Raw genomic sequence first — 144,179 nt, forward strand, 5'->3', positions numbered from 1 at the left:
TAAAAGAAAATGATGAAAATGATTACTTAATTGCAATTACATTCCACATGACAAAAACAAAGCCTTTTCCCTGCTGGGATCATCAACCCCCCCCCCCCCCCCTCCCCCGAGGGGCCCGCCCCACAATTTGAGAAGCAGTGACTTAAAGGGACATTGACATCACAAAAGAGGAAAATCCAAGAAAAATTCAAGAGTTGTATCCTTTCAGGTTACATGTGGAATAGTATGCAAATCATTTTTCAATGTTTTAACTGCGATTTTATACACAAAAACATAAAACAGTTCATCTCACCTCTTCTTGTCTCACTGATAAATGGTCTCAACTTCTCAATCAGGTCTCTTTGATGTCTCAGTTCTGAATGGAGCCGAATGATCTCAGAATGCAAAGTCTCGTATGCCTGTTGCATGCTCCCATCCCTATAGATGCACACACACCTGGATTCAAACACTGTCCAAAGTGAAGCTACATGCTGGTCGAGTTGGCAAAAAAATATTGTCTTTTATGATTCCCCCTAATTTTTTATATCTCATTTTCAAGAACAGTCTAATTTGATTAAAATGCTTTGAAATGTTTGTGCAGATGTTTTTTGGATTTTTTTTTTTTAAACTATCAACTTCCTGCGTGCACTGGTGTGTGCTCGGTGTACCCTTTGGTGTTGATATGTATGAAATTAAAAAGTGAGGGTTGTTGATCACAGGATACAGGGTAAATGGTTTAATTTGTGTGCTTAAAAAAATCATTTTGACAGAGAACAAATAAAACAATTAGATGAATAATAGACAACAGGTAACATAAACTGCATTCTAAGAAGGCATTTAAAAATGTTAATGCCATAGTTTGAGACCAGAAATACATATAACCATCTTATGAAACCGCGAAGGAGTCATTCATTTCAAAATCCCCTGGTGAGTTTAACCAAGCTGATTTGGATTTTAATGAAACTTATTGTACTTGTTGATAGTGATGGTGCAACACCAAAAAGTATGTCGTGAAGAAAAGTACCATAATTCCCCAAAAGATAGATAGCATTCCAAAATTTTCCGCACAATAAGGCACACCTAAAAGCCTTAATTTAAAAAAAAAAAAAAAGATGATGGTGCGCCTTATAATCTGGTGCGCTTTATATATGGATCAATATTGAGATTGGGATTCGTAGATGGGGAATGAACTGATAAAATAAGCTTTACCTGTTTGTTTTGTGTGTTTACAGTTGAACAAGGTTGATTGGTCATATTGACATTGAGTTATTATGCTATTGAGAGTTTAGTTATTTCTTTAGTTTTTATTATTATTACTTTGAGTATTACTATATTGTGATTGAAAAAGTTTTAAAATATGTTATTAATTGAGTGTGTGCCTTATAATCCGGTGCGCCTTATATATGGAAAAAGGTTTAAAATATGTGTAGTATAGTGCGGAAAATACGGTACCATAAAATAAAGAAAACCTTGCCCTGGAGGTCCTGGAATACTACCAAAATACCCCAAATGACTGCAGTGTTTCCCCTACATTCATTTAGCAGCAGCTGCTACTAAACCCTTGCAGCCATTCTTTTAGATTTCTTTCGGGACTCGGCACAGTGACCAATTCAGCCGCAAAAGTGTCCAAATTTCCGGTATGAGCTGATGAACATTTCATCTGTTTGTGAAGTGCGGACCCAGGTTTTTATATAAGTTTTGTACCTATAATAATTTGATATGCAATGTGGGAAAAAAAACAAAAAACAACTAAGGAAAAAGCATTACATCCTGGCACACAAATAGAGTGGTACGAAAAAAAAACATCACACATAGATGCACAGTGCTGTGAAAAAAGAATTTTTGATTTCTGTGTGTGTGTGTTTGCATACTCATTGCTCATAAAGGTTTGATTTAATCAAAATAATTTTATTACACTGAGACAACCCAATAATATAAAATATGTCATTTCTGAATGATGATTTTATTTACTAAAGCGGGGAAAATACAAACCCATACTAGAACTGCGAGCAGTTATAACGGGCCCTCGCAGGGGTAGGATGCCCACGTGCATCACGGCATAAGCAGGGAACAGTAGAAAGCAATGTTTCAGAAAAGGTCGTATTGCCAACATATTGTCAGAGAAATCTCAGAAAAGAAGACTAGGACAAGCCTAGCTGCTTAAACAGCAAAAAGAGTAACTCAGACCAGCCAAGATTGACTTTTCTATGCCGGGCATAGGGAAAAAGCTTGGGCAAATGTAACTCGTGGGTCTTCCAACGCTAGTTTTTCACTGCCCAGCCGTCCCCCCCTGGCTTTTATTGAGCAGAAGCATAGCAGATTACAAGACACAACAAAAGAGCCAGCCGGGCGCCACCGGCAGTTGGGCCAAGGTCCCGGCTCACACTTTCGTGCATCAACAGCTCTATCTAAGGACAGGGTCAAGATGAACTAGGATTGCATAAATGGGTAACAATGAACTAAGCAAATAATGATAATAACCTAATATATGATTCCCTTCACACATATCAGTTATCAAAGTGATCATGTGAATGTAAAAAGAATCATGTGTATGTAAAAAGAAAACACAAAGATGTGGAGTCAATCGTATTGTCATGTTGATACAGTACATCAGGAATTTATCACCTTTGTATACAGCAGAAAGTTATCACTTTTATAACAGACAGAGGATACTCTTAGCTAGTTAAACAACAAATAACTGAAAAATGTACATGAATTGATCATGTGATCAGTGATCAAAAAAAACACACAATGATGTGGAGTTAGGTTTATTGCCAACATTTCAGTCAAAATGAAGGGATAGTATGTATGTAATTGTACATGGATGTAATTTGTATACATTCACAGAGTAGCCATTGGTTTTATAAATTGTAAGGTACTAAAGTGTTTTTGTTAATTATGTTTTAAGTCTGATAGTCTGCATTTTTTTTAATTTTAAGTTAGATAGTCTGTCCAAATCAGCAAAGAAAAAGCCAACAGGTTCAAAGCATCAGAGGTTCATTGCAACATGCCTACTAGGTGAAAGACATTGTCATAGTGCCTGCCACACTATCAAGAGACTATGTACTTATTGAAACAGTGCCCCCGAATGGAGGGAGGACTATTCTTCACCCCAACCCCCTTCCAAAGTCTGGCAAGCAATAAAGGAGTCTATTTTAGTACGAATGTTCTACATTGGACTCCCATCAACATTATGAAATTCGGAAAATAAAAGACCATCCAATCTGGGTCCAATTACAGCAAATAGTCTACGACCATCTGGGTCCAATTACAGCAAATAGTCTGCATTTTTTTAATTTTATTTTAAGTTTGATAGTCTGTCCAAATAAGCAAAGACAAAGCCAACAGGTGCAAAGCATATAAGGTCATTGCAATATGCCTACTGGGTGAGAGACATGGTCCTAGTGCCTGCCTCTATCAAGATACTATGTACTTATTGAAACACTGACCCCTAATGGAGGGAGGACTATTCTTCACCAATCCCCCCCAAGTCCAGTAAGCCAAAAAGGGGTCTAGTTTAGTAGGTGTTTTTTATTTTGGACTTCCAACAACTATATGAAATTTTGAAAAGACCGTCTTGGTACAATTACAGCAACTTTGTTCGTATTGGCGAGGCAGCGGACTTTTTGGCGACATACTGACCACGCCCATTAGTGAAAAGTCGTAAGATTTCAGAAAAGTCATGTTCCATGCCTCAACGCTATTCTGGCCAAATTTCAGTTAATTAGCTCAAACAGGATTAGCACAGTGCAAGAAAGAATTTTTGTCACTTGTGGCGAAGAAAATTTGAAACACGAAATTTGAAGCCCCGCCCCCATCATATATGTTAGCCGATTTTCACGAAATTTTGCCCAGTTGTGCCTCTAAGTCAGATAATGGAACATGCCAAATGTGAAGTTGATTGGGTCAAGGGTTTCGGTACCGAAAAATATACAAAAGTGGGCCAAAGGGCACATTCATAGGTTGATAGGTCTGGTTCTGCACATTGTAGCATATGGCGTGCGATGATGGTTTTGTAGGTGTTGAGGTCTTACATATGCCTACAAAAATTCGTAGCTCTAGGTCAAACGGGTCGGAACTGGCTGCAGTTTTATTATTGTCTGGTTCAAATATAGCAACTTTTACCGATTTGGGGAAACATCCGAATTTGAGGTGGCCTACAGACCACCCCCTTTACCACAACGTTGTAAAATTTAGCAACCTTTATCCTCGATGTCTCAATGCTATTCTGACACATTTTCAGTTCATTTACTCTTACGGGCTTAGCACAATACATGAAAGTGTAAAAAATGACATTTTTGTCTGTAACTAGGTGGCGCTATAATTAATTTGAAAATTTGTCATGCAGATGGTTTAAGGAAGTGAAAATTAAATTTTGTGTAAAGTTTCAGATTTTTCAAAGCTTGCACATTGGAGTTATTAAGGTTTTTATCTCTCATGGTGAAGGAAATTTGAAACACATATTTTGAAGCCCCGCCCCCATGATACATGTTGGCTGATCTTCACGAAATTCCGCCGAGCTGTGGCCCTATGTCTGATAATAGAGCATGCCAAATTTGAAGTCGATCGGGTGAACCCTTTAAGACACGGGTGTCAAAGTCAAGGCCCGGGGGCCAGATCCGGCCCGCCGCCTCACTTTTTGTGGCCCTTGAAATGCTGATTTGACTTCAGGTTTCTGACCAAAATACCAAAATTGCAAGTTGTCTTTAACGTTTAAAAGTTTGGGAAGAAAAACAAACATTTTCTTATTCTCCAAATCTCTTTTGAACAGTTTTTGCCGGCTTCTGATATCAAATCTTAGTAAATGTGTGATCAACACACTTAAAATGGATTTGAATTCACAGTCCTTCCGGCCCTCTGACAGAAACTGTCACTACAATGCAGCCCAAAATAAAAATGTGTTTGACACCACTGCTTTAAGAGATACTAAGAGGAGTTCGGTACCTACAAACATCCAAAAACGGTCCAAAAAGGCACATAAAATATTCATAACTCTGGTTCTGTACATTCTACCATGTGGCGCTCTATATCTTTTTTGGAGTGCTTGAGGTCCTACATATGCCTAAAAAAATTCATAGCTCTAGATGAAACGGGCCAGGACCCAGTAAAATTTCTCGACTCTAGGGGGGGCTAAAAATCAATGTTTTTTATAATATGTATGAAAACACCAAAATATCAAATTTAAAAGCAGGCCAGACAAGTGTGTAAATTTTGGTGACTTTTCGTTCATGTTTAGGCCGTTAAAAAAGCGTTTCATTTGGGAGAATAATAATAATAACTAGAGCTGCAAGCAACTATAAGGGCCCTCGGAGACATGTGCACGTTGGGGTATGAACAGGTCGGAGTATGAACAAGGAGTATGAACGATGAAAAATTAGTTGTAGATGACTTCAGAGCAGGACTCTTACCAAATATGTAAAATTTAGACAATTTGGGACAATGTGGGTTGAGTTACTGCAGCTTTTATTGTTACAATTTTGTGACTTTCAATGCCGTATAGGCCACACCCATTGTCGAAACATCGTACTGATTTGTGGAGGGCATAAGGCATGGCCACTGGCTTTTCAGAAAACATTTAAGGGATATCACTTCAAGGGGCTCAGCAGAGTACATAAAAACATTAAGGATTTGCTATATTTTTTGCTGCCACTAGGTGGCGCTCGTAGTATGATAAAAAAAAATAGGCTTGTAGGTGGTGTTTCACATTGGACTCCCATCCCATATATGAAGTTTTAAAAATATAAGATCGTATAGGTCCAATTACAGCAACTTTTACCGTTTTGGCGAGACATCGGACTTTGAGTTGGCATAGAGGCCACGCCCTTTATTGAAAAGTCATAAAAGTTGAGAACCTTAATGTTCCAATGTGTCATAGCTTTTCTGACCATTTTTGAGTTCATTTAGTCAAGCATTTCACAGTACTTAAAAGTATAAAAAATGAGATTTTTGTACGCCATTGGGTGGCGCTGTAAATGATTTGAAAGTTTATCACATAGCTGTATTATTGCATGACTTTTAAAGTCCCAGGAAAGTTTCAGATGGTTTGAAGCTGTCACAGCTGAGTTATTAAGGTTTTTGTCACTCTTGGCGAAGGAAATATTAAACATAATTTGAAGCTCCACCCCCATCTTTTATGTCATGAGATCTTCACGATATTTGGACTATCTTTGCCCCTCAGTTGGATAATGATCCATGCCAAAGTTGAAGGTCATGGGGTGAACCGTTTAAGAGAAAAAGGCACTAGTTTGAGACCAGCTAATGTCTAAGAATGGGGCAAAACTGCACATTAAAAAAATTCATAACAATTTTTCTGTACATTAGCACATCACTTCTATTGACTTTATTGTAGATCTTACAGTCCTCCATTTGCCTACAAAGTTTCATAGCTGTAGGATTGACTGTATCTTTCGACTAATGACATTTTTTGCAGCCACTAGCTGCTGGCGCTAGCTTTGGAATATGGAATATATGTTTGTCGATGTCTTCAGGAATAGATTTTCATCCGATGTGTGAAATTGTGAGAAGATCAGATCATCTGGGTCAAATTACAACAGCTTTTACTGGTCTGATAAAGCTTCAGAAAGAAAATGGACGTAGAGGCCACGCCCATTATCGAAACTTCGTAAAATTTGGTGGAGGTCAGCAAGGTTGTCTAGAGGCTTGTCAGACTTAATTTTAGCGATATTACCTCAAAGGGCTCGGCTAAACACATTAAAACGTTAAAAAAAAATGCTATATTTTTGGCTGCCACTAGGTGGCGCACACACTACGACAAAAAAAAGGTTGATAGGTGTGTTCCGCATTGGAAACCCATCAAATATATGAAGTTTAGAAAAGGTAAGACCATTTGGGTCCAAATACAGAAACCTTGTTCGTTTTGGCGTGACATCAGACTGACATTTTTATTTGCCACTAAGTGGCCTTATAAGCAATTGAAGAAATTATTAAACACATGTGTTAAGGGCTTGAGTCTTCATGTGTCTGTGAAGTTTCAGATTTTTCGAAGCTTGTACAGCTGAGTTATGAAGGTTTGTGTCACGTGGCGAAGTAAACATCAAAGGCATAATATGAAGCCCCACCCCCAACATATTTGATAGCGGATCTTCACAAAAATGTGAACAATTGTGCCTCCTCGCCTGTTAAACACCACAACAAATTTGAAGTCAATTGGGTCAAGCATTTAGGAGAAAAAAGGAGCAGTTCGGGACCTGCAAACGAGCAAAAACGGGCCAAAAGTGCACATTCAAAAATTCATAACTCTCTTTCTGTACATCTGAGCATATGGCTTGCGCTGACTTTTTTGTAGGACTCGAGGTCCTACATAAGGCTGACTTTTTTGTAGCTCTAGGTCAAACGGGCTGGGAGTGACAGGCTTTGTTCCACTCATAAGGCCTTTTTGGGGCCATTTACAGCCACTTTTTTCGTTTTGGCGAGACATCTGACTTTGAGGTGGCATGCAGACCACGCGCATTATCGAAAAGTCGTAAAATTTTAAAACCTTAATATTCCATGTCTTAATGGTGTTCTGACCAATTTTTAGTTATTTTACTCAGACTGAGCACAATCCATGAAAGTGTAAAAAATGACATTACCAACCACTTGGCGGCGCCAGTAGCTATTTCAAAAATTTTTTTACAATGATGTTAAAGGCATAAGTCTCCATGTGTCTATGAAGTTTTAGATTTGTTTAAGCCTGTACATCAGAGTTATTAAGGTTTTTGTCACTCTTGGCGAAGGAAAAATTGAACAAATAATTTGAAGCCCCGCCCCAATCATAAATGTCTGCGTATCTGCACCAAATTTTTCCCAGTTGTTCCCCTATGTCTGATAATGCACCACAGCAAATTTGAAGGCAACTAGGTAAAACGTTTAGGAGAAACAAGGAGCAGTTTGGGACCTGCAAACGTCCAAAAATGGGCCAAAAATGCACATTCAAAAACTCTTTTTCCGTACATCTGAGCAAATGGCTTTGTAGGTCTTTAGGTCCTAAATATGCCTAAAAAAATTTCGTAGCTCTAGGTCAAACGGGCCGGGACCAGCTGCACTTTTCCGACCTTAGGTGGCGCTGCAGAGCCATTTTTTTGCATTGTTTTAAGAAACACTAAAATGTCAAATTTTTCGCCAGGCCCGACAACTGTGGAAAATTTGGTGACTTTTCGTGCATGTTTAGGCCCTCAAAAATGGAAAAATATTATACCTGGGATTCAACTTTTCATCACACATCTCTTCCAAATTTGGTTCATTCAGGGCACTCGTTTCTTCCTAAAAGAGAGAAAAGTTAGTGTTGTTTACAGATTCCATCAATACTTGCGACTTTATTAAAGCATAAGCTTAAGAGACTCATACAAATCTTGCTCCATTAAGCAAGACTGCCAAAAGTATTCAATCGTCCCTACAATTTCCTGAGTTGGTTCTTTTATGTTCTCCTTTCACTATCATTTTCTTCACTCCCCTCAAGGGTAACATCTCACACTCTTACCCCAGCCATTTCCAGTTGTTTGCTGTTTTCCAGTGTCAGCTTTTCCAGCTCTGCCTGAAGTTTAAGGATTTTTCTCTCAGCACTGACAAAATCCATCTGCCAGTCCATCTGAGGATTGTTTAAGCTCTTCATCACTGCACAAAAATATTACGAGTGCATGTAAATAAATACAATATACAGTGATCCCTCGTCTTTCGCGGTAAATGGGGACTGTATATCCCCTGCAATATGTAATACCCGCAAAGTAGCACCCCCAGACCGAGGGGACTCATGGGGAAGAAATCTCTTCCTCCTCCCCATATATATATATATATATATATATATATATATATATATATATATGTACACACACACACACACACACACACACACACATATATGTATATCCAGTAGGCCCCCGGTTTACGAACCCCCTGTTATACGTAATTTTCATCTTACGACGTGGACCGCGGCGTTTTCTTTGTCCCCCTCTTACGCACAAACCTTTCGTCTCACAAACCATCCAACATGCCGGTCAGTGTGCCCGCACTATTTTTTTTCGCTTTGCTGCATCAACAAAAACAACTTTTCTAGCATGTCACGGGGCCTGCTGAACTCCAGCTGCACTTATATATATATATATATATATATATATATATATACACATATATATATATATACACACACACACACACACACAGTTGACTTCAAAATTATTCATACCCATGGGAACACACAGCCAAAGGCACAGGAAGGGTGGCATGAGACAGGTGACTTGCGTGGGATAATATGCTATGATGATCCGACAGCTAGCAGTGACAAAAACTTGACTTAAATACACACACACTAATTAGTCAGACGCGTAACAGCGGGGAAGGAAATAACAGGCAGGGGAAGCGGATTGGTGGACACACGAAGGGAAGGTAAACGCGGACAGGTGGACCAAATCAAAACCAACACAGGGTGACACGAGAGGAGCCGAAAAAGAAACTATGAAAACAGAAAAGAACAGAACCCGTCAAAATAAACTCACATCCAAAAACCAACATAACAATCCTGTTATCTTAACGACCAACAGTATGTTTTAAATATAAGCGTAGGTCTAGTTATTGTTAAATTATATTACATGGAGCGTGGCACTCCTCTGGAGGTTGCCATGTCTGTACAGCTGTATACCCAGCCAGAGGAGGAGTGTGTATTGCTGTTTCACTGTGATGCCCCTAAAGCTTCCACGAGCGCATGTGAAAAATTACACATACTATCTTTAAGTTCCAAGCAAAACTATGCAACCAACAAAATCTGACTTGGCAAAATGGACCCAAACACATAGTCAGGGTTTGCCTATTACAGAATCCTAAATCAAATGTTTTAACGTTATGAATTAGAGCAAACCTGTCCGACAAACCTTGGCTGGTCTCCATCTCTGTCCTAAGCTGGAGCAGCTCCAGCTCTTTGCTTTGAATCTGCTCTGTTAACAGCCTCTCACTCTCTCTCTTCTCCTTTTTCTGAGGAGACAATGAGACACAGAAGATAATTTAAGAGACAGGGTACCATAAAAGCATTGTTTTTCTGAGAAGACTGAGACTTGGAGGAAAATTCGAAGAGTCTGTATCATGGTATTTAAACATTTCCACAGTGTGCCTATAGATATCTATATGATTATGCAGTATTGTGACTTAGAGTATCTTAACTTAGTAAAATTAATTCATTCCATAGGTCATTTCATGAAATGAATTTTTCATAACGTGAATTTTTCATAAGTAGATGCACCTATACCCTTGAAATTGTAGCAGTTTATAATATGAATGCCGTTCATTTGTTAGAATTACCAGCTTGAACAGTGAAGGTGAGACAAGACCTTCCGTCTTGTTTGAGCAAGCGCTGGTGTGTCGTCTCTCATCATACACCGACAAAGTTCGCCTTTTGTATCCTGAATTTTCCTTTGTTTCCCAAAGAAGCGTTTCATAACCTGAATTTTTGTAATAAGAGACTTTCATAAGTACAGTACAGGTACCACTGCATATCACTTTTGGCACAAAAGTTATTAAATTGCATGTGAAATATGAGTAATCTATTTCAGTGGCTGTATGTCTAATTTCAGAACATCTTTGTGTTGTTTACATGTTGAGACTCTTGACACTCTTGGAGGGAGAGAGGTTTTTGCAGTAGAAAGTCAAGAGAAAAGTCACCATTATTGTGAAATCCTCCTAGGAAGAACTATAAACTAAAAGCGTACCAATATTAGGTATTCTAAGGTTTATTTTTAAGAATTGGCTGGCTTTCTCACCACGTTTGGCAGTGTAGTTTAGTCTCATGCAAAGCACGGCACAAAGCACATTCTCCTGTGCTTTCAATTGCACTCTTAGCCCAACAAGTTGAAAAGAAATAAGTCTCGTGGCATTCTAATCTGGTGGTGCCATCCGTAATATACTGTATACATACATGTTTGTGTGTGTGTGTGTGTGTGTGTGTGCGTGAGTGCTCGCGCGCATGTTGCTTTATTTTTTTTAAACAAATTGAATGAAAACTAAGCCAATCAGAGCCATAACCGTGTCAGGCCAAGAAAAATCTTTGATTCCGCATTTGTGCGAGTACGATGAGATTTTCGCCTCTCTACATGCATTTCAATGGGACTTTTGGGAGTTGTCATGCTAACACAGAATCCTAAGAAAAATACAATAGCAAACCAAAACAGGGTATGACTCACTACCGCCACTAGCAATTTATGCTTCATTTGCACATATACGTTTAGCGGTTTGAGCCTTATTTATTACTAAATATCTATTTATTACCAAATATTTATTTATTATTACCAAGTTATAATAAAAAAATAACTACATTCCAGAAAAATTGCATCCCTAATGACAATGTGCATTTGTATGAAACAACAGAAAACTACAGCACACTTTAGCAAGACATTGCATCATGTTCCAATTCATTTGCTCTGGATTTGAAAAAAAAAGGAAGACTTAGCAGCCGCTCACCACGCTCTGGTTCACTGTGTGTTGTGTTGGAAAAGAAAATAAAGTTTGATACCCCAAAAGAGACACAAGCCTGTTGAACCTCCATAATAAGGTTAAGAGATCACTGGGCATAGGAAAAAAAGGTAAGATTTTATTGAATACATTTCATACACTGGGGTGTTAAAATCCTACTTCACGGAATTCACTTTTCACAGGGGTTTTTTGGTCCCAATTGAGCACAAAAACCGAGGCAACACTGTATTGTCCTATGCCATTCAAAAATATTTTATATTATTGAAAATTATTACAAACTATTCTATACCTTTCAATTCAGCCTTTTAGCGTTCAAGCGCAATTTCTTTATCAACTGCTTTTTATAGTCATCATTAGTGCCGTCGTATTTTTTAAATGAATTTTAGGCATCAGAAATATCTCTTTCTATACAAACAAGCACAAAATTCTTCCGTTGAATGGGAAACTGTACAACTGTAGTCATTTTGCCAACAGAATAAATTGCGGGTCCCCACATATATCAGCTTTGTGTTCAATTGAAAAAAACGCAGATTTTACACCAAGATTTGAGACAGCAACTTTATTTCAGCCACACTCATAATTTCTGACAGAAATACATCCTGTCAAATCAACACGTGGCCATCGGACACAACGTTTTTCGTAGTAGTCTAAGAGATTTCCTCAGCATTTGCAAAGTTTTTAAATAGTATCCACCTTGTTAAAGCTATCTTTTCTTGCAAAATCCAAAGTGATTCCACCAAATTAACACATGACCTTAAAACTCTCCTATTCCTTGCTGCCATGACCATGATCTATGCATGCTTGATATAAATCACCAGCGCCAACAGAAGATGACATGCATGAGCCAAAAACTGACATTTCTATTAACAATAAAATTAAAACCTGAATAAAAACCAAAACAGTACTGTAGATTTTCATATAAAATTAATGTTTTTAAATACAGTGGGCCCCCGTGTTACGAACTTAATCCGTTCAGCGGCTACGCTCGTAACTTGAACTGCTCGTATGACGGGCAATCCAAACCTATGTTAATTAGTGAATGCGTGCAACTCGCGCAAAAACCTTAGGTAAAAACATCACGACTTTATACACATATTAAAGATGAGTAACATAATCTACTGTACAGTTAAATTAAATAACATATACAAAGGAAAAATGACATTTACCTTTGGGGCGACGTGACTTGAGCTGGGTGGAGGCGGAGGGGAGCAGAGACCAACCCGCAGAATTTATTGATTTATTTTCTTAAACGGGAACTTTTCTCAAACTAGAACATATCACCGGCGATTTCCTTCTCTTTAATCCATAATAGAAGAAGCCTCTCAATTTTGTTGTTGATCGAGGTCCGTCCCCCGGCAAGGAAAGTCTTGCCCTTAGAAGATTGCCGAGTGGTTTCGACCATACTCACGAGCAAGGTTAACCATGCGTGCGCCTCCTTCATATTTTTTTTTTTTATTATCTCCTGCTTCGTTTCTATTGTCATCATCCTCTTACTTCTTCCTTTACCGCCACTAGCAATTTTAGAAGCCATGTCTAACAGATAAAGTTTGCAAAGTCTTCACAACATTCCTTCCTTCCGTTTTTGACTGGTTTTCTCTCCTTCCTTCCGTCCCGACCAGCTGTGCCACCAAGCTAGATGAAGGTGTTCGACCAATAGCATATCGGCATCTCCGTGACTAACACAGTGACTGAAACAGTGACTGTGACATTATAAGAGCAATAGCATATCAGCGTTACAGTGTAATGCATGAGCGGATGATTTCGTTGATGTAGCATAGCGAGGTCAATTGTACGTACAAATTGACCGGCAAAGCGTGGTGAAATCATAGTTATAACCATCACGAATATACACACGTTTAAAATTAATACCATAATCTACTTTGCAGTTAATTAAATAATATGGATACACAAAGGATAAATGACATTTTCCTCTGGGACGACGTGACTTGAGCCGAGTGGAGACGGAGGTGAGCAGAGACCAATCAGCAGAAAGTCTTGCCCTTAGAAGATTGCCGAGCGGTTACATCCATACTCACGAGCAAGGTTAACTATGCATGCGCCTCCTTCGTATTTTTTTATTATCTCCTGCTTGGTTTCTATTGTCATCATCCTCTTACTTCTTCCTTTACCGCCACTTGCAATTTTAGAAGCCATGTCTGACAGATAAAGTTTGCAAAGTCTACACAACATTCCTTCCTTCCGTTTTTCACTCATTTTCTCTCCTTCCTTCCATCCCGACCAGCTGAGCCATCAAGCTAGATAAAGGCGTTCGGCCAATAGCATATCGGCATTTCTGTGATTGACGTGACTGACTCCGTGTCTGACACCGTGACTGAGACAGTGACTGTGACATTGTAAGAGCAATAGCGTTCGACGTGGCCGTGATGAGCGTCAACTTCTAAATTAGTTGACGTAGCAAAGTGAAAATAGATGAACGAACACAATGGCCGGCATGTCATATTGTTCGTAAGACGGAAGGTTTGTGCGTAAGTGGGGGACAAAAAATTCCGTGGTCCACGCTCGTAAGTCAAAATGTTCGTAAGAGAGGGTGTTCGTAAACTGGGGGCCGACTGTACTACAATTTCATCAATTCAATAACCTATAAATATGATGCTGTGTCAATATGTGGCCAACATCACTGGCCACTGAGTGGCAATTGATGGATGGCAGGGCAAACATTGATACAGGCACTATAAATAGCTGTATCGTTACACCTCTAGTAATTATCACAACAGGTCTAGTATCTACCCTCACCTACTGTCACAAGCTGTGGATCGCCACTGAAAGAACGAGATTTTAGCTACAAGCAGTAACAAATTCTCTCCTGCAGGATGTCCGGGTTCTCCTTGGGAGAACATGTGAGAAGCTGTTATCTGGATCGGAGGACAGCTGCTGTTCCTCTGCATTGAAAGGAGTCAGATAAGGTGGCTGAATCAGGACGCCTGCTTGGTGAGGTGTGCAAGTCATACCGGAAGGAGGCCCAGTGAAGAACACACTGAAGAGACTATGTCTAATAACTGACATGGAAACATGCAGTTAAGATGCTCCTTGAAGAGTGAGACTTGAACGCCCAGAGTTATTCCAAATGCCAGTTCTACCTATGTAGTCCACTGCAGAGCTGATCGGGGGAAAAATTTTAGCTTGCATCCTAAATTGCCTGTGAATTGCTAACTTAATTTAAACTGGACAAGTTTGGGATTAAGTTTTGGGTGGCCTGTGACTTGAAAACCAAGTACAGTTGCAATGTCCTGGGTGTGTCTTATTTACATAACAAAATTAGTCGCTCACAGGTGACTTAGTATGCGAGCTAAAATCCTTCCTGCCTATCGGCTCTCTGGTTGACTTCATCGGTAGAACTGCCATATGCTGGTCATGCTCGTGTTATAAGTGGTTGAGAAGAAGGAAGTCTGAACTTCCCAATTAAAACCGCGGCTCCCGTAATTGGTCAATAATAAGTGAAAGAAAATTGATGGATAGATAGACATAAAAAAGAGCAATACACCTCGTAGAATAATGTTTGCTACACATTCAAACTGGGAATATGAAATATTCCTTTAACTAGTAAGACGCACCAGCTTGTTAAGTTCCAACTGCAGGTCCTCCTTTTCAATATAGATATCTCGATATGCGCTGAAGGCCTTGTTGACATAGTGAGGGCCCTCTGGAGCCTCAGGACAGAAGAGCTAGAAGAGTGACACAAGCGTACACAAAAATAGACACGAGTGCAGATAATAATTCATTACTGTACCTTTCAACACATCCCATCAACATAAATGTTGCTTAAAACAAAGCTGATATAGCCTTTTTTATTTTTTCATATACATGTGTGTGTGTATGTATATATATATATATATATATATATATATATATATATATATATATATATATATATATATATATATATATATATATATATATATATATGTGTGTGTGTGTGTGTGTGTGTGTGTGTGTGTACTAAACGTGGGAGCATTGGCATTTCAAAATGCCATTTGTTCTGGGTGATCTTAAGTTGGATGACCCTTCTAAAAAGAAGGACCACTTAACCAGAAAAAATGGCATTTTGAAATGCCAATGGTCCCACTTTTAGTGAAATTTGGTGAATAAATAAGTCACAATATTTCAAATGTTGACATGATCATATCAAAAATGGATGAGGGACTGCAATTCCAATTTTGTTCCCTTTTTGCAAAAATTGGCATTGTCGCTTAATTTTAAAAGAACTTTTCTAATAACCACAAGTCCAATTTCAAAAAGCAAGTTCTCTCATAAGAGGTGAAATTAAAAGGAAAAAGAATCTGGCATTTATTTTTTGCATCAGAATACACTAAACTTAAACAAATTACCATTTGACCTATATTTTTACGTTGAAAAAATTCACGTTGAAGAGCACATCCAACCTTAATGACAATTACAAAAAAATGTAGCCCCGAGTATCAGCTACAAAATGAAAATACATTTGTTTACACTGTTTATTTCTAGAAAGACAGAGCTGGATGAATGGGAATTGGTGGAATGATTGAAGGCCATGTGAAACCACTGCTTAGTTGCATAAGGTAAGCTCCTCAACTGTCGAATGGACAGACTGACCGACTGCCTGTCTATTGCGGAGAGACATGCTGTGATGGTTTCTTGCATGCCAACCAGACAAGGTAACTATAAACGCAGTTGCCACGGGCCCTCCTCATACGTGGAACTACTGCAGTACACATATTTACTGAAATCTTGAATGATTAAACCTTATACACTCTGCAGTAAGTGAGCAGTTAGCCCTTTTCTTTGAAGTCTTGCGAAGGAAATCTCTTACCTAGATTTCTTTTATAATAAAATGGTATTTCAAGTGTAAACTCTGCATTGTAATCGTGTTTGATCATGTACAGACAAGACTTTAATTCAATGTCCGGGCTGCTGCTAATATGACCGCAGCGGTGCAAGACTTCAAAGGAAAGGGGGAACTGTTCACTTACTGTACAGTGTATAAGGTTTCATTTAAGATTAAGTAATTATGTGTACTGCAGTAATATCTGTCTCAAATAATATGTATATCCTGAAGACTTTTCACATAAAAAAAAAATATATATATATATATTTGTAAATGTGCAGGTATGTTTAATCCGCAATAAAGGTGTGTCAGTGCTGCTCTTATTTCTAAACATGCGTGCATGTTCAGTCTGTATGGAAGGCAATCTTGTTGTATTGATTCTGAATAATTCATCATTCATCTCCAATGTTGTCAAATACTGGTGTTAAAAGTATAATTTAACATTACTTTGGCAGTTTGAAATATTGTTTATGGATATCATCTTATACCATGTGCTCTGAACATCATTTTTACAGTTTTAAGTTCACTTTTATGTATTACCTTTCACCAGTAATTTTCAGTAGTAGTAGTAGTTTTCATTCCGAAAAAAAAAAGATCGCCCAGTCATAATGTATTTTTACAAGAATAGTTCATTTGGATCCATACGTTTTCCAAAGCCGCTTATCCTCACAAGGGTCACAGGCTTGCTGGTTCCTATCCCAGCTGGCTTCAGGCAGTAGGCGGGAACTGGTTGCCAGCCAATTGCAGGGCACACAGAAGAAAAACCATTCATGCACCCAATCACACCTAAGGACAATTTACAATGTCCAATAAATCTTCCATACATGTTTTTGGAGGGTAGGAGGAACCTGGAGTGCCCAGAGAGAACCCACACAGGCTCAAAGAGAACATGCAAACTCCACACAGAATGGCCTGTGCAAGGTGGATTTGAACTCGGGTCCCTTTCACGAGGAGGCGGCACTGAACCGCCCATCGTTTTGATTTCGGGTAATATTATGTACAAGCACCCTTTAGTTTTGGCTGCATGTCAGCTGCATGACAAGGAGGAGATGAAGAACATAGAAGGACCTTGGACGGCCAACCTATCCTTTCCATGTGGACTGAAAACTGAGGGGAGGGAATGATTACAACAATTTGGAAAATTTTATACGATATTGGGATGAAAGAAAATTGGTTCACTAAAGTTTGACTTAAAAAAAAAAATCTAGAAATTTCTTATTGTTTTAAATGTGTCACTTTTAATGGGTATCTTACAAAGCAAAAATGTTTACATTCATGCTATATGCTTTAAAAAAAATCATGTTTAACTTCACATGGCTTTTATCTAAAACATTCTATCAGAAATCATCCATTCATCTGCAAGCATAACTTCAGAACACCATTGAGTTGAGTTAAACATTGTATTCATGCTGATGTCCATACCTTATCTTCCAGCTGCTTCACTCTTTTCCTTAAAAAAGTATTATCTCGCTCAGTATCTCTAAGTCGCTTTTTGATGTCCTCATAGGCTGTGATGAGAGCGAAATGAGAAGCTACAGATTCATCTCCAGCACAGACCGATAAAGGGCTCTCTCTCGTATAAGCTGTCTCATGTTTGAGGATGCAGATGTCATCGTCCACAGCCTGGTGTTCCATAGCTGAAAAAGCCAAGTGTGATGCAAACTGAAAACCTGGGGGATTATAATAGAAATTGTTTTTAAAATCAAATTTTAGCATTCATAGAAAGAAATCTTGATTATGCCTACCTCGGAATGGGGGTACATTTCACATTTGAACATGTTCTCTTTCAATTCTACAGTAGATACTTTGGTATTAATACCAGTCAGTCTGCTTTTTTCAGTTTCTGGTTAAATACTATATTTAGCCAACAAAATAACTTAAAAAGGAAACTCAAAATTCATTCATCAATATAAAGTGTGCCTTTCAAGAAGGCACGGCCTGCTGCACACCATGTGATGGGTTTTAAAGCATCTTGAAATTAAATATGACAAAAGAGTGACAGCTGTCCCACAATAGTCCCGATTATGACACATGGTGCAGTAGGACTCATTTTTAAACTTGACCGCATCCATAACCACTGGTGTCCACCTGCAGGCCAGTGGATTGCCGCCCCATCAGGCACTGACCACCCTCCGGCCACAACTAAGATCAGCTGCCTCAACAATGAAGGCGCTGAACATGGTCCACTTCAGGGGTCACCAACCTTTTTGAAACTGAGACCTACTTCTTTGGTTCTGAGTAATATGAAGGGCTACCAGTTTATGTGAAGACACTGATCATGTTAATGAATTCTCACGATAATAAAAAAACTGTAGTAGTAAATATGTAAATCAAGTGTAATATTGTAATACATGTATAATTGTTTATAAAATTCATAGAAAATCACTAATGTTCTATCATTTGTAAGCTATTTGCAGAACAAAACTGCGCCCTACTCGTGTGATCTTTGGGGGCTACCTGGTGGCCGCGGGCACCACGTTGGTGACCCCTGGTCCACTTGGACTCAATGACCCCCGGGGCATGGGAGAAGTTCTGCCTGAAGTGGGAGTTGAAACTTCTTCTATCCCTTGGGGTATTAATATACAAAAATGCTCTTAACATCACTCTCCTCCTGACCATTTCTTCAAGTTTCTTCAAGTAGATCACAGTGGGATGATTGACTATGTGGGTGAATTATCAGATTTACGGCTCCATGTTTTGGACACTCGGACGAAGAGAGGTGAGTTGTCAACTGATCACCACCGGTTGATGTGTTGACTCTGATGGAGGGGGGAGGATACCGGTCAGTCCAGGCAGACCCAAACATATTTGTTGTTAGTTTTTGTACACATCTTGTAAATGCAGTTTGAACCTTTGTCTTACTTTGTTCTTTTAATAGCTCAATTTTTGGAACTCCAAACATTACTGCTGGGTCCCATAGCTTTTTAATATTGCGAGTCCTGAGGCTCCTAGTTTTCAGAGGGAAAAGGGAACATTGACTTTTTTTTTTTTAAGTTATTTCTCATGTACAGTAATATCTAAATGTTTAGCCCTATTCAAGCTGTTCCAACTAAATAATTGTCATCTTATCCCTAGAATTTAAAAATATCCCACTTATCTATCCCACTTATCTTATACTATCCCAGATATTAAACTTTACAAAAATTACAAAACGCACAGTTTTATTCAAAAACTTGTTGGTTAAATGTTTTTTGACTAATTCAGAAAAGTACAAAAATATTTTTTCTTCTGTAATGCGTTTTTTAAGTCTGATTGACATCAATACAACATTAAACTGTTCATCTTATCCCTACCAGTGCAAAAAAAAAAAAATCAAATTTAACAAAACCATAATTTTGACCATAAAAACAACCACTAGTTTAAAAAAAATTGTAATTTCTACATTTATGTTTACCTATGCAAGCCATTCCAACTTTCAACTGATTATCTGTACCAATGGCGAAAATTCACACTTACCAAAAATCTTTTTTTTTCAATGTTAAAATACCCCCAATTAAAAAAACAAACAAAAATCCCACTCAACCACAAATTTTACATTTTGACGCAACATATACAAAAGCAAAGTGCACTTACTGGTTTCTTAATTTTTCTCCTGTAGTTTCATTTTTTTGACTAATTCAAAATACTTTTTTTTTTTGCTCTCCTGTAAATCCTAGTTTTTACTCCGATCTAAGTCAATACAACATTAAATCATCCTAACAATTATTTCCAGAAGCTTCATCATTTCTGCCATGTGCCCTCAAAAAATGTAAATATGAGAATTTATTTGTTTCTTCTTGTAATGAGGTTTTTTTTTTTTTTTTTTTTACTATTAAAGCCAATTCAGCTTTAAACTCTTCAGATTATCCATACCAATGTTAAAAACCGGTACTTTTCACAAATTCAACATCTTTCACCACTCCAATACTGATCAAACAACTAAAAATTCAAGATTTTGTTTAGGTTTTCAGGAGCTTCAGCAGGGACGCCCAGACTTCCTTCTACCCAGCCAATTTTTCCAGCTCCTTCGGAGGTGATCCCCAGGAATTCACGGCCACCCAAGAGACATATGTCTCTCCAGCGTGTCCTGCGCCTGCTGCCCCAGAGCACATGCCCAATATGCCACATGACCTAACCTCAATAGGCTTCTCTCAATCCAGAAGAACAGCAGCTCGACACTCAGCTCCTCCCCCGGTGGGGACACCCTGCTGAGGAAACTAATATTACCTGCTTGGATCCGGAATACTATTCTTTCAGTCACGACACAAAGCTCATGACTATAGGGGAGGGTAGGAACATAAATCAACCAGTAAATCAAGTGTTTAGCCTTTGGGCTCAGTTCTTTCTTTCCCACAACAGACCAGTACAGAGTTTACATCACAACAGCTGTTGCACCGATCCATCTGTAGATCACTCTTCTCTAAATATGGAATGAGATACAAATTTCACGAGGAGAGATATCTCACAGGATTGAGTCCACGAGAACAAGATATGACGAAAATGTTTGCAAAATTTTCAAAATAAAAAATAATTGCTAATAAAAACTTTCCCATTTCAAAATGATATATTTTATTGTGCAACTAAAGTTTTTCCTATATGCTGCTGCAATAACAAATGATGCAGCTGAGATCAGAATAGTTGAAAATGAACAAAATAAAATATTTCCTTTTCAGATGCTGCTTCAAGAAAAGTTGCAGCTGAGCTCTTTTATAGTTTAACATGACAAAAATAAAACATTGTTTTAAATGCCAAAGATTAAACAAAAAAAAAACCTTCACGCCAATAGTAACTGCAATAGTGATTTTACTTTAGGGCACGAAAACAAGCCGTGGTCGTGTTTGTTTTTAGAAATACAAGCATGTCCACATTTTCAGGGTCGTACTGTTCTCTTTGGGCAGTAACTATAGCACCTGCTGTGAAAAAGACATGCTCACTGCCAAATGATGTTGCACAGCTAGAGAGGTGCACTTTTAAAATAGCAGCAGACAAAGGACTTACTTGCATCTTTCATGGTATTAATTACCTCCTTTTTGGTTTTCTTGTAAAGGGTTGCAACTACTGTGCGAAGTGATGTTGTGATGGGATCTCATATCGTGGTCAAGGTGTGAATTCACTGCTGAAATCCACTGCCATCCAATGGCGAAACCCAATGGCTTCATATAGAGCGCGATGTACATCCCAATATCCCGTGTTATTTTGGTTGCTTTCGCACTTCATTGGTCAAGTGGAGTTGCAAAAGTGTTTCTTATTGTTGCTTGCTTGTTTGTTTGAAGGTGTTTTTGAAGAGCTGGCTAGCTTCAGGTTTTGGTGGTAGTACTGCAAATGTCTACAGACAGTTCGTCTTAGCTGCCATGTATGCCCCCCCCCCCCCCCCCCCCCCCCCCAGTTTACACACTGTCTTTGTCTTATCAGTCAATGTGTTACCATCCTTTTCCTCAATTGGAAAACCAAAATGTTGCCACACAGATGATTTAAAAGTAATCAAACTATTGTGTATTTTTCATGTGTAGTCCATTGAGATTTTCTCCCTTTCAATTAATGACAAATTACAAACAATGGATTACAAATACCGTAGATGCATACCGCCACCTACGATACAAGAGTGTAGCACTCAAGCCTATCCATCAGCCTTAGTTGCCCTCCATTGCATTTCTGGCTCAATATGTCGTACCCTCCAAAGAAGTGACAAGGAAATCAATCTTGCGGCATGCTGCCACTAGAAATCTTGTTTCGTGAGATCTAGTCCCATCCTGACTCATCTCCGTCTTGCCCTCATTCGTAAACAAGACCTCAAGATACCTAAATTCCTCCACTTGGGACAGGACCTCATTCCCGACTCGGAGAGGGCACTCGAGCCTTTTCTGACCATGTTCTCAGATTTAGAGTTGCTGATCTTCATTTAAACTGCTTAATTCGGCTATTAAGCATTCCAGGACAGGTGGCGACCACGTTCTGAAGAAGTCATTAGCACCATATCATCTGCAAAATGCGGAGATGCAATGCAGAGACCACCAAACCGGAATTCCTTAATGCTAATTAAGGAACTGTTCTGTCCATGAAGGTAATGAACAGAATCAGTTACAAAGGGTAGCCGTGACGGAGTTCAAATCTCACTGTAAATGAATTCTAACCCTAACCCAGTCTCAAAGGACTTCACAGGTTATAAAGAAATCACATATAGAACGGAATTCCCCGAGGGGTACGGACAAACGCTTTCTCCAAGTCCACAAAACACATGTAGAGTGGTTGGGCAAACTCCTAAGCACTTTCGAGATGATCGGCCGAGGGTGTAGAGATGATCCACAGCTGATACGAAAAACACTGCACCACGTCATTGGGGAATCTGGAAGCGTGATCATTCTAAAATAGGAACACACCCTCCGGCCCCCCTTCCTAAAAAGGGGTACCACCAGCCTGGTCTGACATATCCAGAGGCACTGTCCATGAGCCTCTGAGGTTTAATGGGGTTTAATGGGACCGTTTGAGGGGGTCATGAATTACATGAACAAGACGACAGTAACAGTATCTGTCATGCAGTGGAGCTGGCTATTCCTTTTCTTGACTTTCCAGCCAAGAAATCCATGAAAGAACAATTCTTCAAGGTCTTCACATAACTAGGGTCCCAGAAGGTGAAAGAGAGGAGACCAAGTTGTACACCTTGTCGCTATCTTGATGTGTACTTCTGCCACTGCACAATAACGTGAAGGCAGAGCTTCAGAGAATGGAAACCATGTGTGTGATCATGCCCATCAAAGAGGCAACGTAATGGTGAGCTAGGAAGGTTGTCGCAACCAAGCCTCAAGACAAAATCTGAATCTGTTGACATGACACACCTGAATTAATTGAGATACACATCCTGGCTGGGCGGCTCGGTGGAGCAATGGTTAGCATGTCCGCCTCAAAGTTCAAGAACCAGAGTTAAAATCCACTTCACTCCAGCCTTTCCTTTGTGGAGTTTGCATGTTCTTCCCAAGCCTGCGTGAGGTTCTCTCCGGGCACTCCGGTTTCCTATCACACTCCAAGAACAGCATGGCAGGTGTATTGGACACACTAAATTGTCCTTAGGTATGGCTGGGTGCGTGAATGGTATTTCGTCTAAGTGTGCCCTGCGATTGGCTGGCAACCAGTTCAGGGTATTCCAAGCGGGAAAACCTACTGCCTACTGCGAGAAGTCAGTTGGGATGGGCACCAGCAGGCCTGCGATCCTTGTGAGGATAAGCAGCTATAGAAAATGAATGGAGGGATGGAGGGAGGGAGGGAGGGAGGGAGGGAGGGAAGGAAGGAAGGAAGGAAGGAAGGAAGGAAGGAAGGAAGGAAGGAAGGAAGGAAGGAAGGAAGGAAGGAAGGAAGGAAGGAAGGAAGGATCTTGCCTGCGATTGATGAAACCTTGGCAAAGCTTGCAGGGCCAACGGTGTTTACAAAGTAGGATGCCACACCTTTTGACGAATTGTGCCAGGGACTTAGCTCACTTGCAGTTCTGGCACCGTACTGCCTAAACAGACCAGGGCCAGCTCATTGCAGATGGGCTTGTGCTGAAGGGAAAGAGACTTGTCATTTCATTTACAAAGCAAGAATAAATGCTCAACAAACTTCATGACAGCCACCAAGGCATTATGAAGTATGTCCCCAGAGCACAACAAGCCATCAGGTGGCCTGGTCTAACCAGTCAAATGAAAAGTGGAAAACTGTGTGACCTGTGCATGTGAGACTCAATACATCAGAACCACTACTGACAAAAAAGTTGCCTTGACAGGCCATGGCAGTGTGTAGCAGCTGATCTATTTCAGTGGAATAGAGCCATGTATGTCATGGTAACTGACTACTTCTCCCACTATGTAGAAATAGCCAACCTCTATCCACTACCACAGCCCAAGTGACAAAGAAGCTGATGTCGATATTTTTTTTATTATTATAAAATACTGATGGGACAAAAAAATCCCAGGGCCTGTAATCTAATCTATGGAAGTGAGGCATACCTTAAGTGATGCCAAAAATTCCATCTTGCAAAAAATGTTTCAGTTTCATCATTAAAAAACCCAACAAAAACTTTTCTTATTTCAGCATTTTATGACCTGTTCAAGCTTGCCCTACTTAAATGTTCATCTTATCCACACAGTGCAAAACAATTGCCAGTTACTAGTTATGAACAACCAGTAATTTATTCAAACAAATTAACACCTTTACCATCTACAATCACATAAAAAAATTCAAAATGTATCAGTTTTCTTTTCTGTAGTTTCTACATACATTGTTTGACTAACTCATAAATTTAGAAGTTCATCTTTTTTCCTATATGGTGTGCAATTGCTTTCTGATTCAAGCAGACATCTCAAGATGTTCATTTTCTGTACAAATGTCAAAAAATCTATGTAGAATTTTATAGTTGCCCTTGTAAAAATCCCAACTAAAATGTTTAAAAATACATACAGTATATATATATATATATATATATATATATATATATATATATATATATATATATATATATATATATATATATATATATCAGTATCATTTTTAATTAATACATTTTTGAGACCTATTCACTCTGTTCCGACTTGACTTTTGACATGATCTTTACAGTACCAAAAATAAACACTTTCTTACCGAAGATGAATATATTTTTTACAATACTCAAACACATTCCAGATTTTTCACGTGTAGCTGTTCTGTTATTTCTCTCTTTTATTTTTGAATGATTCAAACAGTTCCATCTTTGAACTGCAGAGAATATACGTACCAATGGCAAAAACTCACTACTAGCAAATATTCAACATTTTCAACAATAAATACCCACAAAAAAGTCTAAATTTCCAAGTATTTTTTTTTGTTTTCCTCCTGTATTTTCGAATGTTTGACCCATTCACCCAGCCTGTGGTCAAGGTGCTAAAAAATCCAACTCACCAAATACAGAGCATTTTCAGCAAAAAATTACCCGCAAGAACGAAAAAGGTTTACTCGTACAATGTCTTCGTTTATTTTGACCAGATCCAACTGTTTTAAACGATTGTCCCTGTCTTGAAACGTGTACATTATTCTGACCGATTCAAATCATTCCAATTTTAAACGGTTCAGATTACTTATACCAATGCCCCCAAAAACAAATCATTTCCTCATTTAGGTCGATTCAAAATGCGTTGATGAAAATTCTGCACCCCCGTTACATAAACAATAAACCCACTATGTGAAACGCTAACGTAGAAAATCTCGTTTACGCGAGACGTACTGGCTTTACATTCAGAAGGCATGCTGGCCGGATCAAAACAGAGATATTTTATGCAATGACAAGGTATCAACAAATAGTGCACATACATAAAAAGTTCGTTTTGGGATCATAATAGCCTAGCTATAGCTATGCTAACGTCTTTTACTATCTGCGGCATTCGGCAAAGTCTGTGTTTTTTTTTCGAGCGGACGAATACTAACCGTGTTATAACGATGTGCTCGAATAGAAGTCGGCTGTTGTCCACGAAGGAAATGTCATTTATTCTTGATTAAAAAGCACCTAATAAACAGATAAACGTTGGACACTGGAACCTAAATAGAGCAAATTGACGAGGAAGTAAAAACATCCGGGAGTGGCGTCACCGAAGAAAATCTTTCAAAACAAATGCATTTAGTTTTCTCAAAAAGGAAAAAAAAAAAAAAAAGGTCGTTGGTCTTTTTATTCTGTTGGTAAAATTGCATTTTCACAAAGCCATTTATATGTTTACTCCATCTATTATTTTTTTTTTCTTTGTTAATGACAGTTATCTGAGGTCTGACAGCCACCCCTGTGTTTGGTCAGCAAGCGTCACGATAATCGTCCAGTCTACGATTAAATTGAGGATCTCAATTTTGTGGACAATAAAGGTATACATTTTTTGGCATATAGGCCTACTAAAAGACTTAAATTCCAAGTTCTAAAACTTTTAAAATCGTACACTCTATATATATATATATATATATATATATATATATATATATATATATATATATATATATATATATATATATATATATATATATATATATATATATATATATTGTGGCAAGATGAAGAAACGCACGATGCTGTACGTCTTTACTCTTCACTTGTCAACACAAAAACTGAACAAACATGGTACACATCATCAAAGACATAAAACACAAAGTTCAAAGATTCACAATCTCTTTCAACTTGCCTACTGGGTGTGCGGCCAGGTCCTAATGCCCGCCACACAGCTCCCCCCCCGAACACCCAGTTAGGCACTTAGAACGAAAACTTCACTGGGGTTTTCACCAGCCTGCCGCCCCGAGTACGCAGTACCTTCCTGTGCGGAGCGGTTGAAACCTGGGTGCCAGGCTTAGGAGCACGACACGCTGGGCTAACGTCGAAAGGCGCGGCTGAGGGCTTTGGAGGACGACCACGGCGAGGGACCTTGGCTGGCAGGACCTCCTCTCCTGCCAAGACATGAGCCGGTTTGAGTCTATCCAAAGCTACACGCTCCCTACGGCCACCGAAATCCAGCACAAAATTTTTAGCACCATGTTCTAGTACTCTAAACGGTGGAGAAAGCAGGAGTCGTTAGCGACGGGAAACCTGCTAACAATCGCTGATACACGTCACCCACGTTCAAATAATTGGCGTGTCTTAACAGCCCAAACCCCCCAGCCTCACAAGGGAAAGTATCAAAAGACACCGGGTCGATCAGGCGGCGGTTAGCAACATCAACCAGCAGTCCTTGCGCACATAGAAAGTCCGCACCGATAAGTGGGATTGTCGGCGGCAACTAGGAAATCCCACTGGAAATTGCGTCCATTGAAGCGCATTGTCACCAACCTGGAGCCAACGCTGTTGATGGGAGTACCGTTAGCCGCACGCAGCTGCGGCCCGCCACCAGCTACCGCCTTGTCCTTGACGGTGAGTGGAAGCACGCTGAGCTGCGACCCGCAGTCCACCAGGAAACGTCTCCCTGACAACGAGTCGGTGATGAAGAGCAGCTCGCTTTCCTCGCCGGCGCCCACAGCCGCTACTGAGCGCCGGCGACGGAGTTTCCCGCCGGCCCGTCATAGGTGCAAGGGGGAAAACATCGCCGAGCCTTGGCACCAAAACGCTGATGAAACTGACATGGAGCCTTCTTGCGCCGCTTCGATACTGCCGCTCCAGCCACAACTGCCGGTTCCATATCTCCCACCGCTTCCAGGGAAAGATTCATCGCCAAACTCTGCACCGTGGAGCATTTTGTGGCCAGGAGGATCCGATCTGCTTCCTCAGCTAAAGTCCGGTAGTCCCCGGTAGCCAGACAAACAGAGTTAGCCAACATGGCTCGCACAGGAGGTGGTAGTTGCCGGAGGAAAATGTGTGGGAAAAGGAATCCGCCCTCATCCGAGCCCAGCAGTGATAACATCTTGTCCATGAGGTCCACTGCTGTGCCATCACCTAATCCCGGCAGAGAAAGGAGCCTGTCTGCCCTCTCTGACACCGACAAACTGAACCGCTGAAGCAGAAACTGCTTAAGTGCGACGTACTTTCCATCTTGTGGAGGGTCGCGTAACAGTTGCATTATGCGACGTGTAGTCAGCTGGTCGAGGGACGCCACAACCATGTAGTACCTCGAGACATCCGCGGTCATTCCTCGCAGGTGGAACAGCGCCTCAGCATGCTGAAACCACGCGGCCGGATTGCTTGACCAGAACTCAGGCAACTTTACCGACGTTTCGGAGGCTGACGCTTGCGAGTTTTGGGGCGATGTGGCCGAGGAAGACACCTCTTCAACCTCTTGCTGGAACATTGCAACTTCGGGGTCACCAATGTGGCAAGATGAAGAAACGCACGATGCTGTCTTAGTATACGTCTTTACTCTTCACTTGTCAACACAAAAACTGAACAAACATGGTACACATCATCAAAGACATAAAACACAAAGTTCAAAGATTCACAATCTCTTTCAACTTGCCTACTGGGTGTGCGGCCAGGTCCTAATGCCCGCCACAATATATATATATATATATATATATATATATATATATATATATATATATATATATATATATATATATATATATATATATATATATATATATATAAAAAACGGGTAGAAGAATAACCTAGTTATTATAGTGAAATCCTGCTAAATTATGATTTTATTACCTGTCTGGTTATAGTTTACCCTGCATAAGTGATACTTTGTCGGCCTTATGATTGTCTATGAAAGTGTCAGGAAACCGGAAATTCATCATAGTCTGCCTAGCTTTCTGCTGTGGTAAATTAACAACGCTGAAGTTGGCTTCACGGGCGCGCTCCCGAGAATCCAGCCTTTCATTCCACCTTAAAAGCCCAATATTGCCCTTTCTTGCTGTTAGATAGCATTGTTTCCCACGTTTGCATGCAGAAGTGAATGCTTTTCTCGCTCTTGTGTCATTATCAAAACAGATGTCAACGTTCTCCTGCTGCTACAATAACACAATAACGTTAGGTATCTAACCTGTTTCATTATCTACACCTTGATAGCTGATAAATGAGTATGGAAAACACATTGAAAATAATTGATTTTAAAATCACAATTACATTAGTCCATTCTCACGTTGGCTGATGCTGGCAATCTATGACAGCTTCCCATCAGCATCAGAGTAAGATGGCGTTGAGTTTCTCAACTGATTCTTAATCTACACCTTGTTAGTTGTCAAATGAGACCCTTTTCGGAAAATCCGATTGGCAAACATTAGAATACTTTGAAATCACACAATATGACATCACTCCATTCTCCTGTTGAATGATGCTGGACATCTTTAGAGCTTCCCGTCAGCAAAAGAGTAAATTGGTGTTGAGTTTCTCAACTGATTCTTAATCTACACATTACCAGCTGTCAAATTAGACCCTTTTTGGAAAATCCGATTGGTAAAAATTGAAAAAAAAAAAAGACTTTGAAATCACACAGAATGACATTACCCCATACTGACTTTGGTGATGCTGGCCGTCTTTGGCATCCTCCCATCAGCACCAGAGTAAAATGGCATTGAGTTTCTCAACTAATTCTTATTCTACACATTGCCAGCTGTCAAATGAGACCCTTTTTGGAAAATCCAATTTGCAAAAATTGAAAAAAATCGAGTTAGAAATCACTACAAACTGACATTATTCCATTCTCAAGTTTAAGTGATGCTGGACATCTTTGAGACATCTTTAAATCCACTCTTTTTTTCCTCTCTCTCTCTCTTTTCTTTTTACTACTGTCTGCCCTTTGAGAGCCTGGAGACCAGTCCATGGTTTACTCAGCCTACTGCTTCTGTTAGGTAGGCTCCAACACTCCCGTGACCGTCGTTGAGGGTATGTGAAGATATGTAGAAGAGGAATAAAAATATGAATTCAAACATTGTTTTGGCAACATTGTCTCGCACCTGTTGTTCGCTGCCATGGCTGTGGTGCGAAAAGGAGATATCGAGTCGGTTTTATTGTTTGGTGAGGCATGTCTACATGCTTTTGCCCTTATAACAAGGGACCATGGGCGGGCGATGTCCTACTTGGTGCGTTCAAACCGCCTTCTGTGTTTGTCTCAGTCCTTCTTAACTGAGTCCCCCAAATGTAATCTGTGGGACTTCCCTGTAGTCCCTGAGACGTTTTTCGGTTCTGCTGCAGTGGGCACACTGGAACAATCACTCAGGGTCCCTGAGGCCTGTGTGCAGCTCTCTGACCGTGACAGAGCTTCAGCCATTTCTGGTCCTCCTCGCTTTCCCGCCTCTGTGCCTCGTTACTGCATTCCGTCGCATAGCCAAATGTATGGGGTCGGCAGTTCCCTGCGCTTCCTCAGAAGGTATACTGCTGTGGACACTCGCTCTTCGGCACTCGTGCCTGCTGTGAGTGGCATTCGCCCCACTGGTGGTTTCTCTCTGGTCTTTGGGTGCCTGACGATAGACTCCGGGCGGTTGCCCTTTTGCCTCACCCCCCCAAGGCCTCGTGACTCTGTGGGTCACGGGACTGACGTGTTGGGGCCGGCCGTCTGTTTTTTTCCCCTCAGCAGCTCAGGCTGTGGGCTGCTTTGGGGTCAGACCCCTGGTTGCTTTCCAAACTGTCCAAGGGGTACAGATTGCAGTTCCGGCGCCGACCCCCCATACAATGTCGGGTCCGGGAGATCTTTATCGCCGACCCAGCGAAGGCCTTGGCCCCCGATCAGGAGCTTACTACTCTTCTGGCCAAAGGGGCCATGGAGCCTGTTTTCTTTCCAAGCCTCACCAGGGGTTTTTATTCCACTTACTTCTTTGTCCCAAAGAAGACAAGTGGTTTTCGCTCGAATTACCTCAAGAGATTGCCATTTCGTATGCTAACGACGTCTGACGTATTGCAGTCAGTCAGTCTCGGCGAATGGTTCACGTTAGTTAATCTGACAGACACTTACTTTCATGAAAGTTCTCCCATACCTGGACAACTAGCTGATCTGCACGTAGTCTCGTGCTCAGGTGGTCAGGGATACTACCGTGCTGCTTTGTCACATGTCTCGGTTGTGGATCATGGTGAACTTGGGAGTCGTCTCCGGTACCATGACAACAGACCACCTTTGTTGGGGTGTCGCTGGACTCTGTGGCCATACTGGACCGCTCTTCACTTCAGCGAGTGGACAACATTTTGCGTGTCCTGTTTTTTTTTTAGCCTAAACAGGCGCCGCCCTTTCGGATATTTTTAACGCCTGCTGGGCAACTTGACTTCTCTCACCCAGGTGGTTCCTCAGGGGCTCCTACACCTTCGTCCCCTACAGATGTTGTTGAAAGGCTTCCACTTGGATGCCAAGAGACATCGGCACCAATGCCTACTGGTGTCTCGTCGCTGTCTTCTCGTACTGGTCCCATGGCGCCGGTGGGCTTTTGGGCTAGAAGTGGAGCCGGTTTGCCAGGAAGTGGTATTCACGAATGCCAGTCTCTCCGGCTGGGGTGCCGTTTGGCAGCACAGGTTCGCTCAGGGGCATTGGTTGTCAGCGGACACCGCAGAACACATCAATGTGCTGGAACTTCGGGCGGTGCATCTGACGCTCATCCACTTCCTGCCATTCCTTCAGGGGTCGGCACGTCCTTGTGCGGTCGGACAATACCTCGACAGTTTTCCACATCATTCATCAGTGGGGTACCAGGTCCATCAGGCTGCTGTTGCTCACTCGAGTCTTTCTTCAATGGGCTGTCGCTCACCTAGCCAGTCTGCAGACAGCCTACCTTCCAGATGTCCCAAATCAGGTAGCAGACTCATTGTCTTGTGGGGTTCCAGCACCAGCGGAGTGGCGTCTGCACTCGGAGATTGTGCTTGTGATATGGGCTCGTTTCGGTCAGGCGGAGGTCGACTTCTTTGCCACGTAAGAGTCGATTCACTGTCTCCTTTGGTTCTCCCTGATGGAGTTCAGCAGTCCACTGGGGCACAATGCCCTGGCGCATTCTTGGCCGTTTTGTTTCCTTTACGCGCCCCCCCCCCCCTTACGCTGATCTGGATGGTGCTCCAGAAAGTCCTTCAGGAGGGCCACAGTGTTGCTTGTGGCCCCCTCTTGGCCGGCATGGCATGGCTTCCTCTGCTCCACAGCCTGTGTTTTCTCGACCCTTGGCATCTTCTAGCCCAGTCGGCTCTGTTATCCTACCCTCATCGGCTTCGCCTGTCTGTTTGGCCTCTGAGGGGCCTGACCCATTCCTGAGCTGCTGCTCTAATTCAGTCAAGCGCACTATTTTCAACGCCAGGGCTCCTTCCACGTGGTTATTGTATAACAACAGGTGGAAGTTCTTTGTGTCATGGTGCACGGCAGACCACGGACCTAGTGGCTTGTCCTGTTCCTGCTGTCTGCAGTCTCTCCTGGATAAGGGTCGCTTACCTTCCATGTTGAACGTTTATGTCGCTGCCATTGTGGTCCGCCACGCGGCGGTTGATGACAACTCGTAAGGGCACCACCTGCTTGTTTCTTCGTTCGTAAAAGGGGCCCGGAGTCTCTGCCCCTACAGTGCACCACGCACCCCTGCCTAGGACCTGCACGTAGTGCTTGACTCCTTGTGCCGGCCTCCTTTTGAACCCCTGTGTGAGTTGCAACTCAAGTGGGTTTCCCTGAAGACTGTGTTTTTGCTCGCTATTGTCTCGGCCAAACGAGTTGGGGAATTGCATGCCCTGTCTGTCAAGCCCTTCCTGCATCAAGTGGTAACCTGATGGCGGTGCAGCCACTCTGTGACCGAATGCAGCTTTTGTTCCGAAGGTGCGATCCTCTTCCTATGTCAACAAACTTTTGCACATTGCTCATTTTGTGCCCCCGCCTGGGGACACTGGGACCTCTGCCTGGAGGGGCAAAATAGAACGACAGTTACGTATGTAACAGCGGTTTTATGAGCCTCGGATGACCGCCAGAGTTACTTGTCATTCGGATTCCTTGTCTCTGCGTTATTCACGCGAGTAGGTTCTGAGGGACAGACTACTGGGTGATGCTGCCTTATATATGTCGCTGGGGTCATATTCATGACGTTTTTGATGATATGCATTCTTGTCTTGTGCTTGCGCGAAGGCTTATTCCGTGTTTTTAGCACCGCCTCTGGCGATCATCTGGGGCTCATTGAACCGATTTTACATTCGTAACTGTCGATTATACGATAAGTTTCACTTACACTATTCATCCAATCAAACGCATTGACAGAAACGTTCCTCGGGTATACACCCTGTGTAGGTTAGCTAGCAAACAAAAATGACATGCAGGGTTAAAAGACGCAAATGCTAATCCCTTTTCCTCGCGAAACGAATGGAAACATCCACTCACCAAGCCAAAGTAAAAAAGAAATGCACATCCTCTAAGATGGAATGGCTGTTGGAGTATATGCAAATAGAAGAACAAGCGGTGAAAGTGGGTGAGATTATTTTTCTTTTTCACAACGAGGCTCCTTTATTGTCATGGTGACAAGTGCAATATACATTTCGCTGTCATGTCTAAAACACTTATTGCTCAAGATATAATAATAATAATAATAATAATAATAATAATAATAATAATAATAATAATAATAATAATAAAAACTTGTTGAAAATGAACAAAAATAGTTGTGATTTGTTTGGCAACATTGGGCGAGAGGAGACTTCTGGCTGCCTGGTTTACTTGTATGCTTGCCCAGGTTCAAATACAATTAATTAAATATTTTTTTTTTTAAATCCACTGGTCTATCTTTGATTCAATAAAACGATAAATTTCTTTCCATAGTCATTCCAAAGTTCTTCAAACAAAACTACTTCAAATAACAGGCAATCATTATGGTAAAGAAACCGTGTTCTCAAATCTGCAATCATTCTCAACTGCCCCTGTGATGCAGGCCCCAATGCTCTTAAAGGGCCAGTATTATGGACCTCTCTCCCTGCCTTAAAGGGGGAGTAACATAAATGACCATTGGGCAGTGGGCCAAAACAACCAAGTTATTTATTTGTTGAATAAATAAATTTCTAGCTCTTGGCCATTACAAAAACTGGTTTAATGTAACTCTGTTTTCGGGATCAAAACAAATAATAATTCCAAATGCTGTGAATTGGCTCCTACATGTCAATTGTAGATGCATCGTTCTCACGTGTTGGTCCTGGGTGACACTTTTCACCTGAACTCTACCTTCATAGATGATGGAATAAGTACCCAAAAGCACATTACTCAGAGTGTGCATGTCTAAAATTACTCACCTTGGTCCAAAGCCTGCTGAGGGAGTTTGTGTGAATGCTCAGACGCATTGAAAATTAGAGGGAACATTGGTAGCAACATAGTGGAATTCTGAACAACGCTATTGAACTAGCTGGATGCCACTGTATGCTATGCTACTACACTATTTCAGTGTGACAAAGGGTGGAAGACTTGAGTTTTTACTTTTACTTAAACTTGCTAATACTACTGGACTGTTATCTATCTACAATTAAATTCAGGGTTATCCTAAGTAATTTAGCCAATAAGCCAATAAGTAACATTTGCACTATGGATTGCACTTTTGTTTGAACCTTTTTTATTTATTTATATAATTTTGCATTTAATTTTTGGTTATTGAATTAAAAAAAAAAACACGTTTTGTGTGTGAATTTAAATACAAAAGTTGTGATTAGTCGACAGATGAGGAGAATGGTGTCCGACTGGTTAGCACGTCTATCTCATAGTTCAGAAGTCCCAGGTTCATTTGCAGCTTGTCCTGGCCTTCTTGTGTGGAGTTTGCATGTTCTTCCCATGTGCGTCTGGATCTTCTCCGGACACTCCAGTCTCCTCCCACGTTCCAAAAACATGCACAGTAGGTGTATTGGCCACTCCAAATTGCACTTAAGTGTGTTTAGGAGTGTGAGTGGTTGTTTGTCTCTGTGTGCCTTGCAATTGGCTGACAAAGAATCGGAGGTGTTCCCTGTCTACTGCCTGAACACAGCTGGGATAGGCACCAGCAAGCCAGAAACCCAAGTGAGGAAAAGCGGTTAAATAAAATCTGTGGATGGATAGTGGAGTAATGAAAAAAAAAACCTCATTAATAAATAAATAATTGTTAATAATACCCCCCTCCCCGCCTCTGAAAACGGTAATTTTTACATTTTGTTTCAACTCTCTTAGGAATCCATACATGGGAAAACAGTGCTACCCAGTGGCCAAAGAGAGACTACACAGGTGGATTTACAAATCTCACAGCAAATATAACATCAATAAAAGAAGAAGCAGATGACAGAACAGGACACAGTTTGTGTTCTTAGGTCCAGATCTACATATAATATCCGGGGCCTCATATACAAAGAGTGCATACATACAAAAAACGTGGCTACAGTATGCTGTGTTTCACGGCTAAATTGTGATTGTTTGTGTGATTAAAGAGGTAGCTTTTTCTTGTATAATACATCTTTTACACTTTTGCCGTGACATTATTCTTTGAGCTGGACATCCATGTTTGTCATCATGAGGTATATTCCTTAAGGTGCATAGGTCGAGAAAGATTTCAGTTTTGTCTGAGATTTTGTCATGAGGCCTTTAGCACTACAGACAGCTCTCTCTGCTTGTCCGTTGGATTCGACACCATGAGAGACCAAGGTTGACACCAAAACACACTCTTCTATCTTGGGATACGTCCAATTTGTTTGAAATGTAGGTCTTCAGAAATACTCTGCTGAAGCCTTCTTTACCCAAGTGACGACTGTGGCGGGATCAGAGTGTTGATTGGTTGCTCTTCGCTGTGTCTCCCCTGCAATTGCTGACATCCACGCGTGCCTTACCACAGCTCTTGCATTTTTGTTGCATTTTTTTTCAGTTCTTTATTTCAAACATGTGGGAAAATAAACATGAACACACACAAGAAAAAAAAAAACACACGTCCTGTCCCCATGTCTGAAAAGGAGTGGGAAGAAGAAAATTTATATAATCCCACCCCCTTTTAATAACACCAAAATACCAAATAGCCATAAAACCAATTACCCAAGCTTGTCCAAACTAATACTCTGATATAATCCACCTTCAGATATCTGAATGCTCAGGAGAAACATTTAACAAACACGCCTACCCCAATTACAACACAAAGTACCACATCGTTAAGAATAACGAATTAAAACAAAACAAAACAACCTAACAGTCACCAACAAACAGAACCTAGAAAACCTTGAAAATATATAAATAAATAAATAATTAAATAAATGCTAAGAATCCCTGATAATAAAACACCGTCATTCCTGTACCTTGTATAAATAATTTCTTGATATCTTATTTTAAACTGGTTGATGTTTGAACATTCCCTGAGCGTCCCTTCTAAACTATTCCACAGTTTAACACCACAGGTTGAAATACAGGACTTTTTTTTGTTGTGCGAGCCTTCATTATCCTAAAATTAAGTGCTTTCCTCAAATTATAACCCCCTTCCCTCCCAGTGAAAAGCTTCTGAATATTCATAGGCAACAGATTATTTTTTACTTTGAAAAGTATTTGTGCTGTCCTAAATTCCACTAAATCTTTGAGTTTGATGAGTTTTGACTGTAAGAATAATACATTTATGTGGTCCCTGTATCCTGCCCCATGAATGATCCGTATTGCTTTCTTTTGTAATATAAGAAGTGTATATATTGTGCTTGAGTAATTTTTGCCCCAAATTTCAATACAGTAAATGAGATACGGAAGAACTAGGGAATTATACAGAATACGGAGAATGTTTTGCTTTACTTAATACTGCAATGCATCTAGAAGTTTTTACTTGTACATACAGTGGTACCTCGGTACTCGACCATAATCCGTTCTGAGGTGGTGGTCGAGCACCGATTTGTTCGAACATCGAAACCATTTTTCCCATAAGAAATAATGGAAAGTATGTGTGCACAAGTAAATGTGCACAAGCAGTACATGATAAAGATAAAGATAAAGATAAAGATAAAGATAAATAAAGCATTATAAACCATTTTGTATAATTTACTTACGTTTTGGAGAGTGGTTGATGGCATACAGGAATGGATGTGGAGAGGACGGGAGGGAGTTACTCCTTCCATGATGACGCTAGCTAACTGCGACGCGAGGTACACCGCGTTCATATTTTGCTATGATTTCCTTCTTCGGTTCAATAGTGGTCCTCATTGTTTTCCTCTTTGCCTTCCCCTTATCACTGTCTTTCTTTGGACCCATTATTAAGGGCTAGAGCAACACGAAAAAGTTTAAATCCGGGAAGAAATACTCGAACAAACGTCTTACTCCGCTGGCGGTCTGAGTTGAACTGGCGCTTACCCGCTGGCCGAGAAGGGCCGAGGAGCGCGTTCGGGTCGGCTCGGCTCGGCTCGGCTCGGCTAGTCGAGAACCGAAAATCTGTTCGAGGTCCGATGCATTACCTACTTGAATTTTTTGGTCAAGCACCGATTTGGTCGAGTATAGAGGCGGTCGAGTACCGAGGTACCACTGTATTTAACATGTGATTTCCAGCTGATCTTTTCATCTATCATCACCCCTAAAAATCGAACCTCATTTACTCTTTCAATATGCACCCCCTCCAGCTGTATATCTAGTTCCAAATTAGTTCTATGATTTCGATGATTGCCAAAAAGTATCATTTTTGTTTAGCTCAAATTCAAAGATAGTTTGTTCCTGTCCAACCACACCTTTAATTTACTTAATTGATTATTTATCAGTCTTATTAATGTGGGTAAGTCACTCCCAGAGCAAAAAATATTAGTATCATCTGCAAACAAAACCATCTTAAAAGTTTGTGACACCTTGCAAATATCATTGATTTATAATATAAAGCGTTTAAGTCCCAATACTGACCCCTAAGGGACGCCGCAGGTAATGTCCAAACACTCTAAGCAGGCGTCACTCAACTTCACAAATTGCTTCCTTTTCGTTTAGTAGGTTTTGAGCCATTGAAATGCTTTTCCCCTAATACCATACCTGTCTAGTTTATTGAATAATATTTCATGATGTACCGTGTCAAATGCCTATCTTAGATCAATAAATATTCCAACAACATATTGTAAATCTATTGCATTTGAAATTTCCTCGACTGAATCAATTAGTGCCAGTGATGTCGATCTTTTGGATCTAAATCCATACTGTTCTTCAGTGAGCACTTGATGTTTATCTATGAATTTATCTAGTCTGTTATTAAAAGGTTTTTTTTGTATTTTGGAAAATTGTGATACTAAGGATACAGGTCTATACTTTATGAATTGGTGTTTGTCCCCAGCTTTATATAAGGGTATGACTTTAGCTATTTTCATTTTGTCTGGAAATGTGCCGGTGTGAAATGAAAGATTAGAGATATACATTAATGGTTTAGATATCCCCTAAATCACTCTTTTTGTAAGAGTCATATCAATATCATCACAGTCTTTAGAGGTCTTGTTCTTGAATTGGGAAACTATATTCATAATTCCTGTCTCATCCACAGGTGAAAGAAACATTGAACTTTACTGTTACTGTTACTGTCTATTAATTTAATGTACCGCTCCCCAGCTATTGCAGGATCAGGGATTTGGTCAACTAGATTTGGTCCCACACCACAAAGAATGTATTAACGTTGTTGGCTACTTCTTGCATATCATATTTCTCTGCGTTATCAATCATAAAATAATTAGGATAATAGATTTTTTTTTAGAATTATTTTTTATATCTGTGTTCATTATATTCCATATTTCTTTGACATTATTTGTGTTATCATATAATATTTTATGATAGTATTCTTTCCTAGTGGCTCTTATAGTATTACTCAGTTTATTCTTATATGTCTTATATTTATTTTCTAACTCTTTAGTTCTCTGTCTTATAAAATCTCTGTAAATTGTATTTTTCTTTTTGCAGGCATTTTGTAAACCTTTGTGATCCATAGATAATCCCCATGTTTTGATTTCTTATTACACAGGACAGTGTTATCATGTAATCTTTTGAAAATTTTTAAGAATTCCTCATATGCACTATTAATATCATTTCTATTGTATATATTATCCCAATTCTGTGACATTAACTCATTTTTACTGTTTATTCTGATTTTATTCTTCTGTATTTCTGTATTTTAGCAGGTTGAGTAATTTAATAGTTGTCCCCATAAACTACAAATACTAGCAAATGGTCACTGATATCAGTGACCAATAAGCCACTTACTGTGCTATTTATAATATCATTCTTAAATATATTTTCAATAAGTGTAGTGCTGTGAGAAGTTATGCTAGTGGGCCTTGTGATTTTTGGAAATAGGTTGCTACTATACAACGTATTAACAAACTCTTCAGTCAGTGTATGCTTGTTTGGGTTGAGTAAATCAATATTGAAATCACCACAGATGAAAACTGTTTTGTGACAGATTTGTGAAAACACCTCCTCCATCCATTCTGTGAACAGTTCTATCCTAAAACCTGGTGCCCGATATATGCACCAAACAATAACATTTTTCTTTGAGTATTTTAATTGTGACACATTCCAATACATTGTCAACAACCAAAGACAGGTCCTTTATCACCCTTACGTTAGAAGCCTTTTCCACACTATGGCACCTCCTCATCCACCTTTATTTTGCCGATCTAAAGTATGTGTATAAAGTCATATCCCTCTAACTCAAAGTTCGCCCCTTTTGCAGTATTGATCCAAGTTTCTGTTATTGCAATAATGTTAACTGGGCAAATAAACCGATTCAGATAATCCCTTACGATTGTGAAGTTAGCATATAGACTCCTACTGTTAATATGAGGAATTGAGAGTTTTCCATCTTTTTTCATTTGGTTGAAATCTTCATCAGTATAGTAGCTGCAGTTATTGTTTATTTAGTAAAAGAAGTTGTTATCTGGGTCTATATCATGTTCCACGTCCTGTGAACTGTAGTCAAGAAATTGAAATGATTGGAGGTCCACATTGACATCTTCATTAATCCTTTGAGTTACAGTATGTTGTTATTGTCTTCAATTGTCGATAAGTGACTTCTTTTGGTGAGTGTCATGGTTGTGAGAGTACTTTACCTTGTGTAATAGTCCATCATGATAATCATTGATACCTGTCCAGCTCCTCGATGCTCCTTATCGTCAGCACTTTTGCTTCCTCGGGTGTTCCATTGAGTTTAATGAATATTTTACAGTTTGTAGTCCAGGTGTGTTGAATTTTTTTCTGCTTCTTCAGGTAGCGTGTTTTTTTTGGCAATATCAGCGTTGCGCTTGGTCAGGTGCTCATTGATGTAAACATCGGATCCTCTGAGCTTTCTCCCTTGCTTCAGTAGTGCTATTTTGTGATTTTGATTGGCAAACCGCAAAATGACAGTGAATTTGTCCCCAGGGTTCCTCTTGGGCAGAGGGTGGCTTACTTCGATATTGTCGCAGTCTAGCTGTATCCCCCTGGAACGTAGGAAAGTAGCCACCTGTTGCTCTGTGGAGCTAACATGCAACTCATCGGGCTCACCTCCCTCGCCAGCAGCCAACGCCCGGGCGTTGATCGGGCTTTGACTTTGAGTCTGGAGATGACAGCTTTGTTGATTCTGGTGTACTGCTCCAGGTCGGCAACCCTATTTTCCAGGAAGGTGATTCTCTTGTCTTTTTCCTCATTCTGGATGCGGAGAGCTTTAACCTCCTCAATTGAGAATATCTTTCTGCTGCAGCCTGACAGCAGATACCTCTTCACTGAGGAAGTCCAATGCCTTTTTAATGTCATCGACCTCCTCTACCGAGGAGAGGGGAGCCGCTGACATCTTTTTTCGGGCCCATGTTTGGAACACGCTGACACAAGGTGGAAACGTACTGTAGCTTGGTAGCTTAGCGTAGCGTTTCGATTCGAACACGCTCAGCACTTTCACAAGAATCTAACCGGAACCTTCTTGCACACAATTAGTCGAAATTTCAGTACAGCACTTGAAAAAAAAAGAAAATAATTCCTTGAATGCTCAGTTTAAGGATGAAAGTCATCAACTGCTTGAGTGTCAACTAACTTCCTTAGTCCTCAGAAACCTTTGCCTTTATTGTGGTCAAAAGGGCCACTACGTCGCTTCATGTCCGGTAAAATCCGGAGCCCAGCCGTAGATCAGGGGATACGGCTGGGTCAAGCTCTCTCTTCCTCCCCTCATTCAAATGCCAAGTTTTCAGCAAGGCGCGAGCAATATCTCTCCCTCCTCATCGGTCATATGATTGTGCCATAGACCTGCCCCCTGGGACGACGCCGCCTAGGGGTCACCTCTACTCATTGTCTGGGCCAGAGCGACCAGCCATGGAAGAGTACATAAATGACTCCCTGTCAGCAGGCAATATCCGCCTGTCTTCCTCTCCTGCGGGGGCTGGAATCTTTTTTTGTTATAAAGAAGGACCACACACTCCGCCCCTGCATAGATTACCAAGGCCTCAACGACATAACCATTAAAAACCGGTACCCCCTTCCCTTATGACTTCCGGGTTTGAGCTTTTCCAGGGCGCCTCCTACTTCACCAAGTTGGACCTGCGCAGCGCTTATCATTTGGTTCGGGTCCGGGAAGGGAATGAGTGGAAAACGGCATTCAACACCCCCCTGGGACATTATGAGTATTTGGTCATGTCCTTCGGCCTCACAAACGCCCCAGCAGTCTTTCAGTCTCTGATCAATGATGTCCTACGGGATATGCTGGACAAATACGTCTTCGTATATCTTGACGACATCTTAGTATTCCCGGACTCAGGAAAAACACATATCTCATGTCCACACAGTACTTCAACGGCTGCTGGAAAACTCCCTATTTGTGAAAGCAGAGAAGTGTAACTTCCCTAAAACGTCAGTCTTCTTCCTGGGACATACCGTATCAAAGGACAGCATCGGTATGGATCCTGCCAAGGTCTTGTCCGTCACCTCCTGGCCTGTTCCCAAAACCCGCAAGCAACTTCAACGTTTTCTCGGATTTGCTAATTTCTACAGATGATTCATCAGAAACTACAGCACCCTGGCCCGTCAACTCACTACCCTGACCAGTTCAAAGATCAAATTCCAATGGAATCCCTTGGCACTCTTCCGGACGCTTAAAGCCCGCTTCACTTCAGCTCCAATCCTCCTGATGCCCGACCCGGAGCGGGAGTTCGTGGTGGAGGTGGATGCCTCCAATGTTGGAGTAGGGGCCGTCCTATCTGAACATTTGGCAAAAGACAACAAGCTCCACCCCTGCACTTTCTCCTCCCGCCGCCTCACTCCGGCCGAGGTTTACTATGACATTGGCAACAGAGAGCTTCTTGCCGCGAAAGCGGCCTTAGAAGAGTGGCGGCATTGGTTGGAGGTCAGCAAGGTCCCCTTTCAGGTGTGGACGGACCACAAAAAACTCGAATATATAAGGCAGGCCAAAAGACTCAACTCACGCCAGGCCCATTGTGCACTTTTTTTTTTACACGCTTTAACTTTGTTCGTACCGCCCTTTCTGCCAAAACATAAAACCGGATGCCCTTTCCAGACAGTTTGAACACGTGGATTGCCCGAGCAAAGAACCAGAACCGATTCTTCCGCTCTCATGCATCATTGGAACCCTCACCTGGGACATTGAGTGGAGAATAAAGTCAGCCGCCAGAAGCCAACCCACGCCTAGCGCTTGCCCGCACAACTGTCTGCCTGTCCCCGATCTCCTGCGCTCTGAGGCCTTGCAATGGGCTCATGCCACCAAATTGGACATTAGATGTCTTAAGACAACGTTTTTGGTGGCCCACCTTGGAAAAGGATGTACATGAATTTGTCAAGGCCTGTCCAGTCTGCAACCAACATAAACCCAGTCATCGACCACCTGGTGGCTTACTGCACCCTCTTCCTGTCCCCCATCGGCCCTGGCCTCATATTTCGTTAGATCATCACTGGTAATATTTAACACAATAACACAGTCATTCTGTCGATCGTGGACCGATTTAGCAAAATAGCTCACTTCATTCCACTCCCAAAACTCCCATCTGCCAAGGAAACGGCAACACTGCTCCTGAATCGAGGGTTACCCCTCAACGTGGTCTCGGACAGAGGCCCCCAGTTCACATCCTCTTTGGAAAGAGTTTTGCCGGCTCCTTGGGGCAACTGCCAGCCTTTCATCCGGATTCCACCCCCAGACCTATGGTCAGACTGAAAGGATTAACCAGGAAGTTGAAACTGCCCTCCGGTTTCTGGCCTCACAGGAACCGCTGTCCTGGTCCACCCAGCTCCTGTGGGCTGAATACACCCATAACTCCCTGACCAGCTCGGCAACTGGCATGTCCCCTTTTGAATGCGTGTATGGGTATCTGCCCCCGCTGTTCCCTGCCCTGGATAATGATGCCTCCTGTCCCTCTGCTCTCACTTTCGCTCGCCGATGCCAACGCGCCTGGGCACGAGCTCGGCCCGCGCTGCTGCAGGCAAAAGAGCGGTACTCTCGTACCGCCAACAGACGGCGTACTCCAGCGCCTGTATACCAAGTGGGCCAGAAGTGGGTCTTGCTGTCGACCCGCGACCTCCCTCTCCGGGTTGAGGCCAACAAATTGGCTCCTCGCTTCATTGGACCTTTTCCCATACAGAGGGTGTTGAACTCGGCCGCGGCACGCCTCTCTCTTCCCCGCTCTATGCGGGTTCATCCCACATCCCACATCTCCCGGATTAAGCCTGTTGTTTGACAGTCCCCTAATTCCTGCTGCTCTGCCTCCTCGGCTCCCTGTGTACTTGGTCTGCCGGCTTCTTCGTTCACGTTCCCCAGTATTTGGTGGACTGGGAGGGGTATGGGCCTGAGGAGCGGTCCTGGATCCCTCCCTGATTGCGGACTTTCACAGTCGTCACCCAGATCAGCCAGCCAGGCAGTCGGCCCCTCGTGGCCGTTCACTCATTATCACTCATAGTTAATGTTTGTATTGTAACACACATAGCATCACCCTAGTTGCAATAGAATTTAATATATTTTCAGCTTGCTAAGAAATACTGTAATTCTGACAACTGCTAGTAATTTTACCAGGAGGAAATGGATTCCGACCTTTCCTTTTAGTTCCACCTGAAACAGAAGGATGCAGAGGAAGGACGAGCAGAATAGCTACCGTTGGAAGGAAGACCATGCTTTCTTTACATTGTTCCTTTACAGGAAGAGTTTGATATGACATCACGGCCTGATGGTGACCCTGAGTTTCTACTCAGGCCCAAGAATGAATGGCAAATGCTCCCAGTTTATGCCCTTGCTGTTTCTTTCATTTCATCTGCAGAAATGTGATTGTGAAAATTTCAAACATCTTCAGAATCTGAAAAAGAGGTACAAGAGGTATTTGTTGCTTTTGAGTAATTGCTATATAGAAACACAAAAACAAGGGGACAATAAGTATACTTATTATTTTCAGGCTATTTTCAATATTCGGTAATGACATGTCCTTTTGTATTAGTCAAGACATGAAAAACGCCCAATTTGCAGGAATTAGGGATGGGTACGGCAGCGGCAATGCGTGCGCCAAGCTCAGAGAACAATCCCCGCGTTGGTGCGCATACTGCTTCAAAATAATCACGTGACCAATGTGTGACCTCATTGAAATGCGATGGCACAGCAAAAACGTGCCAAACTGTGTTGATAAGGAAGTGCATCTGTCAACACAACGCAACCGCTGAAACAATTCAAATCACACGTTGTTGTGAACGCGTCATCACTCCCAACATTCCAATAATTCACACATTGCAAATATTTCTTCCATAATTCCATATTTTTCAAACCAATTAAACATTCATTCCCAATTGGAGACAGTCCTTTTCATTGTCAATTGGAATTTCGTGACGTAATGAGGGGCTGCTTGGTCCGGTGTTTTAAGTACTGGCCCAACACAGGAAGAGTTAATAGTTCAATTCCTGGTTGGGTATACGCTTTTTTCACTTCTCTGATAAATGTTTTTTTCTATTTTGATACTTCCAATTTCATATTATTCTACATATTCACGAGATGTCTGCATGTATTTTGTATCTCATTCCCATCATTTATCCTTTTCCTACAAATACTCATTTTCTATGCCAAAAAGTTCCATTGACTTACATTGGGCGAATTGACATTTAACTATAAACATTTATCGAGGAAGTTTATTAAAATTGACACTAGCTCATTCATTGTATTTAATAATTTATAATAATTTGTTATAATTCCTCATTTGTGACGCCCCGAGTATACACTAGGTCAGTTGGTTGCCTGCATGGATTTTTAACGTCTAGCACACAACATCAACATTAACACATTGTGTCAGTGTGCCAACACGCTCCATAATGGCTCATCAACCCATCAAGTAGCAGGAATACTCAATGGAGGACTTAGAAGACAAAAAAAAAGACATAAAAAGAGATTCATTATAAGTCATTCAGTTAATCAGTTATGTTGTACTGAATATATTTTGTGGGCAATCAGATGCCTCAAAATGTTGGGTTTTGAGTTGCAAATTCTAACCCTAACCCTATAATTACTCAATTACATGTTATGAACTGTATGTATGCATGTATGTAATGAGCATTGAGTTGATATAGCTGAAAACCTATAGTCATTTTAATTCAACATGAGTTTTCATTGCTGAAATCTTAGTCGTTTAAATTAAAATGTTCGACTTGAATAAAAGTTCTTGTTCAAACAAAAAAGTCATTGTTTAAAAAACAGTTCTCCTTTGAAAAAAGTTCTTGTTTAAGAAAAAAAACAAAAAACTTGCGGGTTCGTGTCTGCTCCTCTCCGCCTCCAACCACCACCAGCTCAAGTCACGTCGCCCCAAAGGTAAATGTCATTTTTCCTTTGTATATTTATGTTATTTAATTTAACTGTGCTGTAGATTATGTGACTAATTTTTAATATATGTATAAAGTCGTGATGTTTTTACCTAAGGTTTTTGCACGCGTTGCACGCATTCACTAATTAACATAAGGTTGGATTGCCCGTCATATGGCGAATTCGAGTTATGAGCCTAGCCGCTGAACGGATTAAGGTCGTAACACGGGGGCCCACTGTGTGTGTGTGTATATATATATATATATATATATATATATATATATATATATATATATATATATATATATATATATATATATATATATTACTTTATAATTTAAAACAAGACATAAGTAGCAGCATATGTCTTGTCTTGGGGTACTCTTGCCATACCTGTTTTTTTGTATTTAGTTTTTAGTTTTAGTTGTTAGTTTAGCAACACAAGGCAAAGTAGATCAAACATACTGCACTTATATATATATATATGTATATATATATATGTATATATATATATGTATATATATATATGTATATATATATATATATATATATATATATATATATATATATATATATATATATATATATATATATATATATATATATACAGTCGGCCCCCGGTTTACGAACACCCTCTTTTACGAACATTTAGACTTACGAGCGTGGTCTGCCTTACGAGCAATCTGACATGCCGGCCATTGTATTTGTTCATATATTTTCACTTTGCCACGTCATCAAAATCAGTAGTTAAAGCTTGTCACGGCAACGTTGAACGATATTGCTCTTACAATGTCACAGACACTGTCTCAGTCACGGTGTCAGTCACAGTCTCACTCACGGAGATGCTATTGGCCGGCGTCACGTCAATCACAGAAATGCCGATATGCTATTGGCCGAACGCCTTTATCTAGCTTGATGGCACAGCTGGTCGGGACGGAAGGAAGGAGAGAAAATGAGTGAAAAACGGAAGGAAGGAATGTTGTGAAGACTTTTGTACAATTATTTTCTTTTGTACAATTATTTTCGCTTTGCTGCATCAATAAAATCAAATATTCACGCTTGTCACGGTACCGCTGAACGCTATTGATCTTACAATTTCACAGTCACTGTCACAGTCACGGTGTCAGTCACGGAGTGAGTCACGGAGATGCCGATATGCTATTGGTCGATTAAGGTCACAGTCCCGGTCTCACTCACTGAGATGCGGAAATCAGATGCTATTGGCCGGCGTCACGTCAATCACAGAAATGCCGATATGCTATTGGCCGAACGCCTTTATCTAGCTTGATGGCACAGCTGGTCGGGATGGAAGGAAGGAGAGAAAATGAGTGAAAAACGGAAGGAAGGAATGTTGTGAAGACTTTGCAAACTTTATCTGTTAGACATGGCTTCTAAAATTGTAAGTGGCGGTAAAGGAAGAAGTAAGAGGATGATGACAATAGAAACCAAGCAGGAGATAATAAAAAAATACGAAGGAGGCGCATGCATAGTTAACCTTGCTCGTGAGTATGGACGGAACCGCTCGGCAATCTTCTAAGGGCAAGACTTTCCTTGCCGGGGGACGGACCTTGCTCGACAACAAAATGGGGAGGCTTCTTCTATTATGGATTCTTCTATTCTTGGAAGAGAAGGCAATCGCCGGTGATATGTTTTAGTTTGAGAAAAGTCCTTGTTTAAGAAAATAAATAAATAAATTCTGCGGGTTGGACTCTGCTCACCTCCGTCTCCACTCAGCTCGAGTCACATTGACCCAGAGGAAAATGTCATTTATCCTTTGTTTATCCATGCTTGTTATGTTAACTGTACAATAGATTATGGTTTTAATTTTAAATAAGTGTGTAAATTCGTGATGGTTTTAACTATGATTTCGCCACGCGTTGCCAGTCAATGTGTACGTACAATTGACCTCGCTTTGCTATATTAACGAAAGCTTCTACTCATGGCTGACACGGTTACGCTGATATGCTATTGCTCTTACAATGTCACAGTCACTGTTTCAGTCACGGTGTCAGTCACGGTCTCACTCACGGAGATGCTATATGCCGGCGTCACGTCAATCACAAAAATGCCGATATGCTATTGGCCGAACGCCTTTACCTAGCTTGATGGCACAGCTGGTCGGGACGGAACGAAGGAGAGAAAATGAGTCAAAAACGGAAGGAAGGAATGTTGGTAAAACTTTGCAAACTTTATCTGTTAGACACGGCATCTAAAATTGCTAGTGGCGGTAAAGGAAGAAGTAAGAGGATGATGACAATAGAAACCAAGCAGGATCATATATTTAATTTAACTGTACAGTAGGTTATGTTACTCATTTTTAATATGTGTATAAAGTCGTGATGTTTTTACCTAAGGATTTTGCACGTGTTGCATGCATTCATGAATTAACATAGGTTTGGATTGCCCGTCATACGAGCAGTTCGAGTTACGAGCGTAGCCGCTGAACGGATTAAGTTCGTATATATATATATATATATATATATATATATATATATATATATATATATATATATATATATACACACACAGTGATCCCTCTTACTTCGCGGTCTCAGATATGGCGGTCTCAGTATTTCGCGGGTTTTTCCAGGAAAAATTACAAATATTTCAAAATAAAAAATAATTTAAAAAATGTGCAAAAATGGAAAAAAAATGAAAAAAGCAAAAAGGTACATTATACAGTACTGTATTCATCAAATAACTAAGTAATACTACTTAATAACTATGTTAAGAATTCTTCAAGCGTTAGAGTTCATGACGTTTATTATATTATTTTGAAATGCATGCTTTTAATTTGTTGGGTCGTGTAGCATTTCTGTTTCCTGTTTTACCGTCTCTGTGCGTCATTCAGCTTGTTAGTGACATAGTGAATGATAACGTAAGATCATATTTATAGTTTAATTGCCATTTATGTTGATAACGCATGCTCTACTGCCTATTTTTAGTGAGCGATGAGTGTTTATTCTGTTTATGTGTTCGTTTGTGTAGAGGTTGCACTTTATAGTTAGAAGTTGTTAGTTGTTGCTAACCCGCTAATGTCGGCTAAAAATACAGTAAATTCATAGATTAAAATTCGGCAAGTGTTTATATGTTAGTTGACTGACTTTAACATTGTTGTTGGTTTATTATTCAACAGATACTACATGATACACCATACATGAGCCAAAATAACGTGATGACTTGCGTACTCTTTCACCGGAGTCTTGGTGCAGATAACCAGTCCTGAGAACAAATTCTCAAAAAACTAAGTAATATTAGTTATTTAATGAGTATGCAATAATGTTATAAGGATAATGTAATGTTAAATAATAGGAGAAAGGAAATAAAATACGCAAAAATTACAAAAAAAAGATTGTTTATGGTTACTGTGGCTGTATTGGGGCGTACATAGAAATCTAGAAACTGATACCCTACTTCGCGGGTTTCAGACTTCGCGGGGGGTTGACACCCCCCCATTGGCTTTTGTATCATGATTTTTGTCATGTTATGAATCATGTTTAACATATGAATCATTCCAACTGCCTCAAAAACACGACATTGTTACAAAAGAGGGCGGCTTGATTTCGTACTAAATAGCACGTCTGCCTCACGGTTGAAAGGTCCTGGTTCAAATCCACCTTGCTCCAGCATTCCTGTGTGGAGTTTGCATGTTCTCCCTGAGCCCGCATGGGTTCTCTCTGGGCACACCCGCTTCCTCGCACACTCCAAAAACATGCATGGCAGGTGAATTGGACATACTAAATTGTCCTTAGGTGTGATCGGGTGCGTGAATTTTTGTTCGTCTATGTGTGCCCTGTGATTGGCTGGCAACCAGTTCAGGGTGTCCCCTGCCTACTGCCCAAAGACAGCTGAGATAGGTGCCAGCAAGCCTGCAAACCCTGTGGGGATAAGCGGCTCTAGAAAATGGCTGGATGGATGTTACAAAAGTGTTGCACATATGGTGTGACTGGAGAGTGAGAGATTGGTCGAGCAAGAGAGACAGTCTGTGGAGGAGGCGCATGCTTGGCAGTAGAGGAAGTTGTTGGGGAAGGCAAACAGCAGAAAAAGAAACCCCCCGCTATTCAAGTTGTCAGCAGAAAACTCTTGTTTTCTCAAGATGTGCAATAATATCCGAGCAGCCATATTAACGAGCAGTAGAACCTCATGTTACGTTTATTTCAAATGGGAATTTTGAGATTTTAAGTTTTGTTTCATTTCATTTTGTATTCTTTCATATGCTTACAAGTTTTGTTTCATTTCATTTTGTATTCTTTCATATGCTAAGTAATTTTCATGATAAGGAGGAAAAAAACCATATAGGAGCGACCGCATCTCCAGGTTTCCTTGTATTTGATCAATCACAATAGATTTTATCTTGGTTTTTGTCATATTTTTTTCACCAATGCAAGTGACGTCACAGATCTGTTTCATTTATGGTTGAAGAGCACTGTCACCATTATCCTGAGCTGGAACTTGTGGCAAAGTGCTACCTGTGTATTCCTGCCACATGAGTGCCATCTGAAAAAGAATTTCCAACTGCTGGGGACATATTAATACAGTCAAGAGCATGCTTGAAATAAAAAAATGTTACATGCTTTTTTGAAAAAGAATGTTTTATGTGTGCTCAGAGAAGTCAATGATGTGTGGCTTCTGAAAAACAATAAATCGAATTTGTCTGTTTTAATCATTTCCTTCTGTTAGTTTTTTTTTAACCAAACATTGCCCAATATATCGCAATATGTATCGCAATACGCCTCTGCTGTATCGCAATACACTTTTAAGACCCACTACCTAGCATTTTCACATCTTTCAAGGCAGACAGAATATTGTGTTCTATGTCTATGTAAATATGGGTGGTATCATATGAAAGATTGATTTCCATTCCTTACTTTGAATTCCATGTAAATAACTGTGTTGTAAGTGTGTAACACTGTTATCCAATGGTCACAGTTATCACTGCAGTGCTCAATTGGCTTATATTAGATAATCATGCATGTATGTCAGCTAACCTCCATAAAAGCGGAATTTTATAATTCATTTTTGTTACGCTTGTTTTAAAAGATGAGAATTCTCGTCCATGGCACTGAAAGAGTTAATGCAAATAAAAATCGTTCATGCATTTGCGTTCAAGTTAATAAAGACCAACACATGTAAACGACACATACAATTTGCAAGAATGTACGTTCATCATCAAGCACACATTTTTTTCAGTTGGATGGTCAGGGTGATACAACATCTTACAAAAAGTGAGTCTATCAGATGGCAACCACATTTTATACAGTACACAAACTACATAGACAATAAATAGCTAACTGACACTGCGTTCGGGAAGGGAAGAAGTGCCCAAGAAAAATCATGAAATGATATTTTCATTAGGAAACTGTTCTTAATGGTCATTTTGAATAAAAGTTAAATAAATAAGCACATGCTAATGCTACACATGAGAAAGATAGCCAAGATTCCAATCTAAAATCTCTCAAGTGCTCCATCACACTAACTGCAAAATACCGTAAAAACCTATGTATAATACAAACCTGTGTATAATGCCCCCCCCCACCCCCCCCAAAAAAAGAAATAAAGATTGACCTTAAAAAGCATTATTTTTCTCAGTGCCTATGTATAATGCAATTAATTGATTTGCTGTTATTTAGGCTCATCATCTTGGTCGCGTTTGTGCAAGCATGTGTGATTGAGGCTCCTATACCAGTCTCACTACAGATAAAACATGGCTGAAAGTTGCCTTTTTTATTTTTATTCTTTTAACAGTGGTGTTTTGAAGTCATAACAACATTTTAAAGGAACAAGTGCGACACAAGACCTTCTTTCGAAGACAATTTCATACTTGGGTGACCAAACGTCCCCTTTTTGCCTGTACATTTCTTTGTCCAGGCATCCTGGAAGTTTTATAAATTCATAAAACTGTCTTGCTATAATTGTTTTCATTGGCTAATTAGCATGTCTTTAATTTGATTGCTGTCTTGCGTGACAAGTGTACAGGAGTACTTTTGTTGCATTTCACTTGTTTAGAAGTAACAACGGCATCCCTCCCATGCAGTGTGTATAAATGGTTCATTGAGGCTGCCGTCAAGGTGAGTTGGATGGCATCTCAATATTAATGAGGTCCACTGTTGGTTAGGATAGAGCAGGGGTGTCAAACTCATTTTGGCAGAATGGAGGAATTGCGTGTATGGTGATAAGGTAGTGAATAATGGGTATATAGAAATTTTGGAGTCTCTAACCACCAGTGGAGCTATTGATGAATATTGGGGTAAATAATGATTAAAAAGAATAACATTTCCCCAAATCCATTCATCCATCCATTAGCAACTGCTTTGTCCAGGGTGGGGTCACGGGTGCAGCAGCTTGAGCAGGGAAACCCAGACTTCCCTCTCCTCTGCCATTTCGCCCAGCTCCTCTGGGAGGACACCCAGGCGCTCCCAGGCCAGCCGTCTCTCCAGTGCATCCTGGGTCAACCCCTGGCCCTCCTCCCAATGGGACATGCCCGGAACACCCGGAAGTTTATCAATGTGTCTGGGAGCTCAAACAGGAGATTATTGATTTTTGGAGCTACTTGAGAATACTGACAATTTTCCAGAACTGAATGACACAGATTGGCTTTGTGAGTCATGAGCCCCTGAGCCAAAATGTTTGGCTATGCCTGATCTAACCTAACCTAACCTAACCTAACCTAACCAACAGCTGAGCGATGGAATAATATGTGTTTATTCATTATTAATAGTCATAAAAATTCCACAAAATTAGGCAACTTGAATTAATTTAACACCAGCATTGCAGTATAGTGATGAGAATAAAACTGTTGTATATCGCGAATATAAATACTAAACAACAGTGGAGCTATTGATTAATATTGAGATCATTAATACTATTAATACGTATTTTAAAATTTTTTTAAAAAAACATCTGAAATTAAACAAAACTATTTATTTCCAACACAGCAGTTGCAGTATGATCACAAGCAGTGGTCCCCAACCCCAGGTCCGCGGACCAGTACCGGTCCGTGGATCAACTGGTACCAGGCCGCACAACGAACGCGAACGAGGCGAAAAAGCGGAGAGTTTTGTATTGTAGTCAATGGAGTTTGCGTGACTGGGCGCGAATGCACGTCGGGCGACGTGATGGACGCGAATGGAGCGACGCGAATGGCCGTTGCGCGGTCACGAGAAGCGAAACTTCGCCTTTCGCGTGAAGGTAATTTTTTTTTTACATTTTCCGCGTTTCGCGTCGCGACAGCCAATCAACTTCGGGAACATTCAACGGCTCACGCAGGGGGCAGGAATGAATCATGGCGGCCGCTTTGCGGTCACCGGCAGCGATCCAACACGGCCAGCTGAGCTTTCAATACAAAACAGAGCCAAGCAAGAGCACTCACCTGGCTTGTAAAAAGGCGGAAGCGAGAACTTGGGACAACTGGTATGTGCAGCGTTTGCTTCACTTAACAGCTGTTGAACTGTAGTTACTGTGCTAAGCTAACGATAGCGCAGCATTGTCAGCACAATATATAGCCCGGTCTCGGCCACTGCGAGATTGCGACATTGCAAACTTTTGGCGCCGCCTCTGGCCGCTGTTGATTTTGGAGTTACTGTACAATACTGTACAAGAGGCAAGCGATAAATGTTTTTTCTTTCCAGCACCTTGCACTTGGTAGACAGCCCCTGCACATTCGCTACATTGCTGGCTGGCGACGCAATCAACATTGTCTGTCTAGCACGGAGGACGGCTTGTTTTTATTATTCATCAATGGTTTGGCTATTGTAGCTAGTTTTCATTGTTATGATTGAGGTCAAAGCCGTCATCGACGTTCGGACAACGTTTTGACTCAGAGGTTTGGATTACCAAAGTCCAAATTTCTGGCTTGTATGCCAATTGCAAATAAAAACATAAAAAAGAGAAAATAGAAGTTTTGTGTGACAATCTTAAATAAAATGAGGAGGAGAGGGTGAGAGGTATGGTTCAGCTTCACGCTGCCTAAGCTTCACGGCGGTACACAACGATCAGTTTGGGAGTTAAGATGACTAGTTAATCGACACAACACACAAGTTCACTAACTAAACACAGACGAAAACGCCAGGAAAGATATCGCAATACAACGACAATTTACATTTGAATGTGGTGCCAAAAACAGCAGCTGTGGCTTCCTTGTATCATAGACGCGCCGCTGAATTGTCTGTGTTATAGCCTATTGTTAATCTGTGTGTGTGTGGATCGCTCTTCTTGCATTACTTGACTGGAAAAAGTTGTGTTTGCAGTTAGAAAAGTGTGTACGTGTTGGATTTTTGCCATGCAGTGTCATGGAGTGTAACACTTGTGTCAGTTGTCACGTATCTTTGCCGAAGGATCTTCTACCTCTGGATGTGACCTCCTTGTTAATGCCCGCAGAAGCCTACTTTAACTTCGTGTTGACATATTTGCCCAAGTTTAGTAGATTCTACGCTATTGTGCAGTAAAACCATGGCAAATTACAATTGCAGGCAATATGCCATCCCGTTCATTCATTCGTCTGTTTCACCGCTGTAGATGAAGTCACTGGAGCGATAGATGAGTAACGTTTATTGATTAAACAATCCATATTTAACTGCACTCAGTTCTCCCATGATTCAGAGCTGAGGTAAATGATGACACATCAAAAAGTTTATCGAGTCCAAATCTTGTAGGTATGAGTTTCAGTGTGTAATATATTTAGTGTTGGTTGTACATCTCAAGATTCATACATAGAATCGCAAAAAAGCTTAATCAGGAGAGAGTTCATCAGAAAAGTTGAGACTGAATTGCTTCCGGAAGGAGTCTGGTTTTGCAAACAAATGGAAAAGCCGAAGAGACGATCAAATTCTTTTTTTTCAATTCTGCTAAAGTTGGCGTCACGGGGATGCTTCTGTGAACTCGGCTTTAATTCGTCCTATTATTTTACCATAAAAACAGTAAATGTGCTTTCTTGCCTTTAGGTGGCAATGTTTGCATGACAGAAGCCTCTGCTTTTCTCACTTTTAAATAATTGTTAAAACAGATTTCATTGTCCTCCTGTTACCACAATAACAAAATGAAATGCTGCTGAGTTTTTCACCTGTGTCAGGCTACACTCTGCCAGCTATCTATGAGAACTTTTTTGGAAAATCCGATAGGAAAAATTTGAATGAATCCGTTGTGAAATGATCCATGCTGCCTTTTTGACTGCATAGTCTACACTCACTTTTAGTAATGCAGATGGATTCGGCAGCCTCCCCTTGCCACCAAAGTAAAACGGTATTGAGCTTGTCAGCTGTATCATACTTGGCACCTTGTCAACCATCAATTGAGATCCATTTAGGTGATTAATTATTTGAAAGCTGCTGTGCAGGCTTGTGCTTACCGGCCATAGCAAGTTTTGAAGTGGGCCACCTTGACAGAGGCACTGCTATGGAGATAGACCAACCAGGCCTGATTGTGAGGAGGAGCTTTCCCAACGACATCTCCCAGCATCATGTCATCTTCATAAAGGACATTTATGGCTCTAATTTGGGAGACAGGTGTACATGTGCTCAGTCTAAATATCAGCACATCTCCAACTTTGTGCAGGCACAAGCCTAGTGCGCATCTCTGAGCATGCTGTTGCACAGAGAGGCTGTTCCCCCAGGGCCTCTGATATTTTGGTAACAAAGAGAGTACTACCCGATGCTTACAAAATGTCACTTAATAACATTTTACGACGGTACAGTTCTAGCAAGTCGTGTTTGGGATTTTGGCAGACCCCGCTTTGCCTCAATAGGCCTTCCAGTGCAACAGTACTCCATGCTTATGGCACTTCTTGCAATTTTGTGACCAAAAGTAGACACACTATTTGACCATTTAAAGGCAGGTTTATTTTGAGGCGCAGGTGGTGTAACGCAAATTTGATGGAGTCGCACAAGCATAAAGGTTGGTGAGTAGCCAGAATCATCTTATTATATGAGATGTTAGAAATACGCAAGTACACTTATTTTAATAATCCATATGCTGTTTAGGCACTGGAAAATGTCTAAACTAACTGAAATAATGTTTTTATATTAACCATGTTCCACTGTTAATGCTCCACCTCGATTTAGGAACTAATATTTTGAAAAATTGTGTATTATATATAGGCTTTTACGGTAATTTTGGGTGCGAACCAGCTGTTGAATCAAAAAATAGCTAACATATGTTTTTAGTGTTTCTTTTTTTTTGTTTTTTGTTTTATTTTAATTTATGCCATTTGCAATCTACAACATTTGTGGAATAACCTTTACTATTAAAGCATCAAAGTGGACATTACTTGCTTTTCAAGTTGTTATTGAACGAAATCCTGCAAGAGCTCAAAGGTCAGCTGGGTGATGTGCCGCCACGCTTCCTGAATGTGACGAGACTCAGTGGTGCGCGCGCAGATAGCGAAGCGGAGCACAAAGCAACCACTCAGATGACAAGGCACCAAGTGAATCTCTCTTTTCTTTGTGATCCTCTTCAGCAAATTCTGGTTCAGCTCATTAGAGCCCTGTGGGGGGGTGAAAAGCAGAACAACAAACGTGAGCATGTGAAAACTGAAAGAACAGATGTGACTGATTACATTAGGTAACATAACATTGACCTAACTTTGTGTGTCATCATTTGATCAATTTGCGACTTAATTATTTGTGGTTCTTGGTTGCCACATTGCTACTGAATATACTGTATGTTAATGTGATAACAAAGTATTAGGGTGATTTAACGGCTTCCAGGATTTTTTTCAGAAGCGGTGGCAGGTGTTCTGGGGAACCATGGCAGTGTAAACAAATGACACTTGACTGCAGTTCCGTGCTTAGTAAAACAAAACAAAACAAAACAAAACAAAACAAAACAAAACAAAACCAAAAATCTTCTGAAGCATTTTGTTTACGGTTTTTACTTTCTGGCTCATTGTTACCTGTGTATTTTTTGACTTGTTTGATACTAAAAAAATGCAGAGTTGATGTTATTTTTGACCTAAAGACAACACTTTTTATGGAATAATATTTGTCCCACTATCGTGAGCGGGCAAGGATAGATTCTGTGCACAGTTTTTTTGAGCATACATACATACATACATACATACATACATACATAGATGGATGGATGGATGGATGGATGGATGGATGGATGGATGGATGGATGGATGGATGGATGGATGGATGGATGGATGGATGGATGGATGGATGGATGGATGGATGGATGGATGGATGGATGGATGGATGGATGGATGGATGGATGGATGGATGGATGGATGGATGGATGGATGGATGGATGGATGGATGGATGGATGGATGGATGGATGGATGGATGGATGGATGGATGGATGGATGGATGGATGGATGGATGGATGGATGGATGGATGGATGGATGGATGGATGGATGGATGGATGGATGGATGGATGGATGGATGGATGGATGGATGGATGGATGGATGGATGGATGGATGGATGGATGGATGGATGGATGGATGGATGGATGGATGGATGGATGGATGGATGGATGGATGGATGGATGGATGGATGGATGGATGGATGGATGGATGGATGGATGGATGGATGGATGGATGGATGGATGGATGGATGGATGGATGGATGGATGGATGGATGGATGGATGGATGGATGGATGGATGGATGGATGGATGGATGGATGGATGGATGGATGGATGGATGGATGGATGGATGGATGGATGGATGGATGGATGGATGGATGGATGGATGGATGGATGGATGGATGGATGGATGGATGGATGGATTTTGAGCGACCAATGAAAGATTTTGAGCACAGAAATTGATTTTGAGCGACCAATGAAAGATTTTGAGCACAGAAAAAGATTTTTCTCGCTCAAAATCTGTCAGTGCTCACTCATGATACTCCTCTCTCGCTCAACTTGCCACTCTCTATGTGCTCAGACACGTCACCTCTGTGTGCTCAGCTTGGCACACACTTTACAAACATGCCACAAAGCCAGCTATTTAGTGCGAGCAAAATTACACTGATTGACTGATTGATCTCCGATTGGATTGCTTGTGACGTTCATTTTTTATGATGATTATTATTGCCTCATTTGATAGAACTACTATGTTAGGTTTTGTACTTAAGTATTATAGTAATACGCAGCAGTGGCGGTCCGTGCGTTTCACACTGAAGCCTTCAGTGATTTGGCCCCCTCAGAAGCACACGTATGCATTACTGGGCTACACAGGCTATTCTCTGGAGCATTTAAACATCAATAAACCCACATCAGCAATTGAAACTCATTATACGTGATTGTGCTGTCCTCACAACACACGTCTTGTGCTGCTATACAGCCAGCGAAGCGACAAGAACACTCCACATACAAGGCTTTTTTGCTCTATGGAGCAAAAATTATATGTTTGTATGGTAACTGTGACAAAAATAAAAATAAAATAATTACTACTTACAAACAAAAAGTCAGGCTAAAATTTAATACACGAATACCCATGAAACATTCAATAAGCTTACAATCTTACACTAAAAAATAGCTTCCCTATATGTAGTGCTTATACAAAATACAGTAGGCCCCCATGTTACGAGATTAATCCGTTCCGCGGTTAGGCTCGTAAGACGAATTCACCATATGGCAGGCAATCCAAACCTGTGTTAAATAGCTAATGCATTTAGAACCCCAGGTAAAAACATAAAAATTGTACATACATATTAAAAATTGGTACCAAAATAGTATAGTAAGTGGTATGTATACATAACATACATGTATACAATCAGAAAACATCCTAAATAGAAATATAGAAAGGATTTATTTACCTTTGAATGGCGCTTGCCATGCCTATATTCCCTGGTAAGGGTAGCGTAATTCGTATTTCTTGATTATCGCCAGCTTTGTTTCCTTATAAATCATCTTCTTACTTCTCTCTTTAACATCACTAGCAATCTTGGGACCCATGGCTAACCCTTTCAAGTTTGAATTAAGCCGTAAAATGCACTATAAATAGGGTTTTGTAACCACTCACAATCGAACAAAGCTTTACTGTTCCGCCATTTCGAAATGAGTGAGGCCAACCAATAGCAGACCAGCATCTCCGTGAGGAGATGCCGACCAATAGCTGACCAGCATTGTAGTCGTGTGTTGCATGGAAGCAGTTTGACTGCAATAGTAAATAAGTGCAATGACCTAAAAACGCCTGCAGATGGAGACAAAACAACACAAATACAGCCAACACCCTAGGGTCATGACAGTTGTTTTTGTTGCAAAAACAAAAATACGGTAAAGAGGGGACCGAAAAACTCAGTATTCCACGTCGCAACATGAAAATCAGCCAGGGACGCTGTAACACTGAGGCCCACTGTTCTTACAAAGACAATGCTTTCTTGAAGTTCAAACGTTTTCCAGTCCACAAAAGCATAATATGCAGTTGTCACGACATCCGTTAGTTGTTGCTTTTTTTGTATCTCCACCAAGACGGCAACGTCAAAGATTGCCTCCAACGTAAAAGTACTCACTCTTCTCCTTTGCTCGCTCTACTGTTAACAATTGATCCCAGTCAAGATGTCTTACTTGCATCATTTCAACCCTGGCTTTTGAACTCTTTTCTCTTCCATGAACAACAATTATGAACTTATTAATATTTTAACTATTAATGAGCTGTACTTTGACAGATGACTTCGAACCTAAGGCATGACACTCCGGGCTGCTATAATTACTTTCTATCACAATAAGAATCAGCGATAACTATACGATATAACTATACGATTTCTATGACAAATGACAAATTTCTTTCTCATTCTCTGAAAGTAGAACTATAACATCTGAGATACGTAGGTCTTTGGAAGACTTTTGCGGTCCTTTGCGTCTGAACTTCCTCTCTGCGGACTTTGTCACCGCTGGGCTAAGTATCCTAATATATCCCATGGGCCATTCATTTGTGCTTGCTTGAGCGTCCTTCAGCAGAACTATGTCTCCTTTTTTGACATTTGTTTTGTTGTCAGTCATTTTGTGCGTATCTGTGTAAGATGACAAACATTGTCCTTTCCACCTCTTCCAAGATGTATCAACGAGTTGTTGCACTTGTTTCCATTGCTTTCCGAGCAGCTGTCCTCCAACGATCCAGAAACCGGCACCACAAATAGCCATTTTTGTGATGCGCTGTCCTTGATGGTCTGAGCATCCATGAAGTGTCTTACAAGCAGGGTAGCGGCATGGCTGCCAGAAGGAATGATTGAAGAGTGTTTTTCACAATTTGTGAGCTCAGGGGAGGAGACATGTACTGTACACCAACTCGTATAAGTCAATCTTTGACTGCAAACAGTTTGGGCATGGTTCAAAATATGGCATGTGGCCGCTGTCTAGCATGTGTGTCTTCTAAACATTTACCTCTGAGGGGCTGTGAACATTCCCCACACATACTTCAACAATGACCCAACTCAAGTCCAGTCTTTGTGCGAAAGTAGCATCATTTGCCCCATTAATCTGCTCTCGTACCTTTACTCTGATGATGTCTCTTCCCAGGGGGAAAGGATTGGAGCATGATGGTCGACTGGTTGGATCTTGTTTGCAATAGGTAGTAGGTGTGGGTAATTTTGAGCAATCTCGGGTGTAGGTATTTCTGTTCTGTCATCTGGCACTGAATCACATTCAATTAAAGAAGGCAGCCGAATATCTTTTTTTATTCCCATCCATGAACTGTATGAAAAAGTTAGTCGCTCGCCTGCTAGTGGTTTTTACTTTTCCTGAGCACGTTTTTAACATGTACGGAGTGAGTGTAGTTTTAATCCCAAACAGGTTGAACAAGTCTGTCCTGCTTTGATCATCGATCACTGCACACATGTTAATTGGTTTGTCTTTCTGACCTTCTGAATAAGCTGGCACTAAGCAGATTTTAGAACAAGAGCATGGGTTATTACCTTAGCTGAACACCTCTGTGCGCTTGTAGGTGACTGACGCAGAGTCTTCTGATTGTTCCTCACCTTCCTTACTTTCATTACTTTCAAATGTGGTGTGGTTCGGGGCAGGAGCAGGACCTGGATGAAGCATTGATGTCGATGGGACTGTCCGCTCAAGGCACTTCACTACTTCTGTACAATCTTTTGCCATGTGTTGCACTAAGTCACAACATTTGTAGAATATATGTTGTTCCTTGAGAAAAGCTTGACATTCTTCTATGGGTTTATTGCTGAATGGTTTGCACGTACTGAGCAGATGCAGCCTCTTGTGAATCAGGCACTGACGATTGGGTCCTTCAATTTTCTCTGTCTCCAAACCATTCTTCTCTGCAATGTCTGTTCTGTGTACTATAACAGAGGCTTTGAGATTATATGGAGTGGACTTTGCTGAGCGCGTGAAGGCTTGACTGTTATTGTTAGATAAAGCAAAGCTCAGATCATTTCTCATTTTAGCTTGTTGTTGAACAAACTGCACGAAGCCTGAAAAAGGAGGAAATGACACTCGGTGAGTCTCCTTGTATTATGTCCCTACAGTTGTCCACCTTTCCTGTAGGTTAAAAGGAAGTTTTTCGACTATTTGTCTTGTGTCTAGGTACACAAAGCCTGGAAGTGCTTTAGCACACTGTAACACTAAAAGGTCTGCAAGTTCTCTTAGTTTGCTGTTGTCTTTATTTGTTAGTCTTGGAAAATCCTCTAACTTGTTCATGAGTGCATCTGACAAGCCGCAACACTCCTTGAGGCGTTGCCAAGTCATCGTCACTCCCGCAGAGGGCCTAAGAATGTTTGCTGCAGGGATCCCCTTAGCATGTTCTGAAGACTCTGGCCCGAGCCATTTTGTAAACAGGTCTTGTTCTTCACTAGCTGATAGGTTTAAATCTTTTGTTAGTTTGACAAATGGGGTTTTCCATTCCCAATAGTTTTCAGGCTTGTCGTGTACTGGATACTTCTTTGCGAAATCTAATGTGCCACTGAATGTGCCTCAGTTGTTGTGAAGAAGAAAGGTGGGAGCTAGAGGATTTAATAGTTGGGTGTTTGTGGGACCCATATTTGTTTCTTGCTCTTGTTTTATGCCTTTACTCATTGCTGGCGGTACATACTGTGTGGTAGTTGCTAGCTGCTTCACTGACTGCTTGGTGGCTTGCGTTACAGCTACGTTACTTTTTGTTTCAAGAAGTTGGCCTGTTGGGAGTTTTGGACAGGCGAAACTCATGTTGTTGTTGAACATATTCTTTGGTGTGTTTTGTTACACCAAGAGGCTCAACGCTCCATAGGACGCTTGATGTTTCTCTCCCTACTCTGATTCTCTACTTCATCGTAAGCTGTAGCTTCTGCTTCAGCTGCTAGCACTTCCTTCTGACATTTTATTATGTGGAGGCTTGCATCTAAGTCAGTCCTTTGTCTCATCATACTGGCGTCTTTCTCGACAAAGGCTAACTGGGCTCTGGCTGCTTGTGTTTTGGTGTAAGCTTTTATCGCTGTAGATGATATGTCCGACCTTTGGCTGGTAGCTGTGGACCTGGTGTCAAATGGCTGTGACAGTGGTGGCCTCTCCCGCTGGTCTGTAGTGTCCAGCACATGGCCATCCTCTTCTGGACCTTGTTCTGTGGCTGCATTGGCTCATATAGTTTTGTATAGTTTTTTTTCTAGAACGTAAACTCATGCCTGCTGAATGCAGTCCTGTGTTGTTCAAACCCATCGATAAGACATTTTTCTTACTTTCGGCGTCTTGAGTTGTCTTGTTACTCTCACAACATGTGTCTGTTGTGTTGCTATACAGCCAGCAATGAACAAGACTTTCAACAACTTTCTTTTCTTACTTTATGGACCTCTTGCAACAATTATATGTTTGTATGGTAACTGTGACAAGGAAAATAAAATAATTACTACTTACGAACGTGAAGTTATGTTAAAATTAGCAGTAGGCTAATACACAAATACAGCTATGAAACATTCAATGAACTTACAATCTTACACTAAAAAATAAGCTTCCCTATATGTAGTGCTTTTACAAAATACTTACAAAGACAACACTTTCTTGAAGTTCGAACATTTTCCAGTCCACAAAAGCATAACATGCAGTTCTCACGACATTCGTTAGTTGTTGCTTTTTTTGTATCTCCACCAAGACGGCAACGTCAAAGACTGACCTCCAACATAAGACTGCTCCACTGCTCCCTCTATCGTTATCAAACGATCCCAGTCAAGATGTCTCACTTGCATCATTTTAACTGTGGCCTTTAAACTCTTTTCGCTTCCATGAACAACAATTATGAACTAATTAATATTTTAACTGCTAATGAACTGTACTTTGACAGATGACTTTGAACCAAAGGCATGACAGTGATACTTGCCAGAACGTAAAATATTTCATAATAATTTAAAATTATTTGTGGCTGTGGATGGATGGATGTCCACAAAGTTTTATGAAGTCCACCAAGTGTCATGTCAGTGCGGCATGTAGGCGATGGATATGGGAAGGTGGATCCAAAATGCAAGGAGGCAGGATGAGATGGGGTCAATAAAACAACACGAACACAAAAGCAAAATAAGTTCATCTCCACAAAATAAAGCCAAAACAGGAAAAACGCAGACAGAAAGTGACACCAAAGTGCAGGCAAGCTTTAACAAGATTGTACACAAAATTACAAATAACACTTTAATATAAGAACATCGTTTTATTTTATTACCACTAATTGAATGTGAACAAATTAAAGTTATGAAAATATATTAAAAATGAAAAAAAAAATCAAATGCTCAACTCATCAAAACGCGTGTCTCCCACTTCTTTCAATACAAAATCCATTCTCATTTCTTTCCTCAGAAATAGTTCAATGGCTCGCTTGTAGAGTTTCTGCATTTCATTTCCATTTATAATTCCTTTTGTACTGACATGGACGCCAATGCTGAAAGGCATGTTGGACCAATTTCCGTTTTGTTCTTCTGCAGCCATTGTGGATTATTAAAAAAAAAAAGCGAGTTGATTTGAATTTCCTGCTCAATCTCAGCGGGTCTGGCTCGATGTACACTATGCCTCATGGTTGCTGTTAGATTACAGTTGAACAACATGTTTCTTTTTTTTGTTTGTTTGATTTTTCAATAACTTTGACTACTTCCAACGTTAAACATGGCGAATCAATATAGCACCGTCTTCGTGCAGTGAGCATCCAGTCACATCACGTTCAACGTGAGGCCTCTAGGTGGCGAACTTATGGCTCGATTGACTATTACAGCTGTCTTTTAACCATTAGGGCCACTAACATATCGGCAGAAGACCGCGCCGTGTTGATGCGGATGCCTGGGCTTCTGGCGAAGGCAGATTTCACACAGCATAGCGACACAAGTTAGCTAAATTCTAATTGGCTTAAAATTCTAACATAAAACTACAGCACTGCAAGAAGTGTAACCAAATGGATATAAAATAGCATGAAAAGAACAGAATATGGAGAATAATTTTATGGAGAAATTTATACATATTTAGTAAAAATAAATGTAAAATGAAATTTACTTTTATTGTGGTTATTATAATTATTATAGTTTATGATAGTGATGATAAAATCAGGCTATTTTATGCTAGCAGAGAAGGCCTTGCTGGCCCTGAAGGCCCACCACTGATATACAGTAAGTCTCCACCTTCTCAAGTCCATGTGATGCGATCTCTGTCAGTTGCTGTTGGGCTTTCTTCATCACGGTATTATTTGACAGAGTTTTTATTCACCAGCAAGCATATACACAGCCATCGAAGATAACATGAGAGGACAAAGTTATAGATTTTTTTTTTTTTTTTAGGCAGAGGTACAATGAAAGAGTAATGCAACAGTCCAACCTATTGGACAAACTATTGAAAAACTAAACGGGAGTGTTGTAATGCATTACAACACCCCCGCTTAGTTTTTCAATACCATGACACCATGACTAGACAAGGAATGTTCACATCCAGCCATGAGCTCTATTTTATATATAGAGCTCAAGGTGCTGAATTACCCATTATCACTGAGTTTATCTAAAGCCTACAGATAGACAGTCCACTGCAATTAGAAACATATTATCCTACAACATAATTTTGAGTTGGATGTTGTTACCTTAAGCCTGAAGCAAACCAAACCCATGATGACATCAGCACAGATCTCAAATCTGTTGTCTGCTCGTACCAGACTCTCAAACTCCTTGGCCAGGGACACTTGCTGAAAAAAAGAATTATGTTAAATTATTCAGTGTATTGCCAATTTTGTATTGCCAATTGTACAGTCATCTCAGGTACAGCCCTTTGAGACTTCTGTGATTTAGGGCTAAATAAATAAAATTTGATTGATTGATTTCCAGGGGAAGCTGCTGCTTGGTTTTCTGGCTCAAGTAGGAAGAGCCTTTAACAATTACACTATGCTATTTGTCAACACAGTGTACGATATTTCACTCAGCATCATTGCTTTACTGCCACATTTAAAATGTCTTTTCTATAAGAAGAACTTCTGCTGCCTAATAATCTGTACGGTAATTGAAAGGGAATTGTAGTTCCATGTTTGCCTTCTTTCACATTAGGAAATTCAGGGTCAGCAGTGATTGGCCAAATCACTGCCCCTCTCATCCAGGCTTCCAGCTATTATCTTCTCTTTTATGCCAGAGCCAACAGGAGGCTTTCTCTGCTGTTTCTCTCAGCCTACAAATATCTGTTTTCTCAAGTGGCCTCTCAAGTCGACCTTCGTCAACAGATTCCACACGAACTCGGCTGGGAATCCTCGACACCCCACTTCCACTGTCATCAGCCAAGCTGTCCACCCTTTGTCCTGGCAATCTTGGACAAGTTGTTGGTACTTGGTCTTCTTTCTCACTGCCACTTCCTCGCAACCCTCCTCCCACAGTACTGTTAGTTCCACCAGGATGATTTTCTTTCCCTCTGGAAACCACATAATTATGTCAGGTCTCAGAGTGGTGGTTAGTACGCCTCTGAGAAGTGTAGGTTCTCCCCCAGTCGTTCTCCATCTCCATCTCCATCTCCCATACATGGGCCGACTACAGGAGGTTTTGCTTGGCTTGGCCTTGGACGACTTGTCTATGTCCTTCCTTTAAGATAGGCGATGGTGCTCAACAGTGGTCTTGTCTTGGCTGGCTGCTTCTTTCCCCGCTCTTGCTCCAGGATGTCTGCAAGCAGGGCCAACACCTTGTCATGGCCCCACCTATATCTCCCGTGGGCTAATTCTACCTTGCACCCAGAAAGGATGTGCAGCATAGTTCCTTTACTGCCACACAACCTGCACAGTGGATCCTCCCTCACTCTCCACTTATGAAAGTTTATTGGGGTTGGTAAGGTGTTGTACACTGCTCGGAGCAGAAACAAAATACAAAATGGCTCCAGCCTCCACAGTTCACTCCATACGATGGACCTCTTGGGAAGGTTCCGTCTTGTCCAGGCCCCTTGAGTTATGAGCTCGATGGATTTAACTCTTCGATGTTATTCCTCAAGGTTTCTAACTTTGTCCTTGATCATGGATGTCATCTCCTCGGGTGGACTTCGACCACTGCTGGAAATGCGATGTTCCTAAGCCCTGTCTTCCAGTGCACAGATTTTCGATGGTATCTTTGGTCCTGAGAGAAGCTCAGGACCAAAGCTATTATAACAATGCTATAATAGCCTTTTCTTTTATCTGTGTTGTTTTGGTCACAATGTGATTTGCAGGTGATGAAATTCCACTCACATGCACACACAGGTATGTGCACACACACATGCACACATGTAGGCTAATGGACACAAAAGCATTGGCGTGCATGTCACTATTCGTTTCATCTGAAATGACAAAACTATTTTGTTTTGGTTTTCTTCACTTTTTTTTTTACCAGTAAACTGCCATTCTGGTGGCCCACTTCCAACCGGATCTTGTTCTTATTCCTGCTTCCCTGACAAGTTGGTCTTGGGAGTCCCTATATGTCAGGGAAAGTCTGCATTCGGCGATCTTAAACTTCTCCACAACTGAGGACAGGGGGAGCTGGAGCTGACCTGACATTATGTAGAGCCCCACATATGTAAAGCTTGGGGGTATTTCCAGCCACCAACGAAGGGGCTAGTTGAACTTCCTCTCCATTGCTTAACTGCTGTTAAAGGCACTTCATACATGGTAAAAAGCCAAATGAATCAGGCAATGCTGGTAAATCCAGCAATTCCAGGAAGGCCAGACTTGTGAATTTTCTTCAACCATTCTTTAACTTGTTTTCCAATTGGGGTTTAGGAGTTTTTTATTCTCCTTCCGGCAGCTTTGTTCGGGGAATGCTGTTGTGTTATTTTGATGAAAAGAAGTCCCTGTATTACTTCATTTCACCTGTGAACCCCGTTGCGACGTCAGTGATTCAGGGCTATACAAATAAACTTGATTTGATTTGAAAAGATTTCATAGAAATTGAGTTAGATTTTATATTTGTATTAATTTAATGTATCAGATCAAGATGCCCTAACTAAAACTAACTGGGCTTAATGCAATACCTTGCGTATATGAGCCTGTAATCCATGAAGGCCGTACATGCGGAAGACAAACCACATTTTGAGGGAGCGGAATCGTCTTCCCAGTGGAATCTGCCAATGCTGAAAGAAAGAATAAAAGCAGGGAACGAAAAGCACATTTCACAATTTGTTCTTTTAATGCCTTTAAAAAAATATGTAAACCATTTTATAAATAAAACATGTTCTTACCCTATAATCTGTCACTAGCCCTGTTGATTAAAAAAAAAAGTAAAGTCCTTTAGTGCACAGCAATCCCAGCACCCCCATTTTTATTTTTTTATTAACAAGATCATTACACACAACAAAAGTTCCTATCAAGATTTGGTAGCTAAATTATAATTGCTAATACAGTATGTGTTTATTGAGCTCACCTTACATTAATCTGTTCTTCTTCAACATTCTCTAAACAATGCTATAATAGCCTTTTCTTTATCTGTGTTGTTTTGGTCACAATGTGATTTGCAGGTGATGAAATTCCACTCACATGCACACACAGATATGTGCACACACACATGCACACATGTAGGCTAATGGACACAAAAGCATTGGCATGCATGTCACTATTCTTTTCATCTGAAATGACAAAACTATTTTGTTTTGGTTTTCTTCTGTTTTTTTATCAGTTTCCGTTTTCTACAGGACAGCATGTACAATTTACAGTAATGCCATCGAATGGTGAACTAAGAGTTCAAAACCATTTTGAAGCATGCACACTATAGCGTGTATAAGGGTAAGCGGGCAAGAAAAATGCAGAAAAGAAAATCTTTTGTTCTATGAAGATAGTAAAATAAAAGTCACAGCAGAGTGTGAAGCCGTTGAGTTGAGGATGACCACCTCCAAATCCAAGCCCATGGTCCTCAGTTGGTAAAAGGTGGAATGCCTTATCTGGGTCACAAATTGTTCCCCAAGTGGAGGAGTTTAAGTATCTTGGTTTATGATATCTTGTATATTTTGTTCAGAGTGAGGACAAGATGGAGCAGGAGATTGACAGGCAGATTGGTGCAGGGTATGCTGTCATGTGCACACTAAAGCTGTGTGTCATTGTGAAAAAGGAACTATGTTCCTACCCTCACCTATGGTCATAAGATGTGCCTCGTGACCGAAATAATGAGATCCCAGATACAAGCGGCCCAAATGGGTTTTCTCCGCAGAGTGCCCGAGGTCTACCTTAAAGATAAGATGAAAAGTTTGGTCATCCAGAAGGGACTAAGCCCCTATTCCATGTCCCAGTGGGGGGAGGCCCTGGTGATGAAGAGACCATGTCTCTCAGCTGGCCAGGGAACGCCTGAGGATTCCCTTGGAGGAGCTGGACGAAGTAGCGGGGAACTAGGAGGTATGGCCTCCCTGCTAAAGCTGCTGGCCCTGTGCCAAATGGTGCCTTATCCTACACATTGTCCTTTAAAGAAACTATACTTTTTTTTTTCCCAAGACTTCAATGACAGGAACAATGCAGCTTAGTGAAACGGTCCCTTTAAATGTCAGGTCGGCATGTAGGCACAGGTCCGAGGTTTGAAAAGTTTATTTTTTAACTTTATGTAACGCAACAATGTACAGAGACAGTTCATTAAAAAAAACAAAAAAACAAACAAAAAAAACTTCTCAAACATGGCGGTCAGTGTGTGTGCGTGACCATGCTCATATGTCACTTCATGCGTCACTGCTTACGTCACTACAATGCTGGTCTGCTATTGGTCAGCGTCACGACTCCCTAAGATACTGGTCTGCGGGGGTGACTAAGACGCTGGTCTGCTATTGGTCAGCATCACGGGTCACTAAGATGGCTATCTAAAGACTTGAGTGAGTGCTTACAATATCGTATTTATTTTGCATGTTAGTGTTTTATTCAAACGTTAATTGGTTAGCCACCAGTCCCAAGATTGCTAGTGATGTTAAAGAGAGAAGTAAGAAGATGATTAGTATGGAAACAAAGCTGGAGACAATCAAGAAATGCAAAGAAAGCTAGGCTAGGCTACTCTCACTCGGGAATATGGCCATAACAAGCTCATCACATCTCTAAAGGTAAATAAATCCTTTACAGTATAGTTTTTTTATTTATCATAATTGTATCTCTATATTATATATTAGTCGCACTTAGCATATAATTTTATTACCAATTTGTAATATGTTTATACAATTTTGATGTGTTTATCTGAGGTTTTACACCCATTACTTAATTAACAGGTGTCATGTTCTGTTGGTTTATGGTTTTGTGTTTATTTTAGGGGGTTCTGTCCTTTTCTCTTTGCATAGCTCCTGTTTCAGCTCCTCTCGTGTATATCCGAGGAAAGAGGGTGTTTGATTCTCAGTTTTGATTTGGTCCACCAGTCTACATTTACCTGCACCTCCTGTGTCCAAAAATCCACTTCCCCTGCCTATTGGTTCCTTCCCAGCTTTTGCGCGTTTGACTAATTAGTGTGTTTGTGTACTTAAGCCTAATTTTTGTGACACCCATGGTTGGATCATAGTCGCATATCAGTCTCATGTCTCCAATCCTACCCATTAGTCTGCGTCTTCCCCATGCCAACCTGCCCAATTGTTTTTTTCCCATTTCACCTGTCTGCCTGTATTTTGGGAGTTTCTTTGCTGTGCTGTTTTCCTGTTTTCGTTCCTGCCTGACTCTGACAACAAATCATGGATTTCAACTCGCCCTTCTCGTCTCTGAGACTCCCTGCATCTGGGTCCGCCACCCTCGCCTTCACGCCAGCCTATCTCCTTGCCTTGCCCGTCTGTGACAATAGATTTGGATTCCCGCCAAACGACGAAGTCGTGTAATGATCTCAAATGCGGAAAGGATTAATCTCGCTAACCGGGGGCCCACTGTACTCTTTATTTGCTGGTAGTTGTGTACCTTATATAATGTATAATGCATTGTTTTGTGTCTGAAATAGTTAATACTATACATAATAAAAACCCTATTAATATAACCTTATAATGTTATTAATATCACAAATTGGCATATATTTTATTCGTCGACCGTTAATGATGAATAAAATAAATGGATTTACGTTTCCCTCGCCTGGATGCTGGTCACCAAAGACCCCCACTAGAGCCAGGCCTGGAGGTGGGGCTCGCTGGCAAGTGCCTGGTGGCCGGGCCCACGCCCATGGGGCTCGGCCGGGCTGAGCCTGAAGAGGCTACATGGGCCCCCCTTCCCATGGGCTCACTACCTGTGGGAGGAGCCATAGGATTGCAGTGTGAGCTGGGGGCCAGCCAGAGGGGGGTGCCTTGGTGCTCCGATCTCCAAACAACAGTTCAGAGTACCCAGCCTTGGAGGGTGTGCTAGAGAGCGCTCCCTCTAGGGACTCAATCGTTCTGCTGGGTGACTTCAATGCTCATGTGGGCAATGACAGTGAGACGTGGAGGGGAGTGATTGGATCAGCCACCCCGATCTGAACCAGAATGGTGTTTTGTTATTGGACTTCTATGCTCATCACGGATTGTCAATAACAAACACCATGTTCAAAAATAGGGGTGTCCATATGCGCACTAGGCACCGGGACACCCTAGGCCGCAGTTCGATGATTGACTTTGTGATCATATCACCGGACTTGCGGCTGCATTTTCTGGACACTCAGGTGAAGAGAGGGGCGGAGCTGTCAACTGATCACCACCTGGTGGTGTGTAGGCTCCGATGGTGGGGGAGGATGATGGTCATACATGCCCAAACATATTGTGAGGTTCTGCTGGGAACGTCTGACAGAGTCAGTCAGAAGAAGTTTCAACACCCACCTCCGTCAGAATTTCTCTCATGTCCCGGGGAGGGCGGGGGACATTGAGTCCGAGAGGATCATATTCTGTGCCGCCATTGTCGGGGCGGCTGATGAAAGTTGCGGTCATAAGGTTGTCGGTGCCTGTCATGGCAGCAATCCCCAAACCCACTGGTGGACACCAGCGGTAAGGGATGCCGTCGAGCTGAAGGAGTCATATCAGGCATTTTTGGCCTGTGGGACTCCAGAGGCAGCTGACAGGTACTGACCAGGCAAGCGGTGTGCGGCTTCGGCAGTCACCAAGGCAAAAACCTGGTGTGGGAGGAGTTCGGTGAGGCTAAGGAAAACGACTTCTGGACGGCTTTGGGGAAATTCTGGTCAACCATCCGGCGTCTCAGGAGGGGAAAGCAGTGCACCATCAACACTGTGTATAGTGGGGATGGGGCGATGCTGACCCTCAACTCGGGACGTTGTGAACCGGTGGGCAGAATTCTTAGAAGACCTCCTCAATTCCACTAACACATCTTCCCCTGAGGAAGCAGAGTCTGGAGGCTCCGAGATGGGATCTCCCATCTCTGGGGCTAAAGTGACCGAGGTGATCAAAAAACTCTTTGGTGGCAAGGCCCCGGGGCTGGATGAGATCTGTCCGGAGTTTCTAAAGGGTCTGGATGTTGTAGGGCTGTCCTGGCTGATACACCTCTGCAACATCGCATGGACATGGGGTACAGCACCTGTGGATTAGCAGACTGGGGTGGTGCCCCCCCTTTTAAAGAAGGTGGATCGGATGGTGTGTTCCAACTACAGAGGGATCAACCTCCTCAGCCTCTAAAGTCTATTCAGGGGTGCTGGAGAGGAAGGTCCGTTTGGAAGTGAACCTCGGATTCAGGAGGAGCAATGTGGTTTTTGTCCCGGCCGTGGAATAGTGGACCAGCTCTACTCCCTCGGCATGATCCTCAAGGGTGCATGGGAGTTCGCCCATCCAGTCTACATGTCTTTTGTGGACTTGGAGAAGGCGTTCAACTGTGTCCCTCGGAGAGTTCTGTGGGGGTGCTTCGGGAGTACGGGGTACCTAACGCCCTGATACGGGCTGTTCATTCCCTGTACCACCACTGTCAGAGTTTGGTCTGCATTGCCGGCAGTAAGTCGAATCCATTTCCAGTGGGGGTCGGACTTCACCAAGACTGCCCTTTATCACCGATTCTGTTCATTACTTTTATGGAGAGATTTTCTAGGCGCAGCCAAAGCGTTGAGGGAGTCCGGTTTGGGGGTCTCAGCATTCCATCTCTACTATTTGCAGATGTGGTGCTGTTGGCTTCTTCAGACCGTGACCTCCAACTCTCGCTGGAGTGGTTCGCAGCCGAGTGTGAAGCGGCTGGGATTAAGATCAGCACCTCCAAATCTGAGACCATGGTCCTCAGTCGGAAAAGGGTGGAGTGCCGTCTCTGGGTCGGGGAGGAAGTCCTGCCCCAAGTGGAGGAGTTTAAGTATATTGGGGTCTTGTTCACGAGTGAGGGTAGGATGGAACGTGAGATTGACATGCGGATCGGTGCAGCGTCTGCTGTCATGCGGACTCTGTACCGGTCTGTCGTGGTGAAGAGAGAGCTGAGCCGAAGGGCAAAGCTCTCTATTTACCGGTCGATCTATGTTCCTGCCCTCACCTATGGCTGTGAGCAGCAACTTCAAGATGCATCGCAGTATTAAATAAAGCCAAACAGGTACTTGATCAAAAGTCACTACACATTCTATATAATACACTAGTTCTTCCATATCTCATTTACTGTATAGAAATCTGGGGCAACAATTACAAAAGCACAATATATCCACTTCTTATATTCAAAAGAAAGCAACACAGATCATTCATGGGGTACGATACAGGGACCACACAAAAGTATTATTCTTACAGTCAAAATTGATCAAACTCAGATTGGAATCTGTGGGGTTAAGCTGTGGAACAAATTAGAGGGGACGCTCAGGGAATGGTCGAACATCAAGCAGTTTAAAACAAGATCTAAATAAATTATTTATACAAGGTATAGGAAAGAGGTTGTGTGATTATCAGAGGTGCTTGGCATTTATTTATTTTCAAGGTTAAATTGGTACGGGTTTTGTTATGTTGTTTTGTTTTGTTCTTTTTAATTGGTTATTTTTAACATTGTGGTATTTGGTGTTGTATTTGAGGTAGGGATGTTTGTAATATGTTTCTCTTTAGCACATCTTGGCGCTATGGAGGTATATGTCCAGTGTTCAGAAATCTGACAGTGGAATATAGTGGAGTATTTTTTGGGACAAGTGAGGGTAATGTTTTATGGCTAGAGTAATTTGGGCTTATTAAAAGGGGCTGGGATTTAATAAGTTTTACTTCACTCCTACCCCATTCTTTTTCAGACATGGGGGCAGGACTTGTGGTTTCTTTCTTTTTTTTTTTACTCGTTTTGATGGTTTCTGCTTTGCAACTGTATATATTTTTGCTCTTTTATTTGTGTTTTCATGTTGATTTTTCACACTTGTTTGAATAAATAAATAAATAAATAAATAAAGTACAAATGAAAGTAGTGAACTATTCTGGCTGATAGGAGACAAGGCCTTAATCAAAATGCATTTTCAGAAGGATGAAGACTTTTCACATTAAAAAAAACAAAACAAAAACAAAAACAACATATGACTTCTCACATTAGAGCATGTCGGGTCGCAGGCAAGCCTGCTAGAACAGGTGTGGAGTTGTTAAGGCTAGAGTTAACTGGAACTAGGCTGGACTGCTACAACACACATATTATATTTAGTCTAGGCCACTGCAATCCACACACTGTTTCAATACCTAACGCTGAATCCCCTAGTGATAAGATTTCTGCTGAGGTGGTGTTGATTAAGGAAAGTAGCCATGCTTCTTTAACCGGTCGGATTGGTGACATAGTACCTAGGCAGAATATTAATATTAATACAAGTGTTGTAGGCATCAACAATTTAATTCCTACATTACAAACATTGCGACAAGGTTTTAATTACTCAAAATACAAACCAAGCCCAAGCCATCAAAATCTTGTTAGTATTGGTACGACTAACATTAAGACTCCGAATAGTTCAGGAAAAAATTCCCAGTTTAAATTCAGCTTCATAAATATTAGGTCACTCCCCTCAAAAGCCCTTCCTGTCAATGATCTTATTAGAGATCACAATCTTAAAGTGCTTGGTCTCTGCAAAACCTGGTTAAAACCAAATTAATTTTTATCATTAAATGAGGCCTCACCTCCAAACATGGAGGCTCACACGTTGCCCGTCCTTGTAAAAAAGGGGGAGGTGTCACACTAATTTCAGAGTCTTGTCTTAAACTTAGTATGAGCACTAATCACACCTTCAAGACATTTTAGGCTCTCGTTATGTGATCGAGCTCCTGACCACCATGCTATGTGGTAGTTATTTACCGTCCTCTCTGTCCATACTCTGGATTCTTAGATGAGTTCCCTGAACTTACGGATGATTTAAAAACTCATGCAGATAATATATTAATTATGAGTGACTTCAATATTCATAAGAACTCCCTATTGGAGCCACTTACTGTAGCATTTCAAGCAATGATTGATGCATTTGGTTTTGCACAATTAACAGAAGCAGCGACACACCGGAATGGTAATATCTTAGATTTGGTGTTAACCCCTGGCTTAACTGCCTCAAATGTCACAATTTTGCCGTATACTAACGCTATGCCTGATCATTATCTTATAACATTCAAAGTCCTCGCTCAGTGTGGTCTTATTCACAACCAAGCCTTTAAGAGCCATGATATTAACTCATCAACCACAACTGCACTTTCTGAAACACTGCCTTTCGCTACAGCTGCCTTTCTGTCTTTCATTGGTTCAGTCGATAAGGTCACAAATGATTTTAATACGGTTCTTTTAAATTCCCTAAACTCTATAGCGCCCTTAAGACTTAAAATTAGTCCGAAGCGGCACACTCCGTGGTTTACGGATGAAATGCGTACGTTTAAATTGTTAAGTAGACAACTTGAGCGTAAAAGCCTAACAACTAAACTTGAGGTTTTCCATCAAGCCTGGTGCGATAGCTTGCTGAAAAATAAAGAGGCTCTCAGGTTAGCAAAAACAAATTACTTTTCCAAAATGATTGGTCTTAATAAAAACAACCCAAAATATTTGATACGGTAGCAAAGCTAACGCAATAGCAGCAGATTAATCATAGTTCCCTCCATTCAGCACACGATTTCATGCGATTCTTTACTCAGCGGATTCAGCTAATAAGGGACAAAATAAAAAAGGCAGCGTGGCTTACACCCTTGGGTTCTGTGATTGCTGATGCTAGTTTGGACAATCAGGTTCATGAAAGTCTGGTAATCGTGTCACGGTTTGATTTAGTATCCCTGGAGTGTCTTACACTCCAGCAGGAGTGCATATGTTCCGTTCCGACAACTTTGGTCGCAAAATGCTGGTTTGTTATCGACCCCACGGGCTAAAAAGAAGTCCGTGGGATCAAGGGCCTTTTTCGTTCTCGTGCCAGTACTATGGAATACCCTACCTATGGAAGTTTGTGCAGCCACCTCAGTAGAAATCTTTTAGTCCCGACTAAAAACACATTCATACTCGAAAGCATTTAGTTAATGGGCCTGCCTGCAGCTTAATTCTTTTTTTCCTTCCTCCTTCTCCTGGCTCGGTGAGCGGGCTACCTAGATGGTGAAGGTTGACTTGACCGCCCCCACTTGGCCCTGCACTTATCGACCATCGCCGGTTAAGAGATCGACCGTCTGCGGTCCACTTGGTTGGACTTTGTGAAGGTTCCTGCCCAATGGCTTTGCCTGCTGTCAAGACATTACTGCACTGTATGGCACAATATGTTTTCTGTAATCTATATTGTGTACCTGTATTTGTCTGTAATGTGTATCAATATGTCTGTATTTGGTACATGCAGCATTCACTTCAAACTGTGGGCCTGGAAGGGGGCTCCTCCCACCAGTGGTCCCTTCTGAAGGTTTCTGATTTTCCCCAACTAGGGGTTTTTGAGTTTTTCCTTCCCCTTCTAGGATCTTTGACAGGGGAGACTGTTGTGTACCTTAAAAGATGTCTCTGTATGAGATGTCTCGACATGACCTCTATTCCTCTGTGAAGCCCTTTCAGACTTCGGTGATTCAGGGCTATACAAATAAAATTTGATTGATTGATTGAAATTTTATATATATATATATATATATATATATATATATATATATATATATATATATATATATATATAGAGGAATCACTTTTCAATTACAATTTAAGGTTTAATAATTTAAGATTTAAGTGATTATGTGTACTGCAGTAGTTCGACGTCCGTGTCAAGTGCATTTATAATTTCATGTCTATCTGACACGCAGGAAACAGTCACATTACGTCTCTCTGCAATATAGCTCCCACCGCCAAAAAGAAAAAAAATCCACATCGCACTAAGGGGTGCAATAGGTAAAGCGTGAAATAGCGAGGGATCACTGTGTTCTAGTGCACAAGAGATTAACCTACCTGACTCCTGGTTCTCATGTGTGAGGTAGAGTGGTTCTACTTTGAAGGCTCCAATCATGTCCTGCCTGTTCTTCACCCTGTTGTAGCACAGTTAAACATTTTTTCAACAAAAATAAACAATTTATGGTTATTTTAACATAAAACACAACATTGATTTGACCTCTTTCTTTTTTCTTTTATATAAGAACAAAAGCAGTATCTTTGACATTATCAAGGTAATCCCCCCCCCCCCCCCCCCAACTCTGGACCCCCGTTAAGCTGGCAAATGCAAACTAGTATTCAAACAACATCCACTGACATATTGGAACAACCGTTCAAAAATACGAATCATTATGAGACTTCTCGCTGCCAAGGCTTACCCCAAATTACTTGAGGTGACAAGACTCAGTGGTAGAGTCGTCATCTCTCAATCAAGAGATTGTGAGTTCGACCCTTGACCACTGAGACCACGTCAGAATGTCCTTGAGCAAGACAGCAAATCCCAAGTTACTCCTGATGCTGTGTCATTAGTAGGTAAATTATTTGTCAGTGTAAGCGCATCGAGTCACTGAAGAAGAAAAGCGCCATTTAAGTGTAAGTCCAAGTCCACGCTTCAGTGTGGGCCATGGCTATGAGTTATTATAACCCTGCTATTTGAAGCTCACTTTCTTTTAAAAGTTGAGGAATGTATTCAATCACCCAAATTATCTTCCTAGTAAGTCAAAGGTTTTGGTGGCCAGGCTGGCACAAGGACGTCACTGACTATGTCTCTGCCTTTTCCATTTGCACAGCCTGTCAATCTTCACACCAACCACCAGCAGGCCTGCTCAATCCTTTCTTGGTTTCCACCAGACCTTGGTCCCATGTTGCCCCGAATTACATAACGGGGCTGCCAAACTCCAAAGGAAGGATGGTGGTTCTTACTATTGTTGCTCGGTTTTCCAAGATGGCACACTTCATTGATCACCCAAAGCTGCCTTTTACCCTCAAGACTGCGCAACTTTGTTTCAACATGTGTTCTGGATCCATGGAATTCCCATGGACATGGTATCAAACAGGGTCCCTCAATTTGTCTCCAGAGTGTGGAAGGTCTTATCATCTGGGTTACCACCCGCAAATAGAACTGACTAGAGACACGCACCAGAGGCAGCCTTTGGTTGTGTGTGCCAGCAACACCCATCGTACTGGGCAGCAGCCCTTCCTTGGATGGAGTACACACATAATGCCCTCATCTCTTCCGCCATGGGTAAGTCTCCTTTCCACGTGGTCTATGGTTACCAACCTGCAGTTTTTCCAACCCAAGAGAAGGAGGTCTCCATACCGTCCCATCCATGTCCACTATAGGAGAGCTCATTGGGTCTGGCAGGACAACCAAGTGGCCCTGGCTCATACTGTGGAGAGGAGTCGCCAGTTGGCCGACCGCAGGATGACAGCAGCGCTTACTTACCATCTGGGCCAAGAGGTGTTGCTTTTCATCAGGGACCCTCATTTGGTGAGTTACACAAACAAATAGGATCCCAAATTCATCAGGGCCTTCATGTTTGGTCCGTCATCAACCCTGCTGCCTTAAGACTCTAATTACCCCCCTCCATGAAGGTCCCGTGTTTCCGGTATAACTACATAAGCATGTTGCATTCAGCCCTCTGTGCCTTATGTCAGTGTACCCACATCCTCAGCCCTTGGTCGATAGCAACCCAGTCTACACCATGAAGGCCATTTCGGTTCCAGAAAGAGGGTCTCATTGACTGGGAGCGCTACAGCCCGGAGGAACGCTACTGCGTTCCCCACTCCTGGGTCCTGGGCCCTACCCTCATTCGAGCCTTCCATCAAGTTCTTAAAGAATTAAGTAAATAAGTGACAACTTCCAAAATGCCCTCTAGAAATTGTTAGCCATTACATTCATAACACAGAGAACAATTAGGAGTGGACCCCAACTGACTTTGGAGACATTATTCGAGGGGTGATTACTGTCATGTTTCCATTCTGTGTATCCTCCCCTGTAAGACTCTTCCTGATCCTCACGTGTTGCGTACACCCTTTGTTGATAAATTTACAAATTTTGTTCATTCGCCTCTGCATCCAGTATGTGGGTGTCCACTACTCAGTGTTCTCTGTTATGAGTGTAAACGTTTCTGAAGGGTGTTTTAGAAAATGTTACTTATTTTAAAATACTCTAAAACAAATTGATCAAATTGAAAACAGACAATTTGCTTGCTCAACTCACTTCTTATCAAACCATCGTGAGCATTATTAATCCCTCACCCTTCTCTGGCACTGTACCAGAAGCTTTTAAGAAAGCTCATATTCAACTCCTACCCAGGCAAACTAACTCAACAGCTTGAAGATTGCAGGGTCGATAACAATTGATTTGGAATTTTAGTAACATGGCACCTGACATCAGTAAGGATAAAGAAGTTGTAACAATGCGTAAAGTAATGAATTACGTTGCTCTGATACTCAAATGGTTGTGCAGTTAGTAACTGTGTTAAATTAAAACACTTATTTCAAACACCTAGTCATCAGAAAGACTACTGTTGAAAGAGGTGTGCAAAAAAACCCAGTTGACTTAAAAACTTTGTGCTCACTGGGGCACAGTTGTTGTTTGTAGGTTTAGTTATTTTTGTTTTTGCATTCAGAATAAATGCTGCTCTGTTCAGGAACCAACTATAGAGTTTTGCAAATCATTACTCAGATGAAAATTCACGGATTCTTTTGACAACAAATGTCAACATATTAGAACATCACTTTTCTCAGTAATAACATCATATAAAATGATATTTTGTGTATATACTCTTCAGGTCCCAATTTGTCCAAAAAGCCAGGAGCAATGAAAAATGCATGCCATTCCACACAGTGGAATCTAAGGAGGTTATGATTAGCTACTTTATGTTTTTTGCAAAAGCTTGTTAAGTTTATGATAAAAATAATATAAAGTATACATTATTGGTGTCTGTAGAGCTGAAAAGAACCATAATTTAATGGTTTATTCATTGTCAATGAATTTGATTTTTTCCATCTTTTTCATTTTTAGACTTTCACTAAAAAGGGGGCTTTTTTCAGAAGCAGCATTTTGTATGATTACTGTTTTTTTTTGTTGCCAAAAAACTGAAATATTGGTAGTAGTTTACCAAAGTAAAGGTGAACATTTTCAAATGTTTTATTCTGAAAACAATGATATTCGTTCTGCAGTCATACAGGATTAAATGAATCTTTCAATATTTACTGTTGACAAGCTGAAATTCAGATAATTTGGACAATATTAGTTTTCCAAAGGATTAGTCAATTATTTGAAAATCAATTGATTTCATTATCTATTAGTTGATTAATTGTTGCACCTCTATTCTGAATATTTTATACAGGATTTGTTTATTTAATAAATCAAACTTATATATATATATATATATATATATATATATATATATATATATATATAATATATATATATATATATATATATATATATATATATATATATATATATATATACAGTAATTGCGGGGGGTTATGTTCCAAAAATAACACACGCAAAGTGAAATACGTGAAGTAGCCAGCTTTTTTTTTTTTTTTCATTATTTTACAATGCAATACTAAACTATAGAAAAAAAACAAAAATCAAAACCTGTTTTAAAGCCCAAAATTTGTTTAAAACAATCATTTTAATATAGTAATACAAAGGTGGAAACATTATCACTCGCGTATTTCACAGTACCGAACCCGCACATTGTTATGAGTAGTTGTTGAGCTCAGTCTTTTTCTGAGCAAACGATTCTCATAAACTGAAATGCCTGGACATCAAATTAAAGTGAAGCCTCTTATATTACAACACACTTGAAAATTCAATTTGTTACAAAAGAAATTTAGGTAAAAGTCAGATTTCCAAAGCTGTGCATTTCTCCGTTGCTCTCGGTAGGCACACAGACTTTTCCTCTCGGCACACCTACGAATCACGTGATTGGCTCCTAGAGACCAAGCTGTCAATCAATGTGCTGGCTAGCCTGTTTGCAACGTGTGTGCTGAGCTGAGCGCACACGGGCACAGGAGAGACACAGGAGGGACGAAAGCAAGCTTTTGGATCCTCTTGCCTTTTGTAATAAATTGACAAGTGAAAAACCAATACAGTACAGTGTCAATATTTCGAGACAACACTAAAGCCCCTGAGCCAATCAGGATTCAGAGCACAATGCACTGTAAAAAAATATCCACACTGTAAAAAATCCATGAAGTAGCGAACCCGTGAAAGATGAACCGCGATACAGCGAGGGATTACTGTATTGTATTATTAGTATTATTTTAATGATAAGCCAAATTCAGTCACGGGCCCCCTGGGGTCCGCGAACCCCACTTTGAGAACTACCGCTATCGTTACTTTGTAATTCAAGGCAATTACGAAGAGAGCTTACCACATGGCAGAGCAGTCAAAGTTGATTAAAAGCCATTTGTGTGGATTCAAGTTGAAAGAATCTGCAAACTTAAACACACACATGAGACACAACTATCAGACCGCTGTGTAAAAATTTGTTGCTGTTTTTATTTATCACCTAAAGTGAATTACTGCTGCAGCCTGCATCTTGCTTTTGCAGGTTTTCAACCCTTGATTAAATTGCTCCAACAGACACGTCGACTAGTTGTTGCCTATCTTTTGTAATATCCTTCTTCTCCAGCATCAAATGCAATAAGGACTGACGTATAAAGGAAACAATGTGCAACCGTTGCCATGCCACCTAATGCTTGCCAGGCCATCACCCCTGGCAACTAAATCATCCACACAGACATTTTGCTTTCTCTTCTTTTACCTCTCAAACGGAATATGTACGTTTTCTTAAAAATATAATTCTTTACATCATGTATACAGTTTTTATCAGATTAGATGGGTTTTTTTTCATTTTTAAAAACAAGTCCCTCATTTTTTTTAACATTTGTGTCTAATAATGAGTGATATATAAAGGTCTAACGCCGCCCCAGGAAATGACTCCAGCCTTATCTCTGTGCCTGCACAGCTTAGAGAGAAGCATAAGCCTCGGCGGCTGTAAAAAGCAGACACTGTGCTGATTGTTACTCATTGATGTTTCTCCTACTTGACATTAACATCTGGGAACATCAAGCAAGAAAAGCAACAGGATATGCAATCAGTATGCAAACAGTATGCAATCAGGCGTTCAATTTCTTCAACGTGATGAGCAATATTTGCCAGAATTGAATAATAAATAAACCTCTTGACTCTTGTATTTAATACCACACAATACCATAATATTTGTACACAGTTCCACACACTCGTGTGTTTTCTGAATTAACTACAGAAGATATATTTAATCAAAACCATTTAAATGGTTAGAGTCAGTGCTTGACAACTATTTTGCTCAAGCCAGCTGCGGCCTGTGGTTTCCCAGAGTTAGTAGCACCTAATTGATATTTTTACCAAACACAGATTTGTTGCTGGATAGTAGGGGTTATGTAGAAGCTCCCTCTGCATTTGTTTAAGAAAAAAAAAAGCAGCAAAAAAAAAAAACAAAAAACACCACAGCCCTTGTAATGGCTTTCAATTGATTTCGCAAGTGGTCAATGACGTCGTCAGATACTGTACATGGATAGCATGCTTTTGTTTTATTTTTAAGTTTTTTACTTACCTCGATGCCATTCAACAAAGACCGAAATTCAGGACAGATAAATGCACTCCCTGCATACGCAGCATCAACATGCATCCACATGTTTTGCTGATTACCTGCACCAGTCAACAAACAACGTTATTTATTACGTGGACCCATATGCACTACAATAATAACCTAGGCACTTGTATTACTTAAAGTTGCACAAACTAATCTATACTGATGAAAAGAAGTATGAAGCTGCACAAATCTACTCTAGCAAATGCAGTAGACTATATGGTAACAATGCATATACAGTACTTGTCATATGAACATTCATGTGTAGTCTGTTGCTCGGTAAGTGAAGAGAATACGAATTTCATTGTGCAGTATAATATTACTATGCATATGATAATAAACCTCTTGATTCTTGAATTTTAGCTTCTCAACTTACATATAGGCCCCAGCTCAGAAATATGATCAAAGGCACATGATGCAGTGGTGCCAAGCGTTGCACAAAACTATGAAACACAGAATGACAAATAAGAATAATAAGATTTTATATTGTCATTGTCATTATGCACACTGGATTAGTATTATTTCTACACAATCCTAATAGACACACTTTGAGACATTGTTACCAATGTTACCATTGGAAAAATTCCCTGGGGTGTGCATGGTTCGCGAAAGCACATCCATTCATTATGTAGCGCTCATCCAAGGTCAGGTTGCCGGGGAAGGAGTTCTTGCAGGAAAGCCCAGCCATTACATCCAGCTCCTCTGAGGTATCCCCAGGAGTTACAATATCAGTCAAAATATATATTTTTTTTAAGTGTGTCCTCAGTCATTTCTGGGGAATCCTGCTGGTGGAACACCTCACCAGGGAGGCGTCCAAGGAGGCATCCTAAGAAGATGCCCAAGCCACATCAGGTGGCTTATCTCAACGAGGAGCAGGGGCTCGACTCTTGAGTCTCTCCCAAATGGCCAAACTTCTCAACCTATCTCCAAGAGAGAGCCCGATACTCTGTGGAGTAAATCCATTTTGGCCACTTCTATCTGGGACCTTATTCTTTCAGTCATGACCCACAGATAATGACCATACGAGAGAGCATCACTTTGGGCTCAGCTCCTACTTCCCATGACAGGCTGATACAGAGTCTGCATCATAGCAGTTTCATGGTCTAATATTTGGAGGTGCTGATCCCCATCCCAAATGCTTTACAGTAGGTGGCAAATTAGAGTTTAAGATCAGGGCTTGAAGAAGCTCACTGTCTATTGGATTGGAAGAGCAGCGTTAAACTCCTTGTGCTAAGAATCCAATTCAATTTAAATAAGAATTTGCTGTTAAAGTCCAGTTATAACCAGAATTCAATTTTAAGATGGACATCACAAATATGGAATACATGCTCAGTTTTCCACACATGGTGGGATCAAAGACATTTTGTGACATCTTGTACTCTACTTGTGTGTGTTTCTTACATAGAAAGGAATGAGTCCAGCTTCTTTGTCCTTTTCCACTATTTTCTTTAGCATTTCACCCGTGACAGCATAAGTGCTGTCTGTCGGGACTTTCTTCATCATTACGCCTCCAATCAGACCTGCCCGCTCCACTGATGAATGAGACTGCACATGGGAAATATATGTGAGAAGTGCAAACAATGACAGCAAGTGGTTATAAAAACATGTTTTAAATCATAGACGTTTGAAAAAGTAAAAGTGCATTTGCGCATTGCAAAATATTGATAATGTTTGCTTTAAACACCCCAACTATAACCATCACTAACACAAGCAGAATATAATGTTTCTCATCTACAACAGAAAATTCTGCTTTCTTGAAAATATCTCAAGAACCCTTCTGTGAATGTCTTACCCAATTACCTAGTAACCCCCCCCTCGATTTAACATGATCACAGCCTGATCTTATTGCCAAGGTAATCATGAAAAGAAAAAAAAATCAATGAGTGTTGTAGCTGAAACTGCATTATGTGCTTGTCTATTAGCTTCTATAGTTTCACCCTTTTAATGCAAAATTACACTATTCTGTAGTAAAAGAATCAGTGTTATGTATATTCTGTGAGCGAAAAGTTAAACATTAGGTGCCTGTTTCCATTTGTGTTGTTGGTCTGTTGCATTTATGTGTTAGAACTCTTCAACTTGTTTTCCCCACATGCTGCACTGCCTACATCATCTATAGAGCGCTTACACGGCGCGTCATAAAGCCGGAAGCTGCCAGCTTGGAGGCAGTTGGTACCATAACATTGCATGGGCACTACGTATATCTGCAACATCGTTAGGAAAAAAATGGTCAATTATTGCTGTTGGTCGGGTTGCACAAATCGGGCAGACCAAGAAAAACATTTAGACAATTACAGGCTTCCAAAAGTGATCAAAAATCAAGGAGAGGAATGCCAGAAATTATGGGAGGAAAGGAGATGCCTGTTGTTGGCAGAGCTCAAGCAGGATCTGAGAGGAAAAAATCCGGACAACATCCGCATTTGTTCCGTTTTCAGTTAAGAATATATTGATTGCAAGCAACTAATACCAAAGTTTGTAATGCAATGATGACGTTTCAATAGAAACTTGTAGCGTCTCCCACACCCATCAACACACCATCTGGTTGTAAGCCTCAAAAACATTTGTAGGATTAAAGATCTTCGGCTGTGTATGGGCTCAGTGAAAAATACTAAGTAGTTGACTATATTTGGATATGTAATTGTGGGAAAAATACCCGGATCGTCGTTTATCCAGGATGAGTAAGCCAACTCATATATATATATATATATATAATATATATATATATATATATATATATATACACACACACACACACACACAACACAGTGGGCCCCGTGTTACGAAATCCGTTCAGCGGATAGGCTCGTAACTCGAATTCGCCGTATGACGGCAATCCAAACCTATGTTAATTAGTGAATGCGTGCAACGCGTGCAAAAACCTTAGGTAAAAATATCACGACTTTATACACATATTAAAAATTAGTAACATAATCTACTGTACAGTTAAATTAAAAAACATAAATATACAAAGGAAAAATGACATTTACCTTTGGGGCGACGTGACTTGAGCTGGTGGTGGGTGGAGGCGGAGGGGAGCAAAGACGAATCCGCAGAATTTATTTTATTTTTTTCTTAACAGAACTTTTCTTAAACGAGAACATATCACCGGCGATTTCATTCTCTTTAATCCATAATAGAGGAAGCCTCTCCATTTTGTTGTTGACCGAGGTCCGTCCCCTGACAAGGAAAGTCTTGCCCTTAGAAGACTTGCTTGCTTTCATAGCTTCCTTGTTATTGAGAATTGTATCGATTGCCGAGCGGTTATGGCCATACTCACGAGGTTAACTATGCGTCCGCCTCCTTCGTATTTTTTTTATTATCTACTGCTTCGTTTCTCTTGTCATCATCCTCTTACTTCTTCCTTTTCCGCCATTTGCAATTTTAGAAGCCATGTCTAACAGATAACGTTTGCATAGTCTTCACATCACACCGACCAGCTCGTGCCATCAAGCTAGAGGAGGGCGTTCAGCCAATAGCATATCGGTATTTCTGTGATTGACGTGACGCCGGCCAATAGCATATCCGCATCTCTGTGACTGAGACCGTGACTGTGACCGTGACTGTGACCTTAATCGACCAACATATCGCATATCGTTATTTCCGTGACATGCGTGACATTGTTTGTGTTGATGCAGCAAAGCAAAAAAAATAGTGAGGTAACACTGACCGGCATGTTGGATGGTTCGTAAGACGAAAGGTTTGTGTGTAAGAGGGGGCCAAAAAAAAAACCCGCGGTCCAAAACAGAGGGGCCCGCTGTATATATATATATATATATATATATATATATATATATATATATATATATTTTATATATTTTTTTCCAGAAAAAATAAATATTTCAAAATAAAAAAACACTTAAAAAATGTGCAAAAATGTAAAAAAAATGTAAAAAGCAAAAAATATACATTATACAGTACTGTTTTAATCAAATAACAAAGTAATATTAGTTAAAAATTAAAAATTCTTCAAGCGTTTGAGTTCGTGACGTTTTTTTTATCTTATTTTGAAATGCATACTTTTAATTTGTCGGGTCGCGTTGCATTTCCCTTTCCTGTTTTACGTTCTCTGTGTGTCAGTCGGCTTGTTACGGTGACGTAGTGAATGACAACGCAAGCTCATATTTATAGTTTATTATCATTTATGTTGATAACACACGCTACTGCCTATGTTTAGTAAGCGATGAGTGTTTATTCTGTTTGTGTGTTTGTTTGTGTAGAGTTTGCACTTTATAGTTAGTAGTTGTTAGTTGTTGCTAACCCGCTAATGTTGGCTAAAAATACAGTAAATTCATAGATTAAGTGTTTATATGTTAGTTTACTGACTCTAAGATTGTTGTTGATTTTTTATTCAACAGATACTACATGATACACCATACATGAGCCAAAATAAATGTGAAGTTCAACGTGATGACTTACGTATTCTTTCACCGGAGTCTTGGTGCAGATAACCAGTCCTGAGAACAAATTCTCAACAAACTAAGTAATATCAGTTATTTAATGAATATACAATAATGTTAATAAGGATAATGTCACGTTAAATAATAGGAGAAAGGAAATAAAATAGGCAAAAAATACCAAAAAAAAGGATTGTTTATGGTTACTGCAGCTATATTGGGGCGTACATAAAAATCTAGGAACTAGAATCTAGGAACTCACGGGGGGTTGACAGCCCCCCCATTAACCGCGAAGTAGGGGGGGATCACTATATCTATATATATATATATATATATATATATATATATATATATATATATATATATATATATATATATATATATACATATATATATAAAACCACGGGTAAAAACATCAAAATTGTACATACATATTAAAAATTGGAACCAAAATAGTATAGTTAGTGCTACACATATATGATATACATGTATACATTCAGAAAACATTGTATAAAAAGTATAGAAAGGATTTATTTACCTTTGAGTGGCACTTGTTATGCCTATATTCCCTAGTAAAGGTAGCCCAGGCTAGGCTAGCTTCATGTTTCTTGAGTATCTCTAGCTTAATTTACATATCAATCATCTTCTTATTTCTCTCTTTAACATCACTAGCAATCTTGGGACCCATGTCTAACCTATTCAAGTTTTAATTAAGCAATAAAATGCACTGTAAATACATTTTGGAACCACTCACGATAGAAAAAAGCTTTATCCTTCCGCCATTTTGAAACGAGTGAGGCCGACCAATAGCAGACCAGCATCTCCGTGAGGAGACAGTGACCAATAGCAGACCAGCATTGTAGTGACGCCTTGCATGACGGCAGTTAGGCAACAGAACACAAAATAGGTGCAATTACCTAAAAACGCCTGCAGATAGAGGCAAATACAGCCAAATCCATTGAGTCATGACAGTTGTTTTTGTCACAAAGATAAAATACCGTAAAGCGGGACGAAAAAACTCAGTATTCCAGTATTTTTTCAGTATTTTTTTTTTAAATGACCTGAAGAAACAAGCATGGACAAAAATGATGGTTCTCTTAACTTATTTTACAAACACATAGACATTTGCTACCACGACATCCGTTAATGTGTGCAGAATGGACAAATCAATCTGCAATCAATCAATCAATCAATCAAATTTTATTTATATAGCCCTAAATCACCAAATTCTCAAAGGGCTTCAAATATTGCAATATTGTCCAACAAATGACATGAAAGGAAACACCTTAACCAAACCACTGCCTAGACTGAGGTTTGTCCTCGCTGTGTCGCGTGTGCCAAGCCCATGGTTGTAAAGGAGATTTCTAGCCATTTTTGGGTTTGGCGGCATCGTTGGGTTCAGGTGATGGAGATTAATGTTTAAATGTCTCAGAGCAGAAGACGGGAAAGAGGTCCTGGGTCAAGAGAAACTCATCAAAACTATAGTACCTTCAGTCAGGAGGATACTTACTGAGTAAAGGCTCTATGAAGCTGACTGCAAAGAGGAAAGTCCTAGTTGTAACAATATGTTCCATTACTTAGTCGCTGCATGGGAAGTTTGTATAAATACAACTTCTGAAATGCGCAAAGGAGGCAACGCACTTTAGAGCAGGCCTCAACGATTATAAACACACGTGAGGTATTTCATGTCTATGAGAAAAGAGTCAATGAACTACAGGATAAGTTTGTGCGGTCCAACAAGGTGGATCAAGTATTCCACAAACATATTAATGCATACCTTAACAGAAGAATTTGTGGAGCAATAATATGAATTGCAAAAATTCTGTGGATGTAGTAAGTACACTATATTGTTCGCACTACTGCGTGTGTGTGTGTGTATGTGTGTGTGTGTGTGCGCACGCGTTCACGCGCACGTGTGTGTTCACCTGCTCACCATTTAATCCACTCCCTCCCTTTGTCATTTGCCAGCTGCTGGCTGTTCCCTTCCCCCTTTTCCTTTTGTTTCTTGTCTCTCTCATGCAGTTTGGAGTATGTGCATACAAGTACCTGAAGCTTGCAAAGCCTGCAAGTGAAAAGTGTGTTTGTAAAGATCAGTTGTCAGACTTGTACATAAAACTAAAAACTAAAATTATCCTTTTGGACAGTCAACTTTAAAAATTGGCACTGGCATATAAAGTAGCTCATGGGTCATTGTTTTGTTTCTTGGTGAATTAACTGAAATTGGCTGTTATTCAGGATAGTGTATCTTTTTAAAAAAAATGTTTGTGATGTTTAGATTGTATGGGCGTATGCGCACCTGAGATTGTAAATGTTTCACAACAACTGCTTGTTTTACAATTTCAATTCTGAACTAGATGACAGCACAGAGCTGTAGCACTTGAAGGTAAAAGAAAACCATGAGTATTTTGCTGTGTGATGATTGTTATTGCACTGAGTTTGTTTTTTTGTTTTTTTTTAACTTATTTAAACTTGTCAAGCTATGTGGTTGTGCTGGTGACTGGAAGTGAACCAGGGACGTGCGGTCAGGGGAGGCAGGTGAGGCAGAGCCTCACCTGTCATCATGACAAGTAAAAAAATAAAGAACTATAACATTAAATTTGTATTTATATTTGTCCACTGATTTTTATGTATGACATTTCAAACATTTTGTATCGTTAAAATCGCTGAAATTGCCTATTTCCTGTTCAAATACAAGAATGAAACGAGAGGTGAGAAAACAACGAGTCAGGCTTCACCTCTGAATGCGCAATTATCATAAACTGGGTTGATGCGTGCAACTGCCGCTTGCTGCTTGCCGTATATCTGCATGTAGCCAATATAATGTTTGCAGATACATTTTTTTGACCTGATTTTCCACAGTCTGGCTAATGTCTTTAACCATTAAAGTTTAATGTTTGTGAGTGACATATTTAGTTTTGCTCATGGGAAATAAAACCGCAGTGAAAAGGCAGGGCGTACGTCAGCAAACTGGAACTTGTTGCACTGTTCTTCTACGCAGAGGCACCTGGCGAGTCAAGTGCTATTGGTTTTGTATTATGCAACGTTGGACTGCCAAAATGGAAGATGATTATATATCCAAGCTTAAAAATTTCTCAAAACTGGATTTTCAGTCAAAAGTGGACGTGATCAACACAGGTAGACCAATGCCAGAGCTAAAAGGTTTGTTTCAAACTACGGGACAGAAGACAACGCGCTCTTTTCAAACAGAGTGGTACACCCGCAAAGAGTGGCTATGTGGTTGTCGTTCGAAAAACCATCTTTACTGCTTTCCCTGCCGTTTGTTCTCAACTTGTGACAATGTCTGGACTAACACGAGATATTGTGCACGGACTTCATCTACAAATAAAGGTAAGACGCAAATAGTTTTAATTTCAATATTATAAAAGAAGAGATTAGACTAAGAATAATACAATAGAATATATAACCCTGGAGAACCCGTGGGGTCACATCTAAATTCTGGCCTTGAATTAAATATTCTTTGGGGGGGGGGGGGGTTTCCATGCTTTTCGTAAAGCAATCTGTATTTAATTGATTTAAGTGTCAGAATAAAAGTTACGACTGATATATATAATACAACTGAATATTTCACTGAAGGTCAAAATTGAAATCCGTGGTTTTGTACACCATTCTATCAGGGTGTCAGGGTGGGTTCGAAAAATAGAGGCAGCCTAGCGGGGCGGGTAATATTTTGCCGTACATGCGGGGACCTGCGTGTTGAAACTATCCTGACCCGCGCATCACTACAACACATGGAGGGAACCAGTTTTATATATTTGTAAATCTGACACTAAAGGAGTCAGTGCCTCACCAACCATGAACCTCAACGCACGTCACTGAAGTGAACTGACCAGTCCACAAAGTGTGGAGAGAGTGAATTCTTGGGGGTGTAGCCACTCAACACCCACTCTCCCCCGAGCACTGAAGAGCCAATGGACTTTTTGTTTTTTTTCTCATTTGCTATTTCTTAAAATGTGCAGAAAGGAAGCAAGAGACATTTACAAGCTTTACACAACATTTACACTCCTGTAGGTAAAGATTGTATTTTGCTGCTAAATAAAGTCCAATATACATCAAATCCTTTAATTGTAAAAGCTGCATTCTAAGTCCGTCTTAATTGGTTTGAAATATCCATTTTGTAATAAACAAACATGTATTTGTATTCCCTGCCTTGGAAAGGGGAAGGCTGAAGATGCCTGTTTTGTCAAGAATGGTTTTAAGGTTGAAGTACCCAGCAAATGAACAAAACATTGAAAAAGGTCCCTGCCAAGTGGGCAAAGTGCAAAAAACTATGAGCTGGCCTGGTCGGAACATTTGATGTGAGTATGTATGATAAAATGCAAGTCCAAATCAAGGATTATAAGGCCAAAGCCAAACGTAATAAAAGGCAACAAAAAAAGAATTGAAAACCATATAGTTGGTCAACAAGGAAGCTCACTTGTTTAGGACACATACAGTATGAAAATGAATCAAGAAAAGTCAAAGAGGAAGATAAAGTTTAGATAAAAATAAAAACAGAGAAGACAGCAGTCAATTCATTGCAATGACGCGATTGGGTTTTTACACTTTTATTACAGGAACTGTCCAAATTTCATGGAATCTTGATCTAGATGACAATATATCGCCAATTGAAAAGTTGCCAAATACACTAAAATACTGTAGCAAAGAGAGCAAGGGTGCCGAGTGTCAGAGAAATCTCTAAAAGAAGACTAGGACAAGCCAAGCTGCTAAGCAGCAAAACGCGTAACTCAGACCAGCCAAGATTGACTTTTCTATGCCATGGATAGGGAAAAAACTTGGGCAAATGAACTCGTACGTTCTCCAACGCTAATTCAACGCCCAAGCGCCCCTGCCTGGTTTTTATTAATTCAGCAAAGCATTGCACATTACAAGACATAACAAAAAGAGCCAGTCGGGCGCCACCAACAGCTGAGCCAAGGTCCCAGCTCACACTTTCCCCAACAGCTTTATCTAAGGACTGGGGCGAGATGAACTCGGACTGTACATATGGATAGCAATGCACACTATTCTAGACAAGAAATAAGCACATAATGATAACAAACTAATATATGATTTCCTTCACACCGAGTCAAAGAAGAAGAAGTCAAAGAAGGTAAATACACTGGATGGTTATGTTGAAAAAGACTGTGTTCTTAACCTTTTGGGGCTTGTGAAAAAACATTTTACTTTCAACCACTCAAAACAATCAGTCAGTTAATGCCCCAACTGCCCCCACTACCACGGGATTACAAAACCCTTCCACATCCGCATCCACATATATATATATATATATATATATATATATATATATATATATATATATATATATATATAGCATGTATAGCATATGCAAAGCATGCCTTCAGTAACAGTTTCCAGTTCTAATTTGTTTGGTAGTTGGTGCCTTCTTTTCAAAATTTGTAAAGCAGGCACACTGCACTGTCTTTGCTGACTGACTCCAAGCATACTCTAACACGCAAAATGCCTTTTCTTTTGAAGTGAACGGCAATTCTTAACCTGAAAAGATAGAAATGCCAAACGTTACAAGGAAAAACATGAAACGTTTCTACACCAATGGGAACACCCTGTATGTATGTATGTATGTATGTATGTATGTATGTATGTATGTATGTATGTATGTATGTATGTATGTATGTATGTATATACAGTGGGCCCCCATGTTACGACCTTAATCCGTTCAGCGGCTAGGCTCGTAACTCGAATTCGCCGTATGACGGGCAATCCAAACCTATGTTAAATAGTGAATGCGTGCAACGCATGTAAAAACCTTAGGTAAAAACATCGCGACTTTATAAACGTATTAAAATTAGTAATATAATCTACTGTACAGTTAAATTAACATAAATATACAAAGGAAAAATGACATTTACCTTTGGGGCGACGTGACTTGAGCTGGTAGTGGGTGGAGGCGGAGGGGAGCAGAGACAAACCCGCAGAATTATTTCTTTTTTTTTCTTAAACGAGAACTTTTTTCAAACGAGAATTTTTTTAAACAATCACTTTTTTTGTTTAAACGAGAACTTTTTAAAACGAGAACTTATTTTTAAATGAGAACTTATTTTTGAACAAAAACATATCACCGCCGATTTCCTTCTCCTTAATCCATAATAGAAGAAGCCTCTCCATTTTGTTGTTGACCGAGGTCCGTCCCCTGGCAAGGAAAATCATGCCCTTAGAACACTTGCTTGCTTTAATGTTTTCCTTGTTCTTGAGAATTGTACCGAGCGGTTACGGCCATACATAGCAAGATTAACCATGCATATGCCTCCTTCGTAATTTTTTATTATCTCCTGCTTTGTTTCTATTGTCATCATCCTCTTACTTCTTCCTTTACCACCACTGGCAATTTTAGAAGCCATGCCAGATAAAAGTTTGCAAAGTCTTTACAACACACCGACCAGCTCGTGCCATCAAGCAAGATGAGTTGGGCCAATAGCATATCGGCATTTCTGTGATTGACGTGACGCCCACCAAAAGCATATTGGCATCTCCGTGACGGCCTTAATCGACCAATAGCATATTGGCATCTCCGTGACTGCCTTAATCGACCAATAGCATATCGGCATCTCCGTGACGGCCTTAATCGACCAATAGCATATCAGCATTTCCGTGACATGTGAGAAAAGTTGTTTTTGTTGATGCAGCAAAGCGAAAAAAATAGTGCGGACACACATGTTGGATGGTTCGTAAGACGAACGTTTTTTGCGTAAGAGGGGGACAAAAAAAACGCCGCGGTCCACGTCGTATGACGAAAAATACGTAAAACAGGGGGTTCGTAAACCGGGGGCCCACTGTATATATATATATATATATATATATATATATATATATATATATATATATATATATATATATATATATATATATATATATATATATATATATACACACACACACACACACACACACACAAACAAACTGAATTCAGTTGAAGTCGGCAAATTGTGTAAAATGTAAATAAAAACAAAATACAATGATTTGAAAATCCTTCTCAACCTATATTCAATTAAATACACTACAAAGACAACATATTTAATGTCCAAACTGATAAACGTAATTGTTTTTTGCCAAATAATAATTAACTTAGAATTTCATGGCTGCAGCACGTCCAGTAGAAGTTGGGAAAGGCGGGAAAAAATACTGAGAAAGCTGAAAAAAGCTCATCAAACATCTTTTTGGAACATCCCACATGTGATCAGGCTGATTCTTATTTTTTTTTTCCTCTGTAGGATACAGGCTCGTTACTATCTGGTACCAAAAGATCGTGTCTCTAAAACTTCTTGTATCTTATTTGATTATGTGATGTGTTGTGATGGGGCTAGTGAATATTTTGTCAGAAGCTTTCTGAAAGTAGATATCTTGATTACCTGCTCTGATGTGTACGCCACCAATTTTATGAGGATCTCTGGCTCAGATTTTTCCGGGTTGCTGGACTGGACTCGACGGACAGCTTTACAACGAGCAGCAAGCAAGGACATGAGGGTCGCCTCACTGGCTGTGCCCTGACAGAGAATTAGAACGTCAACATTCAGTAGGCCCAAGAGATAGCATTTGCATCTTGATGGTGCAATATACATCTCAAAATGAAATTATAATAACACAACAAATGCAAATGATTTTTTTTTTTTTTATTAGGACAAATGATTAAAGTAGTTTAATTATGGCCAAATCTCCCTCAAATGGGTCTGGCCTTGACATGATGAAGGAAGAGTCTTGCGTGGTCCCTGGGAACAGCGTGGTTGACCCTACACAGCATTACCGTCAGGAGCTTGCTCCTGGAAGGGTCATCGATGGCGGGACAATCTCCAGGCTGTGTAGGGTGTGAGGTGGCAGCACCACCAAGCGACTATCCTGCAAAGGGCTAACAACCTAGCCAGGAAACACCCCTTATTACAAAACTAACTAAAGAAAGAACTAAAGAATCCAGCGACTTCTTTGCCCAAGAGCTTCCACTTTGCTGTCTTGAGAGCTCTGTCATTATAATATCGCCGTGGCAGGGCTCTGTGAGGTTTGATGGCAAGGTAATGATGAAATAAGAGTAGGTGACCGTTTCTACATCTGGAGTGGCCAGCCTTGATAGAGTGGCTCTCGTCAAATTAAAAATCTTCCACATGTCCCTCATCAGCTGGACATCACTGAGCGACAAAATACTCTTCCCTCACTTTCACCACCATTTCTGTACCACATGAAAGTATTGTCACCTACGCCAGAAATGGATGTCGCTGATGTATCCTTCAATCTCCTTCATCAGGCTGTTGGCCAAGCCTCACCACACGATATAACCATCATCCTCACTGATGCCAATGACACTTTATCATGCAGTATTCGGTCCCCCGGCTCACCTGTCAGCATCACCTTTGCCGACAGGTCAACAGATAACAATGGCAACCGCCGCCTCCTCTTCTACCACTACAACAACCTGAGTGTTGCTGGTTTCCCAAAAAACTACTACTACTACTACTACTACTACTACTAATAATAATAATAATAATTATTATTATAACAATACTACAAACATGCCAGAGAAGTGAAAATTTCCACCAAACGCCTACAATACAAGCTAAGCAGAGTAATCTATAGTAACACACATATATAGCACATATTATCAATATATTTACGCAAACCTAGATGGTTAATTTACCAGAAATTGTACAATGCAACCTACATTGTTGAATGTCAGCCCAGCACTGGCTTGTTGTGTATGGAAAAGTTGATAAATGACACCACAATCTGTCGATAGATGCCATTTCATGTTATTTCTATGATCCATATACCCACTGCCATTTTTTGAAAAGCTTTTGGGGCGCATTGTCCCAACGGGAATGAAAGGTTTAAGCCAAAGCTACGAGCCAACCAGGTACGACAAGCCGTAGCTTCCTCTGGTTTATTGAGTGGCTGTTCCTATCGATTTCTCTGACATTGCCACATGCGAAAAAAAGATTGCACTGAGATTGGTACCCAATACATTGACCATTGTCTTAGACTGTTTATTATGTGAAATGTGCTCTATGAGGAACCTGGGTACATTAGTGGTAAACAAGTCAATGCACTGCTTATTGTCAATCAAAATAAAACCATCTGGCAGCTTTGGCTAATGTTTTCATTTAATGGGTAAACAAACTGAGCAATAGGAGTAAATCAAACAGAAAGAGGATTTCCGACAATATTATAGATTTGGCAGTCACAGTCAGATGTTATTCTTGTTCACAGAACTTTACAGGAGGTGAGATTGTTTGATGTATGTATGCCAGGTCTCACTAGAGGTAGGTAGGATTATGAAAAGGGACATTATTTTAATAAATAAAAAAAAAAAATATATATATATATATATATATATATATATATATATATATATATATATATATATATATATATATATACACACATATATATACCGTATTTTCCGCACTATAAGGCGCACCGGATTATAAGGTGCACCATCAATTAATGACCATTATGAAAACATTTTCCATATATAAGGCGCACCCTCAATTAATGGCATATTTTAAAACTTTTTCAATCACAATATAGTAATACTCAAAGTGATAACAATAAAAACTCAAATAATCACCTTGTTCAACTGTAAACACACAAAAGACACGGGTAAAGCTTACTTAATCAGTTCATTCGCCATCTACGAATCCCAATCTCATTATTGATCCATATATAAGGCGCACTTGATTATAAGGCGCACCATCAGCTTTAAAAAAAAAAAAAAAAAAAATTATATATATATATATATATATATATATATATATATATATATATATATATATATATATATAACAAACAGAAAAATGGTAGTTAATGTATGTGTGTGTTTGTGTCTAGTGACCGGGGGTGCTTGATAAGGGGGCGGAATCGCTACTTGGGTTTCTTTAGTGCAGCCGGAGCAGAAGAACAACGCTGGATTACTCCACGTCATCCTTTGAGCAATTCTCCGAGTTTCTTGATTGTTATTTATTGCATTTTTTTTTGCCTTGTAGCTATTTTTGTTGATTTTTTGCTGTATCCAACTTTTTCGCACTCGTACCTTTAGTGATTTTAGTTGATATTTTATTGTCGTTCTCCTGTGGACTCCGCTCCCCTCAGCCTTTATGTGAGTTTTGCTTGGATGTTTTGTAAGTCCCTATTTCGGTTATACTTTGTCGGTTTTTCGGGTATCATTTCTGTTGGACTTTACCCTTTTTGTGTTTGCTTTTAATAAATCGTGGACATACATAAACCTACACAATCTGTTTGGGGTTCACGTTCTGTCTGACTACCAGAAGGCAGACCTTAATGTTCAGCCGTTAACTGCTGAATCAGCAGTGGTGGGTGATTGGTTCTTGTATTGCATAGAAGGGGGAGTTTGAAATCTCACAACTATGTGACTCGAGTAATTAATTAATTGAGTAATTTTGTCAGGGATAATACTGATTGAGTATGTGGAATATAGTTAACTTTGGACTGTGTTGTTGAGAAACACATAACAATATAAGCATAACAATATAAGCTAAATAATGATTTCAACCAGGTCTAAACCTTTTGATGATTTTATCTATATATTTTCTATCTTTGTTTATCCCTACAAAGACACCACAATCCCATTGGATGGACTTTGACCTCCATTCTATGGTATATTGTTTATTATGTACCTGCCAGGCAATACCACACTGTTAAGCCCATCAATTAATCAAGAAGCAAAGAAAAAAAACTTGTTTTAATCAAATTACACATTTGGCCATTCATATTGTGTAATTTGAAGGCAAAGTGATTGCCCAACATACATTTTCTCAAAATGGATTGGTGCACCCTCACCTAACACCATCCCCAACAACATGCTGCCAGTATTTGCCTTCTTTCCATTATGTTCATACAATTATGAAAAATATCACTGCATCAGTAGAAATGGCAAATGACAGAACTGTGGGCATTCTAGTTAGACCTCACTAAAAAAGCAAAGTGTTGCCCCTGACATCTCAGTCTGCCAATGAAAAACATATTAAAAAGCAACATTCTGCCTATATGTAGCTGTTGTGCAGCAATTACAACAACAAAAGACAAATCAAGAGTACAAATTTATCATCAAATTAAAACCTGTCTGGTTCATAAAAAGGGTGGACAACCACCTGCCCCTTTGTCAACAAGAGTATGATTGCAATAAGGATGTCAGGCAATTGCGGATTAGTGAATGTACATTATGTCATTGAGCTGGCATACATTTTGAAAGCGCCTCTAACTTCTCCAACCCATCAACAAATTATTGTTTTGTGCCAGTGAAAATGGCCAGTCACTCCAGGCATCTAGTGGTTACATGCCACTGCTCTGCATCCTTCATTTTGTGGGAATTCGTTAAATCTAGATTTGATATAGCAGGAGTAGCAAAATATGAGTGATATTAAATGAAGTCACATTATTTACCTGGATGACACCACCTCCCAGTCCATGAGTTCCAGCTATAAAAGACTCTGGCAGCTGCAGCATCTTCCCTAACCAGTCCAACATCACTGTCTCAAGCTCTGTACAAGCCGGGCTAGCAGCCTAGGAAAAAACATAAGAAAAGATCATCATTGATTAGAAAAGAAGAGTTTTAGAAGCGGCAATGTTTTGTGTTTTGTTACCCAAGAGAATCCAATGCACCCAATGGCTCCACATAGCATATCTGCTAACATGGCAGGGTAGGAGGACGCTGCAGGGAAGTAAGCATAGAAGTATGGACTGTGCCAGTGGGTAATCTGGAATTAAAAGACAATGGCCACGTTTACATGCCATAATTATAGGGTTAATGTCAAAATTACAATAAATGAAGCATTTAAAAGGATCTTTTTCATGTGTGAGCAGAGGTCACTGCCTGTAGACATGGTCATTTTCATAACCTCAAGAGCAATGCACGGACAACATGACGCAAAACGGCAAATTTCCACTTTTGACATTTACTCTTAACAAATTACAATGATGTCACTCACCACAATATTAATTAGCAGTCGGTTTCCTCCTTGCTCCAGATGTACATATTGCTATCTGCTGAGTTTAAATTTGGTCATGTTTGTTTACCCTACAAAATTCAATGTATTCAAGTTAGACTCGCTTAACAAGTGGCAATGAAAGACAGTTGGAGTCACTTTTACTTCCTGTACTCAAAAGAATTAGAACACAAACCAATGTTCCGCACTATAATGTGATCGGTATTCCGATTCTTGCTTTTTGACCACCTGTTTTTTTCTGTTCTTTGCACTTTGTTGGACTAAATAAATCACCATTTGTTAAACCATTACCTCTGTGGACTTTGCCTCCCCTGGCACACCTTTTGCTACGTCACAATATGCATAAATGAAGGAGAGAAAATGTATTCTGGAAAGCTTGCATGGTGATTAAATATTTATGTTAATCATTTAGGCATATTAATTAAGCTTAATCAAGTTAATCAGTAATATGTTGAAAACAATAACTTAAGCACTAATACAGAATGACAATTCAGATATGTTCCATATCATTTTTTAGTTTTTATGGAAGTTCATTTGGTCGTTCAAAACCAGACAACTGTCTGTTTTTATATTTTGAAAGCGTTATTGATTGCATGTACAGTAAACTTAGTCAATAGCTGTACCATCATGAGAATTACTAGGAAACTGGAGGATCACAAATTCTTTTTGTGTCTTACACAGAATGCCTTTCAAGCTAGGACAGCCACTGGTCATGCTCAAATCTACACAACTATTAATGCACAAGTTGTAGTTGGACTAACATTTTGGTGGAAAATGCAATAAATATTTTTAAAATTTGAACGATTACACAATCTATTTGGCATGGTGGCATGCTGCTTAGCGCATCCACCTCACAATTCAGAGATGATGGGTTTGCTTATGGCTCCAGCAGTCCTGTGTGGAATTTGCATGCTCTTTTTCATACGTGCCCGGGTTTTCTCTGGGTACTCCAGGTTCTTCCCACAATCCAAATTTTGGGGAAACTGGACATTCTAAATTGTCCTTAGTTGTGTTTGAGAAAGTGAAAGCACGTTTGTCTTTGTGTGCCCTGTGATTGGCTGGAACAAGTTTAAGTGTACCGCGCCCAATTACTGTACCTTGTGAAGACAAGCGGTTGAGTTAACAGTGCAAGCTTTCAGCATACAGTACATTAGTCGAACTGGAATGCAGCACCCTCTGTTATTGTATTTTATTATGTGGCCAGTGCAAGCCAATGCAATGTCAAAAGCATACCACATGCGCAATTTTGTACACTAAAAGAAAACTGGACAAATTGTTGTGCATGAATTGCTCCTTCTACAAGTGCACTTTTGTTGTCTACAGGCTTTCCTTTTTTTCCCCCCACATACTCAACTAAGCCTCAGCTAAGCTCTTTATTTCAATCTATAAGCTCCACCCTGGTCTTCATAATACAAGGCTGGACTTTTTTTTTTTTTTGGCAAGCAGTTTTGGGAATGATTCACTTAATTTAAGGAGCAAGTTTCCAATATTGTGGTACATTTTTGTAGGCTGAGCACAGGGACCTGAAACAAGGATTTTAAACAATAATAATATGACTTTATTATCATTGCCTAATCCAGTTTGTATTCAACAGTTTTGTTTCTTAAACTTAGGACAGCAAAATGTATTTTCTTGGCTAGAAGCAAAGCTAAACTGTTAAAGAATTCTAAAATACATTTGATCTACGTAAAAAGTGCATGAGCCATTATATGGCACAGCCAGACATTTTTATATGGCATTTTTATATGACTATAGGTAGCATGCAAAGTAAAGGTTTCATGAAATAAAATATTTTATTTGATTATATAAATTTACATGTAAATATAAAGGTAATATAAATAACTGGCGGTTGTCAAATGATCTAAGAAAACAGCATCTATGTAAAATGAACAGAAACACCACAAATGTCAAAATGTTCCCCATTTTGTAGGTTGTTGTAGGTTTGATTAGTGACAAGGGGTGAGCTTGGCCACTCTGTCCACCATTTAGCGGTTGCAGATGTTTATATTTTAGCTCCAAGATGATAAGTAAGTCCATTAAATTATTATGTAAATGGAATAGCTCGAGCGGGTCAGTCATGCTGTGTGGCTGGTATGGGAGGATGAAATGATAATTTTTCCAATCACCTGACCTCGGCACCTGTTCTTCATGAAGACATGTGTTAATAAAAAAGCAAAAGAGCAAGCCTTAACTTATTGATGACATGTATATGAATTGTTTAGCGATTTGTCATACATATTTTTGATTTATTAAAATCAGATATGCCAGCAACATTTGACATTTTGCAGTTAACATAGGTGCAACATTTGTCCTATTATAGTCAAGCCTATAAGACCAGTTTGGGCCATGCTCAACTGGTATAGAAGGATATACACTATTGGTATTGATACCAATGCGACGGCTTGTTTCAAAATGAATGTGAAAAGTGCTCTTGGGGTGTAGGCGTGGTACTGCCCATATATACTGTATACAACCAATAGAGCAAGCCTTGCACTGCCAATGATGCGCATATATATTCTTCAGCGATTCAGCACATATTTTATATGTGTGTGTGTGTGTGTGTGTGTGTGTGTGTGTATATATATATATATATATATATATATATATATATATATATATATATATATATATATATATATATATATATATATATAAACTTGCGCTAAAAAGTTGAGTTGAATTGATACAGTGAATTTCGTTCAGCACCTGGGAATTCATAAATAGTGTGAGGGGGTGGGAGTTGAAAAGCCCTTGCTCCCACCAGCTTGCAGGTGATTTTACCTTATTATTTAATATTATTTGGGGGCGCGGCGTGTTGTTTTAGTTTTCCATATTTCCTTCATGTGTTCACTATGTTGCATCAAAATATATGACAATCTCTGATAAAGATTTCTCAGAGGGAAAGTCCAGCATCAGCGTACCGGTAATATTCAGTCTGTCAAGAATGAAAAAACTGGATCTCATCCTGATGATTATCAGACAGGTGCATGGAAAGAGGCCCTGTCTGTTGTATGATCACCCCTACATCGAATGCATAGACTGTGTTTAGGGTTTTGTGAAGAGTTTTTGGAGTAAAAAAAATAAATGCAGTTAAATGGGCATCAATTAATGTATACTGATATTTTCTCAGCTATTTCCAGGCTGGCCCTGTTCCTATCACTCCTGATTAACAGGCATCCCCTATAGTGTTTTCTGTAAGAACATAAGACAAACTGCTCATTATTATACTGTAAAATGCACCAACAAAATTAAAATAAAAAGGGGATAAAAGGTTACCCCAGGCATTATGACTCGCTCCACATCCTTCATTATCTCTTCATAGCTTTCTGGTTCCAGCGGTGCTTCATTTGGGATTAAGGAATGTAGATAACCTGGCTCTACATCTGGATACACTGGTCGCTGCTCCAGGGTCTCCAAATAGTCTGCTACAAAGTCGACCATCTCCTTTCCTCGACGGCGGAACTCTGCTGCATTCATGTTTGGCTTTGTACTGTTTCATGAACACAACAAAAATGATCAAAGCATCATTCATTGCCATGTTGACTTTTATACTGTCAGTGGTTAGGTTTAGTTATTGGACGATACCTTCTGCCTATGTGTTTTGATTTTGTCACCTTTTACATGCCATGTTTACCTAACTATACTTCAAGCAATGTGTGAAACTTTAATGTGATGCATCCATTTTCTTAGCTGCTTATCTTCTCTAGGGTCACAGGCATGCTGGAGTCTAGTTCAGCTCTCTTCCAGCCATCACACACTTCCATACCAGTTGTTTTCTTTAGAATCTCAGGCACTAAATGCCAATTATCTGTCATTAGTTGTTGTTAAACTTTGCCAACTATTGTCCATAATGCCTAAAAAAAACAGTACCTTGAGATACTGTACAGCTTACATTTCATACTCCTTTAACACATTATGCCTGTGCACTTTAGCTTCCTGTTTTTTATGCTTTGTCTTGCTGTTACACATTGGCTACTTTGGGGAATGCAAGTAGGTTTTTTTTTTTTGTGTTTGGGTGTGTGTGTGTGTGTGTGTGTGTCTGTGTGTCGAGCACTCATGAAATGGACAAAAAAATCTGACTGTTTTATGTGTCAACCGCATTTTTTTTTCTAAATCAAGACATGCTGTAAGCGTATTACAGATCATTTTTTGTTATTTTCAATTTGTTTTTACCAACATTTAAGTCATTTTCAAATCATTGAATTAGAGTCAATATTCGCACTGTGTAGATATATATATATATATATATATATATATATATATATATATATATATATATATATATATATATATATATATATATATATATACAGTGGGCTCCCGTGTTACGAACTTAATCCGTTCAGCGGCTACGCTCGTAACTCGAATTGCTCCTATGATGGGCAATCCAAACCTATGATAATTAGTGAATGCGTGCAACGCGTGCAAAAACCTTAGGTAAAAACATCACGACTTTATACACATATTAAAAATGAGTAACATAATCTACTGTACGGTTAAATTAAATAACATAAATATACAAAGGCAAAATGACATTTACCTTTGGAGCGACGTGACTTGAGCTGGGTGGAGGCGGAGGGGAGCAGAGACCAACCCGCAGAATTTATTGATTTATTTTCTTAAACAAGAACTTTTCTCAAACTAGAACATATCACCGGCGATTTCCTTCTCTTTAATCCTTAATAGAAGAAGCCTCTCCATTTTGTTGTCGACTGAGGTCCCTCCCCCGGCAAGGAAAGTCTTGCCCTTAGAAAATTGCCGAGCGGTTACAGCCATACTCACGAGCAAGGTTAACTATGCGTGCGCCTCCTTCGTATTTTTTTATTATCTCCTGCTTGGTTTCTATTGTCATCATCCTCTTACTTCTTCCCTTACCGCCACTTGCAATTTTAGAAGCCATGTCTAAAAGATCAAGTTTGCAAAGTCTTCACAACATTCCTTCCTTCGGTTTTTCACTCATTTTCTCTCCTTCCTTCCATCCCGACCAGCTGTGCCATCAAGCTAGATAAAGGCGTTCGGCCAATAGCATATCGGCATTTCTGTGATTGACGTGACGCCGGCCAATAGCATCTGATTTCCGCATCTCAGTGAGTGAGACCGGGACTGTGACCTTAATCGACCAATAGCATATCGGCATCTCCGTGACTCACTCCGTGACTGACACCGTGACTGTGACAGTGACTGTGAAATTGTAAGATCAATAGCGTTCAGCGGTACCGTGACAAGCGTGAATATTTGATTTTATTGATGCAGCAAAGCGAAAATAATTGTACAATCACATTGACCGGCATGTCGGATTGTTCGTAAGACGAAAGGTTTGTGCGTAAGAGGGGGACAAAAAACGCCGCGGTCCACGCTCGTAAGTTGAAAAGTTCATAAAAGAGGGAGTTCGGAAACCGGGGGCCCACTGTATATGCCTTCGACTGTCCACAATAAAAGGCCAACCTGACGTGTGCATTTTTTTTTTTTTGCTTTATTGGGGGTCTGTGGACTCAGAACCAGTCAGTATCTGGTGTGACCACCATTTGCCTCATTCAGCGCAACACATCTTCTCATAGAGCAGTGGTTGGGCCATCAGGGCCAGCAAGGCCTTCTCTGCTTGCCTAACATAACCTGACATCAATGTCATAATAAACTAACAATTTCATTTCAAATTCATTTTTACCTAATGTATATACACTGGGCCACTGTGTTACAAGATTAATCCGTTCCGCGGTTGGGCTTGTAAGGCCAATTCACCGTATGGCGGGCAATCCAAACCTATGTCAAATAGCTAATGCATTTAGAACCCCAGGTAAAAACATCAAAATTGTACATACATATTAAAACTTGGTCCCAAAATAGTTGAAAGAATAGTTTAAAGAAATAAAATGATATTCTTATTCTTATATTAAACTGGGATTTGTAATTTGGACTTCGTAAAATTTTGTGGATGTTTCTTTTAACTTATTATTTATTTCTTTTAAGTTTTGACAGATCACGTATAATGACAAGTTTTAAAAGCTGATGCGGGTTTATTGACATTTAAAAGCTCTGGAAAACAGCCTGTGTAGCCCGGTCATGCGTACATGTGCACATGGGGTCTATTTACTCGAGAATCAGACATCACAGAAGGCGTACGTGTGAAAGTCATGGACCGCCACTGGCATAGAGTATATCAGATTGTGAATTGTGGCCTGTGAAATGTTGGTCCATTCCTCTTCAATGGCTCTGCGAAGTTGCTGGATTTGAGTGGGAACTGGAACACGTTGCCATATACGCCGGTCAAGCACATCCCAAACATGCTCAATGGGTGACATGTCCGGTGAGTATGCTGGCCATGCAAGAACTGGAACATTTTCAGTTTCTAAGAATTGGGTACAGATCCTTGCAACATGGGGCCGTGCATTATCTTGCTGAAACACGAGGTGATGTCCATGGAAGTATGACACAACAATGGGCCTCAGGATGTCATCACGATATCTCTGAGAATTCAAAATCCCATCAACAAATGCATCTGTGTTCTTCATCCATAACAAATGCCTGCCCATACCCTAACCCCACCACAACCATGCACCACTCAATCCACGACATTAACATCAGCAAAGCACTCACCCACACGACGCCACACATGCTGTCTGCCCTGTTCTGAACAATGTAAACCACGATTCATCCTTGAAGAGAACACTTCTCCAATGTGCCAGACTCCATCAAATGTGAGTATTTGCCCACTCAAGTCTGTTACGGTGACGATCTGGAGTCAGGTTAAGACCCCGATGAGCATGCAGTTGAGCTTCCCTGAGACGATTTCTGAGTTTTTGCAGAAATTCTTTGGTTATGCAAACCGATGGTTTCAGCAGCTATCTGAATGGCTGGTCTCAGACGATCTTGGAGGTGAATCTGCTGGATGTGGAGGTCCTTGGCTTTTGTGGTTACACAAGGTCTGCAGTTGTGAGGTCGGTTGGATCTACGGCCATATACTCTGAAATGCCTTTGGAAACAGGTTATGGTGGATAAATGAACATTTAATGCACAAGCAATAGATCTGGTGGACATTCCTGCTTTCAGCATGCCAACTGCACGCTCCCTCAATGCTTGTAAGATCTGTGCCATTTTGCTGTGAGACAAAACTGCACATTCCAGGGTGGCATTTTACTCTGGACAGTCTAAGGCACACCCGTGCACTAATCAAGGTTTCTGATGAGCATCTTGATGTGGCACACCTTTGAGGTGGGATGAAGCTTTTCCTGAGTCTGGTGATGCAGGAGTGGAGGCTCCTGTACCACTTTCCTGAGGGTAGGAGGCTGAACAGACTGTATGCATGGGGACTTGTATCGGTGACAAGCATGATGGCTTTGCGGCTGAGGTGGGTGGTGTACAGGTCTTGCAGGGAGGGGAGTAGAGCGCCAATAATCCTCTCAGCTGTCCTCACGATGCGTCATAAATCCTTCCTGTTATAGTCAGTGCAGCTCCCACCCCACACAGTAATACAGCTGGTGAGGATCCTTTTGATGGTTCCTCTGTAGAATGTGGTCATGATGGGTGGCGCGGCACTTGCCCGCTTCAGTTTGCGCAGAAAGTAGAGACACCGCTGTGCTTTCTTAGCCAGAGATGCAGTGTTGGTGGTCCAGGAGAGGTCATCGCTGATGTGCACCCCCAGGAACTTGGTGCTGCTCACCCTCTCCACTGCAGCACTGTCGAAGGTCAGTGGCGGGTGTTGGGTGTGGCCTCTCTGGAAGCTGATGACCATCTCTTTGGTCTTGCTGATGCTTAGCAGGAGGTTGTTGTCTTTGCACGATCCGATCAGAAGCTCCACTTCTTTCCTGTAGTGCAGAGGTGGCCAAGTTCGGTCCTCAAGAGCCACAATCCAGACTGTTTTCAATGTATCTCTTCAACCAACACACCTGAGTCAAATCAGCGTTGTTATCAGGATTGTGCAAAGCATGCTGATGAGCTAATCATTTCAATCAGGTGTGTTAGTTGAAGAGACACAATGAAAACAGGCTGGATTGTGGCTCTTGAGGACCGAACTTGGCCACCCCTGCTGTAGTGGGTCTCGTCGCCGTTGGAGATGAGACCCACCAGTGTTGTGTCGTCAGCAAACTTCACGAGGTGGTTGGAGCTGTGGGTTGCTGTGCAGTCGTGTGTTAGTAGGGTGAAGAGGAGGGAGCTGAGCACACAGCCTTGTGGGGCCCCCGTGCTCAGGGTGATCCTGCCTGAGATGTTGTTGCCAACACACACCACCTGAGGCCTCTGGCTGAGGAAATCCAGCAGCCAGTTGCAGCGTGAGGTGCTGAGGCCCAGTTTGTCCAGTTTGCAGGTGAGTTGTTGTGGTATTATGGTGTTGAACGCTGAGCTGAAGTCTATGAACAGCATTCTCACATGAGTCTTTCTTGTCCAGGTGGGTGAGTGCCGGGTGGAGGGCAGAGCAGATTGCGTCGTCTGTGGATCGCTTTGCCCTGTAGGCGAACTGATGTGGGTCCAGGCTGGGGGGCAGGATGGATTTTATGTGTGACAGGACTAGTCGTTCAAAGCACTTCATGATGATGGGGGTCAGTGCCATCGGACAATAGTCGTTGAAGCAGGATGGGGAAGATTTCTTTGCCAAAGGTATGATGGTGGCAGCTTTGAAGCCTGATGGCACAATTGCTTGCCTCAGGGAGGTGTTAAAGATGTCTGTAAAAACATCTTTCAGCTCCTCTGCACAGTCTTTCAGCACCCTGCCAGGGATGTTGTCTGGACCTGCTGCTTTCCGGGTGTTGATGGCAGAGAGTGTCCTTCTCACGCTGGCAACAGACAGGCACAGAGGCTGGTCGTGCAAAGGTGGTGGTGTTTTCTGTGGGCGGGTGGTGTTCTGTTCCTCAAAGCGTGCAAAGAAACTGTTTAGATTGTTGAGCAGAGTGATGTCGCTCTCACAGCTTTGTGGTGCAGGTTTGTAGTCTGTGATAGCTTAATGCCCTGCCATAGGCTGTGTGCATTCTTGCTGTCCTTGAAGTGAGAAGTTATCTTGTTTGTGTATTCTTGTTTGGCTTTCCTGATGCCACGGGACAGGTTGACTCTTGCTGTTCTCGGGGCTGTTTTATCCCCATCTTTGAAGGTCTTGTCTCTGGCCCTCAACAGCTTGTGGACGTCTCCTGTTAGCCATGGCTTCTGGTTGGCCTGTGTGGTGATCCTCTTGATTTGGGTCACATCATCCATGCACTTGGTGGTGTCGGAGGTCACTGTGTCTGTGTACTCAACAATATCTGTGATGCCGTTGTAGGTGGCTGCTTCCTTAAAAATTGTCCCAGTCTGTTGACTCAAAGCAGTCCTGTAGGGCTGAGGTCGCCTCCTGTGGCTACTTACTTCTTTCAGTGCAGGTTTGATGACTTTCACTCTTGGTCTGTATGCAGGTATTAGCATAATAGTGAGGTGGTCAGAGGCACCAATGTGGGGGAGGGGGTGCCTTTGTAAGCTCCTTTGTGCTGAGTGTAAATACAAGTCCAAAATGTTATGTCCTCTTGTTGCAAAGTGGATTTGTTGATGAAACATGAACAGTTTTGAGATTAGCATGGTTGAAATTCCCAGCGAGGATGCTGAAGCCGTCTGGTTGTGCTGTTTGTTGTTCACTGATAGCCTAGTACAGTTCGTTCTCTGCCGCACTTCTGTTGCTGTTGTTTGTTGGGGGGATATAGGTAGCGACCAGCAGGATTGAATTTATCTCCCTTGGCAAGTAGAAGGGATGACACTTCACAATCATGAATTCCACCAGAGGTAAGCAGTGTTTGTATACTACAGTGGCATCCCGGCACCACGCTTCGCGGGTGTAAACACACACGCCGCCACTGTGCAACTTCCCCCCCTATGCGAGAACCCTGTCGGATCTGTAGCATGTTAGCTGCTCTAGTTGTATAGCGGAGTCCGGAATGTTACTATTTAGCCATGTCTCAGTAAAAGCTAACACACAACAGTCACTCACTTTTCGGTTTGCTGATCTCAGAAGTCGGATATCATCCATTTTGTTGTCCAGTGACCGAACGTTCGCCAAAAGGATAGATGGTATGGCCGGGCGAGTTGGGTTAGCCTCTAGCCTAGCTCGGATACCTCCGCGTTTGCCCTGCTTCCTCATCCGGGCAACGCTTCCGGCGCCTCCTTTCTGGGGGAGGGATAGTAGGCGAGTCCGGTGAATTAGCAGGTCAGTGTAGCAGCCCCAGTTACCTTAGCGAGTTCGCCAGTTCCGTGTTTAAAACTTGGCAGATCTTGCTTCTCCGGATGTATAAGACCCATCGACTGTACACGTATTGTGGCATAAACTGGAAAAACACTTGTTTGACGAACAAAACAACGCATTGTCGGAAGAGCAAGTGGCCGCTGCGTCTACACGCGCTGCCATCTTGGAAAAAACTGTTTGAGAGAAATGGTAATATTGTGTATCTGGAATAATTTTTAGGTATTTGAGTCCATTTCATGAAAAATGGGAGCATAAACAAAAGTGTTGTATTCATATTTGCTGACAGTAGCATTTTATTTCCCCCAAATATTATTATAGTAGTATTTGTTACTCTTGTGCGGCATAGCGGTAGGGGTGTGGGAAAGGTGGATCCAAAAATGCAAGAACTGACACGGATGTGGCTGAAACAAAGAAGATTTAATAAAAAGGGAGGCAGCAAGGAATGGAGACAGGAACGTTGAGGCTACTCGGGGGAGATGGTGAACGGAATGACAGCGCGACAGCGGGGAAAGACAATGACCCAACAAGAACTGAGATGAAACTAGAGTCTAAATACCCACACAAATAACGAGAACACAAGACAGCTGGATAGGAAACAATTGGCAGAGGGAGCTGATTGGTCAACACCCAGGGGCAGGTTGACAAGGACAGGTGGACGAAAACAAACTCAAGAGAACACAGACAGGAAGGCAGACGCAAGGAGAACAGTGACATGAAATAGAAATCTAAACAAAACCCCAAAGCAACAAAAGCCCAAAACCCACGACAACAACAAAATCCCTACTGGACATGACACTGTTATTAATAATATAGTAGGACTTATCCCAATGGAGCAGGCGTTTGCATAGGTTGGTGAAGGTAGCGGCTTTTAACTGGCGCAAGTAAATATGAGCATATTTCACCGATTTTAGTTTCACTCCACTGACTGCCTGTCCATTTTAGGATTCGTTTTACAATACTCTTATTTGCTTTTAAAGCCTTGAATTGCCTAACCCCACCTTACTTAGCTGAGCTGCTGCACCCGTATTCCCCTAGGCGTTGTCTGAGGTCAGCTGACGAGCTGCTCCTCAGAGCCTAAAACGAGGCTTAAGCTCAGAGGCAATCGAGCATTCGCCGCCGCAGCTTCAAAACTTTGGAATGATCTGCCGCCGCATGATAGACAGGCCTCCTCTTTATTTGTTTTTAAAACTCTTCTTAAAACCCACATTTTCTCTATGGCAGGGATGTCATAACTTTTTGCAAAGGGGGCCAGATTTGGTGTGTTAAAAATGTAGGGGGGCCAACCTTGGCGGGCGTTCTTTGCATATAACAGCAATTAATTTAAATACATTTCGGCGAGCTGTTCTGTGTTTCACATTTGCTTTTTTTATTGTAATTTCAGCTATCTTAAGCATGTGTTTTGGTTAATTTGAAACGTGCATATCAAAATTGAATTGACATTCAATATTGAAATTGATTATTCACCTAACTTCACTTTATTTTTAACACCTTAATTAACTTTTTGGATCACTTGAACAGAAGTAATTGTACTCTTGGGTGCAAATTACATTTGAAACAATAAAAAAAAAATCTCACCATGGCAGTTTAATATTTATAAAAATTTTAAACACAATAACAGAGAAATGAACAAGTAATAGTCATATCAACAAGTGAAGGACTCATTTAAAATATGACGTTAGTAACTATAAATGTTGATTGGATTTTTAAATGGTTATTATTCTGGAGCGAAATGTTAAAAAAAATAAAAAACATTTTCAGACTTATCATGAATGAAAAATGACTTGTCGCATGAGTGTGGTGGATGAAACTGAGATCTGGAGTGCAGGACAAAAGCCAGGTATGGCTCTATGGCAGTAGTATGGATGCGCAAGATGTCTTGTAAATGAGAGTCCGATAACCGTGTCCTCACACAGCTCTAATTTACGTTCAAAACCGAGAATGTCTTCTCACACAAATACGTTGACCCGAACAAGCTTAGCATTTTCTTACCAAATGTTCGAATCTCTCGGAACTTGTTCTTATCCAGCTGTTGGTAAAAGTTGTAAAATATTACTGCCGTGAGATTAAACTGGCTTCAAGATGTTTCAGTTTCTCACTGCGTTCGTTACATGTGATCTTGCCATATACGTCAGCATGTTTTGTTTGATAATGTCGCTTCACATCGAACTCTTTAAAAACAGCCACTGTCTCTTTAAAAATGAAGCAGACACAGTTTTTCCGTATTTCAGTGAAGAAATAGTCCAATTTCCACTGATCCTTGAACCGTCGGCCTTCGCAGTCAACTTTTCTCCTTTTGTTGATTATCGCCATTTTAGAAAGTTAGGGGCTCACACAGTCAATTACTCATATACTAATTTGCTGTTCCTAATTGAGCCTATAGATGGCAGCACACGCTGCACGTAACACGCATGTAACAGCGCTGCTGCCCAATGTATTCATTCTCCATGCGGGCCAGACGTTATTGATTTTATGACGGAGGCTGCGGGCCGAATGGAAATTGACCACGGGCCGTGTTTGGCCCCCGGGCCGGACTCTGCTCTATGGCTTTCGTCATCTTGCAGGTTATTGACTGATTGTACTTGATCTTATTTTATTTATTTTACTGTTTTATTGTGTTTTTATTGTGTTACCTATTTATTGTGTTTTATTTTTCCTGAACAGCACTTTGGAAACCTTGCGTTCGTTTAAAATTGTGCTATATAGATAAAGTGGATTTCAATTGGATTGGATTTGTTCTGTTTAGGGTTCATTCAAGTCCTGTAATGTTGCTCTCCCAATGACAGTTTCTAGATTTTGATATTTCCCTTGCTACAAGACAACCATAAAAACTGTTGACAAACTGTTGGAGAATGTTTGAAACCTTGTCAGAACCCAAACGGACCCTTGACTTGAGGGTACATAAGCTACCTACAACAACACTTGCAATTGTTCACGCCTAAGTGGGATTGTGTTTGGAAAAATGCAGCATTCTGGGATAAATCAGTCAATAGCTTAGATATTTTCCATTAAATACAACAATTTGCCAAAAAAAAAATCAAAAAGCATTCTGGAATGGATATGAAAATCCGCATTGTTGGCATTTATACTACACACCTTTGTTGTTGGACAGCAAGTGCAAAATTGATCATCATCTATTCAAAACCTCTCCATTGTGCCAGTAGTAACTGCAATATATTTTATGGTAATTTGCAATATATTTTACCTTTCGTATGAGATTTCATTATATACTGTACGTTACATTAATATCAATATGACTATCTTCCGTATATGGCATAAGCACTACAAAGAAATATTTGTTCATTAAATCTGTAAAATTTTGAGAAGATAGCATTAGGTGGGTTTAGTTAGAGAGTGAAGATAGGGTAGGGTGAGGGAATGGGAGATCGACAGGCAGACCGGTGCAGCGTCTCCTATGATGCGGAAGCTGTACAGATCAGCTGGTTTGGGGATTGAATGATTTTAAATTTGTTTGTCTCATTTGGTTAGGTGAGGTTTAACTGATTCCGAAAACATAAGAAAAATGATCTCCTCCATGAAATGCACATGTGGCCAGCTGTTTAATTTAAAATATAATAGTAATGAGTATTGTGACCATCATGTGCCTATTGTGTCTGTGTTATGGATATAAAACAGGAAATTTGTAATTTTGTGGTCATACTAATTGTTACCATGTATTATGGATGGCAAACACAATATAAAGGGGTGTAAAATTTTATAATTTTTATTATTTTGCCGCTTTTTAAAGCTTGCAATAGCAAACGAATAGCATTTGCTCTACACTAATGCTTTATCAACAAGTGTACTTCACTCTTTCTCCGCTTGAGATTGCCTTTATTATCCTTACACTAATCTGAAATAAGATTAGAAGTGTGCATGCGTGCGTGTGTGCGCGCGTGCACATTATGAGTGTGCACAGGAGCCTGTTTGCACACGCATCATGTGTATATGTGTAGAGTGTGTGTGCGTACTCACATTTCCAGCACCAAGAGCGCAGAATGTGGCAAAATCTTGAGCTCTTCCTCGTCTACTGTTGCTCAAAAAAAGACAAATTAGTTTGATGTGTGCTTTTGCATTTGCCAGTCGATGTGTGAGTGAATACAGGGCAACACATGTTCTTTTATCTCGCCACTATCCACTCCCACGTCACCAACCTGGTTAGCCAATAGGGAGGGAGCTCCCAAGGAAAAGGAAAAGAAAAAATGACAAGCAGATCCTGGAGCAGCCGCCATAGTTGACCTTAAACAGACATCCTTCAACAGATATTTAACCATGTATACAAAGTAAACAGATTAAAAAGCGGTAGCAGATGATGACTTGTACAGTTCCTTTATGTTGTTAAACATAAGAATATGGAAATCATTTTTCAGTTTGACTTTTTAAAGGGCATTTATTGAGCTATTTTGAATGAGCAATGTTTACTCTTTATCTTTCTGAGGTGAAGGCTGCTTTGAAAAAGCTTTTATGACCCCCAACATACGGCTAATGTCATGGCTTGTATGGCTTGCATGCCTTATATTGGGACTAAAATGTTACATCTCTGAAGGAGTAAGGAGGCTCCATGCAGGAGGGTCGAATGATCCACATCCTCCGCATGTGGGGCAGATGTGTTAATCATAAAAATAATAATAATTAGAAACATTATTAATTTTGTAAATATTATTGTTACAACCATTTCTTCTGATGTCACTGTACAGTCAGCCCCCGGCTTACGAGCATCCTTATTTGCGAACATTTCGCCTTACGAGCGTGGATCAAGGAGATTTTTGTCCTCCGCTTACGAGCAAACCTCTCGTCTTGCGAGCATTCCGACAAACCAGCCATTGAGTATGTAGAGATGTTCTCGCCTAACTGCGTCAATATATTCAGAAGTTGCGTCATCTTCAATCATCAACAGGTACTTATGGCGGTTACGTGAACGCTATTGGTCTTACAATCTCACACTGACTGTCTCACTCACGGTGTCTAAATATATTACCATTTAAGTGTAGTGTTTGTACAGCTAAAGGGAAAAACAGCTGACATGAAATTAAATGTGCCGATTGCAGGACAAAGAACTGTCATTGGTTTAAATGTGTGTTTTTTTTTTAATTAATTGTCAATACATTCCAACCGTTTAAAAAAAAGTGCGAATAATTATCAGTCAGTCAAGGAGACGCCAATATGCTATTGGTCGATTAAGGTCACCCGGTCTCACTCACGGAGATGCTATTGGCCGGCGTCACACGTCAATCACAGAAATGCCGATATGCTATTGGCCGAACGCCTTTATCTAGCTTGATGGGACAGGATGGAAGGAAGTAGACAAAATGAGTGAAAAACGGAATGTTTTGAAGACTTTGCAAACTTTATCTGTTAGACATAGCTTCTAAAATTACTAGCAGCGGTAAAGGAAGAAATAAGAGGATGATGTTTTAGTATCTCCGTGATTTGCACCATGACTGAAAGAGTTACTGTAACACTGTAAGAGCAATAGCCTATGAGCGTTGCCGTATTAACTCAAGAGGTTAATCTCTGCACCCTGATATGGCTGGTATTGCAGTGCCATATAATGGTGGCTTGACAAAACTGCATGTCATATCAGGCGGCGACCTCCCGACATGCTTTGGTACAGCGCCAATCTTGCAATTCTGTGAGTTGTGACCAACGGTGAACTGACGCTCGAACAAGCAACAAGTGTGGTGCCTAGTAAATACAACACACACAACCTCCGCTCCGCCTCCGCCCAGCTCAATTCACGTCGGGAAAAAACAGCTGACATGAAATTAAGTGTGCCGATTGCAGGACAAAAAATCGTCACAGGTTTAAATGTGTTTATCAATAAGATGTCAATACATTCCAACCGTTTAAAAAAAAAGTGCGAATAATTATCAGTCAGTCAAGGAGACGCCAATATGCTATTGGTCGATTAAGGTCACCCGGTCTCACTCACGGAGATGCTATTGGCCGGCGTCACACGTCAATCACAGAAGTGCCGATATGCTATTGGCCGAACGCCTTTATCTAGCTTGATGGCACAGCTGGTTGGGATGGAAGGAAGTAGAGAAAACCCTGACTGAAAAAGTTACTTTGACACTGTAAGACCAATAGCATATCTGATTTACCGTATTGACTTCGAGCATTCATCTCTGCTCATCTCTGCTTATCTCAGCACAAGTCACGTCTTTCCAAAGGTAAAAGTCATTTTTCCTTTGTATTTGTTATTTAATGCAACTGTACAGTAGATTATGTCACTTAATATTAATATATGTATACAGCGTGATGATTTTACCTAAGGCATCTGCGCGTGTTGCACGCATTCACGAATTAACATGGGTCTGGATTGCCCGCTATACGAGCAATCCGAGATACGAGCGTAGCCGCAGAACGGATTAAGTTCGTAACCCGGGGGCCCACTGTACTTTCATGTAAATTTACCTGATTTATGTAATTCAAATTTCGCCATTCATTCCCCGTCATAGGGAGACTTAACAGTTCACATTTGCATCATACCCATTTCAGATTCAGCTCATTCATTTGACTTTGGGAAGGATTTTCAATAGTCCAAAATCAAAAATACAACAAACCAATACAAGTTTTTCAGCTTTCCTCTTAATTTCACATATTTTGACCAATTCAAAGAACTGCTTGATTTCAATAAATTCCTAAAAAAGAAAATCAAGATTTCACTATTCGTTTTTTATCCATTTAAATAATTGCATATTTAAACTGTTCTGTTCTGTGCATTTTGTGTCCCACAATTACAGCATTATTGGACTAATTCAGAGAACTCTCAAGCATTTTCTTTCCTACATTCTTTTGTCTGATTCAAACTGATACGTACTTTAAACTGTTTAACTTATCCCTAATATTATGAATAATATTTGCTTTTCCAAGTCCATAACAATGCAGAAAACTCCCATTTACTATTATTTTCACTTTTAAAATACTCACAAAAGATTCAACATTTTCAAGTTTTTAGTGTTTCTCTAGTCATTTCAATTTTTGTAACCAATTCAAATCTTCCCAACTTTAAACTGTTCATTTTATGATTATTTATGCTAAAAAAATCCCATTTACTAAAAGTTCAGTTATTTTCTCAATAAAATACTGCCACAATCAAAGAATAACATTTTATTAGTTGTTCTGTAAATTTTCCCCAATTTTTGAGATATTCAAATTGTTCAAACTTTAAAGTCTTCATTTTATCCTTATCGATGGTAAAAATTACCACATACCAAACATTTTCTGTTGTCATATTTACATATTGTGTCTATTTCAATCCAATACAACACTAAACTGTTCATTTTATTTTAAAAAATGACAACAAAAAATTGTCTTTTGTAAAAGCTTTTAATTTCTAATCTTAAAATACAAACAAATCCTTCCTTAAAAAAAAAAAAAATCTTCTTCACCTGCAATTTCCAACTTTTCTTACCCTATTCAAGCCATTTGAACTTGAGACTCTTCAGTTTATCCCTACCAATGCCAAAAAATCCCATTTACCAAAATTCATCATAATGATGGGAGTGTGTCGGTATTGCAGTAGGTGGGGGACACTCTAGACTGGCTGCCAGCCAATCGCAGTGCTCACAAAAACAATCAACCATTCACAATCACAAATACACCTAAAGGCAATTTGAGGTGTCCAATATACCTACCATGCAGGTTTTTAGAATGTGTGAGGAAACCGGAGTGCAGGGAAGATCCAGGTGAGCACAGGGCGAACATGTAACTCCACACAGGAAGGACAGAATTTAATCTGGAACCTCTATATTGTGAGGCAGATGTTCTAACCATTCTTACAACCCCAATTTGTCAGAGCCTCCTGCATTACACACTCTTCACCTATGATGTGTCGCCTCCTAAAACAACATCAGCATAATTAACTATGCAGACGACACTACAGTCATCGGGCCGATCGCTGGTGGGGCTGAGACAACATACAGGAAAGAGGTGGCAGACCTTGTGGCCTGGTGTTGCAGCAACAATTTCTACCTCAAAACCAAAGAACTGATCATCGACCCAAGGCAGTGGGTGTAGCCGCACAAACTGCCACTATTCATCAATGGGACTGAGGTGGAGTAAGTGAAAGCCTTCAAATTACTTGGCACCCACACCAGCAAGGATCTCACCTGGTCCAACAACACTGGACAGATCATCAAGAAGTCCCAACAAAGACTGTACTTTCTGCGGGTACTGCATAAATTTGGCATGTCAGCAAATATTCTCAACAATTTCTACAGATGTACAATCCAAAGTGTACTCTCCACCTCCATCACATCTGGTATGGAAACTGCACAGCAAAAGACAGGAAGGCTCTCCAAGCGGGCGATCAAGTCCTCACAGTGCATCAGCTTTACCCTCACTGCATGACATGTACCACACTAGGTTTTTGCCGAGGACACGCAACCTCATCAAGGACACGCAACCTCATCAAGGACAAGACACAACCACAAAAATATCTATTTGAACTGCTGCCCTCAGGTAGACGCTACAGAAGCCTGAGGGCCAGGACTGCCAGGCTGGCAAACGGCTTCTACCCACAAGCCATCCGAATTCTCAACAAATCTCTCACGCACTAATCCTTTTTTTTCCCCACTAATATTTTGCACTACATGAGTATTTGCACCATATTATTATGACCATTGTTTCTGTTGTTGATTTATTGTTTATTGTATAATTGTTTATGTTTTATTGTTCATCAATTTATTTAATGCTTGCACAGGGAATGCATTCTGCTACTCGGGGAATGAACGGAATAAGAATTTCATTGTGTGGTATTGTCATGGCGCGGCGAGGCAGGGAGGATAGCAGGTGTGATAAACAGTGGTGAACCCAAATGCAGGGAGGCTCCAAGACGGGGAATGTATGTAATGATCCATATTTATTTTTCGAAGGGCAGGTCAGAACAAAAGCGTAAAAACAGAATGGCAAAAAGACAAGCGGGCTGGCAAAACAGAAAAATACACAAGCGGGCAGGCTGACGAGACGTGAGTGTGCGAGCCATAAGACAACGATCCTACACGTGCTGTAACAAAAACCCTGCTTAAATACACACACGAACTAATGACCAACGCGGAACAGGTGGGGAGGAAACAATAAGCAGGGGGAGTGGATTGGTGGACACACAAGGGGCAGGTTAACGCAGGCAGCGAAAGAACAGAACCCCTCAAAATAAACCCACCACCCAAAATCCAACGGACCATGACTGTTATAATCAGTGGCGTGCCGTGACTTTCAAACGTACGCCTTCTGTTATGCCTGACTCTCAAATAAATAGCCCCCATGCGCACAACGCATGCATTACTGGGATACACAGGCTATATTCCAGAGCTTTTAAACGTCAATAGACCCGCATCAAACTTGTCATTATACGTGATGCTGTCAAAATTTTAAAAAACTTAAAAATAACTTAAAATAAATATCCATGAAATTTTATCTAGTGCAAATTACAAATCGCAGTTTAATATAAGAACATCATTTTATTTCTTTACTATTAATTGAATATGAACGAAATTAATTAACACAAACATTTAAAAAATGAAACAATAAAGAAAAGGGTTGCACTCACCAAAACAAACGACGGTCACAATCGATCAGTCTTTTCAATATCTCCTGATATTTCTTGACCTTTTTATGCTCTCTTTCACTTGGCACTGAGATGTACAATGTATCCACTCAGATGTCTCCAAAAGTTTTTTAAAAGCACTATAGCACATTGAGGAGCTCTCTTACCTTCGAACCAAGATGTACAAAACTGTATATCCACTCGGGTGTCCCCATAAGTTTTTAAAAGCACCGTAGCGCGGGTGTCCAGCTATGCTTTGGTGTCTCGTTGCTGCCTTGGTTAAACAATTTGTTTGCAAATCCAGTGTAGCACCAAACACCAAATCAATCATTTGCAAACAAAAGGCATTCCCAGCAGAACTATTTGCCAGGGTTAGCTCACGCCCCAGTCAGATATATGGCCAAGTCGGGACAGGTTAGCGAATAGATATGCTAAGCCTCTAAAGTATTCAGGCAAAGGCAAAGCCAACACTGCGTCACTTACTTGTTGAGCATTGCACTTTCCTACAGTGAGCATCCACTCACATCAAGTTCAAAATGAGGCCTCAAGATGTCTGTCTATTAAGTTATACAGGCCGCTCACAGATCCATCTGCGCTTGCGCAGAAGCCTACAACTGTTGAAGCGAGTGCCCTAGCGCATTCGGGAGGAGGCAGATTAAATACAGCTTGGTGACACAAATAAACTGAATTCTAATTGGCCAAAATCTCCAATTTAAAACTACAACACAAGAAGAAGCATAACCAAATGGATATAATATGACATGAAAAGAACAGAATATGGAGAATAATTTTATAATAAAAACAATTCAACAATTAATGAATGCAGTTATTGTATTAATTGACTGATTTTGTGGAATATATAAACACATTTCACAATTTAAGAGGAACATTGAAAGAAGCAAAAGAAATAAAAGAAACATTATTGTAATTCATCTTTTTGTCTTTGTAATGACAAAATCGAGAGATTCTCATGCATCTTGGATAAATGAGACAAACACAAATTTAGGTCTCATGGCGGCCGTGGAGAAAGGCCTGGAAATCCAACAAACTTTAGCAAAACATTGTGGACAGACAAACCAAGGCCATATTCAACAAAATATTGCAGATGTACAAAAGAGAATGTACTCAAGATACCAAAACAGTGTCAGTGCAGCAAACTGCAGACACATGAATTAGTAGATGTATAGTAGAGTGAAAGAAGGTTGTGGGTTCAATCACTGACCCTGGCAACTATGTCAAAGTGTTCTTGAGCAAGACACTGAATTCTAATTTGTTCCCAGTGGAACTGATGGTGCCCTGCATGGCAGTAGCTTCCATTGCGGTATGAATGTCTGTGAATGTGAGTTTTTTTAGTGCGCTTTGTACACCATACAGTGTGGAGGGCGCTATATAAATTCACTATTCACCATAAATCATTTGGATCCTGAAACAAAGATATTTTCTGCAGTGGATTTAAGAAATGTGTCCTTTTTGAAATCAGAAAACCCACAAGATATACATGGACGATAATTTAGAAAATGACATGTGTTGTGAGAAAGACACATTGGCTCTATTGGAACACCTTGTGAAAACGGGAAATAAAGGAAGTTGAGCCAAATTACACATTTTGTGACAGTGGTGGAGTATTTGAGTCATATGTTGACTGTAAGCAGTCATCACGTGTACCCAGAGAAAAGAAAGCATCTTGTCAGCTCCTAAATGACGCTGAGTCCCTCCAAATGGCCACCAATGTGACAAGATGGCGAGAAATGGAACTGTTCTGAAAAAAGCCAGGCAGTGAATATAACATAGGCGAACCTCAAAGATCTGCCTTGCCCCTGGTGGATTCACTTCAAGTTCATTTAAGACAGGGGTGTCAAACTCATTCTTATCGAGGGCCACGTTGCAGTTACAGTTCCTGTCAGAGGGCCGGGATGACTGGATAAAATACATTTTGGGTGTATTTGTCACACTTCCAACTAGTTGTAAAATCAGAGAGAGGGTGAGGGCAAAAAGCATTTGCTTTTTCCCCTAAACAATTTTAAAAGCTGAAGACGACTTACAAATGTGGTATTTTGACCAGAAACTTGAATTGAAACGGGCGTTTTGCGAGCCGCGTGAAATGATGTGGCGGGCCAAATCTGAACCCCGGGCCTTGAGTTTGACACCTGTGATTTAAGACATGCACTAGAAAGGAAAAAAACTTGTTTGGGGGAAAATACAGTTGTAAATGTCACTTGTTCAAGATTCATATAAAACAATTTTGACAAATACAAATATATACAGCAAACCTATCCTCCAGAAAGGTTTGTCACCTTTCAACAGGAGGGATGGTATAAGATAATGGAACAACACTTTTTTATAGGTTTATATTTCTTTAAAGCTTTTTTTTGAGCATGCATGAGACAAAATGAATATTGCTTAGTACTCACGGATGTATTTAAAAAAAAATTTAAATTTTAAAAAATGTTTCCAGTTAAATACTTAAATACTTTTGTGACAAAAGCATTGTGTAAACTTCATAAATGTATATGTATGTATGTATGGCATATCACAAAACATTTCAACTGGTAACGAAACACAATTTATGATTGTTGTATCACCCACACAGTGCAGTATGTTGGAAAGAATGAATGGCACTTTAAAGAAAGCACGACCAAGATAGGGAGGTCATGTTAGGTTGCCCTGATCTGGTCAAACTGCACATGACCAAGAATAGTAAAAAGAACAGGACAATTTGGTCCATTTGAGATTTCGTATGGAAAACCGAATATTTAATTTATTGTAAATTACCCAAACATAGGAGATTGTCATCTGTTGTTACATGAGGAACATATTTCAAAATTTAATCACTTGCCAGGTGGGTCTCTGCCCCTGCAGGAGGGCCAATCAGACATGGTTACTGGGACCTGATCGAAGGTATCGAATGCAAGTGCATTCCACTGTGGGAAGATCCATTTTAACTGTTGACAAACCTAGCTCCTGTGAGGATTGCTGAACAACCATCTTGGGTCAACTCGTCATACTGCAAAGGCAGGTACCATTGACAAACAGCTCACCTTGGTTGAGCTATGAGGCCATGAGCCTCCGGGCCCCCACCTATACAGACAGGTGGGAGACACGCAATCCAAAACAAAGGTTGGCTGTCTTCCTTGGGCCACTGAGGGGGCAAGAGACCCAGCTTGCAAGTACGCACACACATACAGTACATTAAATGCCTGACCAAGTGCAAAACAAGGACACTGCTGCAAATAAGCAGGCGATGTGCTGATAACCCCCCACCCCCCAACCCCTCCTCGAAAGATAGAAAGATGGTTGCGTCCTGCTCCAAACTGAAATCAGACACTTGAAATTAAAAAAAGAACATGCAACATCACATTGACTGCAAGCCAGAAACAATATTATGTATAATGTGGTTGTGTGTGGTGTTCATGACTTTTCATCTTATGCTACTCCTGCCTGACGAGGAAGAAGATGGTAGTGATGTCATTCAAGTCTGACTGGCTCAGTGGGTGTAATGAGGTGAGGCTGATCAGAACCTATGAGGAGCAGAGGCTTTACTTCATGGAGGGTAGGAAAAGGAATACCACGTAGGTGCTTGAACTTCCTCTGAAGTTGGCTGACCGGATAACGATGCCTAGATTGAGTCGGCTAGCTGTAAATGCACCAGTGATCGTGAACATGGCCTTGGGGTTGTCAGGAGAGGAAATCTTGAATGACACTGTATGGCCATGCAGTACTTGGATGTCCGGACTGACTGTATGGATACCAAAGGTGTCCAAAGTCCAGTTGCCATAATGCACATGCACAACCTTAACAGGATCCAGTTCTGGACACTGTCTCTTTTGGTACTCTGTTTCTCTTTGGAACGCCAGCCACTGATGGGATTTTCAAAACCCTAACATCATGACTTGTGGTGGAGCCACTCTGACAGGTCATGCAGAGTGTGTGGCTCCAGGTCTGGAGAAAATCAACTCTGGAGGGTGAATTTCTGAAATGCCATTGGATCACTCAGTCTTACTTTGGGGCCATCTAGGACACTGGCTATTCTTTCTAAAGCAAGCTGATGAGGTTGACCAAATTTGTCGTGTAGCGCTGCCATGGTGTCAGTGTAATGCCGCATTCAGATGGAGCGCGTCGTTTACGCTCTATGCAAGGTGTTTAGTCGCGAGTTTAGGATGAAGTTCACTTTTCACGCAACAGTGTCACGCGGGGGGAGGGGAGTGAGCTTGCTGTGCACTTTACAGTGGATCCAGAAAGGAAAGAATTGCTGAGAACTTTTTCAGGATGCAGCAGAGCCAGTATTTTCACCGACAGAACCTTTGTTCTTCTTTTTTTACACTGCATGTCCTTCGCTTTATGGCAATACTCGTCTGCCCAAAAATAAAATCAAGTGGCCGACACCGTGCTGAGTACTGTGCTGCAAGTTCTCCTTTTTGCCTTTCTACAAGCCAGGTGGTACTCTTACTTGGCTCCGTTTTTGTATTGAAAGCTCAGCTGGCTATGTGGGGTAGCTCAGGTGACTGCAAAGCAGTCGCCATGATTCATTCCTGCCCCCTGTGTGAGTCGTTGAATGTTCCCAAAGCGGCATAAGAGATTGGGCATAAGGGATTGGTGAGTTCAGATGCATCAGATATCAATTTAGCCTCGTCTAGCTTGAGATGGTTTACGTGTATCTGAAGAGTTCTGTAGTGTTGGCAGGAGGTTCTCTAATGCTATATGTAGGCTGGCAAACTCACTGGGATCTGGAAGACTGAACTTGGGGATGGTTGGTTGTGGCGCAATGTACACTGGTTCTGGGAATGGAAGCGGCAAGTTAGGTGTGACTCCATGGAAACGCGGCACATGAAGGGGAGCTGTGACTGCTGAGGGTGCACTTGGGTTTGAGGATAACTGATGAGGCTGAGTTGGAGGACCATATGGGATTTCTTGGCTAGTGGGAATGAACTGGGAATGATGGAACCGTGGCTGAGGCTTGAAGTTGAGGGAAACAGGGTAGTGAGGGAACTGCTGTTCTTCTACATTGAGTTCACTCAAATTGTTACACAAGTCCTCCTCAGTTTCAGGCCAGGGTGGAGCATCAGGCCAATCCTCCTCTTCTTCAGGTTCAGTGGCGATACAGCTGCATGTCATGATGGCGGCCCCCACGGAATACAACTTCTGGCTAGACCGGGGGATCAAGGAGTATCAGCGTGAATCATGCTGGTTCTTACCATGTGGGCGGCGTCAATCAGCTGTTTGAGGTCACTACGGACTTTAATTAGCTCAGCATGAAGGGCTTCCTGTGTCTCACGCATGACAGCATTCTCCTCTTGAAAGGCTCAGAGGTTCAGGTGGTAACTAAAATCTAGGGATGAAAGCTGTAGGCATGACTGGACAGGGACAGTCAAGGATACATCATGCACATTCCTCTCTCGGGTGACGCCTGAGGTTAGCTGAGGGGTTGCATATTGAGTATCATCCCTGAAGCTTCCCAAGTAAGGCGGAGGTGTGTGAGAGGGAGTCATCTGGACTGGTCCCCTCCTTATATGTGACTGCTGGCCTGTTGGGGGTGAGTTAGATGAGTCCCACCAGGACTCGCTGCTGTACTCTCTTTCTGTGTGGTCAACCTCAAAGTCCTGCATCCAAATGGGTGGGTGTGTCTTGGTGGCACTTCAAGTGGTCTCTCTTTTGCTGGCTCCATCCTGAGCACAGTAAATCCGGCTTGAAGGACCAATGTTAGGGAGGTGATGAGTGGCTGGATCATTTAGGTATATTACGTGTATAGGACGGTGTATTCTTAAGGTGTGAAAGGAATCATATATTACATTGTCATTATTATGTGTTTATTCCTTGTCTAGAACAGAATGCATTGCTTTCCATCTATGCAGTCCTAGTTCATCTCGCCCCAGTCCTTAGATAAAGCTGATGACGCAGGAAAGTGTGAGCTGGGACCTTGGCCCAGCTGTTGGTGGCACCTGGCTGGCTCTTTTTGTTATGTCTTCTAATGTGCAATGCTTTGCTGAATGAATAAAAATCAGGCGGGGATGCTTGAGCAGCGAAATGCTGTTGGCAATGTATGACAATGTACCCCAAGCTTTACCTTTGCCGGCAGAGAAAAGTCAATCTTGGTTGGTCTGAGTTACTCTTTTGCTGCTTAGCAGCTAGGCTTGTCTTTTAGAGATTCCTCTGACATAAGGATAGAGGGATAAGGGTTTGTTGAAAGGCTCTTTACTCGAACAGTTCAAAGATGGCCACATGATGATAAAGGATATATACATGGGCAGATGATATATGAAGATGCAGAAGCAGATATTTAACAGCGAATGCAGTCTGAAATATCAAATAACAAGGATAAGTATACATACATATAATATGTAAATAATACATATTGGCAATGTTCCCTCTAATTTTCAATGCGCCTGAGCATTCACACAAACTCCCTGAGCAGGCTTTGGACCACGGTGAGCAACTGACATGCACACAGTGAGTCACCGTGCACATATCTGATGCTCCTAAAGTGACCAGTATCACATAATTCACATTTTTTCATTCATGAGCAAGGAAGGAGGGGGGCTCTGAGTAATGTGCTTTTGGGTACTTTCCCGTCGTTTATGAAGGGATAGCTGAGGTGAAAAGCATTGTCCAGGACCAATAAGGGGGAACGAGGCATCTGTGATTGACATTTTTGTAGGAGCCAATTCACAGCATTTCACTTAACAGAGTTACCTTAAATGGCCAAGAGCTAGAAAGTTATTTATTTGTTTGTGGCTCACTGCCCAATGGACATTTATGTTACTGCCCCTTTAAGACAGAGGGAAAGGTGCATAATACTGGCCCTTTAAGAGCCTTAGGCCAGCATCACAGGGGCAGTTGAGATTGATCGCAGATTAAAAACACGGTTTCTTTACTGTAATGTTTGCCTTTTATTTAAAGTATTTTTGTTTGAGAGCTTTGGAACTACTATGGAATTACATTTATTATTTTATTGAATCAAAGATAGCCCTGTGGATTCTTTTTAAAATTTTATTTATTGTATTTGAACCTGGGCAAGCATACAAGTAAATCAGGCAGCCAGAAGTCTCAACCCGCACAATGTTGCTTAACAAATCACAACTATTTTTGTTTGTTTTCAACACGTTTGTCATTATGTTATTTTTATATCTTGAGCAATAAGTGTTTTAGACATGACAGTGTGATGTATATAGCACTTGTCCCCATGGCAATAATCGAGCCACGTTGTGAAAAAGAAAAAAATCTCACTCACTTTCACCGCTTGTTCCTCTACTTGCATATACTCCAACAGTCATTCCATCTTAAAAGAAGCGCATTTCTTTGTTACTTTCGCTGGATGAGTGGATGTGTCGCTACTCGTTCGTTTCGCAAAGAAAAGAGGTTAGCATGTGCATCTCTTAATTCCGCACTGTTTGCTAGCTAACCTGCACTGGGTGTATATGCAGGGAACGTTTCTGTCCATGCGTTTACTTGGATGAATAGTGTAAGAGAAACTTATCGTATCATTGGCTGGATACTTGTCACCCGCTGTCACGATGCAAAATGGTACAGAAAACATTATTATTGGTCTAATTAATCAGATGAGGTCTAATATTAGGCATCACTTAATATGTTAATATTGCATTTTGTTTTATGCGCAGCATAGCTTTTCTTGTGCGCTGAGAACATGCGAGCAGTGCGCAATTGCGCATGCGCGCAACTTAGAGGGAACACTGCATATGGGTAATTGGAATAATATTGAAGCCTCAATAAGCAATTGAATATAAAATGTCACTGTAAATGAAATACAACCCAAAGAAATGAGACTAACTTAAATAGGTGCAAGTCCCACTGCCACAATCAGTATTAATGTTATACTTGTACCACCATCGAAGGCCCGTCTGGCTTCACCCTTCTGGCTTCACCTCCACCTATATTTACGTGGTCTATAGAGACCTCTAGTGGCCAACAACAGCAGCACAAGTCTCACTGGCAACAAGTGTCTAATCCTGCGATTCTCTTACAAACATAAAATAAGGATGTGAAATGAACATACAAGTGATAGCTTCAAACAAATACAATAGCTAACATAAAAAAAAGATATACTTTTTGGTCATAAACTTTGTACTTACACTGAAGTTTGCAACTGGAATGACTCAATGAGTGAATCGCTCTCATTCATTAACATGGGTACATCATGCTACGGCACATCGCAACGAAACGGCGTGGAGTGCGGCGGATGTGGTGGAATCGCCCTGTAACTTTCAGATTGGCGCTCAGAAAATGATCCCTGTGATTTAACATGATTTAAATCAATTTTTTGTTCCAGTAACACCCATTATAAATAGCCACTTTCCATATATTGAAAACCTGTTGTTATATTATGCATTTCTCATGATTACTGTATGAATACATTCAATGGGCCCTCGACTATCGGTCAAAAAAGAACATATTGCGTTGAAACATTTAACTCAACTAATCCAGTAGGAACGTAGTTAGTGATATTTCATTACAAACACTCGCTGCACAACGGGAGTATACAGTATCATTCAATAAACACAATATGGATTGCAAAAGGACTATTTATGTGTCTATTTGCATTGATGCTTGAGGGTATTTTTTTTTGCCAGTTTGTGTTATTTGAAACATATTTGTTTGAGTGTTGGCGCCAGTGTGTGCTTCCGCGTCTGTGTTTGTCTTGCTAATGCAAAGATCCACGACCGTGTTAGTTTTGCATGTGCAAAAGAGGGTAGCCTGTGAGTTTGGATTTGGGCCAAAATGTTTTGTAGTTGGGCCTATAAGTCTTGAAAGCGAGCCTCAATGTCTACAAAAGTGTTGCTTGAGAGTGTGTCTGCTGTTTGCTTTCTGCTCAATTTAGTACTTTTCAAAGATGACGTTACAGACTGTGTGTGTGATGTGACGTGTCAGTGTGTTGACAAAAATTGCCTAGTTACTTGAGAGTAACCATCGACTATTCATCCATTGTTAGGATATGAATCCTATTAGATGAGGGTGTTTCCAAGCACTCATTAAACACTTTGTACATACCTGTAGACTGCAGCTAAGAGGCCTTTACAAAATCCTGCCTGGTGACCGGTAGGCAGGGCTGATAAAAATAAATAAATAAATAAATAAATAAATAAATAAACTGCAGAGGGATTGCTGTGTCAGCATCAACGATTATTGGTCCACTGATTGGAAATGGGGCAGCTCGATGGCACAGTGAATAGCACGTCCGCCTCACAGTTAAAAGGACCTGAGTTGAAAACCACCTGGCTCCGGCCTTCCTGTGGGGTTCTCTGTGGGCACCCCGGCTTCTTCCCACACTTCAAAACATGCATGGCAGGTGTATTGGACATACTAAATTCTCCTTAGGTGTGATTGGGTGTGTGAATGGTTGTTTGTCCCTGTGTGCCCTGCAGTTGGCTGCCAACCAGTTCAAGGTATCCCCCGCCTACTGCCCGAAACCAGCTGGGATAGGCACCAGCAAGCCCATGACCCTTGTGAGGATAAGCAACTCTAGTAAATGGATGGATGGACGGATGGATGATGGCTGGATGATTGAAAATGAATGTTGTTGAATGCAGATGTTTCAAGCTCGTACACTAGTCTGCAGGGCTAATAAAAAATGGATCTTAAAAATTTTCAAATACATATATGCCTATGCCAAATAACCTGAAATTATAACTAAAATAAACTTTAGTAATTATAATAACTATAATAAAATAATTTGATTTTTTGCCAATGAGAATTCAGCGAACGTGTGTCGTCAGGCAGACTTTATGGCAGACTTCATCCCTCAGCTCTGTAGTGCTGTGCATTCACTTGAAAAGTTTAAGGCTCCTATGCAGTTGGCAATTACATATTGTGTAAAGGCCCATTTTTTACAATAGTCAATCGACCCATAAAAATGCCGCCTTCAAGAACGTGACGTAACCAGATGCTCACTGCAGGAAAGCGGTGCTATATTGGTCTACTATGATTAACAGTGGAAGTAAGGATAATTAAAAAAAAAAAATATGCTCAACCAGCTAACGCTCATATTTGCGCAACCATAAGGCATAGCGTACATTGAAGCCAGACCCACAGACTTTTTTTTAAACCCGCAATGGCTGAAGAAGAGCAAATTGAGCAAAAAAGAAAAATGTCAATAAAAAAGGGATTTATTATTTTTTGGGTCCTTCCTCCTCCCAATTTACCATGCCCAGACGTGACACTTTCATATGTACTAGACTCGCAGTGATGCTTTTTGTCTATGCCGCTCTTCGTTCTCCATTTGGCCCCTGTCGCGTTTTGATTTTATTGTTTTCTTATCCTGGTCGCATGTTACGTGCTCCATTCGTTATCAAACTTCATCCTCATTTGTTACTTTGTGTTTAATATCTGTTGTGTCCATCCACTCCCGTTCTTCACAGTGTCGCAAAGTGTCACAGAATAATCCGACCAACTACTATGGACCCTCCGGGTACTGAACGTCTCCGTTTTGCACTGGTGAGTCAGGGCCGGTTGGTGGGGAAGCACGATCGCTCCTTAAAAGACCTTGTGGAAGCCGTGTCTGTGCACACCAATAAGTTCATGGACCTGGCCACTCGTGTAGAGCGCGCCTCCGCTGCGAGGGAACTCGATTCCCCGTACCAGTCAGTAACCGATAGCGGCGATTTCAGGAAACCAGACAATTCAGCATTTTTTTTCTTCTTTGTCTGAATTTCTCGAGGATTTCTGGGTTGTGTTTGATCACCCGCTTCGGGGCCGAGAGGCAGGTGATCGTCTTAAACAAGGACAATCTACGATGGACCTCTCCGTCATCAAGGAAGCAGTTGCTAAGGTTCCTGGGGTTCGCCAATTTTTATCGGTGATTCATTCACAATTTTAGCACCCAAGTGAAACCTTTGACACAGCTCACATCTGTAAAGGTACCGTTCGCCTGGACTCCTGAAGCCACTAGGGCCTTCAGGTGTCTTTTCCAAGATGGGGTGTGTGTAGACGCAGCGGCTCCTCGTTCTCCCAACAATGCATTGTTTTGTTCGTCAAAGAAGAGTTTGTCTGAAAATTTTTCCGTTAACGCCACAATAAGTGTACAGTGGACGGGTCTTCTTATACATCTGGAGACGCAAGATTTGCCAAGTTTTAAACACGGAACTGGAGAACTCGCGAGGGGAACTGGGGCTGCTACGCCAGCCTGCTAATTCACCGGACTCGCCTGCTATCCCTCCCCCGGAAAGGAGGCGTCAGAAGTGGTGCGCCAGGACGAAAAAGCAGGGCAAGCTTGGAGGTATCAGAGCTAGGCTAGAGGCTAACCCAACTCGCCCGGCCATACCATCTATCCTTTTGGCGAACGTTCGATCACTGGACAAAAAAATTGATGATATCCAACTTCTGAGATCAGCGAATCGAAAAGTGAGTGACTGTTGTTAGTTTTCACTGAAACATAGCTTAATAGTAACATTCCGTGCTCTGCTATACAACTAGAGCAGCTAACATGCTACAGATTCGACAGGGCTCTCGAAGGGGGGGGGGGGGGGGGGGGGCACGGTTCCGACAGGGCTCTCAAAGGGGGGGGGGGGGGGGTCGCACGGTTGCGGCGTGTGTGTTTACATCCGCGAAGCGTGGTTCCAGGATGCCACTGTAATATAAAAACACTGCTCACTTCTGGTGGAATTCATGATCGTGAAGTGTCTCCCCCTCTACTAGCCAAGGGAAATAAGTTCAATCCTGCTGGTTGCTACCTATATCCCCCCAACTAACGACAGCAACAGAAGTGAACAGAAGTGGCCAGACTACCCACCAGGCTTTCAGTGAACAACAAACAGCACAACCAGAAGGCTTCATCATCCTCGCTGAAGATTTAAACCATGCTGATCACAAAACTGTTCTTCCCATGTTTCATCAACAAATCCATTGTGCAACAAGAGGACATAAAACTTTGGACTGTGTTTACACTCAGCACAAAGGAGCGTACAAAGCCACGCCCCTCCCATCAAACCTCATCAAACCTGCACTGAAAGAAGTAAGGGTGTGGCCACAGGAGGCGACCTCAGCCTTACAGGACTGCTTTGAGTCAACAGACTGGGAAATATTTAAGGAAGCAGTGTCAGGTAATGTGATGAGGGCAATGGCGACACATGGTGGTGAACGCAGGTAGTGCAGCGAGGTGATGGAATAATGCGCCATGTTGATGTAACATTGAGCCAAATTGATGTAAAATTACCGCGTAAATTATAGGCTTAAGATACCAGTCAGAATTGACCTCGACTGGAATAAAACAAGTAAATAAATAAATATAATATAAATATAAATATATTATAAATAAATATATTATAAACAGCAGACACCAAATCATCTCTGAAGACAACCAACATTAAAGAAGTCCATGAAGTCAACTCACAATGAAAACACATTGTGAGGCCATAAGATCAAAGCAAGCTTTTAGCAATAAGTCATGCTCGATATTATTCTGTAACTGCCATTGGAAAAAGTGTCAGTTGATCACAAGTGTTAAGACCTATGTTCATGTTTATTCTGTAAATGTGCACATATGATATGTTATTGCCTTTTTTAGCCTGATTTGAAATATGCAACTTGTTATTGCCATTCTGGCCTGTATCTTTGATCAAGATATAGTTGAATCATATTGGAATGTTCGTGTGTTCAAGTGGAAAGTTACTAAACGGCCAGCACAGACACTGAGCTGCCGGGTCAGCATACCAAAAGAGGAACAAATGCCCATGTATGTTTATTTTTGTTGGAAAGGCTGCTGCCTGTCCTTGGGTTGATATTAGTCATGTCTGATCGTCCGATTAGGAGTGCTCAAAGTGAAACTTTTACTTCCTCCATTTATGGCTAAGAGCGTTCAAAGTATATTCCATTATGTGTACATCGAGTCATGGGATAAGGGTCCTATAAAAAGGCCAACACCCAAAACTTGTGACTTCCTTTTTTGCCTTTGCCTGCCAAGAGTGTAAGGACCTTCTCTAGGCTTCGAGTGTAAACCACCAAGTCAGAGTAGGACTTTGTCACTCTCAGAATTGGACACTTTTTAAATTCTTGCGACGTTGTTAGCCTTCGGAGGATTTCAAGCAGCAAACCGGTAAGGAAGCCATTGTGGCGGACACTAGGACCATGTCTCTCACCCAGTAGGCATGTCTCTATGATCCTTTGATGCTTTGAACCTGTTGGCTTTGTCTGCTGTTTTGGACTTTGTTGTATCAGTTTTGTGATGGCATGGGAAGAGTAAAGATCTCCACTAGCAGAGCAACGTGTGGTTTCTTCGCATCGCCACATTGGTGACCCCGGACATTAGAATGGGTGACCCCGGATGGGTCATCTTGCCATATTATTATCCCAGACGTTAGAAAGTTTAGTCAGGCTGTTGGAGATGTAGTCTCGCCACATGGGTGACCCCGGACGTCAGAATGTTTCAGCGAGGAATCACCGCAGACGTCCCACATCGTGCCATTTCTCCACCAGCCTACTATACGTCAGGTAATGCTGCAAGCTTGTACCACGTCAGCCAGCCAGCACCCCGACAAGGGTCCTCTCACCCGTCGCCCAGTCCCTTGGCGCACCAGGGATCGAGCCAGCCAGCAACAGGCTAGTACGGGCGCCGGTGAGAACAGCTGTGCAGTCCAATTTCGGAGTCCCTGGCCATCGACCGGGATCTTCCAGCCGGGCGGCCTCATCTACTACCGATGTCCGTCCGGCCTCAGCAGTAGGCCTCCAGCCACCATCATTCAGCCGCCCCTCCGATTCACCATGCCCGCAGGTATGGTCCGAGTATACATCGGAGCGGGTCAGCTGGGGTTGGTGCCGCAGCAGGTTCATGCCCAGGCACAGACTGGGACGCAGCCGCGACCGGCCGTCCCTCGGAAGCCACTGTGCCTGCCAGCATGCGGGTCAGCACTGCCACTCCGGCTCCTGCGGAACTTCAGAACATCCCTTTGCCAACGCTACCTCATGGTTTTCACGCTGAGCGTCTCACCCTTACTCCTGTTGCACCTGGGGCCCTGGTGTCACATACACCGCCCAGGACCGGACTGAGTCTCAGGGTGCCAGACTGGTGAATACCCTGTGGGGTTTTCCGTTATGCCTTTCTGGGTGTTCGGGGGGGAGCTGTGTGGCGGACACTAGGACCATGTCTCTCACCCAGTAGGCATGTCGCTATGATCCTTTGATGCTTTGAACCTGTTGGCTTTGTCTTTGCTGTTTTGGACTTTGTTGTATCAGTTTTGTGATGGCATGCGAAGAGCAAAGATCTCCACTAGCACAGCAACATGTGGTTTCTTCGCATCGCCACACCATTCTAAATTCTAAATCCATCCGATAGCCCAACTAATAATGTCATTAATTCGTAATTTAGGAGAATTGAAACTGATCACTTTGATTCCCTTCCAATATTGGTATTAGACTTTTTAGAAACTTTCCACTCTTTTCATTATGTCTTAAATTCTTTGTTTCATTATAACTGTTTTTGTGCATGGTTTGTCATAGCCTTGGACGAAATCTTGGTTTAATCATTTATTAGCTGAAAGACAAAATGTATTGAATGTGTTTTTGTGTTTTATGTATTAAGGGGGCATGGATGGACATGAATCACCACACGGGCCAACCAGAAGCCATGGCTAACAGGAGACGGCCACAGGCTGTGCTCATGAAGTGCTTTGAACGACTAGTCCTGTCACACATAAAATCCATCCTGTCCCCCAGCCTGGACCCGTACCAAATCTCTTACAGGGCAAAGTGATCCACAGATGACGCAATCTGCTCTGCCCTCCACCCGGTACTCACCCACCTGGACAAGAAAGACTCATATGTGAGAATGCTGTTCATAGACTTCAGCTCAACGTTCAAAACCATAATACCACAACAACTCACCTGCAAACTGGACAAATTGGACCTCAGCACCTCACTCTGCAACTGGCTGCTGGATTTCCTCAGCCAGAGGCCTCAAGTGGTGCGAGTTGGCAACAACATCTCAGGCAGGATCACCTGGAGCACGGGGGCCCCACAAGGCTGTGAGCTCAGCCCCCTCCTCTTCACCCTATTGACACACAACTGCACAGCAACCCACAACTCCAACCACCTTGTGAAGTTTGCTGACGAGACAACACTGGTGGGCCTCATCTCCAACGGCGACGAGACCCACTAGAGGAAAGAAGTAGAGCTTCTGATCAAATGGTGCAAAGGCAACAACCTCCTGCTAAACATCAGCAAGATCAAAGAGATGGTCGTCAGCTTCCAGAGAGGCCGCACCCAACACCCGCCACTGACCATCAATGGTGCTGCAGTGGAGAGGGTGAGCAGCACCAAGTTCCTGGGGGTGCACATCAGCGATGACCTCTTCTGCATCTCTGGCCAAAAAAAGCACAGCGGCATCTCTACTTCCTGCGCAAACTGAAGCGGGCAAGTGCCGCGCCACCCATCATGACCACAATCTACAGAGGAACCATTGAAAGCATCCTCACCAGCTGCATCACCGTGTGGGGCGGGAGCTGAACTGACCATAACAGAAAGGCTCTACAATGCATCGTGAGGACAGCTGAGAGGATTATTGGTGGTCCACTCCCCTCCCTGCAAGACCTGTACACCACCCACCTCAGCCGCAAAGCCATCACAACTGTCACCAATACAAATCACCCTGCACATAGTCTTTCAGTCTCCTGCCCTCCGGAAAGAGGTACAGGAGCCTCCGCTCCCGGAGCACAAGACTCAGGAACAGCTTTATCCACCAGGCTGTGAGACTACTGAACTCTCCCCCCTTCCCACCCGTGAAACTGTTGAACCCTCTCCCCCCTCCCACACGCAACCCCAGCCAGAAGAAACACCTAGCTGGCAGACGAAGTTTAGGTCATTGGAACCCCCAACACCAAAACTCACACTTTGCTCATGCACTTGCAAAATTTGCACAGATTTGCTGCTGCCATATTAATTTATAATTATACTTCTATTGCACTAGTGATTACACTTAAAACTACAACAAATACCTCAAATGCACACAGCTGGGACAACCACAATCAGAGTTGGACTGGTCATCTACACCAAAACTCCGGTGAAAGAGTACGCAAGTCATCACGTTGAACTTCACATTTATTATGGCTCGTATATAGTGTATCATGTAGTATCTGTTGAATAATAAATCAACAACAATGTTAAAGTCAGTAAACTAACATATAAACACTTGCCGAACATTAATCTATGAATTTACTGTATTTTTAGCCGATATTAGCGGGTTAGCAACAACTACTAACTATAAAGTGCAACCTCTACGCAAACGACCACATAAACAGAATAAACACTCATCGCTTACTAAACATAGGCAGTAGCGTGCGTTATCGACATAAATGATAATAAACAATAAATTTGAGCTTACGTTGTCATTCACTACGTCACCGTAACGAGCCGAATGACTCACAGAGAACGTAAAACAGGAAACGGAAATGCAAAGCGACCTGACAAATTAAAAGCATGCATTTCAAAATAGGATAACCAACGTCACGAACTCTAACGCTTGAAGAATACTTAACATAGTTATTTACTAATATTACTTAGTTATTTGATGAATACAGTACTGTATAATGTACTTTTTTTGCTTTTTTAATTTTTTTTTCCATTTTTATGCATGTTTTAAGTTATTTTATATTTTGAAATATTTTTAATTTTTCCTGGAAGAACCCGCGAAGTACTGAGACTGCGAAGTAGGAAGGATCACTATATATATATATATATATATATATATATATATATATATATATATATATATATATATATAAAGTGGGCCCCCGTGTTACGAACTTAATCCGTTCAGTGGCTATGCTTGTAACTCGAATTGCTCGTATGACGGGCAATCCAAACCTATACTAATTAGTGAATGCGTGCAACGCGTGCAAAAACCTTAGGTAAAAATATCACGACTTTATACACATATTAAAAATTAGTAACATCATCTACTGTACAGTTAAATTAAATAACATAAATATACAAAGGAAAAATGCCATTTACCTTTGGGGCGACGTACCTTGAGCTGGGTGGAGGCGGAGGTGAGCAGAGACGAACCCGCAGAATTTATTTATTTTCTTAAACTAGAACTTTTCTCAAACGAGAATATATCACCGGCGATTTCCTTCTCTTTAATCCATAATAGAAGAAGCCTCTCCATTCTGTTGTTGACCGAGGTCCGTCCCCTGGCAAGGAAATTCTTGCCTTTAGAAGATTGCCGAGCGGTTACGGCCATACTCACTAGCAAGGTTAACTATGCGTGCGCCTCCTTTGTATTTTTTTTATGATCTACTTTATTGTCATCTTCCTCTTACTTCTTCCTTTACCGCCACTAGCAATTTTAGAAGCCATGTCCAACAAATAAATTTTGCAAAGTCTTCACAACACACCGACCAGCTATGCCATCAAGATAGATGAAGGCGTTTGGCCAATAGCATACCGGCATTTCTGTGATTGACGTGACACCAGCCAATAGCATATCCGCATCTCCGTGACTGAGACCAGGACTGTGACCTTAATCGACCAATAGCATATCAGCGTTTCCATGTCCTGCGAGAATAGTTAATTTTGTTGACGCAGCAACGCGAAAAAAATAGTGTGGACACACTGACCGGCATGTTGCATTGTTCGTAAGATGAAAGGTTTGTGCGTAAGAGGGGGACACAAAAACGCCGCGGTCCACGTTCGTAAGATGAAAAAATTGTAAAACAGGGAGTTTGAAAACCGGGGGCGCACTGTATATATACTTGTGTTTTTGCAGTCCCCCGCAGTGCGTGCACTCTGTGTTGGATAAAAACATTTTTGGACTCTTACGAGCTGTCCGTCTTTCTGGGGTCCAGCTGCCCAGTAGAGCCTGGTTACGATTGTAACACATTCCTCATTGCAAATGTCAATTGACAAGATCCATTACTTTACCTATTTGCCTACCTACTTTTCCTACCAATGGAGGTCCTTGCCATGCATAGTCCCCCTGGGACTTATTCCACACAACAATATCACTGGGGTCAGAGATTATACACCGTTGTAGGTATGTCAGGCATAAATGCCAAGCAGGTGCGACCACCTGTGCTTACATCAATGTGAATTGAAGTTTCTATTGTTTTGATATGTGTGCATACACATTTTATTAGTCATGGGCAGCATTGTACATATTAGAATAGAAATAATAATGAGGAAGGAAGATCCTAGCAATGTCCAGTAGCAACCTTTGGAAGTAAACAAGCCATCCACGACCAGTGATGGTCAAAGTACACATTGTTTACTTGAGTAAAAGTAAAGCTACCCTATGTAAAAAAAATGACTTGAGTAAAAGTGCTGATCCAAAAATCTACCCAAAAGTAAAAGTACAGCCTCTGAAATGTACTTTAAAGAATAATACAAAGTAAAAAAAAATTCATGATTCAAAGATCACAATTATATTATATATATATATATATTTTTTTTATGCCGTTAAGATAAATACTGTCAGTTACGTTCAAGAAAGGGCAACTCGGTGGAAGAGTGGTGAGCATGTCTGCCTGACAGTCTCGAGTTCATATCAAGCCCGCTCCGGCCTTCCTGTGTGGAGTTTGCATGTTCCGAGCCCACGTATCCAAAGTAGCTAGTGAATAACCAACATTATAACGCCATTGCCTTAGCTAACTTTCCTCGACGTGCTTTCTGAGATTCGACGGACAGTTTTTGGAAGCTAAGAACCTCAGGATATTTAAGCTTGTGCAGTAAAGGATACAATCACAGGACTTGTTTTTTTTCCCCAACAAACGTGTAATCCTTCAGGTATGGCCATGAGTGAGGGTGAGTGGCTGCGGACTGAGCCTCTGCTTCATCGGCAATGACCTTATCTGGATGCTAGATTTTAGGCTACCCACTTAGTCCCTTCTCTGCTCTACAGGTTATGTGGCACTGACAATTGTGTGACGTTTTTTTTTTAGATTTAGCAGCAACTAGGCTGATTGATCAAACATGGTTTACGTAATTGCAAATGTGCAAAGACCCTGAAAGCAAAGGAATGATTGTCAATTGTTAAACAATGATATGTTAATATTCTGTCCTCGTTTGTGGTGTTGCTGTCAAACTAGGCAGATAGCTAACATGAGGTGGTCCAATGAAAGCCTGAGGTGTGGAAGTTTAAGTTCTTTACTCGATTTTCCAGCCTTGTATAGCTAATTAGATCCAATCTCAATACACATTTTCTTTTCTCTCAAACTGTAATAAGCATGCAAAATAAAATATGATTACTTTTCAACTATTTACAGTATTCACATATTAAATGATCATACAGTACACACTATAAGTATACTTAAAGAAACATATTCACTGCACTCGTTTGATTAGCAACACTTCAGAGTTAGCGCTCTCTGCACACACACACACACACACACACACACACACTTAACAAGCTCACACTTAAGCTACTGTTATAACTGTGTGGACGCACAAACGTTACACAAGTGCTTTCAGACATATAGTTTCCCGACTTTGCCACGAGCGAGGCGTTGAACTATACTACTGTACAGTGAACCCTTACTACGTCACGGATTCACGACATCGCAGATTCCTTTTTTTTTATTTTTTTATGTGGATTCACAATTTCACAATATTTTTTTTTCATTCCTCTACTGCATTGCAGAGAGAAATGCTGTGACGGTTTCTTGCAAGCCAGACAGATAAGGTAACTATAAATGCACTTGCCACGTTTCATGACTGACACTGCACGTCCCTGTGGAGTTGCAATCTACTCCCACCCCAACTCACGCACAGTCAGGAAACGCACCCATAGCAAAGGCACACACTTTGTCGAGGAAGAGGTACAGTGATGAGCAGACGTTCACCAGACCGTTGGAAATCTCCTACCAAGATTTCTTTTATAATAAAATGCCATTTCAAGCGTAAACTCCCATTGTAATCATGTTTGATCATATCCAGCTTAGACTTGAATTCAACGCCCGGGCCACTGAGACTTTAAAGGAAAGGGGGAACTGTTCACTTACTGTACAGTGTATAAGGTGTAATCATTTAAGATTTCTGTAAATATGTGTACTGCGGTAGTTCCACGTCCAAGTGGATTTATAGTTACCTTGTCTGTCTGGCAAGCAAGAAACCATCACAGCATGTCTCTCCACAATACTGTATAGCTACTGTATTTTTTTTTTCAAAAAACGCCAAAGACCAAGGTTGTGAATATTAAAGTGCAAAGTAGCAAGGGATCACTGTACACATACAGTATAAGCATATATATTTATATAGAAATACAACTGTATGCATTATTTACATTAGTTTATTTATATGACTGTTTTGTAATATGAAACAATATATTAATATCTAAATAGAATACAAGTAGGACTAGATAAGTTTCATACTTCTTCCTACTTCTTTTTGAACATATACAGCTAATCTCATTGAACAAAACATATACTGACAATTTCTTTCATTTGCTTCTTTTTGTGTCCTCACATTTTTTAAATGTTTACTTATTACTTACACACACACACACACGCACTATATATATATATATATATATATATATATATATATTATATATTTTATATATATATACACACACCTTATTTTTCGGACTATAAACCGCGACCTTTTCCTTATGATTTGAGCCCTGCGGCTTATAGTCCAGTGCGGCTTGTCTGCTGTTTTTTTCCCCACACCAGTCAAGCAAATGTGTGTAACTGCTCAAGGAGTCAGTTATTGAAACAACTATGAAATAGAACTGCAAAGGTGTGAATCAATGGCTTTTTAAAATATGTTATTAAAACTATTATAAAAAAAATGTCTAAATTGAATAAGATTATTTTGCCCTTCAAAATGCAGTACTACCTTTTTTAAGATTTGTACATAGACTTAGAGCACCCTCTTCTGGTTTCTTTGAAATCTTGTTTTTCTCAGTAGATGTGAGTTCTCCAATGTGGAAGCACGCTAAGACGACAGGTTAATGTTCGAGGATTGCTGATCTTACTTTGTTTTGCCTTGGACGAGAATTGTCCGTAAGTACACAAGTTATCAAAATTATAACACTGTTCATCTGTTTATCATTAGAGATGTTGGAAATAAGAGTATTTTTTCGTTGTGCAACTTGTTTGTTAGCTCGAGAGGTGCTATGTATCATTAGCTGATTACGTGATTTATTTAAGAGGCTCATGGTCAATGGCATTGTTCAAACAAAGCAGAGCAAAAGGAAAGACAGTCTGGTTGTTTGAAACGTCGTAATCCAGCTGTCTAGCTGGCGAAAAACCCGACGTTTCGGAGTGAGGACGGCATAAAGATCTTGTATAAAAGTTTGTGTTTGATATACAGTATACAGTATATATGATTGTACTTAATAATATTATGATTGTATATATTTAGGTGCAGTGTGTGCAATGTTCACTAAATTAATCTATCAATTAAACAATGGGAGACAGAATGCTGTTAAAGAGAAGTTGCAGTTGCTAGACAATTTTAAAAATATAAATAGAAAGAAAGAATTAAAACTTTCATATACCATCTTTTTGTATAAATACCTGGTGTGATGACCTGCGGCTTATAGTCCAGTGCGGCTTGTCTGTGGCAAAACATGTTTTTTTTTTGGTCAATTTTTGCTGCTGCGGCTTATATAGAGGTGCAGCTTATAGTCCGGAAAATGATATATGTGTGTGTGTGTGTATATATATATATATATATATATATATATATATATATATAGTGATCCTTCCTACTTCGAGGTCTCAGTACTTCGCGGGTTCTTCCAGGAAAAATTAAAAATATTTCAAAATATAAAATAACTTAAAAAATGCATAAAAATGGAAAAAAATTGAAAAAAAGCAAAAAAGTACATTATACAGTACTGTATTCATCAAATAACTAAGTAATATTAGTAGATAACTATGTTAAGTATTCTTCAAGCGTTAGAGTTCGTGACGTTGGTTATCTATTTTGAAATGTATGCTTTTAATTTGTCGGGTCGCGTTGCATTTCCGTTTCCTGTTTTACGTTCTCTGTGAGTCATTCGGCTCGTTACGGTGACGTAGTGAATGACAACGTAAGCTCAAATTATATTGTTTATTATTATGTGGTCGTTTGCGTAGAGGTTGCACTTTATAGTTAGTAGTTGTTGCTAACCCGCTAATGTCGGCTAAAAATACAGTAAATTCATAGATTAAAGTTCGGCAAGTGTTTATATGTTAGTTTACTGACTTTAACATTGTTGTTGATTTATTATTCAACAGATACTACATGATACACCATATACGAGCCAAAATAAATGTGAAGTTCAACGTGATGACTTGCGTACTCTTTCACCGGAGTTTTGGTGTAGATAACCAGTCCAACTAGATTCTTAGCTATAGTAACGTGCAGTATGTTAGGGCTACTTTGCCTAGTGTTGCTAAACTAAAAACGAAAACCAGGTATGGCATGAGTATCCCAAGACAAAACATGTGGCAGCGTATGACAAGACAATACAACAGGACGAGACAAAGCAAGACAACTCTGATTGTGGTTGTCCCAGCTGTGTGCATTTGAGGTAGTTGTTGTAGTTCTAAGTGTAATCACTAGTGCAATAGAAGTATAATTATAAATTAATATGGCAGCAGCAAGTCTGTGCAAATTTTGCAAGTGCATGAGCAAAGTGTGAGTTTTGGTGTTGGGGGTTCCAATGACCTAAACTTCGTCTGCCAGCTAGGTGTTTCTTCTGGCTGGGGCTGCGTATGGGAGGAGGGAGAGGGTTCAACAGTTTCACGGGTGGGAAGGGGGGAGAGTTCAGTAGTCTCACAGCCTGGTGGATAAAGCTGTTCCTGAGTCTTGTGCTCCGGGAGCGGAGGCTCCTGTACCTCTTTCCGGAGGGCAGGAGACTGAAAGACTATGTGCAGGGTGATTTGTATTGGTGACAGTTGTGATGGCTTTGCGGCTGAGGTGGGTGGTGTACAGGTCTTGCAGGGAGGGGAGTGGACCACCAATAATCCTCTCAGCTGTTCTCACGATGCATTGTAGAGCCTTCCTGTTATGGTCAGTTAACCTCCCGCCCCACACGATGATGCAGCTGGTGAGGACGCTTTCGATGGTTCCTCTGTAGAATGTGGTCATGATGGGTGGCGCAGCACTTGCCCGCTTCAGTTTGCGCAGGAAGTAGAGATGCCGCTGTGCTTTCTTGGCCAGAGATGCAGTGTTGGTGGTCCAGGAGAGGTCATCGCTGATGTGCACCCCCAGGAACTTGGTGCTGCTCACCCTCTCCACTGCAGCACCATCAATGGTCAGTGGCGGGTGCTGGGTGCGGCCTCTCTGGAAGCTGACGACTATCTCTTTGGTCTTGCTGATGTTTAGCAGGAGGTTGTTGTCTTTACACCATCCGGTCAGAAGCTCCACTTCTTTCCTGTAGTGGGTTTCGTCGCCGTTGGAGATGAGACCCACCAGTGTTGTGTCGTCAGCAAACTTCACGAGGTGGTTGGAGCTGTGGGTTGCTGTGCAGTCGTGTGTTAGTAGGGTGAAGAGGAGGGAGCTGAGCACACAGCCTTGTGGGGCCCCCGTGCTCAGGGTGATCCTGCCTGAGATGTTGTTGCCAACACACACCACCTGAGGCCTCTGGCTGAGGAAATCCAGCAGCCAGTTGCAGCGTGAGGTGCTGAGGCCCAGTTTGTCCAGTTTGCAGGTGAGTTGTTGTGGTATTATGGTGTTGAACGCTGAGTTGAAGTCTATGAACAGCATTCTCACATGAGTCTTTCTTGTCCAGGTGGGTGAGTACCGGGTGGCGGGCAGAGCAGATTGCATCGTCTGTGGATCGCTTTGCCCTGTAGGCGAACTGATGTGGGTCCAGGCTGGGGGGCAGGATGGATTTTATGTGTGACAGGACTAGTCGTTCAAAGCACTTCATGATGATGGGTGTCAGTGCCACCAGACGATAATCGTTGAAGCAGGATGGGGAGGATTTCTTTGGCACAGGTATGATGGTGGCAGCTTTGAAGCCTGATGGCACAATGGCTTGCCTCAGGGAGGTGTTAAAGATGTCTGTAAAAACATCTTTCAGCTCCTCTGCACAGTCTTTCAGCACCCTGCCAGGGATGTTGTCTGGACCTGCTGCTTTCCGGGTGTTGATGGCGGAGAGTGTCCTCCTCACGCTGGCAGCAGACAGGCACAGAGGCTGGTCGTGCAGAGGTGGTGGTGTTTTCTGTGGGCAGGTGGTGTTCTGTTCCTCAAAGCGTGCAAAGAAACTGTTTAGGTTGTTGAGCAGAGTGATGTCGCTCTCACAGCTTTGTAGTGCAGGTTTGTAGTCTGTGATAGCCTGAATGCCCTGCCATAGGCTGTGTGCATTCTTGCTGTCCTTGAAGTGAGAAGTTATCTTGTTTGTGTATTCTTGTTTGGCTTTCCTGATGCCACGGGACAGGTTGGCTCTCGCTGTTCTCAGGGCTGATTTCTCCCCAGCTTTGAAGGCCTTGTCTCTGGCCCTCAACAGCCTGTGGACATCTCCTGTTAGCCATGGCTTCTGGTTGGCCCGTGTGGTGATCCTCTTGATGTGGATCACGTCGTCCATGCATTTGGTGATGTAGGAGGTCACTGTGTCTGTGTACTCAATATCTGTGATGCCGTTGTAGGTTGCTGCTTCCATAAAAATGTCCCAGTCTGTTGACTCAAAGCAGTCCTGTAGGGCTGAGGTCGCCTCCTTTGGCCACACCCTTACTTCTTTGTTAGCATTAGTCTAAATAGACATATCTAAAACAAAGCTATGTATTTATTTTAAGTCAACTCTTTTATTTCAACTTGCCAACATGGAGTCAAAAGGCATTTTTAAAAAACAATTACTTTAACACAATTTTTATTGGGTCGGAACATGACTTGGGGCCATCATGCTAAATGGCTAACTTTTAAGATAATGGCGACTTGTGTTTGCTTCGCCACTTTTTGTTCAGAGGCCAGGGCTGGAAACACCCTACATCCACTGGCACCATTGCGTGTGCACATACGCGCTGATCCATGGCATCTTGCCTATTTATCACTACCCGGTGGCCATGCACTGTCACTGCGCCATCTGCACCACACAGGATAGTGAGTGTGAGTTCTTCTGACCACAGAGGGAGCCAGCTCGTTGTGTGACAGCCAATAAAATCATGCAAAAAAAAAAAAAAAAAAAAAAAAAAGCAGTGTGGTTTTAACTTCTTCTTTACTGGTCTACACATTATAACAAAAAAAAACAACAAAAAAGATTCATGTTCTAATTAAATTGCTCTCAATTAGAAAAGAAAGGTGGACCGTTCCGGTCACAGCATTAAAATAAATTTGCTGATACTTAACCATCCCAGGGTATGGACTGGTGACATGATAGAACCAACATTATGTTTTATGCAAAAGTGACATTTTAGAGTGACTTAAAATGACACATTTTTTTGTTTTGTTTTGTATGAAAAGATATAGAAGATTCGGTCAAACAATTGGTCAAAAGTTTTTCCTTTTTTTACATATGTTAATAAATCCAAAATTTGGTTTCAATGAATAATAATCATGAAACTGCCCTCCTGAAAGTCACCAACGACATCCTCCTCTTTGCAGACTCCAGCCAAGTCACTATCCTCATCCTCCTGGACCTCACTGCAGCTTTTGATACTGTAAACCACAACATGCTCCTCTCCCTCTTCGACATTCACCTTGCTAACTATCTGCTGTTGATGATACTTTAACTGAGGAGTCATCAAAGATGTAACAACATTTTGTAACATCTTTGGATGATTCTATAGCTTGCAAGCCAATAACCTGTGAATCCACATCCATTTATTATTTGAAAAACATGAACATATATTTATGAATTGGTGGATGTTTATGTTGTTAACCACAACAATATAAGTGAGTAAATCTTTGTATTAATTAACCTTAATTCGTTAATAGGATTCAAACTCACCGTTCCTATGCGCATTAAAAGCAAGCATTTTTCAAAGGGAAGGTTCTTTAAAATCAACTGCAGTGTTTTCTTCTGCCAGAAGAGGCTCCTAGCAGTTACAGAAACTTTGCATTTTGCGACCCAAAACCACAGGAAAAAAAGGATTTATGCCACTGACGCCAATTCATACGAGAGATAATTTGAGGTAAGTGGTTTGGGCATTTGGTTAGAGACCTCTTGGACGCCTCCCTTGTGAGGTGTTTCTGGCATTTCCCAACAGGAGGAGGCCTGATGATGACCCAGGACACGCGGAGACATGTTGCATTTGTCCAAATTTGCAGGCTGAATCCACCACAGGGTGCATTTTTCTGCCACATGATGTAATTTTCGATGCGACAAGTTTGCATGCCGTTGCATGCTGGCCTTGTTTTCCACGGAGGTGGGCCCTGAGCAAAGGCTACTTCGGAGCTCATGTGCTTTTCTGGCGATGTCTTAAAATGTTTTTGCATTTTTCCATGGTATTTAACAAGTGTCCAAAAAACAAAAAAACAATAAATAATACAAAACGGTACTCTCGTTTGCCTGCGCACACGACGCCACGGGAAGCATAATTTCAATTCAATGAGCGCCACCCTGGAAGCAACGTTTTTTTGTAGAGCAGTTGCTAAAACATTGTTTCACACGAGACAAATGCAGACTGCAATGGGGGATATCCTCTCAACGGGACCCAGACTCTTCAGCTGCCTTAACC

The 144,179-nt window shown here is 41.0% G+C and overlaps 2 protein-coding genes across 7 annotated transcripts in view; both read right to left on the bottom strand.

Moving 5' to 3' along the window:
* The window catches only part of azi2 (5-azacytidine induced 2), a 38,031-nt gene extending 12,220 nt beyond the window's left edge, over nt 1–25,811 (bottom strand). For all 4 annotated transcript variants that reach the window (XM_088411240.1, XM_088411239.1, XM_088411241.1 and 1 more), the window contains exons 1-7: nt 25,661–25,811; nt 17,678–17,925; nt 15,006–15,116; nt 9,843–9,942; nt 8,459–8,592; nt 8,177–8,241; nt 293–417 (exon numbers count right to left, since the gene is read on the bottom strand). In XM_088411240.1, coding sequence (XP_088267366.1) covers nt 293–417; nt 8,177–8,241; nt 8,459–8,592; nt 9,843–9,942; nt 15,006–15,116; nt 17,678–17,890 — 748 coding nt within the window. In that variant the 5' untranslated portion in view covers nt 17,891–17,925; nt 25,661–25,811. The remainder of the gene's footprint in view (nt 1–292; nt 418–8,176; nt 8,242–8,458; nt 8,593–9,842; nt 9,943–15,005; nt 15,117–17,677; nt 17,926–25,660) is intronic.
* A 28,015-nt stretch (nt 25,812–53,826) lies between these two features.
* ddc (dopa decarboxylase) lies at nt 53,827–112,228 on the bottom strand. Of its 3 annotated transcripts, XM_088409977.1 has the most exons (16): nt 112,059–112,228; nt 101,174–101,387; nt 97,535–97,648; nt 97,335–97,454; nt 93,299–93,433; nt 85,936–85,995; nt 82,924–83,067; nt 81,899–81,965; nt 81,487–81,581; nt 80,263–80,330; nt 75,884–75,960; nt 66,862–66,881; nt 66,655–66,753; nt 64,265–64,366; nt 55,561–55,772; nt 53,827–54,779 (listed from the first exon to the last, which is right to left on the bottom strand). In XM_088409977.1, the coding sequence occupies exons 2-15, from the start codon at nt 101,372–101,374 to the stop codon at nt 55,572–55,574; spliced, it is 1,503 nt and encodes a 500-aa protein (XP_088266103.1). In that variant the 5' UTR covers nt 101,375–101,387; nt 112,059–112,228; the 3' UTR covers nt 53,827–54,779; nt 55,561–55,571. The 3 variants fall into 3 exon arrangements, with proteins under 3 accessions (XP_088266103.1, XP_088266102.1, XP_088266105.1); XM_088409976.1 differs by having other exon boundaries at nt 53,827–55,772; XM_088409979.1 differs by lacking the exon at nt 85,936–85,995 and having other exon boundaries at nt 53,827–55,772; nt 112,059–112,225.
* Nucleotides 112,229–144,179: the final 31,951 nt, after the last annotated feature.

Source organism: Hippichthys cyanospilos, chromosome 3, assembly GCF_059441005.1.
Source record: "Hippichthys cyanospilos isolate Australia breed blue-spotted pipefish chromosome 3, RoL_Hcya_1.0, whole genome shotgun sequence".
Lineage (NCBI taxonomy): Eukaryota > Metazoa > Chordata > Actinopteri > Syngnathiformes > Syngnathidae > Hippichthys > Hippichthys cyanospilos.

Bases quoted from the DNA above. Each gene is read 5' to 3' on its own strand.
- ddc (XM_088409977.1), bottom strand. From the start codon at position 101,374: ATGAATGCAGCAGAGTTCCGCCGTCGAGGAAAGGAGATGGTCGACTTT. The intron at 93,434-97,334 runs GTAAATAATGTG...ATTCTCTGTCAG, and splicing joins TGGGAGGTGGTGTCATCCAG to GGCACAGCCAGTGAGGCGAC. The intron at 80,331-81,486 runs GTAAGTAAAAAA...TGTGTGTTTAAG, and splicing joins CTTTGTTGAATGGCATCGAG to TTTGCAGATTCTTTCAACTT.